At 39.6% G+C, this 114,486-nt stretch overlaps 1 protein-coding gene across 3 annotated transcripts; it reads right to left on the bottom strand.

The window, feature by feature from the left end:
* Nucleotides 1-28,647: 28,647 nt before the first annotated feature.
* IL2RA (interleukin 2 receptor subunit alpha) lies at nt 28,648-86,308 on the bottom strand. 3 transcript variants are annotated; one of them, XM_037143546.2, is made up of 8 exons: nt 86,017-86,308; nt 44,436-44,627; nt 41,378-41,485; nt 39,016-39,210; nt 37,463-37,546; nt 37,009-37,080; nt 35,697-35,763; nt 28,648-31,286 (listed from the first exon to the last, which is right to left on the bottom strand). In XM_037143546.2, exons 1-8 carry the CDS (start codon nt 86,078-86,080, stop codon nt 31,262-31,264), a joined length of 807 nt encoding a protein of 268 aa, XP_036999441.2. In that variant the 5' UTR covers nt 86,081-86,308; the 3' UTR covers nt 28,648-31,261. The 3 variants fall into 3 exon arrangements, with proteins under 3 accessions (XP_036999441.2, XP_036999442.2, XP_036999443.2); XM_037143547.2 differs by having other exon boundaries at nt 37,475-37,546; XM_037143548.2 differs by having other exon boundaries at nt 44,547-44,627.
* Nucleotides 86,309-114,486: the final 28,178 nt, after the last annotated feature.

Here is a 114,486-nt window from a genome sequence, read left to right as displayed (position 1 = left end):
TAGTGAGGGAACGGAGCTCAGTGGTGGGTAAGAGCGGAGGGGTCGCCACCGAGAGGCCGACAGGGGCAGCTGCCCTGGGAGTGCAGTCCATGCCACCTGCTCACACCTGCCGGAGAAAAGCAAGGGGAGGTGATCTAGTAGAGCTGTGTTTACTGGAAACTACAGTACAAGATCATAGTCATGAAATTGACACTGATGCAAATCGTAGCCACATTCAAATTTTGTCCGTTTTCTATGCATTCATTTTTGTGAATTTATTTCTGTGCAGTTTTGTCACATGCCCACAGAGCAAGAGTGAGAGCAAGAGAGAGATTGAGACAGAGAGAAAGAGACATCTGTGACACTGCCAAGATGCTGAAGAGTTTCACAGGATCACTCACAGCCACCCGCCCCCGCCCTGCAACCACTGATCTTTTTTCCATCGCTATAATTTTGTCATGTGAGGTTCTTGCCTGTAAGATTCCTTTTGAGAAATCAGCTGATATTCTTCTGGGAACTCCTTTGTAGGTAACTCTCTTCTTTTCTCTTGCTGCTTTTAAGATTCTTTCCTTATGTTTAATTGTGGTTAACTTAATTTTGATTCATCTTGGTGTGTGGTGTGTGCTTCGTTAGGTCCATTTCTTTGAGACTCTGTGAACTTTTATGTTACATTTATGTTACATAAATGTAATCATACAGTTTGTAACCTCTGGAGGTGGGCTTTTTCCCACTTAGTATAATTCCCTTGTGACCCATTCAAGTTGCTGTATCAGTCGTTCCCTCCTTCTTATAAGTAGTACTGATAGTTTCTCTTTTTTAAGTATAGTTTATTGATTATGGTATTACAGTTATCCCATTTTTTCTCTCCCCTTTATCCCCCTTTGCCCAGTACCCCACTTCCTCCAACATTCCCCAAACTTAGTTCATGTCCATGGGTTGTATATATATGTTCCTTGGCTTCTCCATTTCCTATATTATTCTTTACATCCCCCTGTCTATTTTATACCTACCAGTTATGCTTCTTATTTTCTGTACCTGGCCCCCATTCGTCCCCCCACTCCCCTGATAACTCTCCGTGTGATCTCCGCTTCTGTGATTCTGTTATGTTCTATTGTTTGCTTAGTTTGTTCTTGTTTTTAGGTCCACTTGTTGATAGTTATGAGTTTGTCACTTTACTGTTCATAGTTTTGATCTTTTTTTTTAGATAAATTCCTTTAACATTTCATATCATAAGGCCTTGGTGATGTTGAACTCCTTTAACTTGACCTTATCTGGGAAGCATTTTTTCTGCTCTTCCATTTTAAATGAAAGCTCTGCTAGATAGAGCAATCTTGGATGTAGGTCCCTGTCTTTTATGACTTGGAATATTTCTTTCCAGCCCCTTCTTGCCTGTAAGGTTCCTTCTGAGAAATCAGCTGATATTCTTCTGGGAAATCCTTTGTAGTTAACTCTCTTCTTTTCTCTTGCTGCTTTTAAGATTCTTTCCTTATGTTTAATTGTGGTTAACTTAATTTTGATTCATCGTGGTGTGTGCTTCATTAGGTCCATTTCTTTGAGACTCTGTGAACTTTCTGGACTTCCTGGAGGTCTATTTCCTTCACCAGATTGGGGACATTTTCCTTCATTATTTGTTCAAATAAGTTTTCAATTTCTTGCTCTTTCTCTTCTCCTTTTGGCACCCCTGTGATTCAGATGTTGGAACATTTAAAATTGTCCTGGAAGTTCTTAAGCCTCTCCTCATTTTTTTTTCATTCTTGTTTCTTCATTCTTTTCCAGTTGAAAGTTTATTTCTTCCTTCTGTTCCAAATCATTTATTTGAGTCCCCGTTTTTTTCTCTTCATGGTTGGTTCCCTGTATATTTTCCTTTATTTCAGTTTGCATAGTCTTCACTTCTTCCTCTGTTTGGTTTCCATACTCAGTCATTTCTGTGAGCATCCTGATGACTAGTGTTTTGAACTCTGATACGTTGGCTATCTTCTTGTGGCTTAGTTCTTTTTCTGGAGTTTTGATCTGTTCTTTTATTCGGGCCATATTTCTTTACTTGGCTCACCTATTATGTTTAATGGGCAGAGCCTTATGTATTCGCTAGGGTGGGACAACCCACTTCATTGCATTGTGGTGCTGTATGTACCACAATGGTCAGAGAGGGAACAATGCCACTTGCTTGGCTCTTGCCCCACTTTCAGTGACTCCCCCCCCCCCACAGGCAAATTGGGTCTTTCTTGTGCTGATTCCCAGATGCGTAGGCTTGTGTCTGTTCTAGGACCCCATGGGTCTCTTCAAAGAACTCTCCTGTGAGGCTGGGAGTTTCTCCCACCTCTTTGATCCCACAGGTTTTTACAGCCAGAGGTTTTGAGGCTTTAGTTTTCTGCACTGGAACTCTGGGTTGCATGCTTTGTTTCACTCCTTAGTTGTTCCTCCCAGCTTATCCACCCATGAATGTGGGACCACCAGCTCTGCCAGCCACTGCCTTGTCTGCCTGGTATGCAGCCTTACTGCCTGTCCTCTCTACCATGGCTGCCCATCTCCATCTCTTCTACCAGTCTGGATGAATGTTTCTTCTTTAACTCCTTCCATACAGTTCAATTTTCTGCCAGGTTTGGTTGGTTTTTTGTTTTCTAATTAGTTATTGTCCTTTTTCCTGGTTGTGCAAGGAAGCAAAGCATATCTACCTACATCTCCATCTTGTCCAGAGGGCTCTGATAGTTTCTTTTTTAAATGTATGAACCTCTACCATCCACATCCAAACAGTCTGCTACTTTTATATTTGTATTAGTTTCCTAGGGCTACCACAACAAAGTGCAAAAAATGAGGTGGCTTAATAAAAAAATTAATGGAATTAATAAAAGAATTTGGTATAGAAGCAGTATACAAAATTAATATTGTCTGTTGAATACAAATCTATCATCTTCTAACATACTAATAATGAACAATCAGGAGAAGAAATGAGGAAAACAATTTTATATACAAGTGCATCAAAGAAAATAAAATATCTAGAAATAAATTTAACCCAGGAAGTGAGAGACCTCTACTCTGAAAACTCTAAGACACTGAAGAAAGAAATTGAAGAGGACACAAACAAATGAGAGTATATACCATGCTCACAGATAAAGAGGATTAATATTATTAAAATAACAATACCACCCAAAGCAATTTATAGATTCAGCGCAATTCTTGTCAACATACCAATGTCATTCTTCTCAAAAGTAGAAAAAAGAATCCTAAAATTTATATGGAACCTCAAAATATCCCAAATAACCAAAGCAATGTTGAGAAAGAAAAACGAAGTTGGAAGTATCATGCTCCCTTATCTCAAACTGTACTAAAAAGCTATAATAATCAAAATAGTGTGGTACTGGCACAAAAGCAGACACATGGGTCAATGGAATAGAATAGAGATCCCAGAAACAAACCCTCACTTATGTGGTCAACCAATCTATGATAAAGGTCAACTAATCTATTTTTAGAGTAATGACAGTCTCTTCAACAAGTGTTGGGACAAATGGACAGATACATGCAAAAAATGAAACTGGATCACCCTCTCACACCATATGCAAAAATAAATTAAAAATGAGTTAACAACTTAAATGCAAGGCCTGAAACCTTATGATTCCTAGAAGAAAGCATAGGAAGTGAATTATTTGACATCAGTTTGAGTAATATTTTTTGGGATACTTCCTTGAGCGAGGGAAATAAAATAAGTAAGCAAATGGGACTACATTAAGTGAAAAAGCTTCTGCACAATGAAGGAAATGAAACCTTCAACAAAACAAAGCAGCCTACTGACTGGGAGAATTTATTTGCAAGTGATGTATATGATAAGAAGTTGATATCCAAAGTGTATGAAAAACTCATGCAACTCAATCACAACAACAACAAAAACACTACGATTGAAAAATGAGCAGAAGATTTGAAGAGACATTTCTCCAAAGAAGACATACAGATGGCCAAAAGACATAAGGACAGATGCTCCACATCACTGATCATTAGGGAAGTGCGAATCAAACTCACTATGAAATACTACCTCACACCAGTCAAAATGGCTATTATCAAGTCAAAAAATAATATGTGTTGGTGAGAATGTGGAGGAAAGGGAACCCTATGCACTGTTGGAGGGACTGCAAACTGGTTTAGCCCGTATGGAAAATAGTATGGAGATTCCTAAAAGAACTAAAAATAGATATACCATGTAACCCAGAAATTTCACTTCTGGGTATTTATCCAAAGAAAACAAGAACACTGATTTGAAAGATATTTGCACACCTATGTTCATTGCAGTGTTATTTACAATATCCGTGATATGGAAACTAAAAAAAAAATGTCGAGTATTGTACACCTCAAACTAATATAACCACTATGAGATTATATGCATACTATGATTCAATAAAAAATAATTTTTAAAAATGAAGTGGCTTAGAACAACAGGAATCAATTCTCGCACAGTTCTGGAAGCTTGGAGTTTGAGATCAAGGTGTTGGTAGGTCCCTGTTCTCTCAGAAAGCTCAAAGGGAGGATCCTTCCTTTTCTCTTCTACCTTTTGGTGCTTGCTAGTAATTCTTAGTGTTCCCAGCTCGATAGTTGCATGACTATTTACATGCCCATCTTCTCCCTGTGTTGTCTTATCTCTGTGTGTATGTGTCCAGATTTCTTCTCTTAATAAGGATACCAGTCATATTCAATTAGGACCCACCTAAATCCTAATGACTTCATTTTAACTTGATGATTCCTGTAAAGAATCATTCTGTGACCTGTAAAGGTCACATTCTGTGGTGCTGAGGGTTAGGGCTTCAACATATCTTTTGGTGTTAACACTTCCCCCCATAATAATATGGTGTTTTTATTTCCGAAACAAAATCCAAGATCTATTTTCTTAGGCCAAAGGAAATGCACTGGCTGTAAGACAGCTGGACTCCTGAGGCATAGTGTCCACACTTCAGGGGTGATTCAGGTGGGAGTTAGTTTGGGGGTCCAACTCAGAGGGGTCAGAAGTTGGTCAGCAGCCATTACTGAGAGCAGAGCTGAAGTGAAGGACAAAACTGGGGGGTCAGGAAACACAATGCCAATAGCTGGTTTCAAACACAATGCCAAATGCCATTTGCCAAGATCAACAAAACCGCCATGGGCCGTCCTCTGGAAGGGGATACACAGTGGGGATACACAAGAAGACACCTTTGCCTCCCATTCTTTATGGGAGAATGGGAGGTTAAGGTGTCAGACTGGACCACAAAGAAGGGTATAGCTTTGGCTCAAGGCTAATGGGTTCTTATTCTCCATCTTCTTTTCTGGTCTTTTCCCTTCTCCTCTTATTCCTCTACTGCCTTTATTCCTCTACTTCTTGCTTAAGAATATTAAAATTTTAAATTAAGATGTAGTTCACATACATAAAATTTACCATTTTAAAGTATATAATTTAGTGGTTTTTAGAATGTTCATGATATCATGCCACCCTTACCACTGTCAAATTCCAGAATATTTTTATCAGTCCAAAAAGAAACCTGTACCTGTTAGGAATCACTCCCAATCTCCCCTGTCCTTAGTCCCTGGTAACTCTAACTTACTTTCTCTCTCTATAGATTTGCTATTCTGAATAGTGCACAAAAATGGAACCATACAAAATATTCTTTGTATCTGGTTTCTTTCACTCAGCATAATTTTTCAAGGTTAATCAATGTTACAGCATGTGTTGGTACTTTATTTCTTTTTATTACTGGATCATATTTTATTAAATAGATATGCCACATATTGTGTATTCATTCACCTGTTCATGAACATTTCAACTATTTCTATTTTTTTGGCTTTTATGACTGATACTCCAATGAGCACCCATGAATAACTTTTATGTGAACATTTGCTTTCCAGTTCCTTGGGTATATACCCAGGAGTAGAATTTTGGGACTACTGGCAAGGATGTCCAACCCATGGTCCACAGGTGACATGCTGCCTAGGATACATATGAATGTGCCCCAGCACAAAATTGTAAATTTACTTAAAACATTATATTTGTGTGTGTGTGTGATTATGTGTTGCAACGTATTTAATGTGTGACTCAAGACAACTCTTCTTCCAGTGTGGCCCAGAGATGCCAAAAGTTTGGACACCTCGGGTACAGGGTAATTCTAAGGTTCTTGAATACCAGCGAGAAGACTCAGGTAGCCATTTAGGAACCAGTCACAACTGGTTCACAGCCTGGGAGTGTGTTCTGGGTGATGTGTTTATAATGCTCATTAAGTAATAGTGTACTTGGCTTTGGGAGGTATTGACTAAGGAGCTAAGGCAAGATAAGTCTGTAGGAATCAGCGTAAAGGCATCTAGCAGCTGCACCTAATCTAGGAAAACCACGGCAGTAAAAATGAGGTAGAGGAAATGAAAAAAAGTCTACTCACAAAAACACAAGTTCCATTCACACACACAAAAAAACATTGGGTATAAAAGGAAAGAATTGATACACGGGGCTCAAAGATAAAAAGTACCACATTTACCTATTTTTGTAAATCACATCATATCTGGTTTCAAGTTTCCATTTGCCAAGATTAACAAAAATCTGATGTCATCCACCTGCCACATACACATGGCAAATAATTCTCTTCACTTCCCTTGGGTTTCGCCAGAACCCAGGAAATGTAGGGAAGGGCCTGCGACCTGTCTTTTTTGTTACTTCCAGATGGTCATTGTGCAGACCTACCCTCTGGGCTCTGGTCTATGACTCCCTTCTAGGTGTCCCATCTCCATTCTCTTCTAAACATTATTTGCATATCCACTTATCCTCACAGACAATTTAGTCTGTTTATCCCAATTAGCCTAGGTCTTCCTCCAGAAAAGGCTTATTTGGGTCAGCTTCCTTGGTGTCCTGAAATCAAAAAACAATATATAAATTGCATCCCTGGGATGGGAGAACCCCAGATTCTTGAAGAGCATTTGAGGAAGTCGCCGTTTTCGTCCCTGTGATGACTCCTTGGTAGCAAAAATCTCCAAGAGACCAATTCATTTTTTGATAACTCAATTATATTAATTTGGAGACTCATCACCAGAATTTAATCACCTTTGTAGATGAAAAATTAAACTATGAAATAGATTTTGATTTTAAATATTTAAATATATCAGAGTAGAGTGAGTTTAACAACTTTTTAAAGTTTCATTATTTTTTAACTAAAAGTTATTTTGGGTTTTTGCTTTTTAATTGTCATTAAAAGCTTATTTCATCCAGTTCCAGATATATGAGAATAATGGGACCTGTACTGTAGGGAACCTGTGAAGAGCAAATGAGTTATAAAAGCATTTTGAACAGTGTCTGGCATATAAGTGCTCATAAGTATTAAATAAACAATACATAATATGGAATATTTACTATATTGTCCTTTGTAAACTACCTAAGATGATTGTAGAGAAAATTATCAGCTAAAAATGTTAAATACAAGTTAGAGGTTGAAAAAGTATTCAGAGAAATATTATGTATGACACTGAGCTGAGCCATCTGTCAAGGCAGGACACCAGAGCACCAGGGAGATGAATGGGAGGCCCCATGAACAGATGGTGAGGGTAGAAACTCCACCCTGAGTGGAGCTTCCATGTTCTCACTTCAGTGTCACTTCCTATAATAAGACTACACCCAACTAAAATGCTAAACTTGTAAAGAAAACTACCCCTCGATGAAGCAGCTTCACGCTTCACTCCCAGTTATACCAGGAGCATCCCCTACTGACCCTCATCTACCTAAAAGTTCAACTTGGCCTGTCCCCCCACTTCTGGGGCTCTTTCTTCATGTTCACAAAATAAGTCTGCCCTTTCTCTTCTGTCCCACCTCCTTCCCTACCTTCCTTACCCCTCTGCTAGTGAGAACTTGGAAGAAGAAAAAAACCTTTGAAGAAACTTCTGCTTTCATCTGTTTTTTGTTTGTTTGTTTTACCCCTAAACTTAGTATAAAAGCAAGAAAGTGATAAAATATTGGGGTTTTCAAGATGTAAATCCAAGATTTATTTGAAAGTTCCAAACCCAAATACCTATAAGGGTCAGACAGCAGGATTAGTGAGCACAAAACAAGGGGAAGTATGCTGGAGGCTCTGGCAGACTGTAAGGGAGCAACTGTAAGGGAGCAATGTATGTTCACTGACGCTAGGCTTTTTTTTTTTCTTTTTAAGAAACTTAGAAAATATAGGACCTTGTGTGAAATCTCCCCTCTTACAAATACTAATAATTGTTTTGGAGAAAATACCAAAACACCAAGCAAGCCAGACAAAGCCCATCTGTAGCCTTTGCAACATCTAATTTATAGTAATCTTTTTATTTAGAGAGTGGTTGCTTCTATTCCTCGACCATGCTAGAAACCAGAAATGTTAACTTACTACAATGAGTTTGGTTCATGAATTTTAAAATTTTAGATCCATAGCCAATCAAAATAGGTGGCCCATGACCTCTTAGAACATTTGTCAAAAAGTTTATTGGAGTGTGCACTTTTCTGCAGAATAGATCCATAGTGTTCATTAGCTTTTTCAAAAGCGTCCTTGACCTAAAATATTAAGAATAAAATGTCTACAATATGTAATATTTTATACACATTGCAATTTTTAAATGTAAGAACTTACAGATTTTTTAAATTTTATTTTTTATTAGAATTGATATTCAATATTATTTTATATTAGTTTCAGCTATACAGCATAGTATTTAGACAATTTTATAATTTATAAAGTGATCTCCCCAATAATTCAAATACCCACCTGACACCATACATAGTTATTAAAGTATTACTGACTATATTCCCTTTGCTGTACTTTATATTCCTGTTACTATTTTGTAATTAGCAATTTTTACTTCTTAATCCCTTCTCCTTTTTCACTCAGCCCCTCCAAACCCATCTTTTCTGACAACCATCCCTTTGTTCTCTGCATCTATGAGTTTGTCTCTGTTTTGTTTGTTCATTTATGTTATTCTTCAGATTCCGCATATAAGTGAAATCATATGGTATTTGTCTTTCTTTTTCCAACTTATTTCACTTAGCATAATACCCTTTAGGTCCATTGATGTTATTCACAAATGGTAAGTTTTGTCCATTTTTATGGCCAAGTAATATTCCATTGTATATATACCACAACTTTTTGTACCCACTCATCTTTTGATGAGCACTGGGTCCTCTCATATCTTGTGTACTGTAAATGACACTGTAATAAACATAGGGTTGCATATGTTCTGTCCAATTAGTGTTTTATGTTTCTTCAGATACACTCCTAGAAGTAGAATTGCTGGGTCACAAGGCAGTTCCATTTTAATTTTCTGAGTAACCTCTATACTGTTTTCCATAGTGGCTGCACCAATTTGCATTCCCACCAACAGTGAACTAGAGTTCTCTTTTCTCCACATCCTGGCCAGCACTTGTTGTATGTTGCTTAATTGATGATAGCCATTCTAACAGGTTTGAAGTGGTACCTCATTATGGTTTTAATGTGCATTTTTCTAATGATTACTGATGTAGAGTATCTTTTCATATTGGTCATCTGTGTATCCTCTTTGGAAATGAGACTATTCAGGTCCTTTGCTCAGTTTTTAACTGGGTTGGTTGATTTTTGGGTGTTGATTTGTATGAGTTCTTCATAAATTTTGTATATTAACCCTTTACTAGGTGTATCATTGGTAAATATCTCCCCTGATTCAGTAGGTTGTTTTTTTTCATTTTGTTCATGTAGTCCTATTCGTTTACTTGTTTTTTTGTTTCCCTTGCTCAAGGAGACATATAAGAGAAAAATATTGCTAGCAGAAATGTATGAGAGTTTACTGCCCATGTTTTCTTCTAGGAGTTTTGTGGTTTTGAGTTTTACATTTAAGTCTTTAATCTATTTTGAGCTTATTCTTGTATACGGTGTAAGAAGTTAGTCTAGTTTCTTTTTTTTTTGCATTTATTTGTTGATTTTTTCTTATCATTCATTGAATATACTGTCCTTAACCCATTGTATGTTCTTGTCTCCTTTGTCATATAATAATGGACCATATAGGCATGGGCTTATTTCTGGGGTCTTTATTTCATTCCATTGATCCATGTGTCTGTTTTAATACAAGTGCTGTGATGTTTTAATTGTAGTATAGTTTGATATCAGGTAGCATGACACCTCCAACTTTGTTCTTCCTCAAGATTTCTGTTGCTATTCAGGATCTTGAGTGGTTCCATATAAATTTTTGGAGTATTTCCTCTAGTTCTATGAAATACACCATTGGTATCTTGATAGGGATAGCACTGAATCTGTACATTGCTTTGGGTAGCATGGACATTGTAACAATGTTAATTCTATCTATAAATATAGTATATGCCTCCATTTATTTGTATCTTCTTCAATGTCATAATTTTCTGAGTACAGGTCTTTCCCTTCTTGGTTAAATTTATTCCTAGGTGTTTATTTTAATTTTCTGATGCATTGTAAATGGGATTGTTTTATTAGTTTCTCTTTCTGTTAATTCATTATTAGTGTATAAAAATGCAATTAATTTCTGATTATTTATTTTGTATACTTCTACTTTATTGAATTCATTTATTAGTTTTAATAGTTTTGTGGTGGAATTATTAGGGTTATCTATGTATAGTAACATGTCACCTGAAAATAATGACAGTTTTCCTTCTTCATTTCCAATTTAAATGACCTTTTTTTTCCTTTTTGTCTGATTGTTGTGGGTAGAACTTCCAATACTATGTTGAATGAGTTGTGAAAGCAGACATCCCTCTCTTGTTCTTGATATTAAGGAAAATACTTTTAGCTTTTCCCTGTTGAATGTGTGGCTACCTGTGGTTATGTCATTTATGGCCTTTATTATGTTGAGGTTTGTTCTCTCTCTTCCCACTTTGCTAAAAGGTTAGTTTTTATTATCATAAATGGGTGCTGCATTTTGTCAGAGCCTCTTTCTCTGCATCTATTGATAAAATCATATGATTTTATAGTTTATTTTGTTTATATAGTATATCATCTTAATTGATCTACAGATATTGAACCAACCTTGCATCACAGGAATAATCCCACTTGATTATCATGTATGATCTTTTTTAATGTATTGCATATTTCAGTTTGCTAATATTTTGTTGAGGATTTCTGCATCTATGTTCATCAAGGATATTGGCCTATAATTTTCCATTTTCGGTAATGTCTTTGTTAGGTATTGAAATAAGGATAATGCTGGCCCCATAAAGTGAATTTGGGAGCCTTCCTTCCTCTTGAATTTTTTGAAATGATTTGAGAGGGGTGGGTGTTAATTCTTTTTTTAATATTTGGTAAAGTTCACCTGCGAAGCCATCTGGTCTAGGACTATAGTTTGTTGAGAGTTTCTAAATTACTGTTTTGATTTCATTGATCATAATCGGTCTGTTCAGATTTTCTGTTTCTTCTGATTCAGTCTTGGAATATTGCATGTTTCTAGGAGTTGGTCCATTTCTTCCAGGTTGTCCAACTTGTTGGCATATAATAGTTCGTAGTATTTTCTGATAATCTTTTGTATTTCTTTGGTGTCAGTTGTCACTTCTCCTCTATCTGACTTTATTTATTTGGGTCCTTTCGCTCTTTTTCTTGATGAGTCTGATTAAAAGATTTTAAATCAGTTTTGATTATATTTTTAACACACATATTTATCTTTTTATTTTGTTTACTTCCACTCAACTGTATGTTCTATGTAGGGTCTGATACTATTGTTGCTTGATGTTATTTAACAGCTACTGAGGTCAGACAATCCAAGGTCATTATTATGCTAAAATTAATGTTATTAACAGAAGCTCACAGACACTCCCAGAATTGGTTTTTACCTCCTGCATGGGAACATATTCAAGAAACCCAGAATGGGCTTGCTGGTCTGATTCAACCTTCCCATTCATCCGTCCCTATTCACTAATGGCATGGAAAGGGGTTCTTTACCAAAGCATTCTACATAACACCTCTACCAAACTAAACATAAACTTTTTTTGGTAGTTAAATGCAGAAAGTTGATTTTTTCCCACCTCTTTTTTCCTTTTACATGGCAAGTGAAACTCACTGGTTTAGTAGTACACTGTATCTGTGAGGCCAGTGAAGAAGATTCAGAGAAAATAATACAACCATTAACCAGAAAAAAAGAGAGACGACAAAGGAAAATAAGCTGTGGCCTCAATCACGTATTCTTGTGTAAGGTGTCATGATTCACCACAGAAGTAACAGTTGACTTCACTTGTCTTGCTGCAGTTGATGGCTACATGACCAATTTCACTACACCTATAGCACTTCGCTTTAGTGCAGTCTTTTTGAATATGTCCAAATTCTCCATAAGAATAGCACTTCTGCTCATCTGCATAGTCACAGTCTTGAGCCAGATGGCCTGATTTGCCACAATTGTAGCAGCATTGTTCTCACTCTCTCTTAGTTTCTTTTCAATCCTTGGCAATGTGACCATCTCTACTGCAGTTATAGCAGGCATCATCTTGAAGATCACAATCGCTGGCGAGATGACCAGACTCACCAGTGATAACAGATGTCTGGAAGAGACAAGAAAACAAGCAGGAAACCACTCCGCCATGGTTTCTCATTCCACAGTTACGGCCTCCACCTAGGCCCATGGCCAGATCATCCACACTTGAAGCACTCACTGCAGCTCATGGCTGCAAGTTAGATCTTTGGCATCTGAGCTGGCCTGTAACAATGGAGACTGAGATACAGGCCAAAGTAAGTGGCTCACATGGTAGTGGTTCTTTATTTTCAGGAGAGTCCTTGCCTGCACCACATCAATTTTGTTTATCTTTTCAAAGAACTGACTGTTGGTTTCATTGTTTCTTTTGGTATTGGATCTTTTGTATTATTTTTTGAACTCTATTTCATTTAGTTCCCCTCTGAGCTTTATTATTTCCTTTTCTCTTCTCACTTTGGGCTTCTTCTGATTTTTTTCTGATCTCGTTGTTAATCCATTCATTGTTTTGTAACATGTTATTTAGTCTCCATGTGTTTGTGTGTTTTTTACTTGTTTTCTGTAATTGGTTTAATACCATTGTGGTTGGAGAAGATGCTTGATATGATTTTAACCTTCTTAAATTTATTGAGACTTGTTTTGTGCCCTAATATGCAGTCTCTCCTAGAAAATGTTCCATGTGCACTTGAAAAGAATGTATATTCTGCAGCATTGTTGTGAAATGTTCTAATAATATAAATGAACTCCATCTGGTCTAACGTGTCATTTAAGGCTGCTGTTTCCTTGTTGATTTTTTTTGTCTGGAAGATCTATCCAGTGATGACAACCAGATGTTAAATTCCCCTACTATGACTGTATTACTATTAATCTCTGCCTTTATGTCTATCAATATTTGCTCTCTATATTTAGGTGCTTCTATGTTGGCTGCATAAAAGTTTATAGGGGTTTAAAGGTTTGTTGGAATATGTGTAGATATTATTGTACCTTTCAATTTACACAATGTTATTTGTCAATAGAGATCAATAAATGTGGGAAAATTAAAAATGGTTTGTTGGCTTGATTTTTTATCATTCTGTGATATCTTTCCTCCTTGCTCGCTAAAGTGCAGACATAATAACTAGCGCTCCAGCAGTCATATTAGACCATGAGAACTCCTGAAAATGCAAGTCACGAGGCATCCATAGAGTAGAAAGAAGATGAAAAGAGACTGGTCTCTCACACCAGGGAGACAAAACCACTCTGGACTATTGCCCCTTGGACTTCTTGAACTTGAAAGAGATATAAACATCTATCTTGCTCGTCATTATTATTTTTTTTATCTTACTAACAACTAAACTTTATCATAGTAACACACCTTAAAAGAGAAACTAAATTCCAGATAGGTTGAGTTTTTTCTGTTATAGATTTTCTTTTTATTTGTCATTGTATTTTCATTTCTCTAATAGAAAAAATACATAATATTTTATTTTTATTAATTTTGACATACTATTTAACCTATCCCGGGCATATCTTCATCACCCTTTAATGATTTAAAATAAATTTTATTGTATTTCATTTACAAAAAGCATACAAGTATATTTTATTTTTAAAGAAAAAACTATTATTATACTTGAATTTAATGAATAGTCAGATTTATAATACAATCAAAAGATAATTTATAAGGTTATAAGGTACTTATTTATTCTAATTATTCTATTTTTAAACAATACTCCATTGATCATTTATTTAACCTATGATTCAGTTTTAGGGAAAAATTCTGACTAGTCAGTCATATTATCTACCCAGCCTAATTTATATTACTTTATGATCGAAGTCTTTGAGGCAACATCTTGTTCTATTAGTGGCCAATGACATTCTATTTCTAGATCAGACCTTAGTAGCTTTTAAAGGTCACTATCTTATTGGCTGGATATATTTGCTTGCCCTTTGTTTGTATTTCTAACTCTGCTGTACTCATACATAAAGTTCATTTGAAATTCCCACTATTCCTATAAAACAGTCCTTATTTCTGGATTTCTGAAGCAGGTACAAACTCATACTTATGAGCAGGACCAGCAACATAATTTTCAGGGCCCAATGCAGAATGTGAATGTGAGGTCTGTTGTTCCAAATTTTTAAGAATTTCAAGATAGTAACTGCAGAGCCCAAGTAAAGGGTACTTCTAAGCAATGAGGTTTTGTGTTATGAAGCTGGCCCTGGGTAAACCTTCAGTTGAATCAACCCACATACTTATTGTCTGATAGAAGAACCTGCACACCCATTTCTGGGTATAAATATTATTTACCTCAGTCTCTACTATTCTTAGACACACCAAATCCAACATTCAATTCAAATTACAAGAGATACCAAAAAGGAAAGTAAAATTAGATAAAGCAGTCACCAGAGTTAGATAGAGAGATGGTACAGATGTTCAAACTATCAGAGACTTTAAAATAACTAAGGTGTGGGAATTGACTGTGAGAAGGGGAGCTGGAACGGGCAGAGGAGGGCAAAGGGGGGGGGACCTGGGGAACTATAATAGAATAACAACAGAAAATGATCTAATAAAAATAAACAAAAATAACTATAATTAATGTGTTAAAAGGTTCTAGTTGAAGAAGTGAACAGCATGCATGACAGGGAATTTTATCAGATAGATGGAAACTCTAAAAAAGAGTTACATGATAATGCTAGAAAACAACACCATTTTCATGGACTAAATTGTGACCTCTCTCCTTTCTTCCAAAATTTATATGTTAGCTCAACATTAGTCTGTTAGTTCAACATATAAATTTTGGGAGAAATACCCCCAATTTGATGCTATTTACAGATAGAGCTTGCCCTAGCAGACTAATGGAACCATGATATGAGACGTGAAGAATTCCTTCAGCAGGCTTATTAGCACAATGGACATAGCAGAGGAAAGAATCAATGAATTTGAAAATAGGTCAACATAAGGAGTAAAACAGGACAAAAAATAATAGCATTCAAAAGTTGTGGCATGAATCATTCTCCCCCGCCTCCCCGGGTCCACACTACCTGGAAACCATTTTAAGGCAAAAAATGGAAGGAGAGGATATTTGAGACAGAGAGCATTTTCACTAAAGAGAAACTGGACAATGCCTACAGGGTAGTTTAAATTGGATGGGACATTTTGTTAATTTTCCTGTCAACTAGTAGGTGGGGTCTGCCTGATTCATTATAGATTTATTATAGATTATAGAAGTTATAATTTGTGAGCATCACTAAATAGTACTGTATCAGTCAGAGTGAGGCAGATTAGGCTTCAATGACAAACTGACCCCAAATGTTAGTGGCTTAAAACAACACAAGTTTTATTCAAGTTACATTTTATCATAGTTTGGCTGAGACTCTGCCTCAGGTCAGCTTTACACTGAGAACCAGGCTGACAGAAATTTCTCTCTGGAAAATTGCAGTGGTGAAGCATGTGCTGTCCCTTAAAGCTTCAGCCCAGGGGTACACCCATGCTTCTCACACTTATTAATCAAAGCAAGTCACATGGCCATACTTGAGTTTAAGAGGGTGGACAACAGAATTCTCCTGCATGGTGGGGCGCTGAATATTTGGGAACAGCTGTATCCGATAAAGGTACAACGTGACCTGCTATGCTTGCTGCTTATGTATTCTCTAATACTGCCTTGTAGGAGTCCTTTGAGCTGCAGCAAATGGTTTGTCAATGTGTAATGACTGATACAACTCTAAGGAGGGAAGCCATTGGAGAAGAAGAAAGGGAAAAACTGAATCCCAAAGGTGCACTTTGGGGAGCAAAGATACCATCTGATTTTTTTTCCACAGGAAGATTGAGCAGTTACCTTTACAGGAGCCAGGGTGCCAGGAGCATTTTAGACATTTTATTTCTGATTCTAAACCTCTGATGTTCCAGGTGCTTCAATTGAATCTTACACACTCAGTGTTTCCCTTCCGTCCACTTCATTAATTTCTCAGGCCAATTATTAACTGAGGCAGAGTTTAGTTCAAAATTCCACTTCAGGATTCCATGCCTTCTTCTTCTGGTACTACTGTCAGGGCACAGGCAGTCTGGGATTCCTGGAGGGAGAGGCTGGTGGTGGTTACAGCTGGCCACACTTTGGAGACGCAGGTGGAGGGGGAGTCTCTCTTCTGTTTCTGCCTCAGATGGCTGATGATTCCTGTTCCCAGTCCTGGCAGGTGGCAGCAGGCAGGTCTGTGGGTGCCATTCACTTCCTGGCTCAGAGACTCACTAACGTTCTGGGCCTCCACTCCCTTGGGGCCTTTGGAAGGCTCTCAGGCTCCTTGCTCAGTGATGCCCTAGAAAATGTGCCCGCCCATACCCTAAGTTAACCTCTCTGCTCCACACGGACACACGGACACAGCATTTAGGTCCTGTTCAGGCCAGAAGAAAGCTCAGAGGCCTCTCTGGAAGCTCTTTCTTGCTTTTCCCACTTCTAGTGGCACAGAGCTGGTATCCCTGGCTGTGCTCTCTACATAGCCAGATGCCCCTAGCACCCTCCCCCAGTCCTTTTAACAGCTTCACTGAGATATTTTTGACATAAAAATTATATATCCTAAAGAGGTACAATTTGATGTTTTGATACATTTATGCATTGTGAAAAGATTACCACAATCAAGCTAATTAACATCTCTATCACTTTACATAGTTGCCTAGGTTCCTAGTCCTCTCAGTTTAATGGGGTACTGTGTACCAGAAACTCCCCTTCCTCCACAGACCTCAGAGCAGGGGGAAAGTGGAGCCATTAAGCAGAGACATCACTATCTCCTTTCTGCTTCTCCTTCACAGCTTGGGAGTGAGAGTGGTATGAGTGAGGAAACCAGTTCTCCTGGTTGTCCCATATTTCCCCACCTTTCTGTCCACACCCAGTGGAGTGTTCTTTGAACCTAGTAGATAAGAATCTGGCAACTTTGTTTTTATAGGTCTAAGAGTAGGTGGTTGAGGGGCGCGGAACATAATGTGATGCTTTAATTTCCACTTCTGCCAAAATGTAATACTTGGTATGGCAGCCTATCCCACCAGCTATGGAGCCTTCTGTTTGCAGGTTTTCCTTGGGAGTGGTATTATATACTTGTAAAATGAATACATGGAGGTAGTCCCTCCCCAGAAGTGGCACTGAGCAGGATCTGGTAGCACCTGGGCAACGGTGGCCTGTGCAGCTGCCTGTCACCCTGCGGAACCTGCCCAAACATGGAACACAGGAGGTGATCATGACGTAGGATGTGCTGCTTGTTCATCATGAGCAAGACTGCTTCTTCACGGTTCTCGGGCAGTTCTGAGATGGCCAGTGCATCTTCTGGGCCTCCCTTGCCATGGCAGCCTTGGCTGAACCTGGCCCTAGCATGGTGGAGTTTCTAGACTGGGGCTACTTGGATATGTGCTCCACACTCTGGCACTACAGCTTGCTGGTCATCTGTGGTGCCACGTGTACACTTGTACTTGTGCTGATCTTCTCCCTCTTCTCTATGCATTCAGTGATGCTATAGGACAGCCCAGGCTATAGACAAGCAGGTGATCCTAACCACTCATGCCCCCTTTTGTTTGGGTGCCCAGTTCACTGTTCCCTTGAGTCAGGGTCCCTTGAGCCAATGGGTTGAAGTCCCTGCCCTGTTGCCTCTGAAGGTCAAAGGCCAGTACCTCTACTTCTTGGACAAAGCTGGATGTTTCTCCAACATGGGAAACCCTTGGACAATGCCGTGGGTATCTACCATAGCTTGTGTAAAAACAGCCTCAGGACATTCACCCCTCCCAGGGCAGAATAAAAACTGAACTTGAGGGATGGGGTGACAACCAGAGTCACACAAGTTGGCCCAAGATTCATGAACAAAAAATAAAAGCAGCCATCCCAAGGGCAGACACCTTAAAACAACAATAGCAATGAAACAAAACAAAATGAATATGTGGAGTGCTTTAATCCAGAAGCCCTAACAGATGTTGTTTCAACACTGTCTTCTTGATACATATGGATTGGAAGTTGCACTCACTTGAGTTGGCCAGTGGAATTCACATCTCTGGGCATTTCTGATGAACATACAGGGCAGGATGAAGAAATCAATTTGCAGTTTTGGAAGAGTGAGCCAAGGGGAGAAGAATGGGGAGGAATAGAGAGGACATCCTGGTGTCTGAGACTGCTCCATCGTCCTGGCCTCTTGGCCATGTGTGAGAACCCAATAGAAAGAAAAACTGCAGGCATAACCTGAGTATACACATTTCTTGGAGGACTTAGTGGGACTCTAGAGCATAAGTAACTTCTTTTAGTGCAAATGCAGTCCTGCCAACTGGATCATGGAGATGCCCAGAAGTATCTGAATGAGTCGTGTGTGTGTGTGTGTGTGTGTGTGTGTGTGTGCGTGCGCACAGGTGCATGAAGGGCTGAATTTCTGCAATAGCAGGTGGAGCAAGAATCAAGGAATTATGGGTTACTATCAATAGCATGACCTCACTTACTAACTGGTAAGACCAGGGAACATTTCGATCAGAGATCAACCCCACCACCAATAAATAAATTTAAAAAAAAAACAAATTAAAAGCCTGAAAACTCCAGAAACTGGCCAGGAATTTCAGAGATGATTTTTTTTTACAGAGAGTTTTATTGGGGGTTTAGTTGGCATGCAAAAACTGCACATATTTGAAGCATACGGCTTGATGAGTTTCAATATGTCTATGGCTGTAAAAACCACAATCAAGATAACAGTCCTTTGCAATCCTCACTCCTGCCTCTTCCAGTCCTCTCCCCTGACAACCTGCTTTCTGTCACTGTACATTTAGTTACATTTGTATAAAATAAATGGATTCAAACAGTAAGTCCTTTTTTTCCAGAAAATTGTGGTAAAACACATAACACATAATTTACCATTTTAAGTGTATAATCCACGGCACTAAATAAATTCCCATTGTCATGCAGCGATCACCACCATCCATCTTCATAACTCTTCTCATCTTGCAAAACTGATACTCTGTGCCAATTAAACAGTAACTCCCCAAACCCCACTTTCTACAGCCCTGGCAGCCACTGTTCTACCTCTGTTTTTAAGATTTTGTCTATTCTAAGTGACTCAGTTAAGTGGAATCAGACAATATTTGTGTTTTTGTAATTAGCTTATTTTGTTAGTATAATGTCCTTGAGGTCCATCTGTCCTATAGCCCATTACAAAATTTCCCTCTTTTAAAAATTTTTAAATATATTTTATTGATTATGTTACTACAGTTGTCCTATTTCCCCCCTTCATTCCCCTCCACCCTGCACACTCCTCCCCCACCATTCCTCCTCTTTAGTTTATGACCATGTGTCTCAATTCCTTTAGATTCTATATTTCCCATGCTATTCTTGCCCTCCCCCTGTCTATTTTCTACCTACTGTCTATGCTACTTATTTTCTGTACCTTCCCCCCCTTCTCCTCCTCCCACTCCCCCGTTGCTAACCCTCCATGTGATCTTCATTTCTATGGTTCTTCTCCTGATCTACCTGTCCTCTTAGTTTACTTTTGTTTTAGGTGTGGTTGTTAATAACTGTGAGTTTGCTGTCCTTTAATTGTTCATCTTTTTTATCTTCTTTTTCTTAGATAAGTCCCTCTAACATTTCATAGAATAAGGGCTTGGTGATGATGAACTCCTTGAACTTGACCTTATCTGAGAAGCACTTTATCTGTCCTTCCATTCTAAATGAAAGCTTTGCTGGATAGATCAATCTTGGATGTAGGTCCTTGCCTCTCATGACTTGGAATACTTCTTTCCAGCCCTTTCTTGCCTGTAAGGTCTCTTTGGAGAAATCAGCTGACAGTCTGACGGGAAATCCTTTGTAGGTGACTGTCCCCTTATCTCTTGCTGCTTCTAGGATTCTCTCCTTTATTTTAATCTTGGCTAATATAATTATGATGTGCCTTAGTGTGTTCCTTCTTGGGTCCAATTTCTTTGGGACTCTCTGAGTTTCCTGGATTTCCTGGAAGTCTATTTCCTTTGCCAGAACGGGGAAGTTCTTTTTTATTATTTGTTCAAATAAGGTTTCCACTCGTGACTGTTCCTCTTCCCCTTCTGGTACCCCTATAATTCAAATGTTGAAACGTTTAAAGATGTCCTGGAGGTTCCTAAGCCTCTCCTCAGTTTTTTGAATTCTTGTTTCTTCATCCTTTTCTGTTTGGTCATTTTTTTCTTCCTTCTGGTCCACTTCCTTGATTTGAGTCCCAGTTTTTTTTTCCATCACTATTGGTTTCCTGTGCATTTCCCTCCATTTCAATTAGTTTAGCCTTCATTTGTTCCTCTAATTTGTGACTAAAATCAACCAGTTCTGCGAGCATCCTGATCACCAGTGTTTTGAACTGTGCATCTGATAGGTCGGCTATTTCTTGGTCACTTAGAGTTATTGGCTCTGGAGCTTTGAGTTCTTGAGCCATGTTTTGGTCTGTTCACACCTGTTACATATGAGGAGTGGAGCCCTAATTATTCACCAGGGCGGGGCAACTCAGTCTCTGGGTTGTGACGCTATATGTGGGGGCGGGGTCAAAGAGGGACAATAGCGGTCCCCTCTGCTGCTTCCCACTGCAGGGGCCTTCGCAGTCTGTCTCACTGCTCACTCATTCGCCTGGTTTATCTGCACACAAATGTGTGACCGTGGTCATCCAGCCGCCTTGTGCCCTCACTGGGTCTGCCCATCACAACCCCACACCTGGGATCTGCCAACCGCTGCCCATGCACCTGGGTCGGTCTGACCGACTTTTCCTGTGCAACCCTGCTCCACCAGCTGCTAACTCTGCCCCTCTTACTGGTAAGGCTGAACAGCTCATTGTTGTTGGACTTTTGTATAGTTTAATTTTCTGTGTTTTGGCTGCATTTCTGTTACTTAAACTTTGTCGTCTTTAAACTTGGTTGTGCAAGGAGGCACAGTGTTTTTACCTACACCTCCATCGTGGCCGGAAGTTACAAATTTCCCTCTTTCTTAAGGCTGCATAATATTCCATTGTATGTATGTATAAACATCTAATTTATTCATTCACCTGCTGAGGTATGAGTAGCTTCCATGCTTTAGCTATTATGAATAATGCTGCTATACACATGGGTATACAGATATCTTTCTGAGATCCTGCTTTCAATTCTTTGGGGTATATATCCACAAGTGGAATTTCTGATTCATATGGTGGCTTTATTTTTAATTTTCTGAGGAGACTATATACTGTTTTCCTCAGCACCACACCATTTCCCATTCCCACCAATGGTGCACAAGAGTTCCAATTTTTCCATATCTTTGCCACCACTTGTTATTTTTTGTTTTGTTTTAGCCATTCTGATGGGTGTGAGGTGCCCATCATTATAGTGTTGATTTGCATTTCCCTAAGGATTAGTGATATTGAGGATCTATTAATGTGCTGTTATTTTTTTATTTAGTTTTTTCCCTCTGTGTTTTATTTCTATAGTTTTAAAAAAAATTTCCCCAGAGCTCACAGTTGAGTTTTGTTGTCATTGTTATTATTTTTTTCCCTCTGTGTTTTATTTTACATGGTTTCTATTGCTATGTCTTTAAGTTCACTAATTTTTTTCTTCTGCAATATTTAATCTGTTGTTAATTCCATCCAGTATATTTAAAAATCTGAGATAATGTAGTTTCAAGTATAAAAGTCTTATTTGGGTTTAAAAAAATTATCTGCTGTGTCTCTACTAACATGCATGATCTTTCCTCTAGGTTTTTAAACTAATGGAACAGAGTTATTGTTACTGGTTTGTTTTTTTTCTTTGTCTTTTTTTCTTAACATTTGTTTCATTGTTGTTCAAGTACAGTTTTATGCCTTTTCCCCCTATTGTTACTGTTCGAATATGCTTGCCTGCTAGTTCTAACATCTATGTCAGTTCTGCTTTGATTTTGATTGATCATTGTATCATTGTGAGTCATGTTTTCCTGCTTATTTGCATCGCTGGTAATTCTTGACTGAGTTATGAGTTTTACCTTCTTGGTTAATGGATATCTTTTGCATTCCTGTAAAAATTTCTGAGCTTTGGTCTGTGATGTAGTTAAGTGCTTGGACATATTTTGATCCTTTGGGGCCTTGCTTTTAAGGTATTAGGCACGATTAGAACACCTTTTAATCTAGGGATACTTATTCCCCACTACTGAGTCATGGCTTTTCTTAGTACCCTACCTAATGATCCATGAATTTTGGAATTAGAATGTGATTAAGGCTGGATGATGGAAACAAGCATTATTTTCACCTTCGTGTAAGCTGAGTGTTGTTGCCTCTAATCCTTTAGGGTGGCTCTTTTCCTGGCCATGAGGAGTTTGTGTAAAGTACACACATTTGGTGATCAGTAGTCTAGTAAAATTTAAGACACTAAAGCAGCCTTTCCATAATCTGCAGGTCTCTGGGTTCTCTCTCAGTGCTGCCTTTTTCTCTCTGTCCTCCTCCCTATGAACTCTAATGGTCTTGGTCTCTCTGGAAACAGCTCCTTCTCCAACTCAGGAAGTCTGCTGGTCTCCACCTGGGCTCCTGCCCCTGGCACCATGCTGGAAAACTCTCTCAAGTTAGCAAGCTGGGACTGGCATAGGGCTCAACTTGTTTCTTTCCTGTCTCTCAGGGAGCAGATTCATTGCCTCATACCAAATGTTTTAAAGATTGTTATCTCATATATTTTGTTTATTTTTAGTTGTTTTAGACATAAAGATAATTTTTTCCCTATTATTTCATCTTGGCTAGAAATGGAAAGCCAAACAGAACTTTTATTTTTAATACAAGTATGTGGTTACATAAATGTTTTAAGGCCTGAGGAACAAAATGGAAACAACTCAGAGATTTGTACTGCAGGAAGTAGAGTCTAGAGGGACAAAAAGAAGGAGGTGATGTTATGTGAGTCTAGGAGTACTTAGGGCTAATACTGGTGGACACTGTTGCTACTATTGAAATCAGTGCTGCTGTAACTGCAAAAATTTTCAGAATCTGTAACTCCCAGAAACTGGTGATGGTGGTCAACCACTTCTCTCTTTGCTGGACCTACCACAGGCTGCTGGAGCCTGGAACCATCTCTTGCTGATAGAGATGCCTGATGCTTCAGCACTTCTGCTGTTGCATCTTTTACTCCATTGCTGATTAACAGTACTATTTTCACAATTAATCACTTTGCTCTAAAGCATTTATTCCACCTGAAGTGCTGAGGATTTCAAACACTTAGTATTCTCTCTTAGTGGGTCCTATTTTTTCAAGGTCATCTAAGGAGCTTAAACCAAATTTTCTCTTTTAATCTAATTAGAAATGAAAAATACCTAGCTGCCTGTCTCACCTGACTGCTCAAAGATAGCTAGCTGGCTATTAGTCTACTTTTTTTTCAGATACTTTATTCTCTTAGTGTTGTTTCCATAAATTTTGTCATTTGATCCTTGTATAATTTTTTCCTTGTTGGTCTGTTCAGTGTACTACACAATATTTTTCTTCCATAGTTAATTATGAAAACACATCTGCCAGGGATTCCCAAATACCAGGTATAGAAGGTAGCAGTTGCATATCCTAAACAAATATGGCACTGGTTGGGTGCATAAATGTTGAACAGATTAATGTAAGAATAAAAACTATCTTGTGATTGGTTTAAAGATAAAATTTCAGAATCTTTCACAAAAAAATGTTCTATATACCAAGCACAAAGAATGTAAGAAAAAAGAATTATTAGTGGACACTAATAAGGACCAGTTCTAGATACATCTAGAACTCTGGGGTAAAGCTCAATATATCTGGACTCTTCTGACTGATGCCCAACCAATAGATGTTAATCTGTAGGTCTAATGAGGTAAAAGACCCTTTCTTTCCTCAAATATTAAGGGATGGTTATTATCTGCATAGCACTAAGGTAAATAGTGGAATTCTATTACATACAACAAGCTCCAAATTGGGGAAGAAGGAAAGAAAAATAAAATACAAAGAGCTTACTCACATGGTACAGCCATTGTGAAAATTGTATACAGGTTTCTCAAAAATAAAACAAGGACTATCTTACCATCCAACAATTCCACTTCTTTGTATATACCCAGAGGAAATAAGACTAGTATATCAATAAGATATCCACACTCTCATGTTCACTGCAGCATTATTCATAACAGTCAAGATATGGAAACAACCTGTGTTCATCAACAGATGAAGAGACAAAGAAAATGTGATACATACACACATATACATACAAAATAGAATATTATTCAACCTTAAAAAAGAAAATTTTGTATTTGTGACAACATGGATGAAACTGGCAGACAGTGTGCTAAATTAAATAAGCCAGACACAGAAAGACAAATACCATATAACCCCACTTATATGACAAATCTAAAAAGGTCAAATTTATAGAATTAGAGAGTAGAATGGTAGTTACCGGGGCAGGAGATGGGGGTGGGGTAAATGGGAGATATTGGTCAAGGGATACAAAGTTTCAGTTATCCAAAACGAATAAATTCTGGAGATCCAATGCTTAGCATGGCGATTATAGTTAATACTGCCTTGTGTATCTGAAATTTGCTGAGAGAGCAGATCTTAATTGTTTTCATGTATACACAAAAAGGTAACTATATGAGGTGATGGATATGCTAATTAGCTTGATTATGGTGATCATTTCATAATGCTTATATACATCAAACATCACTTTGCACACCTTACATATATGGGGGGAAGTTAACCAACAATAATTGTCAACTAAGTGAAAATGAATGCTGAGTTGAAAGGATGAGACTGTGATTGGCACAAGGCAGAGCTCAGGTGGTGGAATTTGCAATTGCTCTGGTTGATGGACAGAAGTGAAATAAGGGGAGTAGCACTGGTGTTTAGAGGACAGCATATAATACAGCATCCCGGTCAGAGTGGAGGGTGGAAATGTTTAAATTGACAGACTGAGATTATGTACTTGATCTTATAGCTGGTGGAGTCTTTGAACCTCCTGAGCAAGAGATCGTTGGAGGGGAGGAAAGAATCATTGATGTAGTATCACGGAGCATAAGGAGGACTGGGCACACATCATATATTCTGCCAGTGCTCTCTGGACTGGCACAGAGTTGTGTTTCTGACCATGCACACACATATGTAAGAAGAGGAGAAAATTTTCTAAGCTTATTTCAGCCCTTTTCCTTCCTCATTCTCCATCTCCAATCTCTATAATCTGCTGGCCCATGCTTTTTAATATCAAGGTCCAAGTGCTTCTGAGTCTTCACTTTCCCCTCTTCCATCTGGCCCAACACTCCCATCCCAATTCCATTCTAGTCTATAATACTGCTTCTCAGATACTGAGTCCAAGTTTTGCTTGGACAGCCTAGCACACTGTCAATGGAAGAACATCAAAGAAGTTTTTCTATACCCTTAAAAATTCCCATATTCCACTCCTAACAAATTTTTTTGTCCACATTTTTTTTATTCTCATGATTAAGCTTTGACCTAGTTCTTTCTAAGTGTTGTGATAGTATGATTGTTGTGAAAATTTAGAATTTTAAAAAGAGAACAATACTTCTTCATAGGCGATAAAGTATGCTTACTTATCCCTATATCCATTCTCTCTTCTTTTGGTGACAACCTACTTTTCATTTGTTTTTTATAATTCTCCCTACTCCAAGTAGCCAATGAGGAAAGTTGATTCTACTCTTAATTTTAAGGGTGAGATATGTGGGTCAAACCCAAGGAAATGCGTCATTTTATATGCTTTTGCTACAGTTCAGAGTAGACATGAGGCCTAATTTGAGCCAAAAAGACTGAAGAACTTATTTCCTGGGACCTCCTCAGGAAAGAAGCTCTTTTTACTTCTAGATATGGTGATCTGGTAAAAATTCTGGAATATTTACAGCTTATTTGAAACCATGAAATTAATCTCATGTTGGATAAATGACATTGGAAACAGGAGAGAGAGGACAAATCTCCCAAAACTATGTTCTTGATAAGATTGTTGAGCTATGAAGGAAACCAATTCTTTTCTTTTGACCACATAAAGTTCTTTTGGTCCCTGTTCCCAGAGCAATAGTAGAACTACAAAGGCATATTTCTCAATATTGTAGAAGAAGAAGACATTTTTCAAAGGAGGAGTGGAAATAACAGGGATTGCCTTTGAAAATCTCAGAAGCTCCTTCATTCTGATTCCTGACTTAGCCAGAAAGCACCATCTGTTAGGAACATCGGTTGTGAGCCAATATTTTTGGAAAGCCTTCAGGGACATTGTAAATTAACTCTAGTCATTCTCCAAAGATGAGTAAGGGAGTAGTTAAATTACTACAAAGAATCAACACTGTTTTTTCTAATATACTTATTTACCTCCTAGAGGAAAAAATTTTAAGGTAGTATTTATGGAAATGAAAACATGCATTTACTTGAAAGTCTGTTTGAAGGGTAAAAGCTATTCTTGTCCCATTTTCTACTGAAAATATTTTAATGCTAATATTACAGTATAAGCAAAATTGGAGGGAGGGGCATGTACATGCAAGATATTAGGAGAGATGGATTATTGTCATAGGATGCTGGTATAGCTGCTCTAAGAAGGGCAAAAACCACAGTGGCCTAAATGTGAGGGCATTTCTGTCTCAAGTACAGTACAAATGTAAACAGTCCTGGTGTGGCACTTCCACAGTGTCAGATATCCAGGTTCTTTTGGTTTTGTTCCTAGTCATACTTAAGATTCAGTTTCTATCCCAGTGGTAGTTCTAACTCTCACCACCAAGACCACCTGCCAGCCAGTGGAACTAAGAAGGAGAAAGGCATACCTTTTCTCTGAAAATGTATCCTGAAAATGTCACACTTCTGCTCATGTCTCAATGGTTAGAACTTAGTCACATGACCAGACTTAGCTGCAAGGGAGGCTAGCAAATATCCCTAGCTGGGGAGAGGGATGTGTTCCACTGAATCCCGGGGGCTTTTACTACCAATGGAAGAATAGGTTTAGGGGGACATAGCAATATGTGTCAGAATGATTTATTTCCCACAGTTGTTTGAAATCCCTAGTCTGATAATTCCAGCATCTCTGCCATAGCTGAGTTTGGTTCTGACGCGAGCTTTGTCTCTTCAAACTGTGTTTTTGCCTCTAGTATATCTTGTAATTTTTTGTTGAATGCTGGACACAACGTAGTAGGTAAAAAAAACTGAGGTAAATAGGCCTTTGGTGTGTGAGCCTTTATGTTCATCTGGCTAGGAGTTATTACATGTTTACTCTTTGCTGTTACTGTGGCGCTAAAGACAAAATTTTCTCTATTATCATTTTCTCCCCTATTGCCTCTGAGTTTCCCTAGAGACTTCTTAAATAGAGTGTGAGACCTGCAGTTCTTGTGGATGCCTTTCCCCATCACCATGAGAAGTGCTATTTTTGTGATGCTAAGGTATGGGGGAGAGAATTGTTTCATGTCATAAAATTAGGCATTAGGTTTCAGTCTTTTAGTGAGATTGTTGTGTTTATCATTCCAGAAAAACAGGTATACCCATTAAGCAGTCACTCTCTTCAAGCTCTGGTAAGTGCTAATTTACTTTCTGTCTCTATGGAGCTGCCTATTCTGCATATACCATATAAAAGGAATGTGTGACCTTCTGTATCTGGCTCTTTCACTTAGCATGTCCTTGAGGCTTATCTACATTGCAGCATGTATCAGTACTTCATTCCTTCTTGTGGCTGAATAATATTGCAGTGTATGGATATACAACAATTTCCTTAGCCATGCATCCATTGAGGGGAATTTGGGTTGTTTTTACCTCTTGGCTATTTGGCTATAATGTTCTTGTAAATAGTCATGTGTAAGTTTCAGTCTGGACATAGGTTTTCATCTCTCTTGAGTATATACTTAGTAGTAAAACTGCTAACATGTAGTAATTCAATGTTTAACTTTTTGAGGAACCACCAACCTGTTTTTCACAGTGGGTACATCATTTACATTCCCACCGGCAATGAGCAATGTATGAAGGTTACTATTTCTCCATATCCTACTCAACATTTCTCCCTCTTCCTTCCTTCCTTCCTTCCTTCCTTCCTTCCTTCCTTCCTTCCTTCCTTCCTTCCTTCCTTCCTTCCTTCCTTCCTTCCTTCTTTCCTTCCTTTTCTCCTTCTCCTCCTTCTTCTTCAAGTCTTCTCATTGTGGTTTTGATTTGCATTTCTAAAATGACTAATGATAATGTGCTTGTTAGCTATTTTTCAGCACCTCTGTATGTTATTAAAAGTATTGAGAATCCCAAAGAGCTTTTGTTTATGTAGTTACATCTAGTAATATCATATTTAGACAATAAAATCAAGAAATTAAAAAAATATTGTTTATTAATTCCTTTATAAACTATAGTAATAAACTCACTGTATGTTAATATCAGAGTGATGACATTATCACATATGTAGCTTCTTGAAAACTCCACCCTACATTTGTAAAAGAATGAGAATAAAAAAGGAAAATAAACATCTTATTTATTATGAAAAAAAATTGATCTCATAGTCCCCCCTCTCCCAAATGAGTAATGAAACTTCAGCTCAATTTTATTCAAGTAAGATAAGTAAGATTAAAAAAAAATTTTTTGGTCTGAGAGTTTTCTCAACTCTAACCTCAAAACGCAAATTTGGGATGGTGGCGGCAGGGGAAGAACATTGACAATGGAATCTGCATGGTACTTGGTGGGACACAGAAAGGACAGAAAATGGTTCTTTAATTCTGATGTGGACCTGCTGACACCTGCCCATTTTTTTAATAACAGTTTCCTGCCCTTCCAGAAATGAAAACTGGCTACTGGTTTAAACTTCTCACTAATTGCCTTAGTCATGTGATTTTGTCCAAGTGGGACATCTGAAGTCAACCAGTTTTAGCACTGAACTCTTATGTAAAAGTCTGTACAAGAAATTTCACTGAAATCCCAGCATCTGGAGCTCATTTTTTTCAATAGGCATTGAAGATCAGTGGGCATGGAGTAGTATAACCCAGTGGTTCTCAGAGTATGGTAGGTGGATCAGAATCATTATCCTCACCTGGAATTTGTTAGAAATGTAGATTTTCAGGCCCAGACCAGACCTGTTGATTCTGAAACTTCAGAGATGGGCCCAGTCATCAGTATTTTTTTCAGATATTTATTTATTTATTTACTTTTAGAAAGAGGGGAAGGGAGAGAAAAAGAGGGGAATAGAAACATCAATGTGAGAGAGAAACATCAATCCTCTCATAAGGTTGCCTCTCATATGCACACTGACCAGGAACTGAACCTGTAATCTAGTCATGTGCCCTGACAGGGAATTGAACCAGCAACCTTTCAAATTGTGGGATGAAGCTCAGCCAACTGAGTCACACTGTTTTGGGCAACCATCTGTGTTTTAAGGAGACCTCCAGGAGATTCTGATTTGCTAACAGTTTGAGGACCACTGGTATGTCCTTTTTCATAGTCACATCTGGTAAGTATGATCTTCCTTTGCCCTCCTCAATTCCTTCTTCTTTCTTTCCTTCTTTCTATAAACATTGAATGTATTTGATCTCTTATTGGGTTTCTATGACAATTGTCTGGAAATGTACACATTTCCACATCATATATCTATCTATAAACATCAAATTATTGCAGGACTAATTCAGAGTGTCATTTATAACAACCCCAAAGAAACTAACTCTTAAAGAAACCTATTATTAATGAATAATTGACGTTTTTTTAATAGGTATAATTCATTATCTGGGACCTACCATATTTTGCCATGCATAATGTACACCTACCGTTTTGGCCAAAACTTTCAGGGAAATAAAAATCTTTCCTTTAGTCCTGGCTGGTGTAGCTCAGTGGATTGAGCGCAGGCCTGTGAACCAAAGGATCACGGTTCAATTCCCAGTCAGGGCACATACCTGGGTTGCAAGCCAGTTCCCAGCAGGGGATGCATGAGAGGCAACCATACACTGATATTTCTCTCTTTCCCTTCACCTCTAAAGATAAATACATAAATAATTTTAAAAATCTTTTGTTTTAACTTTTTAATTCAATTTTTTATTTATATCTAAAATCTATTATGGTATTCCAGGGTATTATTTTGCATATGGACATTGTTATTGCTTTTTAGAGTTATACTTTTAATGCATATGCATAAATAAAAAAATTAAAAATGTTTCTATAGATATAAAATTAGTACCCCCCATATATAATGTGTATCCTTATTTTTCCCTCAAAAATTTGGGCAAAAAAGTGCACATTATAGATGGCAAAATGTGGTAATTATCCTTCTTTTCCTGACATGAACTCCACTAAAATTCTCTCAAATATTGAAGCTCTATAATTCCAAGGCTTGATTGCTTGGTTTTGGTGTTACCTAACTATAATTCTGCCATGACTTCTGTTCTTTTGAAATTCCAAACCGAAGGTTCAGTGGAGGGGGTGCTAGTTTAGAGGACTGACCTAAGAACAAAACGATGCAGTTACCAGTCCAGAGCTCTTTGAGGGTGGTCGCTAAGAAATATGAGCAGGAGAATGGGTTAGTCAACTGGAGGCTGGGAAAGGATTTATGTGGATCAAGGGACAAGGTCTTATTACATATGCTAGAGAGTTTGTGTGTGTCTTTTAAATTAGGGCTTGGGTTTTCCTTGGGATATCTAAACTGGGAAGTTGGGATAAAATTAACATTAAGCCATTTTATTTATACTATATAGGGTATGTAGTATAAACTAGAGAGTTCCTTGCTTATCAAGCTTCACATACACATAAAAATAAGAGTGAAAGTTCTGGTTGTTCCACTCTGTTCCTCCAGTAATCTTGGAAGTGCTACTTAGAAGCATGTTGAGCTCACTCATTGATACTCCAGAGCTGGCTTCATGATGGGGTTGCAGCTGCCAGTTGTTCTGTGATGTGTCTTCAGAGCCTTCCAAAACCCAAGGGATCACAGGAGATGCAGCTTGGGAGAATGTTTAATTTCTTTGATTTTGCTTGTGCTTCATGACTTCTGTGGGCTGTTCTTGGCGATAGGCTGTACCACTCTGACTTTCTAGATTGTTCTTCTATTCTTCCTCCTGCAGGGATATAACTAAGTATTAGTCATCAGTGTAATACTGCACCAAGAAAAATGTGGTTTCACCTTAAACTGATGTGGGTGGAACATTCAGCTAAGCTCACATTGACCTACTAACTATAAATTCCACTCCAGGATATTAGTACCTTTCCATATGCTGACATCTGACCTCAAGACTCCTCCATCTCATCAAGACTGCCCTATGGTTTTTACAGAATGAAAATCCAATCACTGTGCAGTGAGCCAATCCGAGAAACAGCCTGAGAAAGCCCTTCCATTTTCCTGCCAGTTCCAGGACTGGACAATTAAGGTGTGGAGGCTGAGCATGTCCCAGGCAGTGGAGGTTAACCCCCCAGCTTTGCAAAGTTAACTACTACTGTAGATCCTCACTTTACATTTCATCCCACTGTGTAGTGACTACTGGGTCCTACTGTCACGCTCTAAAACTGGGACTCATCTTGAGTCATTCCTCTTCCTTAACCCTCACTTCCAATCAGCTATCTTGACTTCCTTTATGTATTTTTTATTCTTTTGCTTCTTTTTAACTTGTGCCTGCTAACTTAGTTCATGCTGTCATCCTCTCCTATGTGGATTTACTCCATCGTGACATAATCAAACTGCCACCACTGTTACCCACCTTAAATCCAGCCTCTGCTGGAGCCAGACCATTCAAGGGGTTGATGTTAATTTGTTCCATAAGTAAAACTTCTGTGGTGCTCTCTGTTGCCCTCTGGAGAGGCTCTACGCCCCTCAGCCTGACCTGATCTTCCATGACTTGGTCACTGCCCATCCCCAGGGCATCGCTGTCACCACTGCCCCATGGACTTTGGGTTCAGAATTCTGTGGCTTCCCCCAAACATTACTGTGCTCCTTCCCACCACTTTCTCTCTCCCGTGCTCCCTCTGTCCAGCAGCTCTCTCCTGCCTTTTAAAATCTGGCTTCAGGCATCTTAGGCACCTTCAACTCTAAAAGCCTTCTTGGCACCCCATGTAGGGTTAAGTGGTCTTTTCCTTTGCTCCTGTAAATGTCTCAGTCTTAGGCTTTCACAAATTTATTTAAAGTTTCTATTTTTTTCCCCTTCTCTTCTACTAATCTGTAAGCTCCGGAGAGGAGGAGTCATTTGCATTTATCTCCGGGGTCTTGACAAGTGCCTGGCACATGTTAGATATTCTTAAATATATATATATATTTACAGGGGTGAGCAAAAGTAGGTTTACAGTTGTGAGTACACAAAACACAGAGTTTATTCTTCTATTATTATTTTCATTATTGTATTATTTGCTTGCATTATTTGTCTTATTATTGTTATCATTTTGTATTCTTAGTTATGATTTATCTTTGAGGTAATGATAGCTGGTGATTTAACCTACTTTTGCCAATCCCTGTATATTTTTATGAAATTTATTGGGGTTATATTGGTTAATAAAATTCAGATATTCATCTAAATGTTTTTTTAGATATAATTGACATATAATATTGTTTGAGTTCAAGGTATAAACATGTTAATTTGATACATTTATATATTGCAACATGATTGCCACCATAGAATCAGCTAACACCTCCACTGAGTCACATAATAATCATTTTTTTTTGTGGTGAGAACAGGTAAGATCTAGTCTTTTAGAAACTTTGAAGTATATAATGCAGTATTGTTGACTATAACCACAATGCTACACATTATATCCCCCAAACTTACTCATCTACTAAATGGAAGTTTATATCTTTTACCAACATCTACATAGGAGATACTCTGTAAAATTTTTAAACTATATGAGTACAATAGTTTTAGAAAAGGAATAATAATAGCAATGAGCTATGCTAAGTGATTTTCATGAACTGAAAATGCTTAGTTTCCAGCCAGCACTGAGCTATAAGAATTTTGCAATGATGGAAATATTTTGCATCTGTGTTGTCCAATAAGGTAGCCACCAGTGGCTTTTGAACTCTTGGAAAGAGGCTAGTGCAACTAATGAGCTGAATTTTTAATTGTATCTCATTATCTAAGTTTAAACTTAAATAGTCACATGTGACTAGTGGCTACTGGTATTGGATAGTACAGTTCTTACTCTCCCCAGTTTCTATGTATCCCAATTGGATACTTTCTACCTTGTCCAGAACTCCCATGGGGGCTGAATGTTTAACAACCAGCTCTCTGAATACTCCCACCTCACCTAGTTTCAAGCTACCAGTATGACACCACTGAACGCAGAGTTGGAAAGAGGCATACAGTAGCAAGCCATTACACAGCATTTTCTTAACACAGATGCAATAGATGTAAACAACCCTGAGAACAAGGAAAGCAGTGGAATGCAGTAAAATAATTAGAAATGTGATTAATTTTGAGTATTTAATTTTGTATTTAATGTAATTTATTTAATTACATGTTTATATACTTTAATTTTTCATAATGACTATGCTAAAAACAGTTTGCAATTTTCTGAACATTCAATTTTAGCTCTCAGAAGCCAGTATAAGCCAACTCTGACTCATCACTAGCCCCTATTAAGTGCTAAAATAAACAAATAAATAAATTGTAGGATTCTGTTTGGCCATAAGAGGGCACTATCAGCTGAAATTTGATTTTAGGAAGAATTTGGACTAGTCTTGGACACACTGGGTCTGCATCTCCTGGAAGATTGTCAGTCTGGAAGAGCTTGTGGGAACTCAATTTTAGGTTGTTCTTCGTTTTACAGCATAAATTCTAAAACCTTTACCACTCCCAAATACCTTCATTTGTTGTGTCTGAAGGCTTTCGGTCTTTAAGCTACTGAAATGAAAAAAATCCTTGAGATGTATTGTCTTGTCATTGAAGGAAGGAGAGGACCTAATAAATATCTTCTCAGGGTCTCGCTGGGGAGTTTATGTTAGTGTTGGCCAGAGTGCATTCTGGTGTGCGGGTAGGGATTCCCTCGATCATCGAAAGAGTGACATGCTAGGTCTCTATAGTCTGCTCTCTAAAGGGAGGGAGAAGCAGGCTCTCTCTCTCTCTCTCTGTGAAAGAGAAATGACTTCGCTCTCTTGATTCTTAACATTGTTAGTCTCGTGCAATGGTTCTCAAAGTTCGATTCTATAGCAGAAGTATCAGGATGATGTGGGAATTTGTTAGGAATGTACAATTTCAGGTCCTGTCCCAGACCTGATGAATGAGAAACTCTGGGGGTGCAGCTGCAGTCTGTCTGAATAAGCCCACCAGGAGATGCTGGTGCCCACTCAAGTTTGAGAGCCACTGGCTTAGTGTAGAATGATCAAAATTGGATGTGTATGTATTTGATGCATCTGAGATCTTAAAAAGTACTTATTTTCTAGTCCAACAAGGTTATATATTATATGATTCCACTTATATGAAATGTCCAGAACAGGTAAATCCACAGAGATGGAAAGTAGATCAGTGGTTGCCAGGGAATGGGGGAAATGGGGAACTGGAAAGTTCAGGTTTGCTCTTTGGGGCGATGGAATTATTCTAATGTATAATTAGATAGTGGTGGTATATATACAACATTGCTAAAAACCACTGAGTTATACACTTGAAACTCATTTAAATAATTTCATTTCAATTCAAAGTCTGAGGCCCACCCCCAGCAATTCTGGTTCCGGCCCGAGCATTGGCATTTTAAAAAGTTCCTCCTGGTTATTCGAATCTGTAGTCAGGAGAATCCAAGATAATGCAAATAAGGCCACACAAGGGTCATGTTCCCAGTCAAGGGGGCTCTGGCGTAGGGTCTGCTGGAGATGGGGTGGGAAGCACAGGGGAGAAGCTCAGGGTGGACCTACTTTTCTTCTAGCCAGGCGATGGGCCAGAGGGTCCCGGGCTCCTGATTCAGATTGCAGTTTGGGCCTCTGCTGTGCAATCTGGTTTACGTCACTTTACCTGTCTCAGATGTAGCCATGAGAAGGTTTCTGAGAAGACAGGTCGTGATAATGCTTGTTAGATAAGCATTGAGCTTGGTATACGGCATGGGTGTCAAACTCATTTTCACCGGGGGCCACATCAGCCTTGTAGTTGCCTTCAAAGAGTGGATTGTAATCTTAGGACTGTATAAATGTAACTACTCCTTAACAGTTAAGTGAGCTTGGCACTGCTGCCAGGTAGAAACAAGGTACTGGTCAGGATAAAACAAAATGGAGGGCCAGATTCAGCCGCGGGCCTTGCGTTTACCACCTGTGGTATATGGTAAGTGCTCAACAAATGTTAGTTTCTTTTGCTCTCCCAGTTCCCTGTGGCTTTAATTCTTGTTGATTGACTCTTTGGGAGTGTGTACATTGACCAATTCTCCCTCTACTATTCCCCAGACTGCTGGTGGGTAGTAAGACAATGGGGTGGGCTGGGGGCATGAGTATCACTGCCCTGGTGCTTTTCCTACTCTGGCTTCACTGATAGCTTGGGCAAGGGCTTCCTTAATTTGGGACTCACCATCTCTGCTGCCAGGTGAACGCGCTCAGAAGGAGGATACTGATCAGCAGGAGAATGCAGCCAGCCACTGTTGATAGAGAAGCAGTTCAGCAAAGATATGCCCTGGGCCAGGTCACAGAGCAAGCTCAGAAAATCCCCCCTGAGCAAGGATTTTCTGAAGAGGTGAGCCCTGTGGCTTCCCCTCCCAGAGTGCAGCTCCCTCCCCAGACAATTTCTTAGGGAGCTCAAGGACTAGGCTAGGACTGGGTGAGATGGCATGGGCCGAGGAGGGGCATGGCGCCTTTCCTCAAAAGGCTTTTGGGTGAGATCCAGCTGACGGGCACTCTCTTCAGAAAGGTTCCGAGACCAGGCCTCAGTTTAAAGTAGCCCTGAGTGAGGCCTGTGACAAGTAAAAGAGATACTGGAATATAAAGATAAATGATAAACACTTCAACATCTCTTGAAAGTGTTCATATTTCCCAACTAGCACTGGAGTGAGCCACTTATCTATGTATGTATCTACCTACCCACCTACCTACCTACCTATCTATCTTAAAGCCTGTGTCTCAAAGCCTGTTTTTCTTCTTTTCCCCCTGGCTTTATTGAGATATAATTGGCATATACATTGTGTAAGTGTAAGGGGTACAGCTTGTTGGTTTGATACACCTACGTATTGCCATATAATTACCACCATAACGTTATCTAATACCTCCATTACGTCACATAATTACCATTTCTTTTTTGTGATGAGAACAGGTAAGATATAGCCTCTTAACTTTCAAATGTGCAATACAGTACTGTTAACTGTAACCACCATGCTGTACATTCCACCCCAACTTACCTTCTAACTGGAAACTCTGCCCTCTGACCACCATTTCCCTATCTGCCTCAGCCCCTGGTGATCCCGTTCTACTCTTGTTTCTGAGCTTGTTTTTTATTTTTTATTTTCTTGCTGCAAGGCATGTTTTTCCCCCTCTCACCAGGAAACAACTGCAGTGCTTACAGAATGTTTTTTTTTCCCTCTGCCTTGTTATACCGCCTCCCTCCTCCTTTGCCTCACCCGTCACATACAGGCACAGGGTATTTTGTCATTTAGAATCCATTCAAGGAGGAAATGACCGGGGTGGGTTTGAGACTTCACTCAGAACTCACTGTAACTGATTACTGTGATTTTAAGTTATGTTAATTTCTGGATTAGTCTTTTACTCTTATAAACATAAAGTGTAAATAGAGGGCCATTTTAAACAACTAACCAATCTATCCACCAAACAACATGCCCCACAGTCTCTGTCTAAGGTACATTTTGTCAGGAACAGAAGTGGCTCCTACCCACCTGCTATCTGATACTCAGTGGTAAATATGAACATCTTTGGGGTTGTAGTCGATTCCGTATGTTTTTCAAAATCTGTGCAAAAAAGAAAAGGGAAGATACTCTGTTTCTGCCGTTATCAGACTGCACAGGCTAGAGAGTGTTAGGGCTTCTTCCTGAGCTAGAACCTCTGAAACTGATGGAAGGGATGTAAAAGACAAGGGGAGGCCACGTGCAAGCATTTCATTCTTCCGCCTCGATACATCACCCTCAGTCTGGTTTCTCCTTCTTCGGACATTTGCTTTCCAGCATTGGAGGGTTGGGAGGTTGGACGCAAATGTCTGAGGATCTTTAAACATCCATGGGGCAGCTCTGACCCATCTGCTGGAGGGGCTGCTCTAGGCAAACTGTCTTCCCTTTCTCCGTTATGATTTAATGGCCAAGCTTTTATCTTCACAGAAACAGACTCTAGCCATACCTGTAGTAGTACCTGTCATTATTAAGGGACAGGCAGTTTCACTCTCAGAAGGAGTGTCTGTGCTTGCTTGAGACTCTTCATCACCTGGAGGAGATAGTAAACAATGCTATGTAACTGAATGTGGGGGTACTGGGGGGCTTCCCATCTAACCCCACCTGCCCTCCTCAGTGGACTTTGGACATACTAGCTAATGTGTGGATCTCAGTGCTGGGCATGTTGTCTGTGCGTGCCACGTCACACGGCACCCTATCAGAGTCACAGGGAGGTGGATAAGTGGCCCCTGCAGAGCCCTGTAAGAGGAAATTCTAGTTGTGATTCTGGTTTTCCATAGAATGCTGAGAAACACTCCTACTCAGCCCTGGTTTCCATCTGTGGCTTGGAGACAGGTCTTAATAATACAAATACCACTGAACTGTCAAACAAAGTAGAAAGACACAAAAGGATAGCTTTTCTCTGACAGGTCCCCCATTCCTAATGGATATTGTCAGTTACCTGGGATACGGCCCAGCTCTGACATCCTTTTACAAAGGAAACCAGGAGCATGCTGTGGCCAGCAGTGTGGCTCACTGAAGACAGGCTATGGGAAATGACACAGAATTCCCGAAGAATCCAAGAGGAAGACATGGGACGGGGAAAGGGTGGTGAGCAAAGGAACCAGTAATCCATAGTTAAATGTAAGTGACTTTGATTGTAGAAACAGTAACATGATTTCAGAATGAAAATAGAAGACCTTAATACAGGTTGGTTGCGTGTACATGTGAGTGTGTGTGCATGTGGGGGTGTGTGTGCATGTTTGCACTTGAATAAATCTCTTCCCTGTATATTTATACTTTTATCAAAGCTCAGTGGGAATGATACAGGGGAAGTTGCATGCCAACAGTGTAGCACTGTACAAAAATGGATTTATATTATATATCAGTAAATTAGAAATCTGTGGGATACAGACTGCACTTTCCCTTTTTTAAAAAAGATTTTATTTATTTTTAGAGAGGGGAAGAGAAGGGGAAAAAGAGGGAGACAAATATCAATGTGTGGTTGCCTCTCACACGGCCCCTACTGGGGACCTGGCCCACAACCTGGGTATGTGCCCTAACTGGGAATTGAACCAGTGACCACTTGGTTCATAGCCTGTTCTCAATCCACTCAGTCACACCTGCCAGGGCAAGGACTTTCCCTTTTGAATGAGAGGAAGTCTTGGTAGCTTAGAGAAATAAGTGAAATTTCAGAATCAAATAGGAAAGGGGGAGAATTATTAGCATTGAGTGATCCGGAGGCTTTGGGACACTCAATAGACCTTATCTCCTCTTCTGTCTCCTACTACTTATCCCCACTCAGGATACAGGGGACCTTCAGTGCTAGAGACCTTAGAGTTTATCTTGTCTTTTTTTTCTAGAATGAGAAAAAAAGAAAACAGAGACCCACAGAGATTAAGCGGCTTGCCCAAGGTTACATAGGTGGTGGGTCAGGAATTCCACCCTGGTTGGCCTGATGGAAAAACCAAAGTAGTGAACTCAAGAAGGTGCCCTCCATACCTAGGAACTGGTTGTTCTTACCTTCTCTTATGCACTTGAGCTGGGGCTGTGTCCACCTCACCTCCCCACAGATCATTTTGCAGATGCTCTTGGCAGGACCTCTCTGTAGAGCCCTAAATCCCTGGGCACACTCGTAGTGAATGATCTGCCCCTCCGCGAAATGATAAATTCTCTCTGAACTTTCATGTTCCCATGGTGGAGGCTCCCTGCAATGACCTGGAAGGGAAAAAGAAAATTCCAAAGGCAAGTTGGGGAAGCAATATGAATAAATGCAAGTTTCCCCTTCTTAGAGTCTGGACCTTGGTTCTGATTCTTTTGTTTATTCATTTGTTCATTCATTTTATTTCACTTAACCAATATGTATTGAGAATGTCTGTGTGTCAGGAACTTTGCTGAGTACCTTGTGGGAAAGCACAAAGATCCAGTCACTCCTGCAGGAGGGGTCAGTCAATTGGGTAAGAAAGGCACATGAAGGCAGGATGTGCTGAGTGTTAGAGTTAAGGAACAGATGCTCCCTACGCAGAGGGATGAGTGATTACTTCTGACCACAGTGAGGGTTTTCATAAGTGTACAGGAGCAGGAAGGCAGGTCTCAGCTGAGAGATAAGGGCAGGCTCAAGGCTTTTCAGTGTGGGTCACTGAAAAGTGAAGACCACCCTGGATCTCCACTGCTGATTGAGGAAGTTACATCCTTGGGTTGTGCTAATGATCACCTTGGGACCATGGTAGAAGGGCTGGGGACAAAGCCAAAGCCATGAGGAGAGAAGGGCTGAGAGAATCTCAGAGAACTGGAGCCTGATCTCTGATCAAGCCATGCCTGAAGCTTGCCCTTCCTGAGTCCATCAAGGCCTCTGAAAATTCCCCATGCCCAGGAGCTTCCCACTTACCAAACAAAACCCGATTGACCTTTAACCCCAGAGATCATGTCCTGCTCTATATTAATCTCAAGATTTTCTAACCCACCCCTTGTCTGAACATATGGAACCACACATATCCTCTATCCCCAGACATGTGGAGCTACACGTATTCTCTGACCTTTCAGATTTTCTACAACCTAACTACCCAACATAACCTCTACAAAGACTCTATGTAACCTCTCTGGCACAGCAGGAAGCCTAGTGGTTCTGTCCTGAGGGTCTGCTCTGGTGTGGCACCTTGCAAATCATGACTGAACTTATGTTTTAGGCTCAAAAAATTTCTCATACAGCCAATGAAAACTGGAATGTTTGAGCCTGTTTGAATTGGTTTTGCTGCTTTTAAATGAAAACATCCTAATTAAGACCATCTGTGAAATATCCCATAGCCAGAACCAGCTGCTTATTTATTGAGTAAGAAAAACAAACACTGACCTTTTGAGAAATAGTTCAATAATTGTATAGAGTAATGTGGGAGAAGTAGAGAAAAACAAACAAATGTGTTTTAAAACACCATTCCATTACAAAGTTTGAGGGGCAAATGGATAAAAACTTCATGTTGCAACAATGCCCCTGGATTATTTTTTTTAATAATTAGTTTTTAAAAATAATTAGCCAAGTTTTTTACCTTCTCAATATCTGTAGTTCTTTTGTAAATTGAAGAAGTAGTACTCCTGCTCCCTGACTCACTGGGTCATGGGGTTCAAGTGAGATTATATACACTATGATAAAGTTCTTTGTAAAGTTATAAAATCAGTATGGGACCACAGGGTTTCATGAGGTCAGCTGGTTCCCCCCAAAGCTCAGGCTTTCCCAATGGGCTCTACTTCCTCCTGATATTATGGTGATTTCAATCAATATGATTCATTGTGGAAAATTGCCACAGCAACTGGGTAGTTATGGTGTTCACTCATCCACAGCCCATTAGCTAAGAGGTATTTGTCTGCTACTTTGAGACTCACCAATATGGCCCAGCACATTTTACAACCCCATGGTGAGAAACACCTTGAAGTAAATTGCTTTGCTGGCAGTTTATTATCTTCTACTTAAGGGAAAAACAAAATATTTCCTTAGAGCAGGGACTATGGGCTGGTCATGTTTGTATCTTCTTTGGCGGTGCCTGGTACCTTTAGTCCCAACACCTACTAATTAAATTGGATTGGATTGGATTGGATTGGATTGGATTGGATTGGATTGGATTGGATTGGATTGGAGTGAATTGAATTATATTCAGCTAGCTCCCAAACCAGGAAGAAACCCAGAGCCCAGGTTGGCCACTGTGAGAGTGACTTGAAATGCTGAGCCAATAGCCTGCAAATTCTATACAAAAGTTTTTGTTGACATGGTAGCCTTAATAGAGAGGATAGTGGGACAGACTTCCTTCCTTTGGGGAGCACATCATATACCTGCAAGAGAAAGGTTGTCTCCTTGTACTCAGAGAGACAACGGTTGTTCAGATTCACCTCTTACCTTGGTTAACTTGGTCTGTGGGCTGCATTTGGCTTTGCATTTCTGTGTTTTTTCCTTTCTTCTGTTCGTCAGGATTAGGAGTAGCTTGTTTTTGTCTGTTCCTGGGGGCTAGAGAATATGAACAGAAAAAAGCAAATAAGTTCATACAGGCTTACAATAATAAACCTTCTTCATGTATTACTTATTCAGAAAGTGTCTTTGTAGTGCTTGTGGTGTGCCAGGAAATATCTAGGTGCTGGGGTTACAAAGATGACCCACACATATGCCCTGCCCTTGGGGTATTTCCTGAGGGCCCTGCTCATGTCAAGCCCAAGACAGCACTGGCCTTCTGTATTTGTGTGTGTAATGACAGTGACCTTCAGCATGTTTCTGAAAGGACTGAGAGATTTTGTGGTGAAATTTTTTGTGTATGTGTGTCTCCCCAAAGGGACTCCATTCTGGCCGTCACCCTGCCGACGCTGTGCATGTGTGCATGTGTGACGGCACTGAAGAGCAACCTGACTCAACAGCCCACTGACTGACTCCCTTGTTTCCCTAGAGCAGCTCATTTAAAAGTTGGAGAGATGCAATCATAAAGTAATGAGAAGAAGACCTCTCTACAACCCCCTTCTATTGCGAAGATTTTGGTAAAGGAGTTGAGTAAGGGCACCAAAATGAGGGGGAGTTGGGATTCTAACTTGGGGTTCAAGAAGGGATCTTCTGGGGAAAAAGATTATGGGGTACTTCAACAGAGCAGTAATCTCCCGATATGCAATCTTTACACAGTCTGGGTAGGACAAAAGTCACTGCCACTCACCAACAGCATCTCCAGGATTAAGAAATAAAAGGACATGAACCCATCACTAGTCACCACTTTCTAATATCATGGAATGAACAAAGGACCTCGTAGGGAAATTGGATTCGCAAGAGAACTTTCAGGATTCAAAGAAGAAAGTTAAATGGCAAAATCATGGTATCAGGTCAACTTAGGTTTAGAAAGCACCTTGAGGGTCATTCCCATCAATTCTATTACAGGAAAGCGATCTGACTACAATATCTGAGAAAGTAGCTCTGCAGTCTCTTCTTGCCCTCCCCAGCAATTGTGAGGCTGAGACTCAGTCCACCAGTGATGCCAGCCATGTCTGGCAATGAGGACCTTGAGCTCTCAAGCCATGTTTGAAAATTCAGACATAAAGAAATGCTAAGTGAACAATTTCCTCTGCCTCTCTGCTTCCCTCATGCTGATTTGGGGGCCTCACACACATCAGTCTGACCTGCCTGTGGCTTGTTATTCTGATCCCAGCAAGGGGATGTGGCGCCTCTGGGGAATATTCTTCATGCTCTGGAATGCCAGTTCCTGACAGTGGGCTGGGGAAGTACTTGGATTAACAATATATTTCTGCTTGACTATGTATTTCCCCTCCACAGAAATCTCCAAAAGGCCCCATGGTACCCAGAGTGAAAAATGTCAGTAATAGATAAGCCTCTAGATTTCAGTAGCATGAGCTTCTATTTCCTTTTTACCCTTGACAGGGGAGGTAATGCCTCTCCCATTGATCCTGATTTTGGACCTAGAACTTTTTCCTTAGGTTTGCAGAGCTGGTAACTGAAAAGGAGAGAGAGGAAGAGGGGTCATGGGGCATTCTTAGGAGTTCACACTGCTGCGTTTCTGTGTAGTAGACCACTCTGCCTAGTTTTAGGAATTGTATCTCTACCCCTTGTGGCTAAGGGCGAGAGACATCTTTGGAATGCCAGCCGCAGGAGACAAAGCCTGTCTCTGGTAGCAAACGCTGCCTCAATTCCTCTCCCTGCCCCCAGAGCTTGGTTGGAAGTCAATGACAGGTAATACCCCTCACAGTGGGGGGCAACCTAAGCCAGACTCGATCACTTGGGAGGCCTTCATGGAAGGACTTGGGGGGCTGCAACAGAGAGCAATGGACTCTCGCCCCCTGGCTTTGTCAAAGCCCAAGTCTCCATGTCCTCTGGGAGAAGTGCTTCCTGGCTCTAACCCCCTTAAAGCCTGAATACCTGTTGGGGAGGGGTGCAGCTCCTTGCCTTGCTAGAACATGTCCTGGGGGAAAATCTGGCATCACAAAGACTTGCTGATAAACCTGTGAAATCTGCTTTGCTAAGAGTGCTTTCATTCATATGATAAGGGTCTGAGAGGAAATGAGTATGTCTCCCAAAGTTTCTGCAACTCTCTTCGTGACAGACACTGACTCAGACTCTGAAGCCCTCAGATCTCTTTGAAATGTTATCTACTGTTTGATCCTTGCCACCCTGCATTCCTGTGTATTACAACCCAATAAAAGGCTATGGAGAAAGGCGCTTGGGGACTTTTTCTCTTCGAAGAAACTGGTCGCTGCTGGCCTTTGTCTCCCCTGAGAAACTGGCCACAGCCCACTCCTCCTCCCCAAACAGATCTCAGCATCTCTCAGTTATATTTATTCATTCATGCGTGTCCGTGGCACCGGGGGGACACTCGAGAAGTAGTCAGTCCCACATTTCTGGAGGTGGAGCTAGGATAAGTGCATTTCATCAACCGGTATATTGGTGGCATGAAGTATGAGCTTTGGAAATCAGAACACAAACAAGTTAATGCAGCCCTATAGGTCAATATTGTGCACTGGAAATGGCTTTTCACTGTATGTATTCTTTATATAGGTTTATTCACACTATTCTTTTTTATTGTTTGAAAATGTGATAAAATAGACATAACATAAAATTTACCATACCAATCATTTTAAGTGTACAGTTCAGTGGCATTCATGCTGCTGTGAACTAGAATTTTTTTAATTGTTTAGTAATTATTAGTGTAATGTCTGTTCTCTGCCTACCCCTGGAACACGTTTCTTGAATGTTAGATGTCCCGCATACCCAGACCAGTTCTTGGAACTAGAAGATGCTCCTTAGATATTTGTTAAGTAAATGAATATTTCAGGAACTACTAAAATTAGTTACCATGTAGTTCAGACCGGTCAGTGTTTGTCTTTGAGGCTGAGTGAACCAAAGCTGGAGCTCTGTCTCTCTCTTTGCTACAGCTCCCTTCCCCTTGGTAGTTACAAAAGGAAACACTTACAAATGTTTGTGCACTGACATTGGTTTTCCCAGAAAGAGTGGCCAGACTTTCCTGTACAATTCATATAGGGCGACCTTGTGCTTATTCTACGGAAGCCTTTCTTGCACTCACAGTTGACCAAGGTGCCAATTTTGTACGTGAGGGCTTTGTATGTGGCATGGCTGACTTGTGGTAGTTTGTGATGACAACGCTCTGCAAAGAAAAAAGAAGCATGTTAGGAGTTCAGGAAGGCCCAGGCAAACGCTCACATATTTAACTATGCAGTGATTTAATCGCCCAGTTCTTCATTTTATTTAAAGGATTTGTGTACACCCCACTTTTTCCTAGAAAGAAACTAAGGCTGTTGCCATTGTTCTTTAGAAACCTTTGTATGAGACACAGTTCAAAATTTAATTTCAACCAAATCCCTCTTTAGACTACAATATATTTCCAAGTAAATGAATAGAAATGAATATGGTTTTGTTCCGAATATGCCTCCTGCTGTGCAAGTAGAGAGAGGAAAAGCAAAAATAGGAGGAAAAGAAGAGAGAAAAGCTGTGTAAATTTAATTAAGGAACAAAATGTGTGTGTGAGTGAAATAAGAACTTTTCAGGAAATAAGCATTGTCTAACTTCTATAATTAGTGATTCTGTACCATTAAAAAATAGAAATGTAAAGTGCTTCTTCACTCAATGTCTAGTTAGTGTATATTTCTCATCCACCAACCCACCTGTGAGTTTTCCAAATCCTTCTACATGCTGCAAAGACCTGACCCTTTCTCAGCTCAAAAATGGACACTAGTTTTCCACACTTGATGCAGTGGCCAAATATTCAACTATTAAGGGGGAAAAGCATTGGTCTAATCAAAAAGATGACTTCATTACATATCTTGCAACAAGTTCTCCTGCCTCAAGAAACTAGATTTTTAGGAAAAAAGCCACCCACTGGATGAAAGCAGTGGATAGGAAGGATCATGGGAAACAAGAAAAGGTGAGAGAGCAGGGGCCTCTGTCACAGCCAGCCTCTCCATTCACCAGAATAGGCACTGAGTCTCAGCTGGTTGCCACACTCATTGCTAGCAGAGGACCGTCCGCCAATTGTTTATTAATTACTTGGGTCGTAGTGAAGCTTCTCTGTGCCCTCACAGTCTGCCCAGAGTCTTGTCATCCTAGAAGCCAACCTATCCAAGACTTAGGACACTCCTATTACCCCCAGGAACAGAAGGTGAGGGGACCATGGGCAGCTTGCCCCATGTCCATACAAGAAGGGACTAAATGAAAGCAATTTGAATGGTTCAGTGGGCCAGCAATTGTAGAGGAACATGTACCATAAGCACTCAATAAGTTCTGGTACTTAAAATAACATACTACTAAGACAAGAAAGCCAGCATGGTGGAAAGTGGAGAGATATGGTTTTCTAGATTATAGCTCTACCAGTTTACTAGCTATATAGCTTTATTATTTTTGCTTATCTAAGGTGTGGCTTCCTTTTCTGTATTGTGGCCATTATGATGATTATTTATAAAGAAATAGTAATTATTTCCTTTTCTGTATAGTGGGTATTATAATAATTATTTTACTGATTTGTTTTAAAGACTGTATGACATAACATACTAAGAAAATTTGCAGAGCACCTGGCATGAAATAGGAATAGGTAGTTGCTAGTTTGGTTTTCTTCCCTCTGTGCAGAAAAAGAGGATAGTGATTCACATCCTCTGGGGTGATGTTTATCCCTTAACTTCAGCAAAAGGGCATCTCTCTCTACTGCCCATATGATTAGTACCACTCTCTGGCACTTACCAGACATCAACACTAACCAACTTTTTAAGTATCAGATGGTGAATCTGTTTCTAAAACAAAATATGTATAATAATCAGCAGAGGAACATGGCAAGGACATTACCTTTAACTGCTGCTTTTCAACCTTGTACTAGAAGTCCTAGCTAATGTCACAGGAAAGAAAAGGAAATAAAAGGTATACAGACTGGGAAGGAAGAAAGGAAATTTTCTGTTTGCAGACATCACGACCGACTATGTAGGAAATCTGAAAGAACAGACAAAACAAAAACCCTTTTCATACTAATAAGCAATTATAGCAGGGTTACATGATACAAAGCTAATTTACAGAAGTCAATTGCTTGGCTATATAGCAGTAATGAACAAGTGAAAATTGAAATTGAAAACACAATAGCATTTAATTAGCACCCCCAAAATAAAGTGGATATAAATCTAAGAAAATATGTACCAGATCTATATGAGACAAACTATAAAACTCTGATGAAAGAAATTAAGGAAGAACTAAATAAATGAAAAAATATTCCACATTCATGGATAGGAAGATTCGATGTTGTCAATATGTCAGTTCTTTCCAACTTGAACTATAGACAATGCAGTCTATAGACAATGCTTGAACTATCCCAATAAAAAATTCCAGCAATGTGTTTTGTGGGTGTCAACAAGCTGGTTCCCAGGTTTGTATGGAGAAGCAAAGGGCTCGGAATAGCCAACACAGTACTGAAGAACAGAGTTGGAGGATTGACACTGCCTGACTTCAAGACTTCCTATAAAGCTACAGCAATGAACACAATGTAGAACTGGTGAAAGAATGGACAAAAAGATCTATGTGACAGAATAGAGATGCCATAAACAAACCTACGTGAATATGGTCAACTGATCTTTGAAAAAAGAACAAAGGAAATACAATGGAACAAAGACAGTCTTTTCAAGAAATGATGCTGGAACAACTGGATATTCACACACAAAAAGTGGATCTAGACAGAGCCTACGTCTTTCACAAAAATTAATTCAGAATGGATCACATACCTAAATGTAAAATACAAAACTATAAAACTCCTAGAAGATAACATAAGAGAAAGACCAGATAGCCTTGATTTTGATAATGACTTTTTAGATACAACACCAATGGCATGATCCATGAAAGGAAGAATTGAGAAACTAGATTTCATTAAAGTAAAATATTTCTGCTGTCAAAAGAATGAAAAGATAAGTCACAAACTGGAAGAAAATATTTGTAAAAGATATATTTGATTAAGAACTGTTATATAAAATATACAAAGAATGCTTAAAAGTAAAAAATACAAAAAATAACAATCTGATTTTAAAAATGGGCCAATCACCTTGGCTGCTGTAGTGAAGTGGATTGAGTACAGGCCCACAAACGAAAGGGTCACCAGTTCAATTGCCAGTCAGGGCACATGCCTGGGTTGAGGGCCAGATGCCCAGTAAGGGGCATGGGAGAGGCAACCACACATTGGTTTTCCTCCTTTTCTTTCTCCCTCCCTTCCCCTCTCTCTAAAAATAAATAAATAAAATCTTTTTTTTTTAAATGGGCCAATGACTTTAATAGCACCTTACCACAGAAAATGTATACATGGAAAATAAGCATATGAAAAGATGCTCCAAATCATATGTCATCAGGGAAATGTAAATTAAAACAATAATGTGATATCACTAGACACCTTGAGAATGGCCAAAATCCAGAATACCAAATGCTGGTGAGGATGTAGAGCAACAGGAACCATCATATGTTCCTACTATGGATGCAAAATGGTGCAGCCACTTTGAAGACAGTTTAGCAGATTCTTACAAAATTAAACTTACTCTTACTGTGCAATCCAATAATCATGCTTCTTAGGATTTACCCAAAGGATCTAAAAACTTGTGTCCATGCAAAAACTTCCGTCTATGCAAAAACTTGCACATGGATGTTTATAGCAGTTTTATTCATCATTGCCAAAACCTGGAAGCAACCCCATGGATATCCTTCAGCAGATGAACGGACGAGTAAACTGAGATACATCAGACAATGGTATATACTTCAGCATGAAAAAGTAATGAGCTGTCAAGCCATGAAAAGACATGGAGGAAACTTAAATGCATATTATTAAGTGAAAGAGGCCAATCTCAAAAGGCCTCATACTGTATAATTCCAACTCTACGATATTCTGGAAAAGGCAAAATTGTGGAGACAGTACAAAGATCAGTGGTTGACAGGCATTAGGGAGGGGGGCAGGATGTATACAAGGAGCACAGGGGACTTTTAGAGCAGTGAAAATACTCTGTACGTTACCATAATGGTGAACACATGTCATCATACATTTGTCTAAATTCATACAATCTGTAACACCAAGAGTAAATCCTAATGTCAACTGTGGACTCTGGGGGATAATGATGTGTCAGGGAAGGTTTATTGGTGTAACAACTTAGAAAGAGATAGCAAGGAGATAGACTTAAAGTCACTCATATCAGTAATTACATGAAACATAAATTAAAAGCCAGATACTTTCAGACTGGATAAAACAGCAAGGCCCAACTATATGCTATCTGCAAGGGAACACACTTTAAATATAAGGACAATGATAGATTAAAAATATGATATATTATGCAAAGGTGCACATAAGAAAGCTGGTGTGGCTACACACACACACACATATGTAAATGTCAGAAAGTAGATTTTAAAATAAGAAGCATTCACAGATGACTTGATTGTTTACATAAAATTAGTAAGAAATCTACAAACTAACTACTAGAACTTAGCAAATTTACCAGTCTCAATGTATAAAAATCATTTGTGGTTAGTTCTTTTGTCCTTTTTAAAAATTTATTTATTTATTTATTTCTAGAGAGAGGGGAAGGAAAGGGAAAAGAGAGGGAAGGAAACATCAATGTGTGGTTGCCTCTTCCACGCCCCCTACTGGGGACCTGGCCCACAACCCACACAAGTATCCTGACAGGGAATCAAACCAGTTACCCATCAGTTCTCAGGCCAACACTCAATCCACTGAGCCACACCAGCCAGGGCCACTTGTGGTTAGTTTTAAATACTGGAAGAAACCAATTATAAAATAAAAAAATTTAAAACAATTCCCTTTACAATAATATCAAAAGCATAAAATACTCATGAATAAATTTACCAAAAATTTGCAAGACCTCTAAATTGAAAACTGTAAAATATTGCTAAAATAAATTAAAGAGCCATATAAATGGAGAAATGTACAATGTTCATGGGTTGGAACATTCTTTTTTTAAGAAAAATATGTCAATTCATCTTAAATTTATCAATAAATTCAATGTACAATTACAATGTACAATTACAATTAAATTAAATTACAATTTTAAAAATCCAGCACACATCTGGGTAGAAATTTGGCAAGTTGATTCTAAAACCTCTTTGGAAATGGAAAAGACCTAGAATTTCTCAGACAATTTTAAACAGATGTACAAATTTGAAGGAGTCACATAATTTTATGTCAAGACTTTCTATAAAGGTACAGTGACCAAGGATACAGATTAGTAAAGGACTAACAAATAGAATAATAAAACAGAATAGAAAATTTAGAAATATCAAATAGATATTTCTGAATAACATATAAATTCAGCTGATTGTTTTACAAACACACCAGGGCAATTCAGTGAAAAAGGAAAAATGCTTCTAGAAGAAATGAATAAATATATAGTGAAAAAAGAACCTCACTCCATATAAAAAAACTCATTTTATTATATATCTAAACATTTATGTACTAGATCTGTATATCATAGATATAAACTTAAAACTATTGTGCTTCTAAAAGCAAATAAAGGTAAATAGTTTTGCAAGCTAGGTATAGGCAAAGAGTTCCTAGGGAGGACACAAAAAGCACTCACCATAAAAGAGAAGTAAATTAAAAACTTCTACCCATCCTAAGACATTAAGAAAATGGAAAAAATAAATGATAGAAATAGATTGGAAGAAAATGTTTGCAACATGTATATATGATAGAAAGGTTTGTATCCACATTATATAAAGAACTACAAATCAATACTAAAAGGCAAACAATCCAATAAATAAATGAGCAAAGACTTGAAGGATCACTTTTCCAAAGAACATAAATGATTATCAGTAAGCACAGGAAAGAGTGCTCAACATCAGTAGACAGGAAAAAAAAAAAAAGCAAATTGGAAACAACTATGACATAGTCCATTAGAAGAGGTAAAATGGATAAAAGAAGGATACTACCAAATGCTGGAGAGGAAGTAAAGCTACTGGAACTCTCTTGCATTACTGATGGCAATGTAAAATAATACCATTACTCTGGAAAATTGAAACTTTGTAAAGTGAAGTTAAATACATATCTACTCTCCATCTACGTATCTACTCTCCATTCCCAGATATTTGTCTAGGAGGAATGAAAGCATATATCTGCAAAAAGGCATGCAAAATATTTATAGTAGCTTTAAATAATCTCAAAAACATTATATTGAACAAAAGAAGATAGACAGGAAATACTACATTTTGTTTGGTTCTATTTATATGAAGTTCAAGAAAAGACAGACCTAGTGTACAGAAAGTAAGCAGGTTGCTTGTGGTGGGTGGGGACTGACTGGAGGGGGTGACAGAGATGTTGACTGTATGGGGGCACATATTTGCCAAAACTCATCAAATTGTATGCTTAACATCTGTGCATTTTGCTGTCAATAATTTTACCTCAAAATCATTAAGAAGTATACTTAGCAACTGTTGTAGTTATTAATTACCACAAATAATCAAGGGTTAACCTCAGATGCATTTGGAATCTGATAACTCAACCATGAACCAAGACAATTTCTAAACACATAAATTTGAAAAAAGGCATACAGATGTCCTTAAAAACTCTTTAATTATGTAATAGCATGCCTTTTCTAAGTAAGGCCATGGAAATTTCCAGAGTCATTATGAATTAGCCTGAGTATCTGAGGAGTTCATGTGGGGATGAGGGGAAGTTCCAGAACTTCTTACTGCCATAGATTTTCCTTTCATAAAAGCATCTTTTCTGTAATTCAGAAACACTGAATCTTCTCTGGCCTATAGCTAAGAACCAGTAATGAGCTAGACTATAATTCTTTTCCCTAATATGCCTTACCAAGGGTGTTCCAAATCCCACCTGAAGAAAGCGGGAGGGAGAGTACGTGGGTAGGGTAGCCCCGGAGGTTTGTTTCTTTTTACTCTAATGGGAATAAATCTGGACTATTTTTTGGCCCTTCTCAGTAGGGTGTCATAAAAGAAACAGCAGTACATCTAAAAGAAAAAAAAAGGAATTGAAAGTACTTTGTCTATCCTGAAGTCTTGCAGAGAAATAATAAATAATTCTATTTACATGACTCAACAAAATGTCTCTAAATCTTCTTTCCCTGTATTATCCCTTAAAAATGTTTTCCCACACAGAATAGCATCTTTGCTTATTCTGTGCATGTACTCACTAAAAACTTTGAGAATTCTTTCTTGAAATTCAGCTAACAGGGAGGCTTTTCTCTGCCTTTCCTCTTGTACCTGTCTTTCCCATTTCCACCAGTGGCTCTGACTCTTTAGCAAAAATTGGTCTGTGCTCTCAGCTCTACCCATTGCCCTCACTTGCACCACAGTGGGCCTGGAGGCTCAGGAGGCAAAAAAAAATTTTTCTTTAGAAGGTGGGAAGGGAAATCTTTTTCTCTCTGCAATTTTTAAGTATCCGTACAAGTCTGGATGTAGATGTCATTTTCTCTCCTGAGAGTATTTAAAGTGTCTGCTGCCAATGGCTACGTGCCTGTGAAGGGTGCCAAGAAGATCCCCAGCCCCCAATCCCTGCCCACTCCCCATCCGATTGCTCATGAGGTGCTACAAACCATCCTTCATTTAGTCATCCTTTCCTTAGGGCTTTCTCTCCTTCAGCACCCTCTTTCCAGTGCTAGCTTTAGATCATTTATCATTAACTCTTTGGTAGGAACTTAATCATGTCCCCTCAGATTCATATATTGAAACTAACTCCCAGAACCTCAGAATTGACTATATTTAGAGAACCAGCCTTTAAAAAGGTAATTAAGATTAAATTAGGTCATACCTGGCTGGTGTGGTGGATTCAGTGCTGCCCTGCAAACCAAAAGGTTGCTGGTTTGATTTCCAGTCAGGGCGCATTCCTGGGTTGCGGGCATGCAAGAGGAAACCACACACTGATATTTCTTTCCCTTCCTCTCTCTCCAAAAGTGAGTAAATAAAATCTTTAAAAAACAAATTTAAAAAAAGATTGCGTTCAGTCATATGGGTGGACCTTGGTACAATCTGACTTGTGTCTTTACAAGAAGAATTTTAATTTGGACATGCAGGAGATGCCAGAGATTCCCAGAGAAAAGACCCCATGAAGAGGCAGCACAAGGGTGGTGTCTGCAAGGCAAGGAGAGAGGCTTCAGGGGAAACCAGCCCTGCCAGCACCTTGATCTTGGACTCCCAGCCTCCAGAGGTTTAAAAAATAAATTTCTGTTGTTTAAGTTCCTAAGTCTGTGGCATTTTATTATGGTAGGCTGAGCAGACCAATACCACTCCTTAATGTAAATTAGTTTATACAACCTTCTGCTCTTTGTTAACTAGTTGAGGTTTGGAGTAGAAAACGGAAACAGGTTCTTCCCAAGAAGGGAAAGATCTGGATTCCCAAAGAATTATAAGGGAACTAAACACATGAGAAGGGTGGTGGACTGGGAGTAAGAGATAGAGAAAGAGAAGGAAGAAGGTTGGCATATCACTAATATGTGACATTTGTATATGATTATTTGGTTCCAAAGGACTTTCACATTAGCATTTCATCCTGACAACAGTGTTTGAGGAAAACGTCACCTGTATTTCACAGATGAGGAACCAGAATCTCACAGAAGATGTGTGTCTCACTCAAGGTCATCCTCAGAACTTAAACTCAGACCCAGTACTATCAACTCCCACAGATGACAAGTGTTTTTGGCTTCCCAGGTTTGCTGTGGCTGTCTTGTGCACCCCACTGGTGCTTCCACTGTGCTTCCTGGCCTGTGTGAGCTTGACTTTTCCAGGAAGAAAAGGCCAAACCACCAGTTAACCCAATTTCAACCTCCTACTACAACTTGGACCCCCACAGGGCCAGAACTGTTTCCTAGTCCCGTTAGCAGCCATTTGCAACACCTGATATCTACACAGATGAGTACAATATTTGCTGATTGAACCAACATGGCCTTACTTTATTTCTTATAAAAGTGAGGTCTGGATTAAACCAAAGCCAGTCCCTTAAAACCATCATTGTGATAAAATTTATTTTTGTGGCAGTGCGTTTGGAAAACTCAGAGTTCATTTTCCAATTAAGTAAGTGATATAAAGACATATCAAAAGACATGGATATGTTTATAATCATTGATCCCAGAATCCCACTACAAGGATCATGTTCTAAGCAACCAATTCAACAGGAAGGAGAGCAAAGATGTTCAGTGATTGCTCTTGTTAAACCACAAACATAAATACCATTGATTGTGCCATAAACAAAAATGGTTAAATAAGAGAAATCAGTGTGTTGTGACATTATGCAAATATTAAAAATCATTATGATGGTGCCTGAGAAATATCTATGATATAAGGTTAGATAGAGTCAGAAGATATATCTGGTATGTGGACCGAGATGGTGCTGTATTATTTTTAAAATAAAACTGGACACAAAAAGTGATGCAAAATTTAGTTAGTTCTCTGCATCAGTGCAAAGAAGCTCTTTAACTTAAATGTAGTTAACCTAATCATTCCATCCTCAGTTCTAGGGCCTGAAGAAAGACTCTGCAAAAGGAAAACTAGAGAGAGAGAGAAGAAAGAATTGAGGAGGAGGGGGAGGCAGAGGAGAAAATGATAGGTAAAGATTTTCAACAATCTTGTCCTTAGTTCGTATTTGCTTTAATGTTTGTCTCAACCTAGCTTCTTTAACTTCCTAAATCAACACCTTCCCCGAGTCACAATTTCTTTTCTGATTTGTATGTCTCTTCTATTGAACACAAGATTTTCTCTTCAGTTAATATTATTGTAAAACAAGATCTATGGGTATCAGTAAATACTTGATTAAAACATTTAAAAGGTGTCTGCTACTTATACTTGTAAGTGGAGTAAAACTTCAGATTTCTTACCTGGTGTTGGGAGATGGGGATAAGTAAGTGCTCAGAGCTTGAAAAGTGGGGCTTCCAGTAGGGACTCTTATCATAGGTGCAGAGGTACATTGATGTGGCCTTACATTTTAGCTCTTACACCTTTTATGTGGGCAGTGGGAAAAGGAGACAACCAACACTTATCATTAATCCTGAAAATCCTGAGGGCTTCACCATCCACTAAGTGTTAAACTGGGCTCTTCTGGTGTTGAAAATGTTTTGTATCTTATTTTATAATTTTTCTATGAATTGTAATTTGAAAGACGCAGACAGGATCCCAGAATTCCACTCCCTTGTCATACCCCATCTCCATCACTGTCTTGAAATATTATCCTGGGTGCATCTTACCTTGGGATATTTGTGGATTTGTTGCCTCATAATCAGCTGAAGTGTGACTCTGTAGGTATTTTTGGCTTCTTCAGCTGACACTAGTGATAATAACTGAGAGTCACTTTCCTCTGGCTTGTATCACCAAAGAGATCTGGGAGAAAGGTGGATGAGGGTGAGGGGCTCTTAAACACTCTTCTCTTTTCACTGCTGGCTTTTTGTTGTTGTTGATTTCCCTCCAATGGATTGCTGGGGACTCAAGTTCTACATCTCACTTACTATGCCCATGCTGTGCTGGGCAAGATTAGGCATATGTAGGATATACAGTGACAGATTTAGGGGTTCCAACCAGCTTCCTGTCTCCCAGGTATCTGCTTTCTCCTTTCAAGTGTTAGATCATATCATCAACCACCCATCACTATTCCCAGAGGAATGAATGTGCAGCTTCTACTGCTTGTGTTTCAAATAAAAGACGAGAAATGTAGTGAATTGAGGTGCTCTCTTTTCTTCCTGTGAGTGGCCTCACCCCACAGTAAGAAGGACAGGAGCCGAAGATCCAGGAGTTCTTAACCAGCTTTGGAATCCTGATACCCTTTTATTTTGTTTTGCCAACTCTCCCTGTATTTTTTATCCTTTTATTTTTTTAAATGAAATAAAACTAAAATGAGTTTTGTGCTGAAATATTTTTGTGTCTCTAGAGTTAACTAGAAATATGACACTTGGAGGTCATTTGATCTGGGAGAGTGATGTCTAAGTTCTCTCCAACCAGTAGGGCTTATGTCTATGTTGTTCACAGCCATGCTTCTCAAACTTTCATGTGCACACTTTAACAAGTCCCCTGGGGGGGGTCTTGTTAAAATGCTCATTTGGATTCCCTAGGCAAGTGTGGGGCTAACAACATCTGACAAGCTCCCAATTGCTGCTGGTGCTGCAACCACACACTTGAAATAGCAATGGCTTGGGTAGCCTCCCTCTCCAGCTGCCCTCTTCCTAAGGACCACCTCCCCTAGTAGACAGACAGCAGGGGACCTCAGGTGCTATGCAACCTGCGGACAGCATCCTGTTCCCAGGCACTTCAATCAGTGTCTAAGATGGTGCAGTGAAAATTTCCTTCACTGGAGGAAAGATGGGTGGGTGTAATCCAGTTGTGGGCTAGGTAACTTTTTTTTGTCCGATGTTGTTTGAAATGAGAAAGGATTCATCTGGCTCTTGTGGTCTCTGTGAGCAACATGGAAGATAAAGGAAAGGAAAGGGCTTCAAAAGGATGTGGACAGAGTCTGAGATAAGATTCTTTGCTCTGTGGGTAAATCAAAGTCAAGCTATATTTACCTACAGCCCAGCTAGCACTGTTTCCAAAACTGAGTAAAAGCTTCATCTTTGTGCCTCTCCACTTTTCCATCTAGGGTGTCCAGCCTTTTGGCATCTCTGGGACACACTGGGAGAAGAATACTCTTGGGCCACACATTAAATACACAAACACTAACAAACACCTATTAGCAAAAAAAAGTTTTAAGTAAATTTACAATTTTGTGTAGGTCTGCATTCATAGCCATCCTGGGCCACATGCAGCCTGCAGGCAGCAGGTTGGACACCCCCGATGGGAATGAACATTAGAATAACTTACTGAGCACAGAAAGTTCTAGATAATTATTTACTAAACTCTACACAGGGGCATAGAAGTACATCAGAAGCTTGGGGCACTTGATAAAGAAATGACCTAGTTCTTGACCTAAAGCCATTCATCTCTGTCAGATCTAAGAAGAACCACAATGCTGTACCTAATGTCAAATGTAGTATACAACTTCCTTAGGAAACCCAACAGTGAAAACCAAATGTTTCTGGTGCAAAATACCATAGAATATGTCGAATATAACTCTTACTGGGATCCTAAGATCCGAGAGCTTAGAAAAACCCTAAAGATCATTTAGGTCAACCTCCACATGTCGTGGCTGAAGAAACAGGCTGTGCGTCATTCTTCAAGTCGTGGGAACCCTGAGTCCCAGCTCTGTGCTTGCCCATCATGCAGAATCATAAACTTCGGGAACAAGTGTGCTTTTCACCCAGCAGTGCAGTCTTTTTTCTGCTGAGAAGTACAGCTGTGTCTAAACTATTTGGGTCACTGCAAAGTGTTTGCGAAATGTGGTTTAATTCAGATCATTATCTTTGAAAAGTCCGAGAGCTCAGGGCCTCCCATTGGGGCCATTTATGTAATAGTAACTATGTTATATGAGCCTGCCTGTGTGCTTCTCCTCTGTCTAGACTGCCTTTAGTGTTTGCTACACCCCTGAAAGGTAAATACTGTCATCCCGATTTTACACAGCAGGAGGGAGATTGAAATTCAGAGAAAGGTGGTGGGACAGAAATTATGAGAAATCCTACTATTGCTGCCCTTTTTTCTGCCTTTAAAATTTTTTCACTTTCACTTTAAGGAAATTCTTTCAAGTAGCAAACTTAAATGTGTCAAGAAGGAGAAAGGATGAAGAGGACAGAAGTGCGAGTAAAAGGTGTACATGGACCTTAGGAAACTATAAAAGTCCAGAGGCTGATGTCACTGGCTTTGTGCAGAAATGAGATTCAGAATATTGAACAAGCAGGCTAGCAGGGTCAGGAGCAAATGTGAAAGGGTGCCAATGTAGGATGACATAGAGGGTCCTGGAGCCCCCCCCAGCCCTCCGTGGCTAAGCATTAACACTTTAGTTGCTGATGTGTAGGAGGTGCCAAGGTCATTTGAGAGGCTCAAAGCAGCAGATATTTATCAACAAGCTTGGAAGTATTTAAATTTTTTAACAACCAATATGACTAAGGCAGTGATTCTCAAACCATTTGTCATCAGGACACTTTTATACTCTTAAATGTGACTGAGAACCTCCAGAAGCTTTTATTTTTGTGGGTTATCCCAATCATTGTTTACCATATTTGAAATTAAAACAGAATACTAAAAGTATGTACTCACCAGGTAATTCATTTTACAATAACAATAATGAGCCATTACACTAACAATAATTTTTATGAAAATGACTAAAGTTTCCAAAATTTAGTGAGAAGAGTGGCATTGTTTTACATTTTTGCAAACTTTTAAATTTCTTCACTTAATAGAAGAGAGATTCTCACATTCATTTCAAGCTACTGTAATATGTTGTTTTGGTTGAAGTACATGAAGAATTCAGCCTTTTACAGTTAAAAAAAGGGAAAAGTATTTTGATAGCCTTTTCAGATAATTGCAGGTATCCTTTGATATTAACTCAATAGGTGGTAGTTTCTTCATTGTAGGTTGCAGATCAATGATTTATTAGATTAGAACCCATGGGTCTGTCTTGAACTTTGAATGAGTCTTGTGCTTATACCTGATTTTGAATCAGTCATTTGGGGTGGGGGATGGTTCACTGAGTTATACAGAGCTTCTAAATATCGACACATTCATTATATAATACCTACAAATCAGATTTGTTAATGTCACCTCTGATCTTATCAGAAAAATCTTTTAAGCATTAAAAAATAGTCAAGCTCACAGTGGAAATACAAGTTTTTCAAAAATTTTAATTGTGCCCAAATTTGATCATTTTATCAGAATTTATCAGTTATCATTATGAAATCTGAAAATTTATCATAATAAATAGTATGATTGTTTTCCCTGGAGTTGGCAGGCTTACTGTTCAATTTCAAGAAATGCCTGCAGACCATATATATTGAGAATTTCTCTACTAGGGTATACAAGGTGAATATTAGTTTTGCTCCTTAGTTTCCTGAATGTTACATATTTTTGCATTTGCTGGAAATGTCACAGTATTAGAACTAATTCCAAGATTCACATATGACAAGTTGTTTAAAAATCTGTTATATTCTATTACACATTTGGTTCAGTTAACTTCTCTAAAATCTATGTTGATTATATCAAAATACAACTCTATTCCTTTTAAAGAGATCTATACTCCCTGAGTAGTAGAAAATTAGCATGAAATTCCAGCCTCCTCCCACAAACCCACCCTGGAGTGTTTCAGGAGAAAAAGGGGTCTGAAGAGATCTACGAAACTAGTACAGACACAGTGGAAAGTGGCTGGGTCTTTCTTTTAGTTTGTGTTTGCGTGTAGGACGGGGGTCCCCAACTCCAGGGCCTTAGACCAGTATGGGTCAGTGGCCTGTTAGGAACTGGCCTGAGAGGGTAGCCCACTTGAGCTCCTCCTCCTGTTTTGTCCTCCCTTTCCCCATCCCACCACCCTTGGAAAAACCGGCCCCTGGTGCCAAAAAGGTTGGGGGCTGCTGGTGTAGAAGACTTGAGGCAGCCAAGATTAGGGGGATGGGAAGCCATGCAGAGTTTTTAATTTTGTCCTTATCTCTCCCTTACACTTCCTTCTCTATCACCTTTCTAACACAGAAAATCAGCAACCAGACCAACACGAGCAGGGTGGAATGGGTTTACCCAGGGGCAACTTTAAGTATAGCTGGGTGAAAAGAGGAAGAGTGACAGACATGGGGACTGGCTGATCCCTGGGCATTCTCTCCTCCTTTTGCTCTCTTTGTGTCCAAGGCTGGGTGAATACCACTGAGAAAGCTCTTGGAGAAGCACAGAGCCCTTCTCTGCCAAGAGGCTTCCTGAGAGAGATGATGTGGTCAAGGTGGGAGGGGAAGACAAATTATAACAACAGATTTCTTTGGCCTGAAGAATGTTCTGTCCCCTCCCAATTTTAATTCAGCATCTGTCCACATCTGGAGCCCAACCTTTGCCCCTTCTCATATGACATTTGGATTGAAATCCCTAGGAGGAATGATCTCATGGGAAAATAAAAGGAGTGATGATTGCCACCATTAGGAAGGAAAGAACAACAAACTGAAAAGCTTACATTTGCCAAAGCAGAATAAATAGAACAGAATAAATGAGAATTTTTGACAAGCTTTTAATATCCTAACAGGGATGAGAGAGAATATGGAAACTATGAGGCAGGAACTAAAAAACATAGGGATTGGTTAAAAGAGCTAATATAAAGGACTCACAGATGGATTGAACATGAATGTAGCAGTGACATGAATTAAGAGTTTGACAGATCTTTTTTATTGAGAAACTTTCAAAAAGTATCAGGCAGGGTCCATGACAAATCAGGTGATGCAGAGACTAGAATTAGATGTGTCGCCATCTCTCGATTTGTAAGCTTATTCTATAGTTTTGTCAATTTTTGCTTTATATATATTCAAGCCATGTTATTGGTTGCATACAAGTTAATATGTCCCTGGTGTATTGAACTTCTGTCAATATTAACTGACATTTGGATTTTTATTAATTTTCTTAACCACAGAGTTGGTCCATTTATATTGATGCATAAAACTACTAATGCATATGTGTTAATTTTTATCATGTTACTTTCTTCTAGTGATGTATTTCAAAGGGAAAAGTAATGAGCCCAGAAAGAAAATAAGAATTGCAAGAAGAGATTGTGAGCAAAGGTAAAAGTAAACTTGTGAGTGAATCAAAATCAATATTGATGGTATATAACTATCAAAATGTTTGTTTTGTGAGGTTAAAAGCTAGAACTAAAATTCTGGAAGTCAGAAAGGTGAGTAGAGTTAAAGCATTCTAAGGCTATTTATATTTGTAAGGAGGATTATGATATTGATTAAATCGGAAATGTTTAAATTCTGGGTTCATGTTAAAAATTTGAAAATGATATCTAAAATGACAGAGTAAAGTAAATACCTTAAAACTAGTAAAGAGAAAAGGATTAAATTGAGTAAAAACTCAATTAAGAGGAAAGAAGGGAGGAAAAATACATAGAAAGAGAAGAGCAAAAATAAAATAGTGGAAATCAATCCAAATATATCAACTATAGGAACCAATAAAATGGATTAACTCTGCAGGTAAAGAAAAATAATTTAAAATATAAAGTTATGTGATGTTTACAAGAGACATGCTTAAGCATAAGAGCTCTGAAAGTTTGAACCTAAAAAAGAATAGGCAATTACAATCCAAAAGAATGTTGTATTAATATCAGACTTAAAGGCAAAAACAATAATAGAAGTCCAGAAGTCAGTACAAACTGTTAAAGGAATATAAGCTTTAAAATATACTAAGCAAACACCAAGAAAATGAAAATTCTTTACTTCTATAGATTGAATAACATAGCTTCAAAATGTATGAAGAAAATATTGATGGAGAATAAGTTTATAAGTCTACCATCATAATGAGAGATTTTAACTAAGTCTTCCTTTGTGGTTGATGAATCAATCAGAAAAAATTAAGAATATAAAAAAATTGACCAACACAATTAACAAAGTTGATATAATGGGCAACTCTGGGAAACTACAACAAAAGCAGAATCCACTTTTATTTCATGAATAAATGAGACTACATTTATATGATAGTCAAGGCATTGAAGGCCAACTAGGAACATAAAAGAGGGTGTTTGTGGAGAAAGTGAAAGTCTAAATAAAGAATAGAGAGAAGGAAAATAACAATGAGAGAGGGATGCTATGTAGATGCATGAGAACAGTGTACCATGAACCAATAATAATGATTAAGTCAACTCATGATCTAACTGTAAAATGAATGAATGAGTAAATAAAATTAAAACCAAAGCAAAGGTTTAATATAAAATCAGTGGCTCTCCAGAGCATGGTAAGGTGGCTCGAAAAACATTGAGAGGTTTTTCTATTATAGCATTAAGGATGATTGTTTCTAATAATGTGTTCCAGCTCCCAAGATGAAAGACTTGCTCAAAAGGTCTTTTCCTGGGAGAAGCCATACCCAGATATTGTGGTAGAAAAATGGGTAAAATCATATGGTATTTGATCTCACCTATAAGTGGAACCTAATCAACAAAACAAACAAGCAAGCAAAATATAGACAGAGACATTGAAATAAAGAACAATCTGAAAGTAACCAGAGGGGTGGTGGAAGGGAGATAATGGGGGAAATATGGGGAAGGGTTGTCAAGGAACATGTATAAAGGACCCATGGACAAAGCCAAAGGGAGGTATGTTCAAGGGTGGGAGGTGGGGGTAGGGGAGGTAGGGGAAAGTAGTTGGAGGAAAATGGAGGCAAATATACTTAAACAACAATTTTTTAAAAAAAAGAAGGAAAGAAAAATAGAGAAAAGAGGGAAAATTATTTCTCCCTGGATGTGAATTGCTTCTGGTTGTTTAAAAAGGAAACTTAAATTATTTTGAAACCCAAGAAAGAGATAATTATCAGCATTGAGTTCCTAATGGATTTGTAACAGTATTACTCTTCAAAGGATACTACTGATATGACTCAAGTACTTTACAACTGACAGTGAACTAGATTGCAAAGTAGACCATAGACGGCACTACTGCACTACGTGTCAAGCCCCTGCTGAACACATGGCCTCACCTGGGGATTAGCATGAACAACAGAGATGGATCTGCCCTCAGATTCATCTGCAGAGGGCAGATCTACCTCTGCTCTTATGGATCTTGTATTCTAGACAGATATTATGTTAAGATAAATATTAAATAAATTTTACAAATAAGCAAACAGACGTGAAATGTTAAAAAGATGTAGTATAAGCTACTGTCAAAGTGTTTTTATATTTGATGTTTTTCCCATTAGCTTTATTTGATATTGACATCCTGTTTATGATTGATGATGTGAATTCATTTTGGTCCCTTATGGACTATTCATCTAATGACAATGACAATGACTAAGTATTCATAACCCAAGAAGATAACTAAAAAAATGAAGATAAACACCAAAAGAAGCCATCAACAAGACAAAAAGGCAACCAACCAAATGGGAGAAGATATTTGCAAACAACACCTACAATAAGGGATTAATATCCAAAATATGTGAAGAACTCATACAACTTAACAACAAAAAAGCTAATTAAAAATGTGCAGAGGACCCAAACAGACACTTCTTCTGAAAAGACACATCAATAGCCAACAGACATATGAAAGTATACTTAACTTCAGTAGCTATTAGGGAAATAGAAATCAAAACTACAATGAGATGCCACCTCACACCTGTTGGAATGGCTATAATTGACAAAACTGGTACAACAACTGTAGAAAACAATATAAAGTCTCCTCAAAAAATTAAGTATGGAGTTGCCATATGACCCAGCAACTCCTCTTCTGAGTATCTATCTGAAAAATTTGAAAACATTTATTTGCAAAGATATATGCACACCTATGTTCACTGCAACACTATTCACAGTGGCCAAGACATGCAAACAACTGGAGTGATCAGTCATTTGGGGAAAAAAACAGCTGGAAGCCACAAGATGTAGACATTTATACAATGAAATATGCTGACCCATAAGAAAAGATAAAATACTGCCACATGTGACAACACGGGTAGATCTTGAGAATATTATACCAAGTGAAATAAGTCAGGTGGAAAAAGTCAAGAATTATATGATTTCACTTATATGTAGGCTATAAAACGGAAGCAACAAATCTATAAACAACAAACAAACCAAAACTCATAGAAACAGACAACAATATGGTGGTTACCAGAGGGAAAGGGGGATGGGATGGAGGTAGTAAAGGGTAAAAGGGTGAAATATATGGTAACAGGAGATTTGACTTTGGGTGGTAAATACACAATGCAATACACAGATGATATATAATTGTACACTTGAAACCTATATAAATTTACTAACTGATGTCAGCCAAATAAATTTTTTAAAATGAAGCTGTAATCCCTGCCTCCATGTCTTTGTAATTTAGTAAAGAAGATAAGGATAGTTACGCAATATTATGGCAAAGCAGAAAAGTGATAACTGGTAGAAAGAAAAGAACAAATGCAAAGTGATATGAACTCCCAGAAGGAAGCCATTATTTTCATATGATAGGTAGGACAGTGGAAAGAAAGTTATGGAAATAACGACTCTGTGAGCGCAGTCTGGAAGGATTAAAAGCATTTTCCAGGCACAGATTGGCAGAATAGCATGACAAAGGCAAGGTGATGTGCAGGAGAAATACTGTGTATGTATGAGAAATTTTGAGTGGACTCATTTAGTTCAGGTAATCATTGAGGCTGAGCACTCAAGATATTTAGCAGAGAAAGCAAGAAGGAAATTGTTAGAAGGAAATCATGGAGGAAATCATGTGAATGTTATCAGGGAGCCATTTGAAAATTTATGACTGTGGAATGCTGTACTCAGGTCTATTTTTTGAGAGGAACATTTTTTGGCAATAGTGTACAGATGGCTAGTTGCAGGCAGCAGTAGGGTAGACAGAGGTGGGAGGTGGAGTGACCAATTGGGCTCGTGCTTCTAAAACTTTCGTGTGCATGAGTTACATGGGAAAATTTATTAAAATGCAAATTCTGATCCAGAAGGTCTGGAGGGGGCCTGAGAACCTGCATTTCTCTGAGAGATTGTTGATGCTGTTCCTACCACAGTTTGAAGGGTAAGGAATTAGTAGGTCATTGTAATAGGCTGAGTGAGAGCTAAGGGGAGTCTTGAGAATGGGAAAGAGCAGAGGGGACAAGTAGATTGGAGAGATGGGAGAGAAGAGATATTAGTATGACTGTACGACCACTGGCAGGTGGGGAGCAAAGGAAGAGGAAAAATGAGAGATGGCATCATGGATCTCAAAGGAGCAAAGACAGTTGCTGGTGTTGTCAATAGAGTAGATGTTGGTGAGGTAAGAAATGTGAACACTTTTAAAGAAGAAAACGCTTTGTCCTCATTTTAAAATGTCAAGTGTTTAGCAACGATGACCTTGAGTTTAGAACCTGTTGGCTGATTTGGATCTACCACCTAAGTGTTGAAGGAAAGCAAATCAGTTTTGAGTATTAAAGGCTCAAGTCTTCTTCCATTTTCACTCACTGGTTCACTGTAGTCTCACCTTGAATGTTTGTCCGTGAGATAGAGTAAGAAGAATCTCTCCTAAGTCCCTGGTTAAATTTCACAGTGCCTTACACGGATCTACTCCCCTGGAGGAAATTCCCATGGGAGGTTAGGAAGAGTACTGTGTAATGGGAGACTGCTTTGATAGTTGGGTGAAGTTTGTAAGAATTTGATAACCCTTACAGGGGCTTTCCTAGCTTGAAAAAATGTAATATTATCTTTTGGCAGACAGATTTTTTTAAAGTTTATGTAAGATTTTTTATGACATGCTTTTGAAAGGAATTCCTATCTTATTCATAGATGAGGAAATGTAGCCTAACAGTCTGTCTGATTAGCTTATTCAAAGTTATACAGTTAGTAGTGCAGAGCCAGTGCCAGAAGTTAAAAGATTAGGCATTGTTCTGCATTCTAGTGCCACCCCAACTCTAGTGATACTACAAATTTGGTCAGGTAAAGTATTTGCTTCTTGGCCCTTTTTCACTTACCTACTACTTTCTCCCTTGTTTTTGAAGTTCCTCAACATTCTTTTCAATACCTCAAAATGGGCCCATCTTGACTCATCATGTCCTCTGGTTTCTCTTTCCACATAAAATATATTCCTGATCACTTTAAAGTCGACACCAGTGTGCCTTGTATCACTTCTTCTTTATAGCCCCCGGAGCTGTGCCCTCTCAGCTGTCCCTGCTGCAGCATCCCCATGCCCACCAGATGCCCTCCTCAGCCTATAAACATCACAATTACTTAAAGTCCCCCCAATCAATCATTATTTCTTTTCTTCCTAGTTCAGTATTTCATAAGAATTGTTCACCTCATCATTTCTATTTCCTGCCAACCCATTCATTCCATAACTGTTCAGTGTGTCTTCTGCTTCCACTGGAAATATATTTTTCACAGCACACCAATAAGTTACCAGTCAAGCTTCTTGTCATATCTAATGGTTCTCATTCTCCTCAACATTTGGTTAGCATATGCTTCCAAATTTAACTCTTCCTTTTTGAAATTTCACTTTTGGTATCATAAGGCATCATGATCCCTTGGTTGCTCATCTCTTTGGCTTTCTTTCTCCTAAGGTACATTATACTCTTGTTTTATAAATTTCCTGACCCAAGATTTCTCTATTACTTATATCTTACATTAGGATGTTACATTTGTCACAGCTAACTAATCAATATGGGCACATTATTAACTAAAGTTTATACTTTATTCAGATTTCCTTAGTTTTCCCCTAATCTTTTTTTTTTTCATTGTTCCAAGATCCCATCCAGGGATCTGAATTACACTTAAGGGTCATGTCTTCTTAAGCTCCCCTTGGCTATGGAAAAGATATGATAGTTTCTCATTTTCCTTTCTTTTTTTTTTTTTATGACATTGACAGTTTTGAAACACTGGTCAAGTATTTTGTAGGATGCCCTACTACTGGAATTTGTCTGATGTCCTTGTCAGGATTAGACTGGAATAAGAAGGATGATAGCTTTCATGAGATTCTCAAATTAATCCATGACCAAAAAATTGTTACGAATGGTTCAGTCTAGGAGTTTCCCAATGATGTGACCTTGGCTCTTATCATTCTATTCTTTCTCAGAAGTCTCATCATTTCAGTCCTCACCTCTACTTTGTGGCTTTCAAATGATAAAAAAAAAAATGTAAGATTTATTGAGGACTGAACAATAAACAATTTCCAAGAATAATTTCTCGACAATTTCCAAGAATAATTTCTCAATGATTTCCAAGAATAATTCTAAGCCCTTTACAGATATCATCTAATTTAATTCTGAAAACTATACTATGAAGTAAATACTGTAAATAGGACTGCCATTTATAAAATGAGAGACATTGAGGTCCTGGTAGGTTTGATAAATTCCCTGAGGCAATCCCTAACAAGGTCACACAACTACAGTAATAGAGCTGAGAGTCTTGTCTAGGCTTCAGAGCTATGTTCTTAGTAATGATGCTATGCTCTCTCTTCCAGATCCATATCTCTATCCCTGAGCTCCACCACCACTCTGTGCCCTTTTACTTTCTACTTCCTCTGTCCGCTGGTACTGCAACTCTGTTTAAAACTTTATTCCTAGTCTTCCAGCCAAAAAGTAGTGTAGGTGGATACACTTTGCCTTCTCACACAATCAAAAGAAGGACAATAACAAATTTAAACACAAAATACAACCAGAACTGCCAGAAGATTGAACTGTATGGAAGTGCAACAACCAAGAAGTTAAAGAAGAAACATTCACCTAGACTGGTGCACCAAGACAAAGAAATATGGCCCAAATGAAAGAACAGATCAAAACTCCAGAAAAAGAACTAAGTGACGAAGAGATGGCTAACCTATCAGATGGCGAGTTCAAAACACTGGTCATCAGGATGTTCATAGAAATGGTTGAGCATGGTCACAAAATAGAGGAAAAGGTGAAGGCTATGCAAAGTGAAATAGAGACAAATATAGAGAGAACCAACCATGAAGGGAAGGAAACCAGGACTCAAATCAATAATTTGGAGCAGAAGCAAGAAATAAACATTCAACCAGAACAGAATGAAGAAACAAGAATTTTTTTTAAAAAATGAGAGGCTTAGGAACCTCTGGGACAACTTTAAATGTTCCGACATTCAAATTGTTTGGGGTGCCAGGAGGACAAGAGGAAGAGCAAGAAATTGAAAACTTATTTGAGAACATAATGAAGGAGAACTTCCCCAATCTGGCAATGGAACTAGACTTCCAAGAAGTCCAGGAAGCTCAGAGAGTCCCAAAGGAACTGGACCCAAGGAAGCACACTCCAAGATACATGATAATTATATTACCCAAGAATAAAAATAAGGACAGAATCTTCAAAGCAGCAAGAGAAAAAAAAAGGAGTCACCTGAAAAGGCATTCTCATAAGACTATCAGCTGATTTTTCAAAAGAAACCTTGCAGGCAAGGAGGGGCTAGAAAGAAATATTCCAAGTCATGAAAGGCAAGGACCTACATCCAAGATTACTCTATCCAGCAAAGCTATCATTTAGAATGGAAGGGCAGATAAAATGCTTCCCAGATAAGGTAAAGTTAAAGGAGCTCATCATCACCAACCTCTTATTATATGAAATGTTAAAAAGACTTATCTAAGAAAAAGAAGATCAAAACTACAAACAGTAAAATGACAACAAACTCACAACTATCAACAACTGAACCTAAAAAAAACTAAGGAAACAACTAGAACAGGGATAGATTCACAGAAATGGAGATCATATGGAAGCTTATCAGCGGGGAGGGGGAGGTGGAAGAATGGGGGAAAAGGTGCAGGAAATAAGAAGCATAAATGGTAGGTACAAAATAGACAAGGGGAGGTTAAGAATAGTATAGGAAATGGAGAAGCCAAAGAACCTGTGTGTATGATTCATGGACATGAACTAAGGGTGGTGGATCCTGATGGGAGGGCAAATACAGGACACAGGATGATAAAGGTAAGAAAAAAAATGAGACAACTGTAATAGCATAATCAATAATATATATTTAGGAAAAAAACTTTGTTCCTAGACTACTGTTTTATCTTTGTTCCTAGAATATTATTTTATCTTCTACTTAACATTGCAATTGAGGTTTTAGCCAATGCAATCAAACAACATAATGTAGAGGCATAAAAATTGGAAATAAAAAAAACTGTCTTGGTTTGCAAATTATATGATAGTATATCTAATAAATCCAAGAGAATAAATGAGTAAAGTACTAAAATAATTTTAAAAGATAGCGATTTGTGGTGATACTTAAAAAACCATAGGGTGTGTAGGGGAGGGCAGAAAGCTGTCTTTTACAGAATAATGCCAGCTAAGAAATGCAGAAACATGGATCTCAAGGGACTGAATTTGAGTGAGAAAAGCCAATTTCAAAGGCTACATAATTATAGATTCCATTTATTTGGCATTCTTAAAATGACAAATTATAGAAATGGAGAATAGCTTAGTTGTTGTCAGGGGTTAAGAAGGAAGGAGGTAGGTGGCTGTGGCTACAACAGGGTAGCAGGAAGGATTTTTGTGATAGGAACCATCGTGCATCTTAACTGTGGTGGAGGGCACATGACTGTATACATGTGATAAAGTTAAATAGAACTAAATACACACATATACTATTGAGCCCATATAAAATTGGCACAATCTAAATAAGATTGATAGGTTGTCTCAATGTCAATTTCCTGGTTGTGATATTGTGCTATAATCATGGGGGGAACTGAATGAAGACTTTACAGGACTTCTATTGTTATTTACAATTGCATGGGAATCTATAATTATCTCAAAATTGAACGTTAAAAACAAATACACAATTTTTTGATCCTTTTCTTGGACTTGTTTCTGTTAATGACCCTCACAGTCTCCCAAGCTTGACCCTTCTGCATCCTTTTAAAATTCCACCTCTCCTTTGCCCTCATATCAAATAGCTTCCCAAGAGTCACTGTGTTTACCTGTGCTATACTCTTGTTCATATCTTTTCTCACCTCTACTTTCATTACCTCATAACTGTTCACCTGCCATAGCAATAGTATTTTATTGTTTCTCTCTACCTTTCATCTCTCCATCCCTCCAATATATCTTGAAAATATTGTCATATCAAACATCCTAAAATACAGAACTGATACCAGTAGCATAATAAATGGCCTAGAGGTGAGGTTTTATGTGTTCTCCACCTGTGTGATTTATCTCTGGTTACAACAACAAAAAAAATCCCCCCCTTTTTTTAAGAGAGAGAAAGGGGAAAAGTGAGGTAGGGAGAGAAACATCGATTCAAGAGAGAAGCATTGGACAAACCTTACAACCCAGGCACATGCCCTAACCAGCAATAGGACCTGCAACCCTTCATTTTATAGGATGGCATTCCAGCCAACTGCGCCACACTGGCCAGGGCCTCCCTTCTTTGTCTTTTGATCCAGGAAATGGGTTTTTCTAACATGGCTAAGTTTTGGGGGGAGATATTGACTGTGTTTTGTTGCTTTACTGTGGCAATTGAGTTTGCCAGTGAAAGAGTAGATGGCAGATTCCTCAGAGCCATTAACCAACATGTGACCATAGGAGCTTCTTAGATACCCCATGTTGTTGCCTTTGGCCATGCTGATTAGTCTCAGGATCTCCTGACATGGTGCCGCCCGATGAGGAATTTTATCCCAATCCATGAACCAGATAAAGAGAAAGGCTGCTCCTGACTGTACCATGTTTGAAGGGTGAATAGCATTTCACCTGGCAGGTTCAACAGAATAGCTCACCTGGCAGAGAGAGTGTTGTTTTCAAGAGACTATAAGTAGAATGTTTTGCTGGAGTGAGAATTGCAAGATTATAAATGACAGAAATATATCAGTGGAGCCCTGGCTTGTGTGACTCGCTTGCAAGTCGATTGAGTGCTGGCTTGCAAACCAAAGGATCGCTGGTTCAATTCCCAGTCAGAGCACGTGCCTGGGTTACAGGCCAGCTTCCCAGTAGGGATGAGCAAGAAGCAACCACACATTGATGTTTCTCCACATCTCTTTTCCCCTCCCTTCCCTTATTTCTGAAAATAAAAATACATTAAAATATTTTGGAAAAGAAATATACCAGTGGAAATAATGCAAGTAAAAGGATCTTAAAATTTGTTAAATGCCTCATAAATCTTGTGTGTTGCCTTCATAACCATTCAAACAGTGCTGTTTTTAGGACAAAATGATAAAATATGTAAGGTTGCCTTGTGAGCTAGAAAAAATATTTAAAATGTTAATTACTTAAAGCCTCATTGTGTCAGAGCAAGGAAGTGGAGTTTCTTTTGAATTCATCTTCTAAGAACTATTTATGAGAAATTCTATATCAGTTTCCTTCCTCCTACGCGTATTCACATGAATAGTTTATAATGGATTTCATATCTATTAAAATATGGTCAATTCTCTGATCACTGTCAACTAGGTCACCATCACTTAGTTTGAATACTTACAGTCACTTTGGGTTGTTGTTGGCTGTCCACATCCCCTATTATTTATTTAAACTATTTCATCAACATAGGCACTGCAGTAGGCATTGAATAAATGATTGGGAGTATCGCCAGTGGTATTACTGTTCATTAAATCATTCATTCAAACTATCCATCTTTGTTCAGCAAGGAAAATGCTGAGGGGAATGTGACAGAAGCAAGTTTGGTGCCACTGGGATGGGAGCTGGCGCAATGAGGTCAAGGGAAGTTACTGTCATAGAAGGTACCTGGTTCTCTGGGGAAATAAGAGGGGAGGCTGTGTGCTCTGAGGGAGAAAGTCTTGCTGCAGCTGGGCACATTCTGCAGTAATTAGCACCTGTGTGTTATCTGACCCACAGTTCCTGAGGCCTGGCTGGGCCTAGTAGGTCAAATAGTCAGAGTTTCCACAACCAAAGAATGAGTGACTCATGGGGTAAGACCCTTCTGGAAAACAGCTTGTGCCTTAATCAACACTTGTTACCGAGAATAAAAGGGGGAGAGAGGGTGGGAATCCAGTTATTTTTCTCTTAACTTTGGAAGGAAAAAAGAAGGCAGGCAACCAAAATATCCCTCCCAGTAGCTGTCTCTAAGTCGAAACTGTCGTGTTTTGGGATCTCAAATGCTTCTGGAAATGAAATGTTGGGACTGGTTATTTTCTGCCCCTGGAAGTCATTTCAGTTGATAACAAGCTTCTGTACATGAAAGGGTTAACCACAAGTTCGCCACAGAATGTCAACCTGATGAAAATTAAAGGGTTATCAGATAAGAAAAACATGAGGGTAGAAATATACTCTGTTCTTTCTCTGAAATCTAAAAGCAGTTTTCTTTCAAATCTATGAAACCTATTTCTTGGGACGGAACAATATTTTTAGTAAAAACATGCTACATGGGTGAATCCCACCCACAGTCTTCTACAAGAAGAGTTTTCTGCGAAATTGGACTTCAGAGTTGAGAATATTTTCAACAGGATAACAACAGAATTTCTTCTGAGATTTTATTTTATTTTTTTAATTATTATTATTTTTAAATTTATTTAATTATTGTTTAAGTACAGTTGAACAATATTGTTCAAGTACAGTTTTCTGTTTTTTACTCCCATCCCATCCCGCCCCCACCCCCAGTTGGATAGGTAAGTATGATGCCAGGTAGAAACTTAAGACCAGAAGGAAAAGATGGAAAAAAGGAAAAAGTCATGTGAAACAATAGAGACTTTAGGGAAAAGGTGTTTCTCCTCAGAACTGTGGCCCAGTCTGGGTGTCAGGCAGAGGCCAGCCACATTGACACAGGCCCTAACTGTGTCTGGCACATCAAATTCACCTGTATACAACCTGAGATGCCCCTGGTTAAAATGTTGCCGTCAGCCACCCCTCTCCTGCCAGTTTCACACACTTGGGCCCCTCTTTGAGGCACTCCCTGCTCTCAAAAATCACACTCAATACCTTGGACTAATACCTTCAGTCCTGCTTATGAACAGACCCAAAGCAGGTAGGGGAGCTTGCCATCCCCCTCGGCAGTTAACTGGCATAGTCAGCATGATGTTACTTTTCACTCCACTATAGGGCAAGTATTTACTAAGCCACATGTCAGGACTGAAAGGGAGCATAAACACTCTCTCAATCTGCTTCCTTGCAGGAGAGTGCAATGTTGTCCAAGCTATCTCAGGGTAACTGCATGCCAGGAGCTCCTCTAGGCACTTTGCATATATTGATGCCTCTAATCCTCTCAGTCACCTATGAAGCAAGCTATTATAAATATTAATGCTAAATAATATAATCATTGTATCATTAAGTATAATTAAAATATGATATTATACAAGGTACCATAGTATAATTAATTATAAATAGGAATCATTGAATATTTAATTATTAGATGAATGGTTCTTGATGCCTGCATTTCATAGATGATGAAAGTAAAATATTGATAGGTTCAATGAGTGACCTTCCCAGAGTCACACAGTCAGTTGGTGGCAGAGGAAGCATCTGGACCTGACAGACTAGAAACAGGATGCATTCATACCTCCCCTGCCTTTGTGTCTTGGCTGCATCTGTTCCGTGGTCACTGGAGCCTCTGATCTCCCACTGCCTCTGTCCTGCGTTGTGGGATTGTTATTGTAGGCCTTCTCAGTGGGACTGATGAGAGAGATCATGGAGAGAAGTTGCTAACATCCAGAGGTTATAAGGTCTGTAATCTCCAAGGATTTGGGGCTTGATTGGGTGCACAGGACAACTGATAGGAAGGAAACAAGGAATTTGCCCAGGTTTCCAGGGCAGTTGGGTAGATGATGGTGTTATCATTGAAACAGGAAATAAGGGAGAAAGAGTAGACCTGGGGAAACAATTTTGGATGTATCAAGTTTGGGAAGCTTGTGATATATTCAAGTGGAAAGATCCACTGGGCCTTTGGCTATGCACATGAGAAGTCCAGCAAGTCATGTTTATTGACCACCTGTTGCATCCTGGTTATTTTAGGCAAGCTGTCTTACATAGCCTACAGCCACCCAATGAAGGAGTGTTATTCCCATTTTATATCCTCAGCAACTGGAGCCCGTGGAGGTTTAAGGAACCTGCCTACCATCTATTCTCACCTAACCTAGCAGCCTAACTCGGCACATTTGGGGTCAGCCACTCCCTGCCTCCCTTCCTGTCTGATGCTAATCATTCACCACGAAGCTAGGGCCAACGCTTTAAAGTTCAGATCATGTCCTTACTTTGCTTAAGACCGCTCTGTGGTATTCTTTTCCTCTCAAAATATAGTCTATCCCTGTGCTTGACCAGGCTTTATAATATAGCTCACACCCAGCCTCAAAGTCTCTACCTCTGCCATATACCTGAATGCTCTGGCCTGGTAGAACTACAAGCAGCTCTCAGAATTTATCATGTCTTTTGTCTTTGGCCTTGCTCATTCTATATTTAAGACTTAGTTCCTACTTTCTTGACCCCTGCTTGACTTACAGACCTTTCTCATTGTCATTTTTCCCTAGAAAGCCATCATTTCTTTCAGACCTGGTTTTAGGACAGTCCTCTGCATTCCCAGACTACGTTACCATTTTTGGAGGCCATGCTTATTTCACTGTGTCCCTCTGATCACGCCACCTTGCTAGTGCCTGCAGAGAATGGCACTCAATGATTGCTTTAAATGAGAGGTATGCAAATCCAAGCTGGGATCTGAATTCAAGCCTGTAGATTTCCTAATTTGTGAGCCCTTTCTGCTCTCCCAACATGTTTTCCAGTTGGGCAGAATTCCAAGGAGGCCGGTGAGATATGGAAGATTATTTCAGTAAGGTGGGGAAGTAAGGCTCCCCTAGCAGCCAAGCTTTGAAATCACAGGTGAAGTAGTTGTGCCTACAGAAAAGGAGAAGAGCTGCTGGATGGGGTGCATGGAGCTGGGGTACTCACTGTGCAAAGGGCATGTGGACATCCAGGTAAGAATATTAGATGTCAGGCAGAGGGAATGTGTCCCACAGACAGCAGAAAATTATTTGAACTCTTTGATCAGGGAAATGTCATCATGAAATTTGCTTTCAGAATAGATTAATTTGGAGATGGATCAAGAAATAACTTCAAATGAAAGATAGATAGGCTTGCATAAAAAGCCATGGGAAGTAACAATACCTGCTGACAGCTGCTTTCCTTGTACAAGAGTGGAGCAGATAGCCTGCTTTCATTGCTTTTGTGGGCCTCATAACCTCAGTTTTTTCATCTGGAAAATGGGAATGATACTAATGGTACCCATCTCATAGGGTTGTTATGAGGATTCTATTGTAAGGCAATAGAATCTACATCTATGGTGAGACAGTAGATGCAGAGTATGCAGCTCAGTGCCTGGCTGGCCCACAAAAAGTCTCTGGAGCTGAAATTACTATCACATTGGGAGGAGGAAGTCAGGATGCTTAGGCATCCTGGCTCACCCTGACTCAAAGTCCTTCTGCACCAGCCTATGGCAAACTCAGACCACAGAAATGAAGCTCAAGAACCCCTGGGAGAGTCTGCCAAAATGAGGGGGAAAATAAACATGGCCCAGATGAAAGAATAGATCAAGACTGCAGAAAAAAAAGCTAAATGAAATGGAGATAAGCAATCTCTCAAATCCATAATTCAAAACACTGATTACAAGGATGCTCAAAGAACTTAGTGAGGACCTCTGTAACATAAAAAAGATACAGTAGGAAATAAAGGTTTCACTAATTGAAATAAGGAACAATTTATAGGGGAACAACAATGGAGTGGATAAAGCTGAGAATCAAATCAACTATTTGGAACATAAGGAAGCAAAAAATAACCAATCAGAACAAGAAGAGGTAAAGGAAATTTTAAAAAATGAGGGTAGTATAATTAGCCTCTGGGACAACTTCAAGAGAGCCAACATTCACATCATAGTGGTGCCAGAGGAAATGAGAAAGAGTAAGAAATTTGAAAGCTATTTGAAAAAAGAATGAATGAAAACTTTCCTAATTTAGTGGAGGAAATAGACATGCAAGTCCAGGAAGCACAGAGACTCCAAATCAAGTTTTACCCAAAAAGGACCACAGCAAGACACATCATATTTAAAGTGCCAAAGGTTAAAGATAAAGAGAGAACCTTAGAAGCAGCAAGAGAAAAGCAGAGAGTTATTTACAAAGGAGTTCCCATAAGACTGTCAGCTCATTTCTTGCAGGCAAGAAAGGACTGGAAAGAAGTATTCAAAGCGATGAAAAGCAAGGACCTGTATCCAAAATTATTCTATCCAGCAAACCTATAGTTTAGAATGGAAGGGCAGATAAACTGCTTCCCAGACAAGGTAAAGCTAAAGGAATTCATTATCACCAAGCCATTATTAAATAAGATGTAAAAGGGACTTATTTAAGAAAAAGATTAAAACTATGAGCACTAAAATGACAACAAACTCACCACTATTAACAACTGAACCTAAAAAAAAACAAAAACAAAAACTAAGCAAACAACCAGGACAGTAACAGAATCATAGTTATGGGGATCATTTGGAGGGTTATCAGCTGGAAGGAGGAAGAAGGAGAAAGGGAGAAATGGTGCAAAGAATAAGAAGTGTAATTGGTGGGAACAAAATAGACAGGGAGATGTTAAGAATAGTAGAGGAAAGGGAGAAGCCAAAGAACTTACATGCATGCAGCGTGGACATGAGCTAAGAGGCAGGGATTAGTAGAGAGAAAGGGGTTGCTGAGAGGAGGGGGGCAAAGAGGAAAAATGGGACAACTGTACCAGCATAATAAAAAACATTTTTAATTGAAAAAAAGAACCCCTGAGAGAAGGAAACTGAGATTTATGGCCCCATGAGTGAATACAGTGAAAGCCAAAAGTGAAATAAATGACAAAATGATTAAATACCGAGAGCTGAAATGCTAACCATTTGCGGTCACTGTGTTCTCTTGGGTGTTAGCGGGATGTCTGAGGAAACTGCCCTTTTACTTTAAAATGGGTTTTGGTGGGGTTTTTTTTGGTAGTTTCTTGTTTTGCTTTCCACTTAAAGTAAGTTTTCTTTTTACAAAATTCTTTTGTTCTAAATTAGGTGGTGAACAGAGGTGTCACTACCAGAGGGGCCGGAAACAGATACTACACAGGGTTCAGCTGGGTTGGAAGGCTCTGCCTGCTCACATCAGCAGGGGAAGCTGAGACACCCCTGGCCGCAGCCAGGAAAGATGTCAAATGCACAACCTTGCGTAAAGTCATTACCCACCCCAAAACTCCCGGGAAACTCACAGAGCTCTGAGACAGGAAGAAGCTGACGTCAGCTTATGTTTTGGGGACTTCAAGCAAAACTCTTAGAAATGATTCCTTTGCCCTTTTCTTGGTATCATAATAACTGATATTTTGAGGAGGAAATGGGCCACTTTGCTCCAAAGGGCTCATTTCATGAAATAAAAAGAACAAAACTTTTTGAAGAAACACTGTTGCTTTTCTTTTAAGTACCTAATAATAAAATCAAACTGATTGAGTTCCTTGGAGAGGAAAGTCCTTCCTGATGTTTAGCACAGGGGAATGGTTCACACACAGCTGGGGAGGGAGTGGTTAGTCAGCACCATCTGTAAACAGGTCTTCCAAACCACTTAGAACACAAGTGGCAAACACGAGGCCCGCAGGCCAAATCCGGCCCTCCACCTTGTTTTATCCAGCGGGGACCTTGTATCACCCTGCGGCAACGCCAAGCCCCTTCCCCCTAATTAAGGAGTAGTTGCATGTATACAATCCAAAAATTACGTTCGGGAAGGCAACCATGAGGCCAATGTGCCCCGCCCCCCCAGGAAAATGAGTTTGACACGCCTGACTTAGAGGCTTTGGGAGAAATCAAGCAGTTTGATCTTAAAGGACTATAGATACCCCCACCTGAAATGTTCTCATTTTCTTGTAAAGGAATTTCTTGAGCAAAAGAAGGCTTCTGTACATCCTCTCCATTAACTATTGCAAATTCAAAATCAGTGGTAATTGATTTTAATAATTTTAGTTATTAATAATGACAGTGCTCTCAGCCTCATTTTGTCCCAAATGATAGTGTAAACACGAGGCTGTTATTGACTTCAGTTTTGGGGACTTGCAGTAAGAATGAACATCTGTGTGTTCCATCACTCTTTCTTCACACTTGTACCTTAGATCTTGTGCTACAATTATCTGTGTAATGTATTTCTTCCCTGCTGTCTGGTGAGCTCCTGGAGACCAAGGTTTAGGTTACATTCACCTCTTATGCTTTATCTAGCACATCGTAGTGGCTCAGTACATATTTACTTACTCACAGAAGGAAGGAAAGAACAAATGACCACAGGCAAGATTGTCCCCAGTCACCCTATGGCTTCCCTCTTCCACCTGTCCCGCCCATCCTGTGTGTTGACTCTGTCTTGGCAAGAACATTTTTATTCTGAAAACCTTCACAGCAGAGAAAACTCCCACCGTGTTGCCTTAGAGGCACCCACCTGTCCTTGCCTTTGTTTTTTTATTGCTGAGAATACAGAAAGTGGTGAGGTTGCTGAAGGAGGTATCTATTTCTGTCCCAAACAGAAAAGAGTGGGTGATTCCGTGGGCAGAGATGGCAATTCCTGAACATGGTGTGGTTGAATCATGCCCGGAGGTGCTCAGAATTTCCTCTGTTTTGTGGGCGGCTGGGGCAGACTTGGCCCGACTGAAGTTTCTTTGAAGCACAGTGAAATACGAAAAAGACATCGCAAGCTGCTCTTTTGGGGGTAGAACGAGCACTGAAGTGGAATGGCAAGATTCAGAGAATTTCATACTCCAAGGATCTGATGGACGCTAAGAGATCAGTTCCTCTAGTACATTAGGGGGACATGTCCATGGCATCACGAGTTGGCTTCTCTAGTCTCAGGCACATTAATTTATGCAAAGCCACAGGAGCTGTGGGACATACCCCACAGAGAAAATAAACTTTGTCAATAGAACACATATATCTTTGACTTTTAGAAGCAGTTTAGAAGTATAGCAAAGAACACAGTGTCTGGAATGAGATTACCTGGCTAAGAGCCTAGTTGTGTGATATTGGGCCACTTATTTAACCTCTATGAGCCTCAGGCAGCCAGGTATAAAGTGGGGATAATAAGGATTAACTAAAGGAATGCTCCATTTTCACACAATATTTGAAAGACAGCCTAAAGAATATGAATGTTATTATCATTACAGTTCAAAATGTTTCTTGGAACAAGTTGAAAGCAAATGAGCCTGAAAGGAAAATTGGTGTTGGTCTCAGTATTCATGCTCAGTCTGCCTAAACCAGCCATCTGTTTTCCTGTTCACACCTCACTCATTGGCTCATCTTTCTCTGTTACTAGAGGCGATCAGTGCCTACTGGAAACTAGTCAATTTTCCATGCTCTTTAGGGTAAAGAAACCAATTGCCTACTTAGAACTTCCCTTTTACTTTTAGAAACACAATGTTTTTTCTTTTCTTTTTTTTTTTTTTTGAGGAAAAAATACTCAACTTCTCCTAGTCTGACACCAGCCTGTTCTTTCACTCTATCTGGAATGAGGGGTGTGGGGACATCTTGGAAAGGGAGAGAGCAGCCACAGAATTGTGTCTGACTGATCTTACCCTCTCCTTCCACTGCGGGTGGGCCTGCCAGAGGCACAGGCTTCTGACAGCAGCTTACTCCTTCCCTTTGCCTTCGTCCCAGCATGGTGACCCTGACTTATGCCCCATGAACTGAGTGGTGGGGAGTGTAGGTGGAGCTGTCAGAATGGGTCCCTGAGACTCTAGGCACTGGAATGTGGTCAGCTGGGGCTGGGGCAGGGGCAAAATTTGGATGTGGGGAAATAAGCTCCTGGCCTTCCTGATCGTTACCCAGAGGTGTCCTGTGGCTCCGGTGATGATGATCCAGTGATCTATTGTGTGAATGAAGTTTACCAGGTCCCAGTGACATGTACAGACACTAGAGAATTAAAGTGAGATGAGGAGCACTCAAAAACTTTTTGTATGAGAAAAAGTATTTTTTTTAATCACTAGCCATTTGAGCCTCACTTTGCTCAGCACACACACACATGCACAGATGCTCATATATGTATATATGTGTGTGAAGTCTATGTGAATATACATATATGTAAAATGTATATGTATGTATATGTGTGTGACGTATGAATCATTTATTTCATTGCCCTGATAAACTCCTCAGTTTTCAGTTTATTACCTACAGAGCATGTCCCATGTATACAACTTGAGCAAAATCATTAGATAACACCATCCTCCAACCCATCTCCTGATATTCACAAGCACAAATTCAGAGCCAATAAGTCCTAGGACCATTTCATGTGAGAAGCCTTTCCTAACACTCCAGGAAGCATATTATTCACCTAATATGATTATCATTGCATGCGTCGATTTTTTGCCACATACTACTATGCAAAATTTGATCTTAAATCTTTCTCAGATAGGTTTGCCCATTTTAGCTGCAAGTTCTGAGTGGGTAGACACAACTCATATTTCTTCTCTCAGATGATGCCTTGCTACTCAGAACGAGGTCCATGCACCAACAACATGGGCCTCATGTAGGAGCCTGTCTGAACCAGAGTCTCAGCACCTCACCCAGACATCCTGAATCAGATTCTGCTTCATAACAATATCCACAGGCGATTTGTAAATACATTAAATTTTGGAAAGTACTTCACTAGAGCACTCATTCTTGGTGAACAGAAAGGAAACCATGGAGTCATATTAAACTGGGATCATTATTTTGTGGATTTCAATCTTAACTGCATGTTGAATCATTGAGTGACTTTTTAAAAATTACTGTTGTGTCCAATTTGCAACCCCAGAGAATCTGAACTAATGGGTCTTACTTATTCTTGGGTAGGGGGTAGACATCATTTGTTAAAGCATCCCAGGTGCGCACAATGTGCAGTCAGTGCTGGGAACCACCACTCTAAATACTTGTCCCTGTGGGACTTGTGTTCCCATTTGATTGATGGCATCAAATCCCAGAGTAACCTTAAAACAAGTCAAAATAGCCAAAAACTATCTGAGTAATCTTAGAGTGGAAAATACCTAAAATCCCTAGAGACAGTTATATTACTCTTTTCCCCTAAATGGGTGACTTATTTGAAAGTCTGTTGGGGGGATTCAGAGATGGGTTGTTGACTCATTGGCAAACGCTGTTGGCTTTCCTTGTCAGTCTTCAGGACAAGAATTGCTCAGCAGATGTTTCACCCCTGTTATTAAGCCAAAAGCAATTTGAGGGCAAGGACTGTCATCTTTGTCATCTCAATAATCCTGATGTGTGAACGAATGAATAGGTGCATGACTTTGAGAGTCTATGTAAAGAAATGCAGGGAACATTAGACTGGAATTTAAGAAGTCTAGATTCTAGTCCTGGCTTTGTCACTTTCTTGCTTGCCTGGGTCATTGGTTTATCTGTGGTACCCTTTACTTCTCTCTTCTCTAGGCACCAAGCCTCTTAGGTGGCCCTTGCCATTTAGAGTTCTCTTACCAGGGAGAGTAACTTCCTGTATCTCATTCTCTCTGCTCATGACAATGAGTCTTAAGATATCAAATAATGGAATTAGAGATCTTACCTGGGAACTATGGTTTACAAAGAGGCTTTAAACCCAAGAATTATATTCAAAGTTGGATGCATATGCACATTTTTTCTAAGGAAACAGTTAATAGAGCTCATCAAATTTTCTCAAGGGTTTACCACTCAAAAAAAGATTAAGAACCAAAAGCTAGATGAATTGTTGCTATTACACTGTTTTTCCTGTTGAGAAATTCAGACTGTGGATATAGGAGCCGTAGATGAGGTTCATCTTTGTGTAGTGAGGTTCTCAGGGCTTTCTTGTTTTCCTTTTGGCCCCATTGATGCCCCCTGGGGCAGCAGCTGACTTTACCAAACCAAAACTTCCTGCAGAAATAATCAAAGAGGAAGGAAGGATGTGAGGAAGCTCTTTAGGCTCTCCAATCTCTCCCTATAAACATAGAATTGAACAGAAGAAAGAGTCTCAGGAAGTGTAGAGATCCCCAGTAACAGAAGGTGCCCTGTTGGGCCATAGACTGATGCCAAGGTGGCTACACATTGTCAGTCCAGATGGAAGGAATCCTAGATTTGACATCCAAAGGGATCAGAGCCCACCACTTCAGCTTTCTGCTTTGTTTGGGACATCTCTTCTCATTTTTGACAAATTTTCATGTAGGATCTGCTAAGGTCCTTTTGCTTCCAGAGAAAGAGAGCCCATGCTTTTGTGGAGAGGACAGGAGTGGAGGAGCTCTTCACTCTGAGTGTTTGGGTTTTGGAAGTTCACCAGATGCAGGGTTGGGCAAAAGTTAAGTTTACCATTGTGAGTACGTGAAACGGGACTTATTCTTGTATTAATTATTTACTATACCTCCATTAAACTATACTACTTATTAATTATTGTGTTGCTGTCCATAGGAAAAACTGTAAACCTACTTTTGTGCCCACCCTGTATAGATAAACCCATGATTCAAATTTTACCTCTCCAGTGGCTTCCCCTCACCCAGCCTCAATCACCTTCCCACTCAAACTCTTCTCCCTTTTGTATTTGTCACTGCTGCCCAAAGTTTAGGGTAGGGAGCAGTCAGTGGGTTAAAACCAAGAATCCACACTTCTATGTGATCTGGATGCTTTTGGATTTGAAAAGTATGAAAATCACATATCCCGAGTTTCATTTTCTAGGAGAAGTGAAAAATAGTGGTTGGAAGGCAGGAGAAGAGAACCACAATAGATAAGTGGGAGGGAGCCCAGGGCGCCACCCTGTCCACCTTCCTGACCAGCATATGCACCCTCCATGGCATCCCTCAGCAGTGGCCAGTCAGCCCCTATTTGAACATTTTCATGGGTGAAGGGCTTATAAATTTTTGAAGCAATCAGTTGAATTAAGATACTCTTTCCTTTTCTCACAGGGAATGGCCTAGGATAAAGAGAAGAGAAGCAGGTTCCCACTCATGTAAGACCTCTCCTGTGAGAAATAAGGAAATGTTTTCAGGCAAAAATTCCTTAAACAAGAATCAGCAGAAGGCCTCACCAACATTAGTGGTGTCTTTGCCTTGACACGAACAGCTGTGACAATTACGGAAGTACTGGGTCATGCTTGAGTGCAGTGGAGAGAGCTGGAAATAACCCACAGCGAGATGTCAGTTTGGGTACTTTCACACTCAAAGGTCTCTTAACTCGGACCTTGTTTTGAACGTCTTAAGTTTGGAAACTTTTTCATCCACAAGTACCCCAGCTTGAAAATGCCTTTTAAGCTGAGCTTATTTCTTTTTCCTGTTTCAGAATTCCTGACATAGACTGGAAGGGGGCCTCAAAATCATCTGTCAACATTCTTATTGTACAGAGAGAAGCTGAAGACCTGGGAGGTATAGAAATTTGTAAAAAATATCACATCTTTCACATGTCTTTTCTTTAGTTCTCCAACAATGCTTGTAAAGAGTGCTTGGGCCTTCTATCAGCTCCCTGCAAAGTTCAATTTCCCTCTAATTCTTCTCTCCACTGACCTCAGGTGACATGTCTCACTGCCTAAAGGAACTCTGTCTATTTTTAAGGTCTCTACTGATCATTGAGCAATGAGAGCAAGAGGGAAATTAACTTGATTGGATGCTGCGTTAGGAGATAGCCTGACTTGAAGGTGACTCTGGCTATTATAAGAATGACTTCCACAAGAATTACACAGAACTATCCAGAATACCCAAGGATTTAGCTTAAAAAGTTTAAGAATACTTCTGTTTGAGAAGAGTGGGGTCATATGGTGGGGTTGTAGAGTTCATCCACAGTTCTTTACTAGCATCTCTGTCTGTTAGCAAAGTCAACTCTTTTATGCCTCAGTTTTCTCAAATCTAAAAGGGACCATAGGTACAGCTGATATACAGCACTGTCTGTTTAAGGCACTATTTTAAAGAAAGTAGCAACTGTTTTATGAGGCACTCTCTATGCTTACCAAAGCCCTTTCTCACTAAGATGTATCTTTTTGGGGGGTCTTTTTTATTTAGCGATTTGAGAGAGGGATGGGAGAAGTGAGGGAGGGATGGATTTGTTGTTCCACTAATTTATGCATTTGTTGGCTGATTATTCTTTGTCCTCTGACCAGGGATCAAACACACAGCCTTTGCATATCAGGAAGACACTCTAACCAACTGAGCTGCCCCACCAGGGCCCACCAAAGTATATCTTTAAAAAAATCTTCACCCAAGTATATGCTTAATGGTTTTATAGAGAGAGAAAAAGAAAGAGAGAGGGAGGCATCGATATAAGAGAGAAACATTGATCAGTTGCCTCCCTACATGATTGACTGGGGATGAAAAGCACAACCTAGGTATGTACCTTACTGGGGATTGAACCCACAACATTTTGGTGTATGGGACAATGCTCCAACCAAGGCCAGAGCACCAAGGTATATCTTGAAGGTGAGTAAAATAACAGTAGTAATAGCATTTTAGGATCTAGAGAAATTGAATGATTAACTGTGAAGAGTTAAACATTTTGTGTTTTAATGACAAATGTGAAGATCGGAAATTCCAGTGTGGGCAGTAGTCTTTATAAGAAGGGATAATTAGAAATATCATCTTAACGTGTTTCCACATCTTTTTTTTGTTTGTTTTTTATTTTTGAGTCTAAGGGATAAAGATTTGATCACAGAATTCCTAGAATGAAAGAAAGGTGATCAAGGCATAGATAAACTCTCAGAATTTCCACCATTCTGAGAACAATGCCTTCAATAATCTGCTCTGTTGGTAATATCAGGAGAATTCTCTTTTAACCACATCCCAGGACCCAGTAATATAGAGACTAAAAACACCCCAGTCTATTAATACATCCCCTATAACCCATCACCATTGTAAATGGTGGCTTTGGAAACTTTCAGAATGAAAAACCTGCCTTATGAATCAGCTAGAAATTGTGTCGTTGACAGTCTGTTTGATTTTGTTGGAAACCTTTCCCCTGAGGAATAAAGACTTGTTTATGACTGAGTTCTTGGAGAATAAAGTCTGAGATGAGATTATTTTTTACCCAACCCATTTCACTCTCTTTAACCACCAAGTTCTCACTTGCCTCTGGATTGAACTATTTCAAGAGCCTCATGAACTGCCTTTGTGCACCTAATGTCCTTCCACTCTTTGCTAGAGTCCTTTCCATAGAGCTCTGACCCTGTCTGGAGTGAACAGAACAGAAAGAGCACAAGCAAGAGAGACCTGGGTTTGAGCCTCAACTCTGTCACTGCCTGTGTGACTTCTGAGTTTTGTGTTCTTCATCTAGTGGATTTGTGATGCCTACACTGCAAAGTCATTATGAAGATTAAAATAAGGCATATATCTGGCACATAGAAGGTATGCTATAAATGATAATTTTTACATTCTAGTGGTCTTTTATTGACTACCAAATGAAGTTAAATTTTTTTAACTTGTTATCCAAGGCCTTGGATCATTCATTTGACCCCATCCTACCTTTCCAGTCTTAAGTCCCAATATCCTCAACTTATTGTCCCATGCTCAGGGCCACAGCAGACCACGCACTTTCCCAATGTTCTGCTGTCTTTGCTCACAGGGTCCTCTCTGCCTGGAATCTCCACTTATGGGAATTTACTAGTCCAGCAGGGCTCTTTTTGCATGCCATCTTTGTGAAACCTCCTCTGATAGCTTCCTGCTCCCATAGATCTTCATATTCTGACTTTATTACTGTATTACTGTTATTATGTCTATGCCTTTCTCCCTTTCACTAGGTGACAAATCTCTTAAGGATAGAGCGTGTCTTGTTTATTTTTATATTTCCTATAGTGCTGAAAAGGGTAATAAGAAGTATTGAATAAATTTTTTGGAGGACCGAGTGAATGAAAGAGTCCTCATAATACTTCCAATTGCCCCGCTTCCACCAAGAACATTCATATCCTCAAATAAGTTATAACTTGCTAGCTATAACAGGAGCTTATTTGAAATGTGTTTCCCAGGAATAGGGCATGAATAATTGTAAAGACTTCCCTGTTCTGGCTTGGGCTGAACTCCCACTTTGCAAAGACCCTGATAAGACAGAAATTACATCAGAAGCATTCCTAAAATCATGCCCACTTTATCTCCAAGGTGAAGAAGTACTTACACCTGGGTTAGTTCACAGCCCAACATAACTGTGCCACTTCCCCAAAACAAGGAAAAGGACTCTATATGCATACTCGTGTTTCACTTCTTGACACATCATTCTGTGGACAGTTTGAATTATTATATAGGGGTGGGGAAAAAGTAGGTTTGTAGTTGTATGTGAAACACAGAGTTTATTCTTGTATTATTATTTATTAATTATTATATTATTTTCCATACAAACAACTGTAAGCCTACTTTCACCCACCCTCGTATATCTAGAAAACAAGGATATGAAATTATAGACTTTGCTACCTTATCTTTCTTTCTAGGTAAGTGAAAGAAGAAGTCATTAGAAAATTCACACTCAATTAAGAAGAGTGGTTTGAGGTAAAAGTTGGTGGTTATTTCTTTAAAAAAAACAACTTTGACAAAACACATTTGAAGGATGAATGAAATGCAAAATTTGCTTATGTAAAAATATTGCATGCACATATAGTACACACATAAACACACACAAGAATATAAGAAAAAGTAGTGTTCTAAAAATGAGCATTCTTATATTTTCAAAATTTCCATAGAGTTGCACCTATAATGGGCTTCCTAGATATGATTTGAGTAAAAAACAAAGTATATATCCTTGAATGCAAACTATTCTGGGATCTTGAATTATCCCAATAATTTGTATACAAGTTACTGACATCACAGGCACATTTACATGGTTTTAGAGTTATTTCTAGCAGACTTTTAGTATTATTTTAACAGCTGGTGAGTGCAGCAGGAAAATAAATCAATTGAGAAATTTTAAAAATTTTCTTTTAAAATATCAGGCCCCCCAATTCATCCCGGAATTAACTGTCAAAGACTTTGAGTCACAGGAGAGTCCACCATTCCCAGATCTTGTATAGATCAGGGGTAACTGAGGCATGGAATGGGGCCCCAGATGATCATGGACAAGAAATACAGCCCAGAATTCAAACCCCTTTTCTGCCCCTTCTATTCAGTGCCCTCTGGGATTCTGTGGTTGGGGAAATATAACATCCATTAGTCTTTCCATGCTCCTGAGGGCACCCATGACCCCTTACCTATCACGCAGTCAGTTACCATGATGAATGTGAAGAACCTCCACATCAGCAGGCTTCGCTCCATCTTCCTGGCACCTGGGATAGACTGCCTATTTAGCGACAGTGAAGAGCAGATCTTTCTCTGCAAAATTCTGGGTTTCCTGTCAGCCTCTTGTTAGCATTGTGCTGGGAAGATGAGAGAGAAAGGGATCAGTCCATTAGGTTGTCATCCTTGCTGGCCCATCCAGTCTCTATGACAGTCAGGAGTTGCACTTTATAAGTGTTAGGCTGATTTGTTCAGCCAGGAAATCGTGTCTGGCAGTATCTTCTCTAGTCTCAGATAGGAAGTGGTTTTAACCAAGTGTTTTTCAAGTTCAGTTGCTGGGAGGTGTGGGTTGAAGTTGGTGAGAAGGATTGGACTTTGTTGATGAGTCTTCTTCAGTTTCGCCCAGAACAGGAAAGGGAGATTCCCCTGCCTGTTAAAGGAGGGTGAGCAAGCACTTCTTGGCAGTGGTCTCACCTAGTAGTTCATAAATTGACGTCACCAAGAAACTGAAGTCTTCCTCCAGACTTGCAGCTCCAAGAGAAGTTAGCAGGGGCCCCACAAGATGGTGGAGCATGGCCATGCCAAGAGCATCGAAGAAAATCCTTGGCCATAGATGGCAATTTCCTAAAACTGTCTGACCACCGATCCCTTTAAAAGTCCTGGTGTCAGGACAGGTCTCCAATATTCAGGTATTTGAAGAGGAAGCAGCAGATGGACCCATACTCAGAATTCATGGAGAATCTCCCAAGATTATAATTAGTACTATCCATAGTCATTTTACCAGGATGTCCTGTGTTTCCAAATGTGAGTTGTCATTTCATATTTTACCTTCAGATTAGTTTTTCTTTTTGGTTTTAAACTCTGGACTTTCTGTGAATTAAATCTTGCTTCCTAGTTTAATTCTCAGAGAACTATCTCCTGGTTTTCACAAAGTGGTTGACTGTGTTTTGCTATCTGGAAATTCATGTCCATTAACACTCATCTTGTTATAGTAAAATACAATGTAAAAATATTAGAAAGAAAAAAGGTATTGACAAAAGGAAGACCATCCAGGCATTCCACAGCAGTTCAGGGTTCCAGCATGTATTTCTTCTACCTCTGACCCCTCAGAGAAACATCTAGCTCTGAATAGAGTGTTGGGATTTTGAAAATGAAGTAAAACATTGCAGAGAAAAATAGTAAACCAATCTCTTTCTCTGAGTAGTATACTTATCAAAATGTGACAAGATTATCTTTTAAAATTCCATAGCAGGCTTAACCTTATTGCTAGAAACATTTTCAATTGTATGGAATATGTAGCAATTCCTGTCACTAAGCTGGGGATTTTTGCTAACTATAGTAATCATCATATAATTTTGAAACAAACTTACAGAAAAATTGGAATTATATTACAAATAATTTTCCTCCCCTAAATCTTTTACAAGTATTGACAACATGAAGTTTCCTCACCCTTGAATATATCAGTGTGTGTTTTCTATGAACAAGGACATTCTCCAATATTACAACCATTAAAATCAGGAAATGACATTGATGCATTACTACCATTTAATCCTCAGACCCAGGTTTCTCTACTTGTCTCAATAATGTGTTTTACAGCAAAAGGATCCAGTTTAGAACCACTTGTTGCATTTCGTTGTCATGTGTGCCTTTAGCAGGTCCTTTGTCTTTTCTTGATTTCATGACCTGGCACTTTTGAGGAATACAGGCAAGTTATTTTGTAGACTATCCCACCATTTGGGTTTCTTTATTATTTCCTCGTGATTAGATTCAGGTTTTGCATCTTTGTCAGGAATCACACAGTAGTGGTACTGTGTACTTATGGCGTCCTTTTATTTCATTACTGATGATGTTCACTCTGATCACTTGATTCAAGCAATGTCTTCCAGGTGCCCCCACTTTAAAGCCACTGTTGTCTTCTTTGTAATAAATATTTTGTGATAATATGTTAATATCCCATTTTCAATCAAATTTTCATATCAAATTTTCAATTTATTCATTCACTTATATCTGTATGGACTCATGCCCTTTTCTATTTTATTCAGTGGGTTATAATCTATTACTGTCATTTATTTTAAAGCCTAAATTATCTCCTGTTTGTCCATTGGAAATCTATTCAGGCTGGCTTCTGTGTCCTTTTGACATGTCCCATCATTTTTTGAATACTTCCTTGCTTTGGAGGCATAAAAAGATTTTCCAGTTTCACCTTGTGGTTTCTCTGTCGAATTCCTGATTTATTCAATCAGCCACTTATCTAAAGTTCCCTGGTTCCTTTAGAGGAAAATAGTCATTATAAACCAAGTTATGCTCATTGCATTGGGGTGACACTCTTCCCAGGCTCTTGCCACAGACAGAGCTAGGGACTGTATGCACACACACATACACACTCACCTTTATATCTATATTTATTTCTATATCCATCTACACATATTGAAAGCCATGAGTTCACACCGATACATCCCAACATCCCAATTCCCATTTAATACCACAGCACTGAACTCTAGTTTTGTCCTTTTTTGTGTTTGTAACTCCCTTCCATGACTGTGGGAAATTTGGCTTCCATTATCCCTAATCAATTTACTTTTTGATCTTCCTGTGTATGTTGTCAGTCTCTTATCTCTGCCACCAATCCCTTCCCCATGTGGACATCCTGTTCTCTCTGCTCAGGCTATGAACCCCTATTCTGAGACAATGCCCAGGCTCTGAGAGGATGGCCTCCTCAGCCTCATCAAGCTCTGACACTCCTTACCTGGTTAGCCCCCATGGTCCCATGGATATCCTTCTGACCCTGTGTAAGTGCTACAAGCTTATATTGGGCCATTGCCCTTGGAGATGACCTCCTCCACTTTCTTGGCTGTGACACCCCTTGGCACCAGCTCCATGTGTGAACCCCCTTCCCACCTGACTTGTGCTCAGATAGCCCTTGAGTATCAGCCTATCTTTATGGACACCCTCTCAGGTTTCGACTTTCTCTACTGGCCTGCTCTTTGTGGGGACACCTGCTCTACTCTGCTAGGGCCTGACTCCCCTTGGAGACACCACTTTCGTCCTTGGGCTGTGACACCCCCCAACTCCAGGCTACTAAGTCACTTTCCACTGGACATTGTAGTTGCCTCCCTTGCTTTGCTCCATCTGAAAACTTTAGGAATGAATTGTTCAGAAATGGTAAGGGAAAAGGAAGTCTTATGGCCACTATTCAAGAGTAAGGCAGTAAAGGGAAAATGAAACCAAAATGTCAAATCCAGACAACTTTGAATAATGAGGTCATATGTATGAAGAAGCAAATAAAGCCATAATGATGTACAAGCATTTAATGTGTGTCATATTTTTTAAAGGTTTTATTTATTTATTTTTTGAGAGAGGAGAAGGGAAAGAGAGAGGGAGAGAAACGTCAGTGTATGGTTGCCCCTCACATGCCCCCTACTGGGGACCTGGCCCACGATCCAAGCATGTGCCCTGACTGGGAATCAAATTAGCAACACTTTGTTTTGCAGTCTGGTTCTCAATTCACTGAGCCACACCATCCAGGCCCTTCATATTTTTTAAAAGCTCTAGAGCATCTTGAGAATTAATATTTCTTTTTTTCTTCTTTTTATTGTTCAATTACAGCTGTACCACTTTTTTCCCACTTGCTCTTCCCTGCCCCACCCTGCCCCACTCCCACAGTCAATCCCCACCCTGTTGTCCATTCCCATGGGTCCTTTATACATGTTCCTTGACTTGCCCCTTCCCCTTCTTTCCCCATAATCAGCCTGCCCCCTCCCCTCAGATTACTGTCAGTTTATTCTTCATTTCAATATCTCTGGTTATACTCTGCTCACTTATTTGTTTTGTTGATTAGGTTTTACATATAGGTGATATCATATGGTATTTCTCTTTCACCACCTGGCTTATTTCACTCAGCATAATGCTCTCCAGTTCCATCCATGCTGTCATGAAGGGTAGGAGCTCCTTACTTGCTGCTGCATAGAATTTCATTGTGTAAATGTAGCACAGTTTTTTGATTCACTTATTTACTGATGGGCACTTTTAGGCTGCTTCCAGCACTTGGCTATTGTAAATTGCACTGCTATGCACACTGGGGTACATAGGTTATTTTAAATTGGTGTTTCAGGATTCTTAGGGTATAATCCCAGCAGTTAAACCCAAAGTGGGTAAAAGACTTAAATGTAAGTCATAACACCATAAAAGTCCTAGAGGAGAACATAGGCAGGAAATCTCAGATATTCCATGCAGCAATATTTTTACTGATATGTCCACTAGAGTAAGGGATATAAAAGAAAGAATAAACAAATGGGACTTCATCAAATTGAAAAGCTTTTGCACAGCTAAAGAAACCATCAGCAAAATGAAAAAAGATCCAACCATATAGGAAAACATATTTGCCAATGATACTTCAGAAAAGGGTTTGATCTCCAAAATATGTAAAGAACTCACACAACTCCACTGCAGGAAGACAAGCAATTAAAAAAATGGGCAAAGGATCTGAACAGACATTTCTCCAAGGAGGACATACAGAGGGCCCAGAGACATATGAAAGGATGCTCAGCATCACTAGCCACCAGAGAGATGCAAATTAAAACCACAATGACATACAACTTCACACCTGTCAGAATGGCCATCATAAACAAATCAACAAACCACAGTGCTGGAGAGAATGTGGGGAAAAGGGAACCCCAGTGCACTGTTGGTGGCAATGTACACTGGTGCAGCCAGTGTGGAAAACAGTGTGAAATTTCCCCAGCAAACTAAAAATGGAACTGCCTTTTGACCCAGCAATTCCACTGCTGGGATAATGATATTTATTTATAAATATTTTGAGGATCAAAGAAATTTGAGTAACCCAAGTTCATTATATGTACTTAAGGTAGACAGGAAAAATTTATCTCAAAGTTTAATTTCTTACTGTATAAAACAATCAAAATTTGAATCTTGATATTTTTTGCTTTATAACAGAGCTCTCCTCAATCCCTTATCATCATAATTAGAAGAACTAAATCCATTTCTTACAAACAAAATAATAAAATATTAGCAAAATAGATTAAATATCTTATTTTACACTTTTATTACTTAAAATGATACACAAATTATTAAAATAAAATAATGATTTGGGGAACCTTTTTAATCAAATAATGATGACTTTTATGAGTAGTGTTGCTAACTTAGAGCCTTATATCAGAGGCTACATTTGACAAATTTTACATCCTACCCTGAACTGATGTGTTGGGAGAAACAGAAGAATATAGAAACTGCTCACTGCTCCAAAAAATTACCAGTTGATTTGCCTTGGGAAACTCACTTTTCCATGTGTAAGAAATTTCAGGTTGGATTTTTAAATTTTTACCTTGAAATGTTAGGACTTGTTGCTTGCTTTCATCACTCCCTATTGGAGAACCATGTAAAAGTCTTTTACTCACAAAGCCAAGTGAACATGATTGTGTGATTAAAATCTTGGATGTTTATTAAACTGAATAATACCACAAACACACGGTAAAATTAAAACTCAAGTTATGTGACAGAGACCAATAAATCATCAACGTGACAGTTAGTATGATGGGGAGTGCCAGAAGTTCACCAGAATCATTCTTCCTTCTTCTTAGGCAACTGAACAGAATACAGTCCTCAGCCTCCCTCACTGAGGTGTGGTTACATAATGAAATTCTCACTGAGAAACATTAGCATGAGTGATGTGTAGCACTTCCGAGTCATTTGTGTAACTGGAAATCCTGGCATTTCTTTTTTCCTGCTGGCTGGAATGTTGTGACCAGAGTAACCTCCAAAGCTGGGTGTTGAAAATGGCAGCACTGTGTTCCACCACCTGGGTTCTTGAACGTCTGGAGCACCACTGCCTGTGACCCAGAACATGTATCTCAAATTGTTATGTAAGAAAGCCATGACATTTTTTGTATGTTAAACCACATAGCCCTAGCCAGGTAGCTCAGTTGGTTAGAGCATTGTCCTGATATGCCAAGATTGTGTGTTCAATCCTCGATCAGGGCACATACAAGAATCAACCAATGAATGCATAAATAAATGGAATAATGAATTAATGATGCTCCATCTCTCTCAAAATTCAGTCAATAATAAAAAGTTAAATCACACTATTATTGCATCTTTTGTTATGACAGCTTAGCTCACCCTAACTAATATAATCGGTCTCAATGAGCAGATCAAGGATCTCATGTTCCTATTATCAGTGATTTACTGTGGACCAGCAGGCTTGTTTAGGAATGTCTTGACAAGTCTCAAATCACATAAGAATATCATAATAATGAAAAGCTTATGTCTGACTCATCATCAATGGGGAAAAGAAGCATTTTGTGAGCTTCTAACAAAAAAGAACTTATCTTTTCAAAATATGGGGACTCTGCCATTTTGCTTTGAACAAAAAATCTAACTAAATGATTCAATTGTTTCACATGTTGTTATTGAAGGTTTCTCCCTAATATAATTTTAAGGTTCATATAAACCTTAAAATTATTGAACCTTAAGGTTCATTGCCTTGATATTTGAACCAACATATCGCCTCAAGCTCAAGTAGCAAAGCAACTAGTAAAGCAGCAGAACAAGTATCTTCAAGTATTTAACTGACAGTAATTATAAAGTATTTAAATTCATATTAATGAAAAATTTAAAATACCATATCACAAAGCCCCCACATTTTTTTGACAGAATAAGAGGACCAACTGTTATTGGTGCTAAGATGGACTAAGCAAAACAAATAACCTAGTTGACTTTTACAGTTTGCACTGAGCTGAACTTTTTGTTTGAGTTCTCAATCATTTCTAGGTGATGCTCACTGTACTGTGCAGAGAAAAGATGGAGAGAGAGGAGGAGAAGAAAGTAGATCCATTTTGTCATGAATTGTGTATAATCTCACACGGAGGATGTATATATCAAAGCCGCCACCCCTAACGAACTGAGATGGAAAGACACATGTGTATCTCTTCCTCTAGGAGGCCTTTTCTTATCCTTTATACTCACTCTTTCATAGGATTTGCCCTGCTGCATTGTAATCCACTGTTTATATGCCTTTTCTTCCTTTGGTCTGGTGGTTAATCTTCGGGAGAGTTAAGAACACTCTTGAGAGTCTGATGTAATGTGTAGTTTCTTTCCTTGAAAAAAAAGTTCATCAGCACATAGTCAGTTGGCAGGCTGTTTCAGAAAAGTCATGGATGGGCTCTTTGAACTTCAAGGGCCTGAGGGTCACAGATTAAAGATCTCCATGCCAAACTGTGGGCCTCTAGAGGATGGGCCTGACCCAATTTATCTTTGAACTCATGTCACCTAACAGTTGGGTCACACATGTGGTGTACAACTGCTATTTGTTAAGATGCGTCTGCATTAAAATATCACTAACATATATTAGAGCAATTTCAGACAAATTCTCTGTGAGCATGATATGTCAAAGTTGTATTTCAAGCCTGCTGCAAGGTGGTACTTTCCAATAAGTGCAGTTCAAAAATTTCTTTCCTAGTAGATACATATTTTTTTCTTAGAAACAGGGTAGCTAGATAACATTTGTAGATTAGATTCACGACAGAAGATTTAACATTTGGTTAAAGGTAACTAAGTTTCTCACAGGACAAATGGTCAACTGTGCAAGTTGAGTCTACATTTATCATAAAATTGCTCAACTCTATTATCAGAAATGTTTAGTAATTCCCAGAATAAACTGTTCCTCTCATCAGACTACAGATTTCTGACCCAGGTTGACTTATCTTTGGCTTGACACAGTTTTCTAACAGTAAAAATTGACCAACACTTATGTTTATTATAACAAGAGCCATAGAAATTCAGGAAGGGGTCCCTGGTTGGTGTGCTTCAGTGGGTGGAGCCTGTGAACCACAGGGTTGTCAGTTCAATTCCAAGTCAGGGCACATGTCTGTGTTGCTGGCCAGGTCCCTAGTTGGGGGCACATGAGATGCAACCATTGATGTTTCTCTCCCTCTTTTTCTCTCTCCCTTCCCCCTTCTCTAAAAATAAATAAATGAAATCTAAAAGAAAAAATAAAAAGAAATTCAGTAAGGGAAAAGATACCAGGTTGATATGACTTGGAAAGGCCTTATCATCCTTGAAAGATGTGTGTAGCCTTGATAGGTGGACACTGAGGTAGCATGGCATGGTCTGTGGTTCACCAGAATAGGAGTTCCACAGTCAGGTAGTGGAAGCTTAGGGTAGAAACATGAGCTGAATTTAGATTGGGGTGAACTTTGAAGGATGGCATAAGATGTCTGAACTTCAGCCACTGAAGATATCTAAATAGGGGCAGAACATAATCTAAGTGACATCATAATTAGCCTGAGTTTGGTGCACTGTTCAGAAGAGAGTAAAGTTAAGGGGAGATTGGATACAGAAAGATGCTAAGATGCTCCCCAGTCATGAAACAACAAGGATATGAATGAGGTGATGCAAATTGGAATGACAAGTGGAATGATGTCAGAGTATATTGCAAAGGAACAACACAGCTTTAATATCCGATATATAGAGAATGGAAACTGTGGGCTCTGGCAAAGGTAAAATTCACTGATTAAAGTTTCATCTTTTCCTTTCCTTGAACACTCTCTGGTGAAGAAGCAAGTAAACACAAATTAAGAGACCAGCAGGGGCACATGGAAAAACAACAGATGATGCAATTCGGGTGCATGAGGCTGAGGTTAAGTAAGTGGCAGAAAGGTGGTACCATTAATGGATAGGAGTTAGTTGTTCACTTTTGATTGTTCTCTCATTCTCACTATATTGGATGGTCCTTGAAGACAGAAACTTTGTTTTGGCATTTATCAGCCAGCCTTTCTGAGACCTTGGTTCCCCAGTCTTTCCCCACACTAATGAAGAGTGGCACATATTCTCGTATGAAAGGAAAATAAAAGAAATAGATTGTGATGATTGAGTGCAGAAAAAGAAAGTAAGGAAAAAGGATGAAATAAGGAGAAAAAGATTTTTTAAAAAGCGAACACAGTGTCAGAGGGTGAGTCCCACTTGATGATGGGCCACCATGCCTTGCTAATTCCTGATCACTGAGGATGCTGTCATACTAGAAACTAAAGGTTGTTAGGATGTACTCTCTATTAAATCCGCTTATTATTGTTTTCAGGTATTAAAACACTAGTTCTCCAAAGTTTGGTTGACAGGGTGGACATTAGTATGCACATTAAAGATGATAGGAGCAAGAAAAATTGCTCTGAAGAAAAAAAAAAGACTATGATGAAGTAGAGTTGAGAGTGCCAAAAAAAGAGATTGGGGTAGACTGAAAAATTAAGGGGAACTTTAGGAAGAAAATAGAGACCTTAACAGAGATTTTAAAAAATAATTGGAAGATAATAGTTTCAATTTGCTTCTCAGTGTTAAACCTTTCCCCTAACAGTCCTCAAAAATCTTGAATAAGATTCCCATTTTTTTTTATCATGACTTCTGAAGTTAATTAGCCTTGAGGATGAGTTCAAAAGCTGAGCACAGCATTCTCTGTGAGATAGGCTCAAGAGGGAAGCCTATGTAGTTCATGAATATTGTGGTTTCTCTCTTTCATTTCCTGTTCCTGTCCTCTTTACCATTTCATTGTTTACTAGCATCTTCCCCAGGGAAGAATAAGGAAGGGAAAGGTGAAACTCAGATCAAGTATTCACTTCCATCAGGTAGTCTATTAACAGATGCTCTTGAAAAACCTACAGTTAAAGAATTATGCTAGATATAGGAGAGATCTAAGAAATTAATCTGTAGGGATGCTCACAATCTACTCAAACAGAAGAGATGGGCCCTTGACAAGAGAAATGACTGATGGATTCTGCAGGGATCCTTTAAACACTCAGCCTTGTTCTGCCTTACTCAGCTGCACCACATAAAAGCAGCCTTGCTCTCTCATCTCACACTCTACTTTCCCTAGCCGAGTGATGGGCTGAGTTGTGGTTTTAGGGTCACAATCCAAAAAGAACTCTTTGCTTTCTTGGATAGTGGCAGCATAATGACCAGAGGTGGTGAAAAGAGCCTATGGTTGACATAGTCCATGTTCTCATTCAGTTCAGTAAAAGATTGTTCTCCCAGGCCTGTGATATCCCAGGCCTTTCTGACCTTTGTCTTTTAGATGTGGACCAGAAGTCTCATTTAAGGCCACACAATTTACTTCTTTTTAAAAAATTTTAAAAGATTTTATTTATTTATCTTTAGAGGGGAGGGAAAGGAGAGAGGGAAACATCAATGTATGGTTGCCTCTCGTGCATCCTCTGCTGGGAACTGGCCTGCAACCCAGACATGTGCCCTGACTGGGAATCGAACTGTGATCCCTCGGTTCACAGGCCCGAGCTCAATTCACTGAGCTACACCAGCCAAGGCACAATTTACTTTTTTTAACACTTCATGCACTCTTGGATGCATACTTTAGTATTATTCAATTAAATGAGTACAGACTAAGAATCCAGGAACAAGACATTCTGTCCAAAGTCTGGGAGATGTGAGGAGAAATAAAAATAGGGTTCCTGCTCTCAAGAAGTTCACTAGCTAATTATGGAGTGTTGGGAGCAGAACTAACTGCAGGCCAACTGTCAGATTTATACCCCCCTAAATAGCAAATCCCCCAATGAAGAGAAGCTGGAGCATTGAGGTCTTCAGTACAAGTTTGTTGAATGGATGGATGGTGGAGGGATGTACAGTATCTGCCATGACTGATACCTTCTATCACTGAGAGATGTGTAATACCTCTTCAAGTTCTGGCAAAGTTGGTTATATGCAAACAGTTTTATTTCTCTCAGACTGATGTTAAGAGAAGGTTGCTGCTAATTCTACGAAATCTACAGGTGCATCCTGTTATTGTTACACTGAGTCGAATTTCTAAGGTTTGTAATTTCCACCAGATTTTACTAGATGGGGCACAGGGGTTACTGTGGAAAACCAAAATGTGCTATGAATAAAAAACTTGCCCCTACTCATATGTCTAGTTCCCAAGGAACTTTTTTACTGTTGCAAATTGCCCCACCTATAAAATACTGGAAGAAAACTGTTGGTTTATATGAATCAAAAACTGAGTCCTCTGTCTTTGATAGTTGAAAAATGTTATCATTTTGCAGCTTATGATGACCATTCTTATTCCTTCTCACAGGAATAAGATAACAGAGATAACAGGGATTAGATAACAGAGATTATCTAGAGTAAAATTCCTATTTTCTCCTTCCATAGGGCAGGATATGTTTGCTGGATGAATATCAGGAAAAGCCCCTCACCTCTTCCGTCATAACCTGGGTTTAGGTATGGGTAATAATACACTTTGTCTTTCAAGCCAGTACTGATCAATTACCATTGGCTATCTTGAGAAGATTCTGGGGCACCAGCAGAGCTCCGAGGGCTAGGTATCAGGAGGAGGCCTCAGTGTAACTTTTCGTCTAGACCTCTACCTAGCCGTCCAAGTGGCTTTACAATGTATCTCTTCATACCTCCATCATTCTTACTCATTTCTTCCAGTTTAATCTTCCTGAAGAACCCTGTCTTTTTTTCATCCTCACCTGAGGATATGTTTACCAATTTTAGAGAAAAAAAGAAAGGGGAGAGGAGAGAGAAATAGAGACAGAGAGAGAGATGAGAGAGAAACATTGATTGGTTGCCTCCTGTATGTGCCCCAGGGATCAAACTTGCAACCTAGGTATGTACCCTGACCCATAATTTAACCCAAAACCTTTTGGTGCATGGGATGACACTCCAACCAACTGAGCCACCTGGCCAGGCCAAGAACACTGTTATTTTTCTCTTCCTGTATCTAACACATAGAGTCTATAGAATGCCCATAATGGAGTTCTGGCCAAGATAGAGGTGTAGGTAGAAATGCTTCGCTTCCTCACACAACCAAAAAAAGGATAACAATCAATTTAAAAACAAAACAACCAAAACAAATCACACTGCATGGAAGTCTGACAACCAAGGAGTTAAAGAAACATTCATCCAGACTGGAAGGATGACCAAAGACAGGCGGCTGGGGCAGAGAGGACATGCAGCAAGGCAGCAGACCATGCGGGTGAGACAGGGGCTGGTGGACCAGGCACTCCCACATTTGCAGGTGGATAATCCAGAAGGAACAACTGGGGAGTGAGACAGACAGGAAACCCAGGGTTTCAGCATGAAAAACTAAAGACTCAAAACCTCTGGCTGTAAAAATCAGTGGGGGTTGTGCTGTTGGGAGAAACTCCTAGTCTCACAGGAGAGTCCATGGGAGAAGCTCAAGGAATCCTAGAATGTACACAAACCCACCCACCTGGGAATCAGCACCTGAAAGGGCATAATCTGCTTGTGGGAAGCAAGGGAAGTAACAGAAAGTGGAGTGAGAACTGAACAAGTGGCATTGTTCCCTCTCTGACCCCTTTCCCACATATGGTGCCACAATGCAGTAAAGAGGGTTGCCTCACCCTGGAGGATAACCAAGGCTCTGCCCTTTACAATGGTACAGGTGCACCAAGACAAAGAAATATGGCCCAAATGAAAGAACAGATCAAAACTACAGAAAAAGAACTAAGCAATGAGGAGATACATAACCTATCAGATGCAGAGTTCAAAACACTGGTAATCAGGATGCTCACAGAATTTGTTGAGCTTGGTCACAAAATAAAGGAAGAAGTGAAGGCTACACAAAGTGAAATAAAGAAAAATATAGGAGGAACCAACAGTGAAGGGAAAGAAACCATGACTCAGATTAATGATTTGAAACAAAAGGAAGAAATAAACATCCAACTGGAACAGAATGAAGAAACAGTAATTGGAAAAAAATGATAGTCTAAGGAACATCTGGGACAACCTTAAATGCTCCAGCATCCAAATCATAGGGGTGGCAGAAGGAGAAGAGGAAAAACAGGAGATTGAAAACTTATTTAAACAAATAATGAAGAAAAACTTCCCCAATCTGGTGAAGGAAATAGACTTCCAGGAAGTCCAGAAGTGTAAAACGTTCCAAAGAAATTGGTTCCAAGAAAAAATACACCAAAACATGTTATAACTAAGTCAATCCAGATTAAAGATAAGGAGAAAATCTTAAAAGTAGCACGAAGAAGGAAGAGTTACCTACAAGAAGTTCCCATAAGACTATCAGCTGATTTCTCAAAAGAAAATTTGCATGGTTTCTTGTCTTGCAGACAAGAAGGGGCTGGAAAGAAGTATTCCAAATCATGAAAGGAAAGGACCTACATCCAAGATTACTCTATCCAGCAAAGCTAACATTTAGAATGGAAGGGAAGATAAAGTGCGTTCCAGATAAGGTCAAATTAAAGGAGTTCAACATGACCAGACCATTATTATGGGAAATGTTTAAGGGACTTATCTATGAAAAAGAGGATAAAAAACTGTGAACATTAAAATGACAACAAACTCAAAACTATCCACAACTGAACCTAAAAAACAAAACAAAAACTAAACAAACAATAGAACAGGAACTGAACCACAGGAATGGAGATCATATGACAGGTTATCAGTGGTAAAGGGGAGGTCATGAATGGGAGAAAAAGGTACAGGGAATAAGAAACATAATTGCCAGACATGAAATATATGGAGGGTAAGAATAGCATAAGAAATGGAGAAGCTAAAGACCTTATATATACAACCCATGGACATGAACTAAGATGGGGAGGAATTTAGAAGGGTGGGAGGGTGCAGGCTGGAGGTAGATAAAGGGGAGGAAAAAATGGAGACAACTGTAATAGCATAATTAATAAAATATACTTTAAAAAAGAATGCCCATACTATTTATGAAATTAAGCCTAGATTCCTTAGCCTGGCATTCAAGATCCTTCATAATCTGCCCTAGCCTATCACTTCAACATAAATTCCCCAATATTCTCCTTCAGTCTGTCTTTGCTACAGAAAACCAAACAACAACAACAACCAAAATATCGACAGCTCACTAACCCCCCAACTTGGACTCTTCTTTTCTTTTGGAGAAGATCCAGCTCAAATGCCACTTCCCAAAGGAAATCTCCCCTACATCCCTATGTCAGGAAGTGCCCTCCTCATTCTCACTAACATCAGTAATAATCGCTAGCATTGATTAAACACATACTACCTTTAAGGCCCTGTGCTCAGCATTTTATATGTATTATCTATCTCTTTGACTTCTCACAGCAATTGGATGAGATCACTGTACTATCACAATTTCCATTTTTTAAAAGAAGACTGAATCTCATTGTAGTTGTGAAATGCCCACACTCACACAATTACTTAGGGGTGGTATCATGTCTAGATATCCAGGTCTACCTACCTCTTAAACAATGTTACTGTCCTATCACTCTGCATTTTCAAATTTATACCTGTGTTATCACTCTCTGTAGACATGGCTGGTATTCATTCAAACCTGTATTTAGAGGGAGGAAATGCTTCTAAGTCAGCTTCTTATTCTCAGTGTCCAGTTCACTACCTTGCACAAAATAGATGCTTAGTAGGTATCTACTGCATGAATGATGACATGGAGAACCCCTTTGGAGCTCTACTTTGGGGAGACAAAATTAATATGGTACCAGTCTCAACTGGTTTTCATCAGGCTTATACTTCATGGCATTGGGTTTGAGGAGAAATATTCAGTTGTGAAATATCTGAATCCACAATTATGCAATGTGTTACATGGGTTCGACTGTGTTTATATCTTCAGTTTCAGTAGCTGGGATAGTCAATACTCTCAACAAGAATACAGAGAAGTAGATGCAGTTAGTCAGCTGATGTAAGTTCCTTTCTTTAGGAGAAAAATGTACCGTTCTCTTTTTCTCTGGACTTGCTTCTTAAGAGCAGATGGGTCTCCATAAACTGAGCTGGGTAGCATTGTGTTCAAGTGTGTGGGCCGAGGGAGAATAAGGAGGAAAAAGGATAACATTTTGCTTTTGGTTTTTGAACAACTTTGACTCTCCATAAAAGCTTGACAGCTTTCCCCACAATTCTTTTCAGCAACGTCTACTTTCAGACCTTGAGAAAATAAATGAAACAAAATAAAAATTAAAAACAGGGGCAAAGCAGGGAACTTTGGGGGAATTTCAAAATAGGCCAACTTTTTAAATATATAACTCCTGAGGTGCCTCGTTAGCGCAGTAGGTAGCGCGTCAGTCTCATAAATATATAACTCCTGGAGGATTAAAATAGGACAAAGGAGCCTGTCTGAAGATTCTAGAAGTGACGTTAGCAAGTGGTTCAATTCATGGAATCCACATATCTGTCTCATCAGTTGTGGCCAAATGGGGTATTAACAGTACCTTGAATTGATGAAATTTATTTTTTCTGAGAAGTTCACAACTTTTTATTTGAGTTACCTCTTTTTTCTCTCCCAAACTACTGTCAAATATTGTTTCTGGTGTGATAGATGAAGTGATAGAACTCTCTTGAGATTAGGTTAATTTCATCCATGTGAAGACAAAACTAATTTCTAATTTTTTCTCCTTTTTCTGAAGAACCCATATCTCTCCTATTATTGCCCATATTTACCCACATTGGTGACCCGTCTTTCTGCTTTATACAAAGAAGATAATTTTTCATTTCCTACTGAGCTCATTTTGGTGCTCTGTTACTGCTACTATTTATGGAGTACCTACTGTGTGCCAGGCACATTGGACAAGCATTAAGTGAGATCTAAACAGAAAAAAAATCCTTGTTATTATTATGGTGCTTAAATTCTGATGTGGCAGACAGACAGTAAGCATATAAATATATAGCACAGTGTTCCATAGTGATAAGTGTTACAAAGAAAAATAATGCAAATAAGTAAAGCATTCCTGGGATGGGGATGGAAATAATACTTTTTTTTAGGTGGAAAGGTCAAGAAAAGCCCCTTTGAGAAGATGGCACTTGGCCAGAGACCTCAGCAAAATGACAGAATAAGCCATGTAGCTGTCTGGGGAAAGAGCATCCTGTGGCATGAATGAGCTCGATGTCCTAGGACCAGCAAGCAGGCTTGTGAGAGTGGGTGGGCTAGAAGACAGCAGTAAGCAATACAAGAGAATAAAGCAATCAGGTTCTTGCATTTACCCCAGTGAGATGATGGTGGCTTAGTCTGAGATGAAAGCAATAAAGATGGTAAGAAATGCCCACTTTGGGGATATTTTTAAAAGTAGAGCTCACAGAACTTGTGTGATTATTTGGATGAAGAATGTAAGGAAAATAGAACCAAGGATTACTCAGCCCTTTGACTTGAGTCCTCAGTGAAAGATGTCATTTATCAGGATAGTGAAGGTGTGTAGAAGGTGATTTAGGATTCTGAGGGAGAGGTGGAATCGAGAGTTCTGTTTTGGCCATGGTTAATTGGCATTTCGGTGGATATTGTACAGGTGGTGGATAAACAACTCATTTAAGGAGCTTTGCTCTAAAGGAGGGGCAGAGAATGCAAGGCAGTAGCTGGAAGGAGTTGTGGTGCTATTTTTTTAATAGGCTATTTTTTAGAGCAGTTTTAGGTTCACAGGAAATTTGAGTGGTAGGTATAGATTTATTCCCCATATCCACTGCCCACCCCCAGTCTTCTCCACTATCAACATCTACCACCAGAGTGGTACATTTGTTGTAGGAGACCATTCTGCCTGGCATGGACCCAGCTCCCACTCAGAGATGCACAGGACCCACGCCCACAGATATGTTCTCCTGTGGTGAATCAGGCCTGCAATATGCCTAGGCCACTTTGAATCTTGCTTTTGCTAAAAACTCCCTCACCCGGATTTGTGACAAACATTTACTGCTAAGTAACTTCCTAAAAACCATGCTAAACCTTCCAAGAATGAGTATAACAGGTTCAACCACTTTTGCGTTTTCATTTGCAAATATCCTTCTTCTGTGATGTGATTACCAGCATTGGGCTGTGAAAGGTAACCACCTAAAGAAAACCTGTGCATAGTAAATGAGGACCATCATATAATGTGCTGAGAAACCCAATAAAGGCTGGTCACTGCAAGGTTGCTGGCCTGCAACCCAGGCAGGTACCCCGACTGGGAATTGAACAACTGACCCTTTTGGTCACTGCCTGGCACCCAATCAACTGAGCCACACCAGCCAGAGAACTAGTGAGGTTTTTTTTTTAAATAAACCTTTTTTAATTTTTAATTTATTTTTATTTTATTTTTGTTCAAGTACAGTTCTGCTTTTTCCCCCCACCACTCCCTCTCTACCCCAGCCATCCCCACATTCCTCCCCTGACCCCACCCCTCTTGGTTTTGCCATGTATCCTTTATAGTTGTTTGTTTTTAAGAAGGGAGTTATGGTATAGTGGCGTGTCGATGAAAATGCTGACAAGAGATAAATTACTATTACTATTACTATTACTATTACTATTACTATTACTATTACTATTACCATTACTATTACTATTACTATTAGAGGCACAAAGCTTTTGAATAAGAGAAAGGATGGAGGGTTTGGAGCATGGATGAAAGAACCAGCCTGAGATGGTCCTACTACTAAAACTGGGAGAAGATAGTAATGAGTCAGAGTAGCTCTGCTGGTAAACATGGTGGTGGGTGGGTGAGGTGAAACTCTTCTCATTGCCTAATTTTCTCAATGAAATGAGAAGCTGGGTCATCTCTTGAGAGACAGAAGAGGACAGAGGGTAATAGATGAGAGGTCTCATTCAATACATTCTACTGAGTGACTATTAAGGGCAGTCACCCTTTTGGGACCTAGGGGAAGAGCAGTGAACAAAATCGTGTCCCTGTTTTCATGGAATTTACATTCTTGTAGATTTGAGAAGGTGTGAGAGGCAAGATGCGTAGTAGTCAGTTTTGCCACAGTAATGAATGAGTCCGAAGTTTCAGTGCCTGCCTTAGGACAAAAAAAAATTCTCGTCCATGCTGTGTGTTAATGAGGGTGATCTACAACTTAAGGGCATGTTTATTGATCTTAGAGAGAGAGATCTATGTGAGAGAGAAACTTCAAACAGTTTCCTCCCTCAAGGCCTCCACCATGGGTCGAACCTGCAACCTAGGTATGTGCCCTGTTCAGGGGTTGAACCTGCAACCTTGTGGTGTGTGGGACGATACCCTAACCAACTGAGCAACCTGGCCAGGGATAGTTTCTACATTTTTAAATGGTTTAAGTCAAAAAGAAGAAGAATATTTTGTGATACATGGAAATATATGAAACTCAAATTTTAGTGTCCATATGTAAAATCTTTTTTAAACCCAGAAATGTTATTTACATATTATCTATAGATGCTTTTGTGCTACTATAGCAAAGCCAAATGGTGGTACTACATGGTCTGCAAAGCCTTAAATATTTACCAACTCCTGCTTTATATCCTTACAGATGGCACTGATCATTGCCATTCTTCCTGTTCCCTGGGGCATAGTATTTGTTTGAGGTTTCTATCTTGATTTGGGAGAAGAAATCAGAAGCTTCTACTTGGCCTCACCCATAAGCCACCCACATAGGCCAAGGATCCAATGTAGGGAGTGTGGCAATTCCCAAGTAGGTCAATCTCAGTTACCCAGTCAGAAAGTGTGAAAATGGATCACTGGCCAAGCCCATGTAAACTGGACCTTGGCCAGGACTCCATTTATTACCTGTCCTCTCATACCCCAACTTAAACAAGGGTGCCGTATAACAAACACTTCACGTCTCCTTGTATTAACATCAACAAGAATCCTCAAAATGTTTTTTATTTCTCTTTTTCCAATACAGTTGCCCAGTTAAAATGCCAGAGCTCCCTTGGTGATGGACTAGGGGAATTAGCATTATATATACTTGCAGAATTGGTATTGCAGAGTTTTTCCTCCTGGGGAACCAACCTCCTCTTCTGTCAGTAAATTCTGGGTCTAATAACTGGCTCAGAACTGGAAATTGGGTTAGGGATCATGACTTTTTATGTGATAACTCCCATCAGCCTCCTAAGAAACCATCTTTTATTTCTTCTGACAGTACAAGCTGAGTAGGACTCTTGTTGACTGCCCAGCTAGGCTCACTGATAGCAATGGGAATAATACTTTTGTAAGAGAGGATAGGTCCCAGCTCTTAATTACCAGAAGATGGGGAAGGGAAATGAGGGGGTGCAATGACCATAATGAGCAGCAGGGTTGTTGGAATGGCAGCCATACAATCCTGACCTACAGAGCTATGGAGATGATTTCTGGCATATGACATCTCTAGGGACAAGATCTCTGCCTGGGATACGCTGTTCCTCAGCCCTAACCGGAGTCTAACGGTTGGGGGGAAGTAGGGAGAAGATTCTTCCTTGTGGAGAGGAGGTCTTTGCATTGTCTTAAAACAAGGGGGGAATGTGGGTGGGGCATAGTTTTCAGAGTTCTCTGCCTTCCCACTTACTCAGGAGATGAGAGCCCCTTTGCAAGCTACTAAGGAATTCCTCTGGATTGCAAACTTGGCTTTCAGTTGCCAAGTAAACACTCATAGCTTTTTATTTTATTTTTGTAAAATATTGATGGAGCCTAGCAATAGCCCTGTGCTATGCTCTAAATGTTTGTGTCCCCCAAATCCATATGTTGGAATCTAATCCCCTGTGTGATGGCGTTAGGAGGCAGAGCCTTCGGGAGGTGACTAGATCCTGAGAGGGGAGCCCCTACAAATGGGTTAGTGAGTGCACTTATATAGCAGGATTAGAATCCAGAGGGCTCGATAACCCCGTCACGTGAGGATTCAACAAAAAGACACCGTCTACGAAGCAGAAAGGGGATTCTCACCAGACAATGAATCTGCTGGCACCATGATCTTGGATGTACTGCCCTTCAGAACTATGAGCAATACATCTGTGTTATAAGCCACACAATCCATGTAGCTTGAATTTATAGTAGCTTGAATGAACTAAGACACTATCCAATCCCATTGTCTTTATAACTCCTCAGACTTCTCACACTAGCTAGTGCATTCCCTTCCACTGGTGTACTATTCCAATTCACCCAAAAAGTTCTCTAAAATTATAACTCTGTTCGAATCCAGTTAGGTTTATTCTGTTCTCAAAGTCTTGCCATCCAGGCCTCGTATTGTGTTTTCAGCTGGGCTTATTATCAGATGTGCCATTTCCACTGTGACCTTCGCACTAATTTCCTGAGCACAGATACCTCAGGTTTCGCTTCTTTTATACATATCATATCTTTTTTTTTTTTTTACATCTCTGCTATGAGCGCTTGTTTATAAAGACCATTGCTTCATTACATTTAAGAAACTCATGACAATGTATTTGGTCCCAGGACTCATCTGTCCCATCACAGTATTTTTCTTGGGTAACTTTACTTTCTTTCTTCCTTTCTTTAAAAAACATAATGTTGTACTGATTTATGTTGGGTACATTTTCCTTTGTGTGTGTGTAAAAATTTCAATGGATCAAAGTCCTTTCTAGACAAGACATTTGTAGGGGCTTGGATAAGAAATATCCTAGGGCCGTGGTTCAGAGTAACAGAAATTCTTAGGCATGTAGACTTTGTGTTGGAGTCTGTTTTTTAATTTTAGCCTTTATTTCTCCCCATTGTCAGCTGCAGTTTCTGTCCTCTACCCTGCTTCAGTTGCAGACAGCTTCCTGCACAGGTGACTTGCACCCCACCTCCTCTGCTTCTCTTACATTTCATTTCTCTGGTTCAAACAAGAACATGCTGGTGTTGCTCATCAGTGAAAGCCTCTTACTCTGGAGAGCTGAATTCTTCTGGTGACCGAGATGTTTGGCTGCAGAGAGCATTATCCTGTGCTGTTTTTCTCTCCCTGTGTACAACAGCCCATCCCCAAACTCCAAAGTCAGGGATGCATTCTGCTTGGAGGTGGAGTTTGTAATTCTGTTTCTGATTCTGTCTATGGCTTTTGGTGACACCTGAGAAGATAAAGAGCAGTGCCAACTCTCCCATTTGCTTTTAAAATTGAAGGGATAATTTTGCCTTGGCTTGGGTATTCGAAGTTCTCAACTTTCTCAACTACAATACTGATCTTGGATACATTTTTGTTAAACTGGGCTCAGAAATTCCAAGATGAAACTCAATGAAATCTAAGGAAGCATCCAAGAATATTAAGTACTACTGCAATGTGGTTAGAAATAAGATGTTCTGTCAGACTTACAAATATCTTTCACTTTATATAGATGGCATGTGACAGTGAACTTGATCTCTGCTCATAGTTGACTAGTGGAATAATGCATAGAGTTTAAGTGAACAGGCTTTGGAATTGGGAAGCCCTAGGTTCAGGTAGTTAGGACCTTAAGCAAATAATTTCTCTAAACTGACATTTCTTCACCTGTAAATAAGGATGATGATGACTACTTTATAGGTCTCTTATGAGGTATAAATTGAATAATACATGTGAATCACTCAGTCCAGAGCCTGGTACATAGGAAGTGCTTGATGAAAGGCATTGTTTGTCAGAGTGGGAAGGACAGGGGAGTTCCAGTGGGAGTGAGGACACTAAACTGCAGAGTACCATAAACCACAGAGTACCTCTGGGGGTGGCATCACTGTCCCGCTCCTTAGTTAAGTTGCTTTCTCATCAGGAAGCAGTTTAAAATGTTAGAAAGCACACTAACCTTAGACAATGAGAGACCTGGGTTCTCATCACATTTAAGACATTTACGAATTATATAATTCCAGCAAATTACTTGAACTCTCTGTGTTTCATTTTCTTGTTCTTAATACACCTGTCTTGTTGGGTACTCAGGCATCAGTGGGATGATCTGTGTTAAAATCCCCAGCACTGGGTCAGCACTAGTTCTCCTCTGCTGTTCTATGACAGTTGGACCTCTGTGCTCAACTGTCACCACTAGTCTCTGCAACGCTTTTGCTCCACGGAGTGAGAGAGTGTAACTTGAAAGGTTTACTAATTCCTCAAAACCCACTGATCACAGGTAAAGTCATTTCCCAATCCTGCCATGTAAGCCACTGATTTGGCTTTGATGACTGGATTGCACATCAAGGACCACATTAAGGTTGTCAGTCAAAGCTGTACTCACCATCAAAGTCCTGAAGTAAAACTTGCTTTGCCCACACGCTCTGGGGATGGCACCAAACTACACGATGGAAAAGATAACAGACCCCACGGAGTCATCTCTCTCAGATCAAGGTCTGAGTCTCCCTGCTGGAAAAACGGGAATGTCACTGATAGAAAATGATAAAAGCATTTTAGGTGTCTGCATATGTAAACTAGGTATCTAAAACATATCCACATTAAAGTAAAAAAAATGCACAAAAATCATTTTTACAAAAATGTAAGTTTCTTATTGAAAGATTAGTTTTCAATCATCGAAACAATCCAAAATTTATGGAAAATCTTTCTAACAAGGAGAACAGACATCAATTGATAGAAAGGGAATTAAAATTTTGTTTAGAAAATTCAGATAATTCTACACATTTAAAAATTTTACTAGGAAAAAACACATAAGCAAAAAATATAAATGTAGAGCTGCAATAATTGCACCTGCTGGGAGAAAACCATATGGTAAATAACCCTTAGCTACTTTCTGTGCATATATTTGCATATTTTAAAACAAAAATGAGCTTCTTCCATATAAATTGTCACTTAATTGAATTTCCCTTATTCTATTATTATCAGCTATTTAGTTTCTTTTCTAAATTTCTGTTATTATAAAATTTACAGATCAAGAATTACTGTACAGGATGACTTAGAAAGAAAATGTAGGGGGAAAAACAAAATTTTAAAAAATTGGACAAAACTGCTTTGAGCTACATAAAAGTGAAGAAAAAATAATTCTTCACTAGTCTCCCAAAATAACAATTTTTGTTAAATTATAATTTGGGGTAAACTGCCATAACTAACACGTTTCCCTTCTAGTGCACCCACACATTTGTTTAATTTCACTCCCCTCTGGCCCTCCCCCAGTGTCTGTCCTGCTTGCTCTCAAGTTTCATTCCAGCCACTTCCTGCCAGCCTAAACCCCTCCCTCATCTCCTTTCCTCCCAGAGCACCTGCCATGCTAATTTCTAGTTTCTGACTAATGCTACCATCTGCTTTTTACCCTCCTCCCTCAAGGCTGCTAAGCACTGCTGGAGAAATGTCATACAACTTGTTTTGCTAGGTATCACTAGGTATGTTTGCCCTCCAGCCTGGAGGGGCCCCCGTGCCTCATGCCTTGTCCCTCTTCTGAATTTCTTCAATTTGTTCATCCTTCCTGCTAATTGCATGGCCTGGGTTACAGTCCTCCATCTCATTAAGCTTCAGATTCTCAGTTGGCAGAATAAAAGTATAATTTCCAGTGAAGATAACAGTGGAGAAAGTCAGGGCTCGCCTACTTGCACAACCATATCAAAATTACAACTAAAATATAGAACCACCATCAGAAATAGATTTTAATAGAAGTCTGGTGGCTATGGAAATTTTAAAAAGCCACATCCATGGAGACTAGGAGGGCCAGAGACATGGAATGGGCTGGTCCCTCAACCACATGTAGTGGATAAAGATTCAAGAGGGATATCTCAGGAGAGAGGAGTTCCAGCCCCACATCAGGCCCCCAAGTTCAGGGTTCTATGCCAGGAGGATAAGTCCCCACAATTTCTGGCTGCAAAAAAACAGCAGGGACTGAGTCAGTGGAAGAATCTGCTGGAGCCCTGAGCATTTCCTCTTAAACTCACACATAGACTCATCCACTTGGACTCACTCCCTCAGAGCTCCAGCACCAGGGTAGCAACTTGAAACGCACCTGTGGTATACAGGAAGAAACTGAAATATCTGTCATCAAAGCAAGCAGAGGTCATTGTGCCTTTTCTAAACCCTTCCCCCGCAGAACCTTCAAGTTGGTGCCATATGTGAGACTCCATCGCCCTGGCTAACACTGTTGGACCCACCTTGGAGATCCCCAGAACTCTGCCCCATGTAACTTGCTGGTCCACCCAAGCTACTTTTCCATTGAATGGCTGATCTTAGCTCATGCTTCATAACTTCTGAAATCCTCTCAAACAAGCGACAGCAGGCCTCAGTGAGCCCCAGGCTCAACAGTAGCAGTAACCAACCTAGATTCACAGCTTGGCTCTGCCCAGGAATCTCCAAGCCCAGCACAAAAGCAGCCATCTCAGATTGCTTTATAGCTCAGGCAATGTGACCCCTGGCAAAACACAGGTAGGGGCTGATCTTGGTTTGCACCACCCAGGGAACCTGTGGGCCAGCACACTCAGTGGACAGGAAGAGACCACATTGGAGCACCACCACCCTGCCCCTGAACAGCTGATCCTCCACAGAGGGCAGAGGTTGGTGGTAAGCAGTCACAGTCAATCCCTGTAGCTGACTGACCTGGGTAATTTTGTGCCATCGATCAGGCAACAACAACCAAAGTTCAACCACAAGAGGAAAATGTACTCAGCCCACATGAAGGGCACACCTCTAGTACCCAACTTGGGTGATAGGAGAGGATGTGACACTGGGCCCCAGAGGACGCCTACTACATTAGGCCACACAACCAATACATGGATTTAAAGCAGCTCTACCTAATACATAAAAACAAACACAGGGAGGCTGCCAAAACAAAGAGACAAAGAAGCATGGCCCAAATAAAAGAACAGATCAACTCTCCAGAAAAAAAAACTAAATGAAGTAGAGATCTTTTAGAAACAGAATTCAAAATATTGGTTATAAGGATGTTCAAGGATCTTTTTTGTTTAATTTTTATTTTATTGATTATGCCAATAGAATAGTTGTTCTATTCCCCCCTTCATTCCCCTCCACCCTGCACACCTCCACCCCTACCATTTCCCCCTTTAGTTTATGACCATGTGTCTCAAGTTCTTTAGATTCTATATTTCCCATACTATTCTTGCCCTCCCCCTATCTATTTTCTACCTACCGCCTATGATACTTATTTTCTGTACCTTCTCCCCCCTTCTCCCACTCCCCTGTTGCTAACCCTCCATGAGATCTTCATTTCTATGGTTCTGCTCCTGATCTAGCTGTCCTTTTAGCTTGCTTTTGTTTTAGATGTGGTTGTTAATAACTGTGCATTTGCTGTCCTTTTGATACAGGGTGCAGCCAGGGGGGGGGGGCAAAAAAAAAAAGGATTTGGAATGGTGTCCAGAATTCAAAGTATATAGAAATATGGGAGAGACATATAGGATGTCCTCACCACCCCACCCCAGGGGGAAGAGATGAATAGAGCCAGGGCCATTGAGAGCTATTTTGCATAGCAACAGTTTTGCAGCTAACCTCTGGAATGATTATTTAACATATCTATAACCTTTAACTGGTTTCATAGATATGTTAAATAGCTGTGGCCAAGTTTGGAGCCAGGAAGAAGGGAGGAGCTGGGACTCAGGATGTAACTAGGGGCTGCGCCCCGGGTGAGAAGGCCTGTGTGAGAGCTTGGAAAAGATGGGCTCTGGGACATGAGGGGAGAACTGCCCAGGTGAGGGGAGAGCCACGTGGTTTCAGCAGAGTGAGGACCCCCTCTATCCCAGGTGAAAGGGAAAAACCACGCAGCTTTGCCAGAATGGAGATCCCTGCAGCCAGGTGAAGAGGAAAGCCACATGCTTTTGGTGGAGTGCGGACTCCTGCAGCTTTGGTAGAAAAGGCCCGCGCGGCTTTGGGGTGCCCCCTTTGGCCACGTGGCCTGGAAAGCAAGAGAGACTTTGACTGGAACTGGGTACAAAGAACTCTTGCCAGTGGACCATGAGAGGGTACCACAGTACTTTGGATTAACTCGAGATCCTGCACAGTGACACAGCTGACGGTGCCAGCGGCCTGCAACACAGACGTGTGCTCTTTTCCTGATTTACAGTACCCGGAGTTGGGACAGTGGGAGAAGGGAGCACTGTGTGGGTGTAGGTGTACAACCTAAAAGACTTTGATATTTTAGTGGAGGCATTAGGCCTGAATAGCATTAAATAAACATTTTGTTTCCTTTTCACAAATCTGTGGCTTTAAGAGATGTCTTTCCAATTGGTGGAGGACAGAAGAGCCCAGTAGATTTTAGTATTTTGTTTTTGGGAGGGGCCCCTGTTGTATAGCAGTTTTGGGCATCCCTAGGTGGGCCAAATATTGTATTGCCCCTCCCTCGGACCTCTTGTTCGGTAACACTTTCACTGTTCATCTTTTTTATCTTCTTTTTCTTAGATAAGTCCCATTAACATTTCATATAATAAGGGCTCGGTGATGATGAACTCCTTGAATTTGATCTTGTCTGAGAAGCACTTTATCTGCCCTTCCATTCTAAATGAAAGTTTTGCTGGATAGAGCAATCTTGGTTGTAGGTCTTTGGATTTCATGACTTGGAATACTTCTTTCCAGCCCCTTCTTGCCTGTAATGTCTCTTTTGAGAAATCTGCTGACAGTCCTATGGGAACTCCTTTGTAGGTGACTGTCCCCTTATCTCTTGCTGCTTCTAGGATTCTCTCCTTCATTTGAAACTTGGCTAATGTAATGATGATGTGCCTTGGTGTGTTCCTTCTTGGGTCCACCTTCTTTGGGACTCTCTGAGCTTCCTGGATTTCCTGGAAGTCTATTTCCTTTGCCAGATTGGGGAAATTCTCCTTTATTATTTGTTCAAATAAGTTTTCCACTGGTAGCAGTTCCTTTCCCCCTTCTGGTACCCCTATAATTCGGATGTTGGGGCATTTAAAGATGTCCTGGAGGTTCCTAAGTCTCTCCTCATTTTTTTGAATTCTTATTTCTTCATTCTTTTCTGGTTGGTCATTTTTATCCACCTTCTGGTCCACTCCTTTGATTTAAGTCCCAGTTTCCTTTCCATTACTATTGGTTTCCTGTGCATTTCCATTCATTTCAATTAGTTTAGCCTTCATATGTTCCTCTAATTTGTGACTAAAATCAACCAGTTCTGTGAGCATCCTGATCACCAGTGTTTTGAACTGTGCATCTGAAAGTTTTGCTATTTCTTCATCACTTAGATTTATGGGCTCTGGGGCTTTGAGATCTTCTTGAGCCATTTTTGGTCTGTTTGCACCCATTAAATATGAGGAATGGAGCCTTAGGGGTGGGGCAGGGCCTCCAGGGTGGGGTCGCTGGGTTGTGATGCTGTATGTGGTGGCGGGGTCAGAGTGGGGAAATGGCGTCCCCCCTCCTGCTTCCCACCGCTGGGTGAGGAGCGAAGCCTTGGGTGTTCACCAGGGTAGGGTCGCTCAGGTCTCTGGGTTGTGACGGTGTATGTGGGGGTGGGGTCAGAGCCAGGAAATGGCGGCCGTCTCTGCTGCCTCCCGTTGCTGGGACCCGCTCTGTCCTGTCTCACTGCCCACTCCCTCTCCGGTCTATCTGCACAGGAATCCGCCAGCACAGTCAACCCGCCGCCCTTCACCCTCGCCAGATCCGCCCGTCACTCACTGGGTTGCTCTCACTAGGTCACTCACTGGGTCGGCCCTTTGCAAACCCACTCCTAGGATCTGCGCGCCTGAGTCCATCTGACCGAGTTTTCCTGTGCAACCCCGCTCCTCCAGCTGCTGGTTTCACCCCTCTTACCAGTCAAGCTGAAGAATTCATTGTTATCAGACTTCCGAAAAATTCAATTTTCTGTGTTCTCACTGTTTTCTGTTGCTAATATTTTGTTGTTTCTAAACTTGGTTGTGTGAGAAAGCACAACGTCTCCACCTATGCCTCCATCTTGGCGGAAGTCCAGGATGTTCAAGGATCTTAGTGAGGACCTCAACAGAAAAAAATCCAGGCCAAAACGAAGTATACATTAATTGAAATAAAGAACAGTTTATAGGGAATACACGGTAGAGTGGATGAAACCAAGAATCAAACCAATGATTCCGAACGTAAGCAAAAAACAACCAATCAGAACAAAAAAAAAGAATTTAAAAAATGAGGATAGTATAAGCAGCCTCTGGGACAACTTCAAGAGGTCCAACATTTACATTATAAGGGTACCAGAAGGAGAAGAGAGAGAGCAAGAAATTGTAGATCTATTTAAAAAAAGAATGAAAGAAAACTTCTGTGATGTGATGAAGGAAATACATATGGAGGTCCAGAAAGCAGGGCCCCAAACAGGAGGGATGCAAAGAGGCCCACTCCAAGACACATCATAATTAAAATACCAAAGGTTAAATATACAAAGAGAGAATCTTAAAAGTAGCAAGAGAAAAGCAGTTGGTTACCTACAGGGATTTTTCCATAAGACTGTCAGTTGATTTCTCAAAAGAAACATTGCAGGCTAGAAGGGATTCGAAAGATATAATCAAAGTAATGAAAACCAGTGTCCTATAGCCAAGACTGCTCTACCCAGCAAAGACATCATTTAGAATGGAAGGGCAGATAAAGAGATTCCCAGACAAGAAAAAAAGCTAAATGAGTTCATCTTCACCGATACATTATTATATAAAATATTAAAGAGACTTATTTAAGAAAAAGAAGATCAAAACTAAGAGCAATAAAGTGGCAAAATATACAACTCTACCAACAAGTGAATGTACAAAATGAATTAAGCAAACAAGAAGAACTGAGAAAGAATCATGGATTCAGAGAGCATTTTGATTATTGCTAGATAGAATAGAGATGTGGGGGAATGGGTGAAGAGTTGATTAAGAAGTACAAACAGAAGAGGCTCCCTTGAGGCAAACAGGCAAGAAGCAACATTTAGCGCTGCATTT

Source organism: Artibeus jamaicensis, unplaced genomic scaffold (assembly GCF_021234435.1).
Source record: "Artibeus jamaicensis isolate MK-2021 breed Jamaican fruit bat unplaced genomic scaffold, CSHL_Jam_final contig_426, whole genome shotgun sequence".
NCBI lineage: Eukaryota > Metazoa > Chordata > Mammalia > Chiroptera > Phyllostomidae > Artibeus > Artibeus jamaicensis.
The sequence above is the reverse complement of the archived record's forward strand: the minus strand, read 5'-3'. Positions and strand labels throughout refer to the sequence as shown.

What these genes read in the sequence shown, in the direction of transcription:
- IL2RA (XM_037143546.2), bottom strand. Translation starts at nt 86,080, where the DNA reads ATGGAGCGAAGCCTGCTGATGTGGAGGTTCTTCACATTCATCATGGTA. An exon ending in GCTCAAGTGCATAAGAGAAG is followed by an intron (nt 37,547 to 39,015) that starts GTAAGAACAACC and finishes TATCTCCTCCAG; the next exon opens with GTGATGAAGAGTCTCAAGCA. An exon ending in TTCACCTGGCAGCAGAGATG is followed by an intron (nt 31,287 to 35,696) that starts GTGAGTCCCAAA and finishes ATATCCCTGCAG; the next exon opens with GAGGAAGAATAGAAGAACAA.